Source organism: Anguilla anguilla, chromosome 9 (assembly GCF_013347855.1).
Source record: "Anguilla anguilla isolate fAngAng1 chromosome 9, fAngAng1.pri, whole genome shotgun sequence".
In the NCBI taxonomy this organism is placed as follows: Eukaryota; Metazoa; Chordata; class Actinopteri; order Anguilliformes; family Anguillidae; genus Anguilla; species Anguilla anguilla.
In genome coordinates, this window is record NC_049209.1 from 9,640,246 (window position 1) to 9,762,141 (window position 121,896).

Sequence of the window (121,896 nt, forward strand, 5' to 3'; positions counted from 1 at the left end):
AGGCAGCATTGCAGATGGGACTCAAACCCACGACCTTTGAGTTGCAAGCCCAGTTCCCTAATCATTATACCTATAGCTCACACTGTAAATTATTGAAACCGCTGCACGGTTAAAAGCTGCACGAAAAAAAGCGAGTAATGAGCCGATCAGTCTGAAGCAACATTCCTGCAGAATGGGTGATGCGCAAACACACCAATGGAAAAGAAAAGGCTATTAAGACCAATTAATCATGCCTGGCTGGGCCCAGTGCACATTCTGGAGAATGAATAGTGTGTCAATCTTAATTTGGCCCCTAATTTGGCTAAAGTACTCTACAGACTTGTTCTAGCTCTTCTACGGCACTCACCAACACCTCTCACAGGGTGAAAAATCCACAGAAAAATGACCAGTGAGTCGGTGAGAAACAATGAGACTAAAAATGCTATATAATTTTTCCCTCCACATGCCATCAAATTAAGAAACACAAATGCACATTTCAGGGAAGTATTTTAGGTATAAAATTACTTGTAACAAAGAGGGCCCAGAACCAGTTTTAATGCTACATGCGAGAAACATATATGGATGCTGTTTCAGGAGACAACAGTAATGGACACAGAAGTAATGGCATTACCAGTGGTACAGCAATCTGAGCGGTGAGGTGTTTCCTACAGGCACCCAAGTACTGGAAATGCCAGTGTTAAGTCATTTAATGGGTTGTCGGGCCCCCGGGTGTGGGCAGTACAGCTTGTATGCACAATGGCCCAGCATCTGGAGGCATACAACACCTGTGTGGAAATGGAAATCATTCTCAGGCACTGTTGTAGAATGTCCCACAAATTTGTGATTGGGTTCAGATCTGGTCATAGAGAAGGCCACATTTTGAATTAAATTAATCAATATGCGGTGAAGATGATCACTCAGTATCATTGAGACAAATGGCTGAAATTGCTTCCACAATGGCCACACCATTGTGGAAGCACCAAGACCTTTAACCGTCTCAATCGTGTTTGCTACCTGTATATCACTGCGAGGTGACCTTTCAATGACAAAGTCCACAGATTGTCTCGCCGACACCTCATCAGCCTGTCTTCATTTCATATCTGCCCTCTCATCACCAAACTGTAGCATACCAGTGCCCTGGAGCATATTTACTCATGGCGCTTATCCAGATCTAGCCGCTGGCAGCCCTCCGGTTCTTCGCTATCAGTCTGCTGGAGACCCACAACTCCACAGACCTGCCTATATTCAGGAGGGAAACTGTGGATCTAAGAAATACACAACCTCTCAGTTAACAAATCCCATGAAGGTAGGCAGTTTTCAAATTGGAAAATAAACTCATCAAAAAAATTTTCCAAAGCCAGTCGGTAGGCAAGCTAGTATGTCCTGGCTTGAAATGACAGTTCTCAAGATAATTTGTTGAAGGAATGGAAATTATATTTTAAATATCCAAAAGAGAAAACTTGAATCTTCGTAGACTTCCAAGTTATTTTATTGCTGTGCCCAGTGAGCTAGCTAGGCCTGGCAAAGGCAATCTGAAACCGTCTCATTTCCACTTTACTGTCTGTGACCTTGTTGCTGCACCCATTAGCTAAATATCAGTGTGCCTGAATTTGGCACATCCAACCAGATTACAGTGTGCACAGCTAAACAAGGCACATTCATTCCACGGACACTTAGTCACACAGACTCAAGTCCGAAACAGACTAGTAAACAGTCAGATGGTCTCCACAGACAGTCATATTAATTTAAGATCTGGATGTGGTGGTCCTTTGAAGGGGGGGGGGGGGGGGGGGCTAGGTCTGACAAGAGTGCATTACAAAATATTTACTGATAATTGTTTGTCAAATTTAGACTGAAATACACAGTGCACTGCATGTAAGTTTCAAAATATATAATATACAACAGATCTTATTTCCTGGGTATGGAAACAATTATTCAACATTTATGTTAATAACTGATAACAAAGAAAAGTCTGATTACATAGAACTAATGGTTTTGAATATAGTAACAGACAAGTGCCCTGTTCTTCCAGTTGTTGTTTTGCTACTTTACAGAAGTCTGGCAGGTGAACATTACGGAGAAGCTTTGAAAAATGTTAAAACTGTGTTTATACATCCCTGTCCACTGCCTTATCTTTATCTTAATCCTACAGATATGGGATCTTCAGTTCTGATGCAACCAATATTTGAGACCGTTTGGAAATAAAGATGCCTGGCAGTCTGTAAATGGCCTGAAAACTCTTAAAAAAGAAAAAAATAAATAAAAAACGCAGACCTGTGTTTCACAGTCCCTGAATGAAATATGCAGACAAAAACTTTGGTCTTATTCTAAGTCTCAAGAACTGTTCATGTTATCCTATTTTTTATTATTTATACTCTTCATCTTGTGCCACACATAAGGCCGCAACAAGGCTTTTCTACAGTAGTTGTTCTTATCTTTGGCAGCATGTTGCGCCTCACTCCCTGTGAGACCCATCTCCCCACGGTTTTTCTCCATGTTGTCTTTGGTCTTCTTGGTTTCCTCCTTTCTGGTGGTGTCCATTGGAGTGCAATCTTGGGGAATTGCTGTTGCTCCAACCAGCCGGGGAATGTGTCAACATTTCAGCTCACTAATTACACTTTGGCAGCCAGTTTTTGTGAAAGATCCGTTTCATATTCTATTGGGCCAGAGGATACAGCAAATAAATCTGAAGCATCTGTTATGGAAAGCTTCTATCTTCGACATGTCAGTCTAAATGTCACACCAGCACTCTGAGCCATACAACCGGACAAATTTCACAGTACTGTTATTCCATATCTTGTTATGGTCATAGGTACCTATACTAGTATATACAAAATTTTTGGCTCGTCCAAAATCAAAAAAGAACCAATGTCCTAACCTTTCTTTAACCTGCTGAACACAGCCGTAAACTTGCCTCGACCCTCAGACTTATCGTTTTCATAACCCTAACCCTAAGTTGAGCCCTAAAACGTAATTGAAGCCATAGGAACTTTTGAAAACATGTGATTACTCATTTAAAAATGTGGAAAAACTAAGTCAAGACTGTGAATTGCATAGTACAAATGCTAAAAAATATATTTGAGGCCTTAAAAAAAAAAATGTTTCCCTGAAAAAATAAGTATATATTCCATATCTTGTTATGGTCATAGGTACCTATACTAGTATATACAAAATTTTTGGCTGGTCCAAAATCAAAAAAGAACCAATGTCCTAATCTTTCTTTAACCTGCTGAACACAGCCGTAAACTTGCCTCGAACCTCAGACTTATCGTTTTCATAACCCTAACCCTAAGTTGAGCCCTAAAACGTAATTGAAGCCACAGGAACTTTTGAAAACACGTGATTACTCATTTAAAATTGTGGAAAAACTAAGTCAAGACTGTGAATTCCATAGTACAAATGCTAAAAAATATATTTGAGGCCTTAAAAAAAAAATGTTTTCCCTGAAAAAATATGTATATATTCCATATCTTGTTATGGTCATAGGTACCTATACTAGTATATACAAAATTTTTGGCTCGTCCAAAATCAAAAAAGAACCAATGTCCCAACCTTTCTTTAACCTGCTGAACACAGCCGTAAACTTGCCTCGACCCTCAGACTTATCGTTTTCCTAACCCTAACCCTAAATTGAGCCCTAAAACGTAATTGAAGCCACAGGAACTTTTGAAAACACGTGATTACTCATTTAAAATTGTGGACAAACTAAGTCAAGACTGTGAATTCCATAGTACAAATGCTAAAAAATATATTTGAGGCCTTAAAAAAAAAAATGTTTTCCCTGAAAAAATATGCAGATATTCCATATCTTGTTACGGTCATAGGTACCTATCCTAGTATATACAACATTTTTGGCTCGTCCAAAATCAAAAAAGAACCAATGTCCCAACCTTTCTTTAACCTGCTGAACACAGCCGTAAACTTGCCTCGACCCTCAGACTTATGGTTTTCCTAACCCTAACCCTAAGTTGAGCCCTAAAACGTAATTGAAGCCATAGGAACTTTTGAAAACACGTGATTACTCATTTAAAATTGTGGAAAAACTAAGTCAAGACTGTGAATTCCATAGTACAAATGCTAAAAAATATATTTGAGGCCTTAAAAAAAAATGTTTTCCCTGAAAAAATATGTATATATTCCATATCTTGTTATGGTCATAGGTACCTATACTAGTATATACAAAATATTTGGCTCGTCCAAAATCAAAAAAGAACCAATGTCCCAACCTTTCTTTAACCTGCTGAACACAGCCGTAAACTTGCCTCGAACCTCAGACTTATCGTTTTCATAACCCTAACCCTAAGTTGAGCCCTAAAACGTAATTGAAGCCACAGGAACTTTTGAAAACACGTGATTACTCATTTAAAATTGTGGAAAAACTAAGTCAAGACTGTGAATTCCATAGTACAAATGCTAAAAAATATATTTGAGGCCTTAAAAAAAAAATGTTTTCCCTGAAAAAATATGTATATATTCCATATCTTGTTATGGTCATAGGTACCTATACTAGTATATACAAAATTTTTGGCTCGTCCAAAATCAAAAAAGAACCAATGTCCCAACCTTTCTTTAACCTGCTGAACACAGCCGTAAACTTGCCTCGACCCTCAGACTTATCGTTTTCCTAACCCTAACCCTAAATTGAGCCCTAAAACGTAATTGAAGCCACAGGAACTTTTGAAAACACGTGATTACTCATTTAAAATTGTGGACAAACTAAGTCAAGACTGTGAATTCCATAGTACAAATGCTAAAAAATATATTTGAGGCCTTAAAAAAAAAAATGTTTTCCCTGAAAAAATATGCAGATATTCCATATCTTGTTACGGTCATAGGTACCTATACTAGTATATACAACATTTTTGGCTCGTCCAAAATCAAAAAAGAACCAATGTCCCAACCTTTCTTTAACCTGCTGAACACAGCCGTAAACTTGCCTCGACCCTCAGACTTATGGTTTTCCTAACCCTAACCCTAAGTTGAGCCCTAAAACGTAATTGAAGCCATAGGAACTTTTGAAAACACGTGATTACTCATTTAAAATTGTGGAAAAACTAAGTCAAGACTGTGAATTCCATAGTACAAATGCTAAAAAATATATTTGAGGCCTTAAAAAAAAATGTTTTCCCTGAAAAAATATGTATATATTCCATATCTTGTTATGGTCATAGGTACCTATACTAGTATATACAAAATTTTTGGCTCGTCCAAAATCAAAAAAGAACCAATGTCCCAACCTTTCTTTAACCTGCTGAACACAGCCGTAAACTTGCCTCGACCCTCAGACTTATGGTTTTCCTAACCCTAACCCTAAGTTGAGCCCTAAAACGTAATTGAAGCCACAGGAACTTTTGAAAACACGTGATTACTCATTTAAAATTGTGGAAAAACTAAGTCAAGACTGTGAATTGCATAGTACAAATGCTAAAAAATATATTTGAGGCCTTAAAAAAAAAAATGTTTTCCCTGAAAAAATAAGTATATATTCCATATCTTGTTATGGTCATAGGTACCTATACTAGTATATACAAAATTTTTGGCTGGTCCAAAATCAAAAAAGAACCAATGTCCTAATCTTTCTTTAACCTGCTGAACACAGCCGTAAACTTGCCTCGAACCTCAGACTTATCGTTTTCATAACCCTAACCCTAAGTTGAGCCCTAAAACGTAATTGAAGCCACAGGAACTTTTGAAAACACGTGATTACTCATTTAAAATTGTGGAAAAACTAAGTCAAGACTGTGAATTCCATAGTACAAATGCTAAAAAATATATTTGAGGCCTTAAAAAAAAAATGTTTTCCCTGAAAAAATATGTATATATTCCATATCTTGTTATGGTCATAGGTACCTATACTAGTATATACAAAATTTTTGGCTCGTCCAAAATCAAAAAAGAACCAATGTCCCAACCTTTCTTTAACCTGCTGAACACAGCCGTAAACTTGCCTCGACCCTCAGACTTATCGTTTTCCTAACCCTAACCCTAAATTGAGCCCTAAAACGTAATTGAAGCCACAGGAACTTTTGAAAACACGTGATTACTCATTTAAAATTGTGGACAAACTAAGTCAAGACTGTGAATTCCATAGTACAAATGCTAAAAAATATATTTGAGGCCTTAAAAAAAAAAATGTTTTCCCTGAAAAAATATGCAGATATTCCATATCTTGTTACGGTCATAGGTACCTATACTAGTATATACAACATTTTTGGCTCGTCCAAAATCAAAAAAGAACCAATGTCCCAACCTTTCTTTAACCTGCTGAACACAGCCGTAAACTTGCCTCGACCCTCAGACTTATGGTTTTCATAACCCTAACCCTAAGTTGAGCCCTAAAACGTAATTGAAGCCATAGGAACTTTTGAAAACACGTGATTACTCATTTAAAATTGTGGAAAAACTAAGTCAAGACTGTGAATTCCATAGTACAAATGCTAAAAAATATATTTGAGGCCTTAAAAAAAAATGTTTTCCCTGAAAAAATATGTATATATTCCATATCTTGTTATGGTCATAGGTACCTATACTAGTATATACAAAATTTTTGGCTCGTCCAAAATCAAAAAAGAACCAATGTCCCAACCTTTCTTTAACCTGCTGAACACAGCCGTAAACTTGCCTCGACCCTCAGACTTATGGTTTTCCTAACCCTAACCCTAAGTTGAGCCCTAAAACGTAATTGAAGCCACAGGAACTTTTGAAAACACGTGATTACTCATTTAAAATTGTGGAAAAACTAAGTCAAGACTGTGAATTCCATAGTACAAATGCTAAAAAATATATTTGAGGCCTTAAAAAAAAAATGTTTTCGCTGAAAAAATATGTATATATTCCATATCTTGTTATGGTCATAGGTACCTATACTAGTATATACAAAATTTTTGGCTCGTCCAAAATCAAAATAGAACAAATGTCCCAACCTTTCTTTAACCTGCTGAACACAGCCGTAAACTTGCCTCGAACCTCAGACTTATCGTTTTCATAACCCTAACCCTAAGTTGAGCCCTAAAACGTAATTGAAGCCACAGGAACTTTTGAAAACACGTGATTACTCATTTAAAATTGTGGAAAAACTAAGTCAAGACTGTGAATTCCATAGTACAAATGCTAAAAAATATATTTGAGGCCTTAAAAAAAAAATGTTTTCCCTGAAAAAATATGTATATATTCCATATCTTGTTATGGTCATAGGTACCTATACTAGTATATACAAAATTTTTGGCTCGTCCAAAATCAAAAAAGAACCAATGTCCCAACCTTTCTTTAACCTGCTGAACACAGCCGTAAACTTGCCTCGACCCTCAGACTTATCGTTTTCCTAACCCTAACCCTAAATTGAGCCCTAAAACGTAATTGAAGCCACAGGAACTTTTGAAAACACGTGATTACTCATTTAAAATTGTGGACAAACTAAGTCAAGACTGTGAATTCCATAGTACAAATGCTAAAAAATATATTTGAGGCCTTAAAAAAAAAAATGTTTTCCCTGAAAAAATATGCAGATATTCCATATCTTGTTACGGTCATAGGTACCTATACTAGTATATACAACATTTTTGGCTCGTCCAAAATCAAAAAAGAACCAATGTCCCAACCTTTCTTTAACCTGCTGAACACAGCCGTAAACTTGCCTCGACCCTCAGACTTATGGTTTTCCTAACCCTAACCCTAAGTTGAGCCCTAAAACGTAATTGAAGCCATAGGAACTTTTGAAAACACGTGATTACTCATTTAAAATTGTGGAAAAACTAAGTCAAGACTGTGAATTCCATAGTACAAATGCTAAAAAATATATTTGAGGCCTTAAAAAAAAATGTTTTCCCTGAAAAAATATGTATATATTCCATATCTTGTTATGGTCATAGGTACCTATACTAGTATATACAAAATTTTTGGCTCGTCCAAAATCAAAAAAGAACCAATGTCCCAACCTTTCTTTAACCTGCTGAACACAGCCGTAAACTTGCCTCGACCCTCAGACTTATGGTTTTCCTAACCCTAACCCTAAGTTGAGCCCTAAAACGTAATTGAAGCCACAGGAACTTTTGAAAACACGTGATTACTCATTTAAAATTGTGGAAAAACTAAGTCAAGACTGTGAATTGCATAGTACAAATGCTAAAAAATATATTTGAGGCCTTAAAAAAAAAAATGTTTTCCCTGAAAAAATAAGTATATATTCCATATCTTGTTATGGTCATAGGTACCTATACTAGTATATACAAAATTTTTGGCTGGTCCAAAATCAAAAAAGAACCAATGTCCTAATCTTTCTTTAACCTGCTGAACACAGCCGTAAACTTGCCTCGAACCTCAGACTTATCGTTTTCATAACCCTAACCCTAAGTTGAGCCCTAAAACGTAATTGAAGCCACAGGAACTTTTGAAAACACGTGATTACTCATTTAAAATTGTGGAAAAACTAAGTCAAGACTGTGAATTCCATAGTACAAATGCTAAAAAATATATTTGAGGCCTTAAAAAAAAAATGTTTTCCCTGAAAAAATATGTATATATTCCATATCTTGTTATGGTCATAGGTACCTATACTAGTATATACAAAATTTTTGGCTCGTCCAAAATCAAAAAAGAACCAATGTCCCAACCTTTCTTTAACCTGCTGAACACAGCCGTAAACTTGCCTCGACCCTCAGACTTATGGTTTTCCTAACCCTAACCCTAAGTTGAGCCCTAAAACGTAATTGAAGCCACAGGAACTTTTGAAAACACGTGATTACTCATTTAAAATTGTGGAAAAACTAAGTCAAGACTGTGAATTGCATAGTACAAATGCTAAAAAATATATTTGAGGCCTTAAAAAAAAAAATGTTTCCCTGAAAAAATAAGTATATATTCCATATCTTGTTATGGTCATAGGTACCTATACTAGTATATACAAAATTTTTGGCTGGTCCAAAATCAAAAAAGAACCAATGTCCTAATCTTTCTTTAACCTGCTGAACACAGCCGTAAACTTGCCTCGAACCTCAGACTTATCGTTTTCATAACCCTAACCCTAAGTTGAGCCCTAAAACGTAATTGAAGCCACAGGAACTTTTGAAAACACGTGATTACTCATTTAAAATTGTGGAAAAACTAAGTCAAGACTGTGAATTCCATAGTACAAATGCTAAAAAATATATTTGAGGCCTTAAAAAAAAAATGTTTTCCCTGAAAAAATATGTATATATTCCATATCTTGTTATGGTCATAGGTACCTATACTAGTATATACAAAATTTTTGGCTCGTCCAAAATCAAAAAAGAACCAATGTCCCAACCTTTCTTTAACCTGCTGAACACAGCCGTAAACTTGCCTCGACCCTCAGACTTATCGTTTTCCTAACCCTAACCCTAAATTGAGCCCTAAAACGTAATTGAAGCCACAGGAACTTTTGAAAACACGTGATTACTCATTTAAAATTGTGGACAAACTAAGTCAAGACTGTGAATTCCATAGTACAAATGCTAAAAAATATATTTGAGGCCTTAAAAAAAAAAATGTTTTCCCTGAAAAAATATGCAGATATTCCATATCTTGTTACGGTCATAGGTACCTATACTAGTATATACAACATTTTTGGCTCGTCCAAAATCAAAAAAGAACCAATGTCCCAACCTTTCTTTAACCTGCTGAACACAGCCGTAAACTTGCCTCGACCCTCAGACTTATGGTTTTCCTAACCCTAACCCTAAGTTGAGCCCTAAAACGTAATTGAAGCCATAGGAACTTTTGAAAACACGTGATTACTCATTTAAAATTGTGGAAAAACTAAGTCAAGACTGTGAATTCCATAGTACAAATGCTAAAAAATATATTTGAGGCCTTAAAAAAAAATGTTTTCCCTGAAAAAATATGTATATATTCCATATCTTGTTATGGTCATAGGTACCTATACTAGTATATACAAAATTTTTGGCTCGTCCAAAATCAAAAAAGAACCAATGTCCCAACCTTTCTTTAACCTGCTGAACACAGCCGTAAACTTGCCTCGACCCTCAGACTTATGGTTTTCCTAACCCTAACCCTAAGTTGAGCCCTAAAACGTAATTGAAGCCACAGGAACTTTTGAAAACACGTGATTACTCATTTAAAATTGTGGAAAAACTAAGTCAAGACTGTGAATTCCATAGTACAAATGCTAAAAAATATATTTGAGGCCTTAAAAAAAAAATGTTTTCCCTGAAAAAATATGTATATATTCCATATCTTGTTATGGTCATAGGTACCTATACTAGTATATACAAAATTTTTGGCTCGTCCAAAATCAAAAAAGAACCAATGTCCCAACCTTTCTTTAACCAGCTGAACACAGCCGTAAACTTGCCTCGACCCTCAGACTTATGGTTTTCCTAACCCTAACCCTAAGTTGAGCCCTAAAACGTAATTGAAGCCACAGGAACTTTTGAAAACACGTGATTACTCATTTAAAATTGTGGAAAAACTAAGTCAAGACTGTGAATTCCATAGTACAAATGCTAAAAAATATATTTGAGGCCTTAAAAAAAAAATGTTTTCCCTGAAAAAATATGTATATATTCCATATCTTGTTATGGTCATAGGTACCTATACTAGTATATACAAAATTTTTGGATCGTCCAAAATCAAAAAAGAACCAATGTCCCAACCTTTCTTTAACCTGCTGAACACAGCCGTAAACTTGCCTCGACCCTCAGACTTATGGTTTTCCTAACCCTAACCCTAAGTTGAGCCCTAAAACGTAATTGAAGCCACAGGAACTTTTGAAAACACGTGATTACTCATTTAAAATTGTGGAAAAACTAAGTCACGACTGTGAATTCCATAGTACAAATGATAAAAATATATTTGAGGCCTTAAAAAAAAAATGTTTTCCCTGAAAAAATATGTATATATTCCATATCTTGTTATGGTCATAGGTACCTATACTAGTATATACAAAATTTTTGGCTCATCCAAAATCAAAAAAGAACCAATGTCCCAACCTTTCTTTAACCTGCTGAACACAGCCGTAAACTTGCCTCGACCCTCAGACTTATGGTTTTCCTAACCCTAACCCTAAGTTGAGCCCTAAAACGTAATTGAAGCCACAGGAACCTTTGAAAACACGTGATTACTCATTTAAAATTGTGGAAAAACTAAGTCAAGACTGTGAATTCCATAGTACAAATGCTAAAAAATATATTTGAGGCCTTAAAAAAAAAATGTTTTCCCTGAAAAAATATGCAGATATTCCATATCTTGTTACGGTCATAGGTACCTATACTAGTAAATACAAAATTTTTGGCTGGTCCAAAATCAAAAAAGAACCAATGCCCCAACCTTTCTTTAACTTGCTGAACACAGCCGTAAACTTGCCTCGACCCTCAGACTTATGGTTTTCCTAACCCTAACCCTAAGTTGAGCCCTAAAACGTAATTGAAGCCACAGGAACTTTTGAAAACACGTGATTACTCATTTAAAATTGTGGAAAAACTAAGTCAAGACTGTGAATTCCATAGTACAAATGCTAAAAAATATATTTGAGGCCTTAAAAAAAAAAAATGTTTTCCCTGAAAAAATATGCAGATATTCCATATCTTGTTACGGTCATAGGTACCTATACTAGTAAATACAAAATTTTTGGCTCGTCCAAAATCAAAAAAGAACCAATGTCCCAACCTTTCTTTAACCTGCTGAACACAGCCGTAAACTTGCCTCGACCCTCAGACTTATGGTTTTCCTAACCCTAACCCTAAGTTGAGCCCTAAAACGTAATTGAAGCCACAGGAACTTTTGAAAACATGTGATTACTCATTTAAAATTGTGGAAAAACTAAGTCAAGACTGTGAATTCCATAGTACAAATGCTAAAAAATATATTTGAGCCCTTAAAAAAAAAATGTTTTCCCTAAAAAAATATGTATATATTCCATATCTTGTTATGGTCATAGGTACCTATACTAGTATATACAAAATTTTTGGCTCGTCCAAAATCAAAAAAGAACCAATGTCCCAACCTTTCTTTAACCTGCTGAACACAGCTGTAAACTTGCCTCGACCCTCAGACTTATCGTTTTCCTAACCCTAACCCTAAGTTGAGCCCTAAAACGTAATTGAAGCCACAGGAACCTTTGAAAACACGTGATTACTCATTTAAAATTGTGGAAAAACTAAGTCAAGACTGTGAATTCCATAGTACAAATGCTAAAAAATATATTTGAGTCCTTAAAAAAAAAAATGTTTTCCCTGAAAAAACATGCAGATATTCCATATCTTGTTACGGTCATAGGTACCTATACTAGTAAATACAAAATTTTTGGCTCGTCCAAAATCAAAAAAGAACCAATGTCCCAACCTTTCTTTAACCTGCTGAACACAGCCGTAAACTTGCCTCGACCCTCAGACTTATGGTTTTCCTAACCCTAACCCTAAGTTGAGCCCTAAAACGTAATTGAAGCCACAGGAACTTTTGAAAACACGTGATTACTCATTTAAAATTGTGGAAAAACTAAGTCAAGACTGTGAATTCCATAGTACAAATGCTAAAAAATATATTTGAGGCCTTAAAAAAAAAAATGTTTTCCCTGAAAAAATATGCAGATATTCCATATCTTGTTACGGTCATAGGTACCTATACTAGTAAATACAAAATTTTTGGCTCGTCCAAAATCAAAAAAGAACCAATGTCCCAACCTTTCTTTAACCTGCTGAACACAGCCGTAAACTTGCCTCGACCCTCAGACTTATGGTTTTCCTAACCCTAACCCTAAGTTGAGCCCTAAAACGTAATTGAAGCCACAGGAACTTTTGAAAACACGTGATTACTCATTTAAAATTGTGGAAAAACTAAGTCAAGACTGTGAATTCCATAGTACAAATGCTAAAAAATATATTTGAGGCCTTAAAAAAAAAAATGTTTTCCCTGAAAAAATATGCAGATATTCCATATCTTGTTATGGTCATAGGTACCTATACTAGTATATACAAAATTTTTGGATCGTCCAAAATCAAAAAAGAACCAATGTCCTAACCTTTCTTTAACCTGCTGAACACAGCCGTAAACTTGCCTCGAACCTCAGACTTATCGTTTTCATAACCCTAACCCTAAGTTGAGCCCTAAAACGTAATTGAAGCCATAGGAACTTTTGAAAACATGTGATTACTCATTTAAAATTGTGGAAAAACTAAGTCAAGACTGTGAATTCCATGGTACAAATGCTAAAAAATATATTTGAGGCCTTAAAAAAAAATGTTTTCCCTGAAAAAATATGTATATATTCCATATCTTGTTATGGTCATAGGTACCTATACTAGTATATACAAAATTTTTGGCTCGTCCAAAATCAAAAAAGAACCAATGTCCCAACCTTTCTTTAACCTGCTGAACACAGCCGTGAACTTGCCTCGACCCTCAGACTTATCGTTTTCATAACCCTAACCCTAAGTTGAGCCCCTAAATCGTAATTGAAGCCACAGGAACTTTTGAAAACACGTGATTACTCATTTAAAATTGTGGAAAAACTAAGTCAAGACTGTGAATTGCATAGTACAAATGCTAAAAAATATATTTGAGGCCTTAAAAAAAAAAAATGTTTTCCCTGAAAAAAATATGTATATATTCCATATCTTGTTATGGTCATAGGAACCTATACTAGTATATACAAAATTTTTGGCTCGTCCAAAATCAAAAAAGAACCAATGTCCCAACCTTTCTTTAACCTGCTGAACACAGCCGTAAACTTGCCTCGAACCTCAGACTTATCGTTTTCATAATCCTAACCCTAAGTTGAGCCCTAAAACATAATTGAAGCCACAGGAACTTTTGAAAACACGTGATTACTCATTTAAAATTGTGGAAAAACTAAGTCAAGACTGTGAATTCCATAGTACAAATGCTAAAAAATATATTTGAGCCCTTAAAAAAAAAATGTTTTCCCTGAAAAAATATGTATATATTCCATATCTTGTTATGGTCATAGGTACCTATACTAGTATATACAAAATTTTTGGATCGTCCAAAATCAAAAAAGAACCAATGTCCTAACCTTTCTTTAACCTGCTGAACACAGCCGTAAACTTGCCTCGAACCTCAGACTTATCGTTTTCATAACCCTAACCCTAAGTTGAGCCCTAAAACGTAATTGAAGCCATAGGAACTTTTGAAAACATGTGATTACTCATTTAAAATTGTGGAAAAACTAAGTCAAGACTGTGAATTCCATAGTACAAATGTAAAAAATATATTTGAGGCCTTAAAAAAAAAATGTTTTCCCTGAAAAAATATGTATATATTCCATATCTTGTTATGGTCATAGGTACCTATACTAGTATATACAAAATTTTTGGCTCGTCCAAAATCAAAAAAGAACCAATGTCCTAATCTTTCTTTAACCTGCTGAACACAGCCGTAAACTTGCCTCGAACCTCAGACTTATCGTTTTCATAACCCTAACCCTAAGTTGAGCCCTAAAACGTAATTGAAGCCATAGGAACTTTTGAAAACATGTGATTACTCATTTAAAATTGTGGAAAAACTAAGTCAAGACTGTGAATTCCATAGTACAAATGCTAAAAAATATAATATAGTCCAATCTTAGTCTTTAAGGAAGTTTAAGGAATTTACAGTTGCTAAATACTCAAAAGGAAGAAAGTTTTGAGTAAAAGCTGAAAATCTGATCTTCTCTGCTTGTAATTGTCTCTTAAAAATCTCATCTAAAAATGAAACAGTACACTAAACTTCCACACTCTAATACGAGTCTTCAGTTTTGGCACCAGCAGACCATCTCTCGAGTTTCTGAAGGCAAGGGGTTTCATCAGGAAAAGGTCATACAACGAAACGAGGTCTCTCAGCGGAAATAGTGATGGTTCAATGCGGTTTCCATAGAAATATGACTTTTTAAAAGGCTGGGGTTTGCCAGCCCTGGGATCAACACTCGACCTGGAGGACCAGGTTAGTCTGAGCGAGATCCCTGCCTGCGTAGCTCCCAGGTTCCTAGTGGCAGACAGAACCTCCCACCGTAAGGTCGCAGCACTACGGAGGTGTCCTCATGCCCCCTTGGAAGATGTGATTCACTGCCTGCGTGGAACAATGGCACTGAACTGCATATCCACATCATTAAAAAAAACTGCAGTGTGTTCTTAATGCACAGTATTCAGGCAGCAAAATCATATAACAGGGTGGGATTTTGTGTGCTTGCGTGCTTGATAAGTGCTTGTTCATAGTTACCATGTCATTATGTATAATCACAGTCTGGCCTTTCAAAGTCTGCAAAGAATGCACGAGCACTTACTCAAATGAGGTGTTGCATTGCTCTATTCTGACTATTACATTTAAATGTGAAAATATCAACACTGGCAAAGGCTGCTTCACACTCCTGCACAGGAACGCTGAATTACATTATATCCTGCTTCATCAAACAGATGGACAGCCTTGGCAAGCAAAGGAAATCAACTCTTCAAAGAGACAGCCCCAAGGTTAATGATTCAGGTGAGTATATAGTTATTCTGAGCACAAAGAAACGGCACAAGTCTAAGAAGTGATCATTGTTCAGACCAATAAAAAATCTTTTTCCATCAGCTTTTTGGCTGGACCGCAACAGCGGGGCGAGCCCTACAAACGCGAATGTCTGTGACTGAGTGAGTGATGAAGTTACACCATTGGTCGGCCGAGTTATGAAGTTACACCATTGGTCGGCCAGAGAGGTCGAGCCATATGCTAGGTTTTGACCTGGTCTTGTTGTGCTGAGGATGTTTGAGTTGAAACAGGAACCTAAAATCTGCTCACCAGGGGCTTGAGACATAGCTGAACACAGCTCTACAGCCATGTCTGCTTTCTTAATCCCTGCCATTTTGTGCAGGTAAGGCAAACTACTGTAAATAGAAAATGCCTAAGCATTGCCCCTTCCCTGGATGAAGAGAAAGCAGTACGCTTTTTTCTTTGCCCAAAAATGAAGAGACCTAGCCTACAAGAAATGGGTTTTATTTATGGGGACTACCGGCACTGCAATATTACAATAACCCATAAAGTTAGTATTTGCAGGACCCATTTTCACCCGGAACTTGTCGCAGAATGAGGTGGATTGGTAGGCCTACCGTTAGCTAGCGGCAATTAAATAGCTTTCAAGCTTAGACATGTGCAATTTAGTTCATTAATGAAATGTAATTAGATGATCATTTGCCTATTAATGCAATTTAATTCAATTACAAATAAGGTTATCAACATGACATTATCAGTTAAATTTAATTTTAAAAACTGTCATTCCAAATCATATTCAAATAGTTTTTAGTATTTGGGTACATATTTCATATTTGTACAATATTTACTCTCAATGTACATGAAAAAGAATAGACAGTGAGGATCTTTGCTGCGAACAAGTGATGCAGACCAGAGGTTCCCAAACTCGGTTCTCAGGCCCCCCAGTGTCTGCTGGTTTTCGTCCCAATCACAGTAGCAATCTCAGAATATTAACAAGCCGTCCTTTTTCCTTATTAGGTGGTTTTCACATTTAGAGGGATTAAATTTAGAGGGAACTGACAAATACGATAATTCACATAAATTCACCTGACAATCTTCACAAGACTGCTGCTGTATTTCTTAAGCATATTATAATTTACTTTGTAGTTATTTTAATTCTAAAAATACAGAAATTTGCCCCAAGCCTGTTTCTAGGCCTTGAAGTTTCAGCATCCCTGTTGTGCTTAGATTTATCATCCGCTGTAGGAGGTCTCATCAGTGGTAGGAAGGTTAGATAAGAGAATGATCTCAAATGAAACACTGAAATAAAGCTCAAAGAACTTTTATTACAGACTCTCAGAAACAAGAGTAGAATGTTGAATCAGTCACTAATGGCAGTCATTGAACACTCACTTTGAACAATATCAATAATTATTCAACCATACCTTTCCCATGGTGATGGGTGACACATACTTTCTACATGCGTGTTACCTAATTTTATATCCCAGGTAAACAGGAAACCCTAAGCCTGAGAAGAAGTTGAAGATATACAGTACTATGCAGGTTTTTTGCGGCCCTTCTAGACTCTGTGTTTGTCTCCTCCTCCATCCTCAACCCCACCCACACCCCCATTGAGGACGCATCCTCGAGCAAAACATCAAGCAAAGAGGTGAGATGGCCAGAGATATTGAAAATCACATTTTTAGTAACATGAATGATTCCATATAGATGGTAACAGTAATTAGGCAGTGTTAAATTGATCTTTCACACTTCACCCCTTGACGTGTGAGAGCATCATATTGTACTCCGTAGTGCAGCTATTTTGTGTGTTTCCTCATTTGGTATTCAGCTATTCTGCACATTTAGTTAGAACTGGGATATAAATACGAAATTGTGTGTGGAATAAGTAACATTAGCAGGCCATAGGTACATTATTGCTATCTTAGCTAATACACTTTGTCACACGCCAAGCGTGACACCCCGGGGGGGGAGATGTGACAGTACCGGGCAACACCGTTGCCTGACGCATGGAGAGGGGGAGCGCACCCACACAAACATGAAATAAAATAAACGGACACCTTCACCCTTCTCCCTCACGGGATCCGGGCAAAAAGAATGAACTAAAACAAGAAACTAAAATAACAAAGACAAAAGAAAGTAAAACAGAGCAGCAACTTTTCAGTTTCCTGCTCTGTAGCTGACCTGCCTTCCCGGCCAGGTCCAGCTCCTCCAGCATCTCAGCTGAGGATTCCTTTCTTTTCAGTCTTTAGTGCTCAAAATAAAACGAAACAAAAATCATAACTGCGCTCTCGGTGTTGGCTCCTGGTCTCGGCCCTGCATTGTGGAGAGCAGCACACCTTTAAGCACCTGGGCTGATCAGCTAACGCAGCCCAGGTGCTTGTGCTCTCTCCACCAGCCGGCGCAGGCGAGACCAATCCGCCTCTCCAAGCTCACCTCACAGTTTTTCAATGGGGTTTAGATGTTTATGTGTTTAAGCAAGATGAGGTCATGAGGTAGAGATGCTCAATGTTGAAATCGAGATGAGCTCATCACATGAAGAGATGGGTGTGTTTAAAGTCCTTAAGTACCAATCCACACTGACATCTCTGGATACTTTATAATCCAGGAAAATTGATTTTTGAACAAAACCATGAAAACTGAACTTAGGAATTATCCTGGCTGCTATTTTCTCACACTGCATGAAAGAAATGTGAAACCAGATACCCTGTTTTTTGTTCCTTACAGAAGGTATTATGCTATTCAAAAGCAGTCTGGGAGCTTGGAAGGTATCAGTTCATACAGCCTCTTCTAGGTGACCTTGGCACCTCACCGTTTGTTTCAGTATACCCCCCCCCCCCCCACTTCCCATCGGAAATGACAGTTTTCTGAAGGACATTATGCAAAGAAGGTGACGAATGCTAATGAAGACAGCAGGAGCATGCTTACCCCCTGCTCCACTGAGCTTGCTGAGCACTGCATTTATTGAGCATTGCCTTGACCATTCCCATTAACCGGGGAATTCCGCATTCGCAATCAATGAAAGGAGCTCCATAGCCCAAGCTCAAGCTCAAAAATCGACGAGCTTCAACTCTTGCTGGTGAATGCAAGTGTCCACTCCATCCACTCGCATAAGTAGTGCATTAAAATAATGAGAGCTGAATTTTATGTTGATTATTTTCTGATGTAGGCTATTCACCCGCATAAAATAGACTATTTAATTAATTATTAATTAGCTCATTTACAAGGCATATGAAAAGGTGATGTTCTCCAAGTCAGCTGATCAAGGTGCACCCACTCATTAGCTCTCAAGAGAACGCTGAATCAAATGATTTTGATGCGAATGTGAAAATCTCCCTGTAATATAATATCAGCTTGATGCAGGTGATATTCTATTGCTCATATTGGTGATCCTTGGGTCTTTGTTACATTTTCTGTAGTTAACAGAGCAACAGGGAGACAAAATGAAAAAAGGGGACTGAGCACAAACACTCTTTTTATGTCGAAGGTTTGCTGCCAGTAACGCGTCCATCCACATAGGGAATCTCCAGGGCACAACAAGTTGACACATTCAGTCTTAATAATGTAAAGAACTGCAATTCAGTGACGTGCCACTCTCAATGCCCTGGCGATCACTTGAAGAGAAAATGTCAGCAAACTCACCACATACAGGAAACTTGGAAACTCAATTTCTAAGGTGATGGAACAGTCTCTTAGATCTGAAACAGCTGAATGGATCACTGACATTGCAACACAAGGTTGAGAGTAAGACATAGTGTGAAATAACTATTTTCGCAAACGTTATGCAAACAATGCAATAACATCCTAATTTAAATTGATACACTTGAATTATTGAAATCATTTGTATAGTAGTAGTGTAATAATATAATAATTAGCAGTAATAAAATTCTATAAAAAGAAAAACACCGGAGATAACTAGAGTCGTTATATTCATAGTTGCAGAATTATGTGTGTAAAATTCAAACATACAGTACATAATCTTTCCACATGGTGGCAGCAGAGCACTATGTTGACAGAAAAAACAAACGTATCGATTGGACTCTCCATTTTTTATATACAAATTTGGCGCCCAACATGGGGCTGAGTATATCCAATTGCCACCCCAATTTGAAATGCGTCAGCAACCACAGCCACATATATGCTGCAAACCCCACTGCCAATTATGGAGAGTGTAGATGCCCACTGTTCTCCTGTGAAACACGGTGTCGCCAGCAGCTTCTTTACACACCACATCCTACAGTAAAGCTCACACAAAGCAGAGTCAGAGGAAGACTGTGACTTCGCCTACAATCTATGGGTGCCGGATCGACCAGTAAGGGTCAATAGACAGTGATGAACGTAGAACCTTATCCAGTTTATCCGACCCTCCCATTTCCTGCCTGACCCAGTCGCCAATTGCGCATTGCCCAGGCGAGCTACTGGCCACAGTTGCCACACACAAACAAAGAATTTTTATTAGAAATATCGCAGGTGGAGCATTAGAGGCATTGGTCCAGCTTTATCACCTGGCAGCAACTGCAGAACCTGAGACCTTGAAACAAAGGGGAGTGAATGGGCAACTGGCTCATCTGATCCTGCTTCCTGAGCTCATTCCCTTACAACAAAAGCACTGCATGCCTGAACTTTAAGCACAGGGGGAGCTGCTGGTATGGTTACAATGCCAATACACACAATACAGACTGATTGCAGTGTGACTTTTCAAGGCCTGGCTGTAAGTCCTGATTGCTCTACCTTTCAGATTATAAACACTCAAATTACATTCCAATTTATGGGATTGAGAGGATGGCTTACTCTCTAAAAAGGGTAAGGTGCAAGAATCAAGCCTGTAAATGTCTTGGGTAAGAGGCCTATTGTGACTCAGAGTGCAGCCTGAATGACTGTGGGAGGATGAGGTTGTAAAATGCCTCATTAAGTACTAATCAGTGTATGCTGGCCATGCAGGTGGTGTTAAATCAGCAAAGTGCTTCTTCAAACACAATTAAAGTTTTCATTGAAACAAATGATAATTTGACAGTTGCATGCCTCCTTGTACATGGCTGTCAGTCAAATTTCCTTTTTGAGACAAGAAATGCAGAAAACAGAACATGCTCCTCACTCATTTTTAATTGTTTTCTGAAAATCAAATTCAAAATGTACACTCATATTAGGAGCTAAGGTGCTTGAAGCAGTTTGTTAGGCTTGGTAGTCAGAATCCCCTCCGTGTATATTCTGTTGCCCTTATGTTCAGTTTCAGCACTGTCCCACACTAGGCTTAAACAATTCATTTTAAACAAACACTAGCCAGTTAATTTATTTGATAAATAGAACATCTCAAATTGACGCAAGACATGGCGAGCACATAAACGCAGTCCAATTGGATGAATTAAAAACACCCTCTCACCCTCTTAGATTTCATCCCAGCCCTAGTGATAATCTCTGAGAAACATTTCTAATTGACACAATTTTTTGGACAAGATTTGCCCTTTGATTTGCGGCATTAAAATTATATTGTTAATTTGTCTCAAAAGAGGCCTGCAAGTATGTCGGCAAATCAGTGACAAAACTCACAAGGACAAAAACTAGACCTTGCACGCTAGCAAAAGGCAACTGTTCAAGTATTCTCTCCATTTGACCAAAATGTACTCCAGGCAAGTATTCTCTCCACATGAGTGAAATGTACTCACACGTGAGTTTTCTCAAGGACCACAAACTCTCGTGCACAAGTGAAGGCAGTCTTTGCAAGCAAAACTGCAGCTAGCAGTCTGTGCTCTCAAAAGTTTTTTTCCACCTTGAAATGTCATTTAGTTTTGAGGGGGCTGGCTCATCAATGGGTTTTTGTGTCCAAAGATTTCATTACTGGCCATGTCCAGAATTCTGTTGTGACTGGTTGGTACTCTGGAGGTAAAAGAGGGTCCCATCTAGTACTAGATAGGTGTATTTAATAAGGCGTATGTTTATGTTTAAGTGAGGTAGCTTCCTTCTCACCTCTCAAAGTTCACTTATGTTGATGCAGGTAGAACGTAACCAGTATGCTTATGCCAATAACAGCAAGTCCTGAACAAACAGTTGGCCACCCATACCAGTGCCACTTTGCAACCTGAAACAAGGAGAGGTTGGGAGAATCAGGAAATGATGTGGAAAATCTGAAAAACTAATAATGAGAGAACAACCAGCAACACGTGTAACATGTCTGTATTGCAGGAATATTACTGCTAAAATAAACACACACACACAAACACACACACTCTCTCTCTCTACTCACTCTTCTTGGTGGGACACTAAACTCCTCCACTAGGCCAGCCCTCCCCTGCGCATTATCTTGGTTTTGGCTGCCGGTGGGCATGGATGACAGAAGCAGTCCTTTACTCTGCACGTCTTCACTAACCCACAGCTCAACATCTTTATGGAGAACCAAACCTGCCAAAATTAAAGATGAGCAAAGAAATTAAACACATGTGTGAGCTAATCAAATATAAATCTCCAGTTTCTATTCATTTGATTATTCTTAGATGAATACATTTTTTTTTAAATTATTTATTTGTTCGGCTGCACTCATCTCCTACCATCTTTGAGAGGGATATACATGGGCTCTGTTGGGGGTGGTCTAAACACATATTTCAGCGATTGCTCCGTTGAAGTCTTCTGCGACTCGCTGGACTTCGGGGGCAATGGACGTTGTGGCATGGCACACCTCTGAGTTCGTGACTTTGGGCCGCGTGACTGCGGGGCCCGTGAAGGAGCGGCACACTGTATGGATGTTGCGACATTCCATTAATGGATGCAAGATGCTAAAAACAAGTTGTAATTAAAATGTTCCATCATAATCAATCTTAATACTTCTGAAAATTCTACATTAAAATAACATTTATAAATACTGCAATTAAGGTTACCGAAGGCTATTCTTTCCATGCGTTTAATTAACCTAGATATTTTTTAAATAGCACCTAAAAGGGTCTTATTGTGAAAGGGCCAATAAGGTAATTTACAGAGTAATAAGATCAGTGTTTTAAAAAAATATTTACGTAGTCTATTGTAAGTAATTCAGGTAATGCACTGTACCTTGATCAAGGGCATAATAACCGAACTTTCCAATTTCAAACCCAGTTCCCTGTGTCCATCCACCTCGCTGCATGAGTTGTGCAATATTAGCGAAGTAGGCTAATTCCGTTTCTTCTGACATCTGCGTGTAAAGGTTGTGTCCTTTTCTTACAATTAGCCTACACGTAATAATGGCACACGTCACAACGGCATCTGTCAGTATTTTAATTCGTGTTGATCAAGCGATTCGAATGTGACGACATAAAAGTGCCATTTTGAACTGAGACTCCTGTATCCCATCCATAGTAGCCTAAGTATTGTAGCCCAGTATAATTGATTTCAGTGGTAGGCTACATTATTTATAAAAAAAAAAAAAAAATAAACGATAACGATAACGATACTACTTTAATTGTTGCGACATCGGCTTCAAGCAAGTGGCTGGTTAAATTTCAGCTGAGGAAACCATAAGCAGAAAATGAATTTTGTAATGTAAGCATTTTTATTTTTCCTCTCATACACGTGACTGACACTTCAGACACTGTACCATACTATAGGTACAGTCTGACATAACTAGAGCTGAAAAGCAGGTTGTAATTGATTCAGGCTTTCAGTCAGGATTAATTAATTGTAGTGAGCCTTATTCTGTCATGGAAACCTTTTTAAGGATCCATTTTAAAAAGCCACACTAATTGTACTGTACCCCTCCCCCTCACAATTAAGACCTTTTACAAAAAAAAAAAAAAAAACCTTAAGAAAGCTGCTTGCACCAAAGCAAAGAGCTACAACACCCCCGTTTTCTATAACCACAGCAAAAATAACTGCACCTACAACAACTGCCACAATTACTACTAATTCTTCTATTGCAACTACTACAACTACAAAAACTATAACTTCTAATGGTACGAACACAAATGCAACAACAGCACAGCATCTCTAGAGCCTACAACAACAACAACAACAACAACTATTACAATTATTACTACAACAACTACAACTACAGAAACATACAACTAGAAAGGTGTATCTAGAAAGATCAAAATGTTGGTAATTGACATGTGTTTGTGTGCATAAATGTGTTCTTGCAATTACATTCCCAGGCTTTCCATCCGTTTGAAGCAGTCTCTCATTGATGTGCCTTTTGTTTTTTCACTCACTTTAAGATGAACTATAGCTTTTCATAGACAAGCAGATAATTCCCAGCATACTAAGGTCACTAGCTTGGTCCCTAGTGATGCCACTGATGTGAAATATATTGTAATATTTACGATTACAGGTAAGAAGGATATATAAATGTTTCGACACCCCCGACCTGTTGGGGGGGTCCAAGTCTTAATTATGGGGGTCAGACCCCCCAATTCCGCCCGTAATTCGAACCCTGGATAGATTTGATACTACATGAAGTGGTGGAAGTTTCTCTGTAATTTTCTGTTAAATATAATAAGCTTCATAATGTTTGGGAGAAATACTTTTTTTTTTCTTGATGTGGTTCTGTATTCCACAATTTGTAATACAATGTGGTTAAGTGCATTCTCACCTTTTATTTAAGGGTATTTTTATACACTTTGGTTTCACCATGTAGAAATTACTGTACTTTTTATACAGTCTCCTCATTTCAGGCACCATAATGTTTGGGACCTATTAATGTTACAGTATGTAAATGAAAGTAGTCACATTTAGTACTTTGTCATACATCCTTTGCATGCAATGACTGCTTTAAGTCTGTAACCCATAGACAGCACCTGAGTAGTACTGAGTACTTCTCCTTTGATGCTCTGCCAAGCCTGTGCTATAGCCATCTTCAGCTGCTGCTTGTTTCGGGGGCTAGTTTACTTGGATTTTCTCTTCAGCTTATGAAACAGATGTTGAGTTGGATTCAACTTTAGTGACTGCTATTCCAGCCATACATGCTCAAACCATGACACCATGATGAGGGAGGATGCTTTGGATCTTTGGCAGTTCGTTTTTGCCTCCACACTTTGTCTTGCCATCACTGATACAAGTGATTCTTGGTCTCATCTGTCCACAAGACATTTGTCAGAACTCTGCAGGCTCTTTTAGGTAATTCTTAGCAAATTGTAACTTGGCCATTCTGTTTTTGTGGATAACTAGATGTCAAGCAGAGAATCAACCCAAGATGGGAATTAGTATGTTCAACATCATCAGTGGCCTGTATAACAAAAATCTCATTAATGAAATATTAATTTCGACATCATGGATTTTAGGATAAAGCTTGTAATGTAATTATATTACAGTCATGTAGGAGGTACTGCGGACATAAATTAACCTTTTTTGTTGTAAATTCAGCCTTACTTTAGGACCAAACTCAAAAAAGTGAAAAAAAAATAAATAAATTTAAAAAAACCTGATGGTTATAGGCTGTTTTCTCAAGTCCATGCCCTCGGAACTAAGGGCAAACCTGGTTATTCCAAAATACAGGCAAAAATAATTCGAAAATTAAGTTAACCAATGAACATTCTGCTCTGTGCAGAAATGCTCGCATTTTTCTGGGTAAAACCACTCCACTGTCCTTCTAAGTATAGCATGATTCATGCTTGGAGTGATTGCCCTGCTGAATTTTTTAGTTTTAGCAGGCCAATCATTCCAAGCATGAATCATGCCATACTAAGAAGTGGAGTGGTTTTACCCAGAAAAAATGCCAACATTAGTGCACAGAGCAGAATGTTAATGAGTGCAAAAAAACAATTACATACTGTACTACGTCAGAAATGTTCAGAGCTCCACCTCCATCTTTCCAAGGCCAGATAATGTCCTACTCGATAGAGAATGTATTTGTGAAGAATACAGTACCATACTTAAATGTGGTGCATAGCAATACCCATTGAACTTAATTTGTTTAGGTTCATTCACCCTCCATCTTCATATTCACATGCAACAGTGTTAATGTTTACATTATTTCCAGGTAATCAAAATACAAAAATCAATGTTTTTGCAAACCACAGTATTTTATTTACCGCTGACAGTACCAGTTTCAAAACACATTGCCATATATTATGTTTCACAAAGATCTTGAAGAACATTGTGTTGTAAAAACAGCAGCAGATATAATTTTTTGAAAGCAGTCACTTAAAAAAAACAAAAAAACTGAAAGTTACAATTGGGTTTTTGAATGGCACTGCAGTAAAAGATAAATTAGAGCAATAAATTGAAACTCTCACACAGGATGTCCCATTTTCTATTGCAGAATTTGATATTTGTCATTTAGTAGTATACCTCAGCATATAAATGAGGCAGCTCTGGGTATTCAACTGATAATGTCAGAAGAAATTAGATTTATTGACACCTGTTGATGGTACATTGAATGTCTCTCTGATAGATACCAAGCCTTCTTTGTAGTGTTACTAGAAGAAATTCTCAACCTTGCAAAAAACAACCTCCTCCAACTACTAATCCTACCTGTTAAAGTAACTAAAGGTCTAAACATTTGCCACGTGCATTATTGTCACAAATTTTGCTCGTTTTATATCACAAAACCCAAATGTATATGTGTACAAAAGGTGCCTGAAAACAAGTGTTTCTGGGATTGTGGTTCAAACAATATTTCTAATCAACACACAATCATTTTAAATTATTTGATTCCAGCAGATGTCGACAGTTCATGTATCAACAAACCCGTGAGAAATTCCACTGACAATCAGCAGCTATTTGTCTTGGCAGATATGTTCAGGATCCTGAGTTTAACCTCTGGTAGGATTCACTGTAATTCAATTGCCTTGTATAAGGAAGTACCTGCTGCCTGTTTCAGTCAGATAACAAGGGACTGAGCTCAACATTCACTGCCAAATTGGCTGAAAGGCAGTAGAGAGCTTTAATGATAGCAATATCTATGCAATTAGAGGTTCACAAATCAGCAGTGGGAGCAGGAAAAGGATCTACTTCTTACATTCTACTACACTGTACTTCATAACAGCCTCTTTCTGAACACAGCTGTTTTTACATGTATGTCCTATATGTCCAAAAACATTACTAAGGTTTGATCGTCTTTAAAATACCATTTTCCAAGTCTTTACAGGGCACCCCACCCTAAGTGTAACCAGATGAGGTGCATCATGTCATACTTGGAGCGGGACCAAACACACATGACAGAAATGGGTGGGATCAAACATAGTTCTGATGAAGGAGAGAGTGAAAAACATGATTAAAACATTTCCACTGGGACACTGTGCTAAATCAGGACAAAGGTTTTCCACAGCTGTTATTATGAGAGTTCTGGAGTGGTTGAAATTGCTGAGGCTAAGGATACAGGATCCTTTAGTACAATACTGTATATGAACAGGATAGCATGCAGACACAATTGGAAGCTGATGGAACTCATTACTGTTTGGAACTTCAACCATGTCACAGTGACAGCTCTTGAGCTCTTCAGCCCTTGTGCTATAGAACCACTCATGTTGGAATCAGAGGAAATAATATGAATTGAAAAGCTGCTCATTCATCAATTCAGCATTCATTGCTGATATCAGTGGGGCGCCCATGGCTTCATGAAATCATATTTAGCTTAAATTCTTACAAAATTTGAATTAAATGTAAATGCCCACAATATTAAACAATTGAACAATTGTCTTAATTATTTTTAATTATGTATATTTGAATCCATTTAACACTAGAGGACAGTAGGTAACTGGTGCTGATACCCTGGTGTGAATGGGTGGCTCTCTCCACCATCACGCTATTTAGCAACTGAATGACCGATGCCAGGATACAAATTTCTAGGTCAAACGCTATTGAAAAAAATTTCGCACATATAATCACATTAAATTAATTTGCAGCAATCATATTGACTTCAGCATGGGGATCAGTAATTGTGGACGCTGTAGCCATAGAAATGATGGGTTTATAACTCCGTGCAGATAACACCTCAGTTTTTCACTGAAACTGCGACTTCAGGTAAACTCTGAATAGACTACCGGATGGCAAAATCATGCAAGCGAATGGGACCAGAGGAAGCACTGGAATTACTGATTAACGACTTCATCACGGACCTGGCATGTGAGCTGCATGAAAATGACATGAAACCGAAGACAGAAGCAACAGCTGTTTTTTTATTTATCTATTTATTTATTCATTGTCTTGTCTGTATGTAGTATACTGACCTGAACAAAATGAATTTCCCTGGTGAACTATAAAGAACACTATGCATTCCACTGGATCTGGGCTTGTTTAAGGCAGGACTGATAATGTGCTCCAACGCAAAGTACATGTGCTTGCACTTGATTTTGGGCATGTTTAAGGCATTCCCATGTGGTTCTCAGAGTGAAATGCAATATCTAAGAATTTTTTTCTGGAGATGTGGATTTATTTCAACGCGGTACAAAATCATATCAATCAGAAAGTTAATGCACTCAATAGGAAACACAATACTCTGATTTACCCTGGATTCCACTGCATTAATACATTTTTTAATGAAGTGCCCACCATTAATACCTGTATAAAACAAACTGATGTGCACAGGTTCTCTGTTGTTGCCATTGTATGTATTACCTGTAATTTGCTTCTCATGGAATACTGCAGGTTTATTTCTGATTGAACAGTTTTAACAGCCCAATATAACACATCTTCAACAGCATTTGGAACATTGGATGAATATGAAGGTAGTTCAGGCACTATAACTGACAAATGCACATCGTGTACACATGCAGCTGGAGATGTGCCAGGCTAAAGAGTAGAGAAATGATGAGTGAAGGAACATGGGGATTTCCCAAACTGACATATTAAAAGGCAACTTGGCAAGAACAGGAATGACGAAAAGATGGTGAGCACTATGCAGAAACATCAGTCTCACAGCGGGGTAACAGGGTGTACAGTGCCATCCAAAAGTACTCACAATAAAATGAACTAAAGAAGACTGTATGAAATAAATAACACAAGTTCTGTGCTATATTTCTCATGTGTGGAAAATATTCTATTTTACTTTTCCACTTGTTTTCCAAAAGGGTAGAAGGGTAGAAATTCTCCAGACTATTGTTTTAGTATTTTGTATACCCTCCTTTCACAAGGATAAAACTACAAGGCTGTCTTCTGCAGTGTTAATGAAACTGGTGGACATATTTCGGGGGCTATGGCCAGTCCTCCATACAGAAACTTTCAAGATCTTCAGACCCATCATTCTACACTTGTGGCCTGCCCTCTTCAATTAAAAAAAAAAACATTTCTTCTTCTCTTTCTCTCCTCTGAGGGAGCAGGGCTGCCAGTGATTAATCATTACAAGAGATGAAGAGTCTGAGGTGAGAGAGCAACTTGGCTAGAAAGTCGGGCAGCTCCAGTCTGTTCTGCACAGAACCCTCAGCAGGCAAGAATCAGGCTTCTTAAGACAAAAGCAGCCATTCATATCAAACGCCTCCTGCTATGGGTGATCATTTCGATAAGTCTTTGTAATGTATGAGCAGCTGCTTCGATGTGAGGGCATGACCTGCCTCACAAGATGCATTGAAGGGCACTGTAATTACACAGATAGAGCAAGAGTTTGAATACGAGCTTATTACCTACCCCAAAATCCTCTCATTTTCATTGCCCAGCCCAAGGATTTGTACTGTTTCTGCGCTGTCACCAAAAGCACAAGTCAAAGTCAAACTCTGTTCAGGTTCAATGTTGTAGATCTAATATGAACATTTCAATGACCGTGTCTCAAACTGAATGCCTTTGCACTGCATAGTCGTGTACTCGTTATAGCACATACTTCCAAGTGAACTAAAAAGTACTGTACTACTAAGAATGCAAGAACACAAATCTTTTAATTTAAAATGTACTTGTGCTATAATATCAGGACCCTTTTCAACTTAACAACAAACACATCTAGTGCAGGTTATCTATAGATGCAATTATGAATAATTATGAAAACATGACTAATCACATTAAACTATATAAAATAAAAAATGAAATATACTTACACTTGTACACAAACTCTTCGTAACTGTGCCTTCTATTTTTGTGGCTAAATATTAAAATTCCAATTCTTCTTCACTTTCAGCTTGAAAAACATAATGACCACTGGTAACGAAAAGTATACTTGGATGCGCACTTCATTTTTTGGTCCTCCCAAGTACAGCAAGAGAACTTCCAGTGAATTTTTTAAACTGACAGTCAGATCTCTCCAGTGCTGCTCATTGCCTGTACTGCTCATTACATGCTTCGCTTGCTGCTCACAGAACTAGGCTCACCCTCCACCACCCCAGCTTCCACCTGTTCTTTGGAACTACTTCTAGGTAGTGGGTTTTATATACTTCTTCCATTTAGTAGGGGAGGTGTATCGTGCTCCCTGTTTGATAGGGTATGCTGGTGCGGGCGCAGAAGCACCTATACAAAATCCATTCAGGGGCAAACAAAATAATTACATTACATATTCATTAATATATTTAATCTAAAAATGTGAGTTGTCCCAACTGAAATATGTTTTAGTTGAAAAAGTGACAGTAAATGTAAACAAAAAAACGAATGGGTTGTTAGAGTCAAGTAAAGACTATATATTATATTATTATATATTATATACTGTATTATATACAGTATTATATATTACATACATTATTATATAATATATTTATTTATATTATTATGAACATGTTAAATCAGATATTATTGCTGAATTAATATTTTACAATTTGATGATTTGATGATTATCAGCTGGACCAACGCACAAACTTAAAATAACTTTGGCGTGTCCTATTGTATGTTCCATTATGACTGTGTTGAGGATACTAATCAATGTCATAATGTCATATCTGGGATCTACACCTGTATCCATTTCAGATTGAACATGTTTAGTTACTTAATCATATTGATTTGTCCTAGTGTGTACATGCAACATGTCTAATGTTCTTGGCATATCCTCCTGTCAGTTGTTTTATGTTTTACATAATACGAGTGGCTTGGATGACAAAAATATGTTGCAGAGAAAATATTTTCAAATATATTATCTATTCTATTTTTCAACGTCCCTTTTTAGTCTAGGGTTCAACATAGTAGAATGTATGGTTCTTGAGATTAAGACCAGAGACTCATATCCCCTACAGGGGACAAACATTAATTGCTGGGTCTTAAGAAATGGAAATGTTCACATTGAAACAATTCCAGTATTGTAATATGAGTGTGAAAAGCATAAGAGTGATTGCAAATCCTTTCTCATATACTTTCAATGAGGAGAAAGGGGAAAGAAACAAAAAGATTGTTTTAATTACTACATACATGGGTAACCTTCAACTCCAGCATGGACTCCAAATGAAAGCATTCATTTCACACCCTAAGCTAATAGACTCTTTATGAAAGTCAATACCTCTATGAGTCCTGGTTATCATCAACTATGGGAAACATGTGGCTAATATCCTAACTGCCTGACATGGGTAACCATAAGCTGTAAGCAGTGGGAAATACAGGCTTCACTCAAGGCGCGGGCCTTTGGCACAAACCAGCGGCATGTCAACAGCTGGTGAGCTCATGGGCCTTCATGCTCCCTCCATATTCGTTTGAATCTTACACTCACAAATTTTTTTTTTTTACAGGAGAAACCAAACCATATTTCTCAGCTTTTAGCAAAGGGCGTTAGAAGCACCAGGATAAGAAGTCAAACAGGGTCCCGTGGTCTTATGTGATATATTATTATATTTTCGATAACAGAGCAAAAAGAAATGAAGCAAGTGCATTTACTTCACTGCTTGAAATGGATGCAGTGCTGTCGGGCGACTATTATTATCCCTGGCCACAATGGACACTTCACAGGCAGGACTGATAAAGACATTAGTTTCATAAAAGCTTGAACTGGGGACTTCGGGAATTCCAAGCTCACTGTACAATAAATTGTATTGATAAATCAGGTAAATGTATTCTGCAGGGCATATTGCATTACAGTACATAGCAGGCAATACACCCACAGGCAATAATGTTTTTCACTCAGATGGGCAGAAGTTCTGCCCATTTCTTCAGGGAAAGGACAGAGATGTATAAGAAAATATTGTAACTGGATGAAAATACATGATTTGATTCAGAATAATGATTTTAGTTCAGTACAATTTTAGTTCTATTTACACGTTATGGAACATTTAATCTCATTATCCTCATAAAGCAGGGTATGATCTCTGGTATGTTTAAACAGGACAATTCACAGATCAAACAGAATATCTGTAACATCTTTCTTTCATTTCCAGGAAAGCTGTATTCCGCAGAACTGTGTAGAGAGCGATTGGTTTGAAAAAATAGAAATAGTTAAAAATAGTTAAATCTCTCCATATACAGAAAATATCTGGGAGCTCACCTTAACTACTCTACATGGTTGTGACGCTGCTACTTGCTATAAAGGATAACTTGCCCATGCTTCACAATCAGCAAAATAATGCCATGATGACTTGACGACTGGTCCCAGAAGTAAAGGAGTTGTTTAGCTGATGACGTAGCATGTTTGCGTATGAATAAGGCTGGGTATTCGCCATGGAAGTTGCGGATGTCATGGATTCCATGACTTTTGTCATTTTTTACAGTTCCCAAAATCAAAATGAAAATAAATTAAATGTACAGTAACAAAAAAAAGTATTGCTTTATCTTAATGAAACCCCTCTCAAAAGTCTGCTGTATGGAAATGTATTCTACTGAAATCATTTCACTGCAATGGATTTATGAATGTTATTGCAACTGCAATAATGTTTCTGTGCAGACCCCTCTGCAACATATGCAGTGAATTTTTTTTTTTTTTTTTCACTTCTTCCCTAAAAAGTATTACAGTAATGCTGGTACACTAAAACCTGAGCCATTTAACCCAGAGACAGAGAACCAATGCTCAAAGACCCCAGTGCTTACTAAGAACCAATCTGCTCTTTGGGTCTATAAAATCTGGTAGCTTTTTGGCCATTTGGCCATCTCTTCTCAAAACACCAAAGTGCCATAAAGATTTGCAGGAACCATGTCCAGATGAAGATCTTTAATAATTCAGAAAAAGTTGATATGTTAAAAAAAATGCATTCCTGCAGTAAGCGAATAAACTTGTAGTGGGTGGGAGTTCATATGCTAACAAATCCAGAAAGGTTTGAGTGATGAAACTTACATTGACTTACATTCAAAGTACTTACATTGACTGCTGCACCAACACTAAAGATTTGGCCCAGTCAAAACACATGGTGACTCTACATATAAAATAAAATCATAAAATCACTACAAATCACAGTTCCTTTACAATGATTCTGCAATGACCAATATCCTCACGAAGAGCATAAATTTGTGTCTGAGAGTTCCACCATATGTGCCCTAGATGTCCACCGTACTGAATTAGCCGTCATTCTGGATCACTAGTCTTCGGCCAGTGTTTCCAGTACTGGCTGAAACACCTGGATTATTGTTATAAAACTTCATAATTTAATTGAAGATTGCTCCAATCACCACTGACCAAGTCTGCTGCCAAATGGCCACTTGATGGCACTATCTACCAGTCAAATTAATGTGAAATATATATATTTTAAACTATATAAAATGGATGAAAGTCTTCCATTTTATCTAGAGATTTGAAACCAAAATCTCTATATCCACCACACCCTCATACACATAAAATTTGCTTCAATGATCCAATTCCACCATATTGCATTTTTCACCATTAAAAAACCTTTAGAATGCATTCCTGCTTCTCCAACTTAAGCAAATTTTCTTTGCAGTGTGTACAGATGAAAATCTTAAAAAAAAAAACATATGAAGTTGCCACACAAGGACTACAGTAAGCCAGTAAACTTGTGATCAGTTTTCATACTGCATAGTGCACACTTTATGTGTATGATATGCTTTTCACATGTGTTCACAATGTCTGTTCTTTCATATGTCCAATTATTATTCTTATTTTTATCATGGCCTTGCTGTGTGTGTCAGAAATTGGACCATTTCATATTAAGTTACTTGCCATACAGTGCATGACTAGCATGTACACAATGTCATCAGTAGGTGGGCAGCATTTAAGCCCACAGAAAGCAAAGCATTTGGGGTCACTGTCAAAACCATGAGACACTCCAGGCAATGGAGGTGAAGATTTTGTGAGTTAATTGGTTATTAGGCTATTTTTAGCAATTACCAGTTATTTCTTATGTGGATTAATGTCTGGTTTGCATGATTGCCATAACGACGTCTCATAGTAATCAAATATATAATTACATTTTTCTATAACACTGGCAAATTAATTTGAACATTCAACAAAGCCTTGCCTCTCTACACTATAACAACATGACTATGCTTATCTCTGACCTCATAGATATTGATAAAGTCCATGTCACAGAAATGGCCTCCACATGTGGTGGGTTATGAACAAATAGACTACCACACAGCTCCTGGATGCAGGTGAAAATTACAGACCTCAAAATAAACTGCACCCTACAGTACAAAGCAAAAACTTGCATCCACGGACTGACACATACTCAGTCACTCGGCTGGACCACATGAAAGCATTAGCACTACACACACATTAGACAAACAATGTTGAGCGTTCCTCTACTTGCACAAGAAAAATCCTGTTAGCAGTCAGGAAATCCCTCAGTCTGACCAGCCAGGGGCACATGGTAGAGACGAACTGAATTACTACAGGACTCAGTCACAATTAAATATGGTTAATTAAACACTCATGCTGTGGCAAGGTGCTTATTTGTCTCAACGTCCTGTCACTCTTGCTAAGACACATGTCTGCCCCCAGCCGAGGACACTGACATGTCTGCTGAGGGCTGACACACAGGGGCAAGCTTCCACACGCTGAGCTCTCCTTTGTGGCTCACGCGATGGGAGGGTGGAAAATGAGAAATCCGCCCCCGACATCCAGAGGAAGTGGCAGCAGATCTGCACCCCACATTAGCTGGGCTTTGATGTCAGGCAGAGGATTTTATGTAGCGAGTGACAAATGACCTCATCAGCAGCCAGCATGACAGTGAATGAAACATGCAGAAGCACGCTGATGACAAGGAACACATCCACGGGGGTACATCTACTGCCTTGTGAGGATTTCCGACTTTCCAGTATGAGAATTTTATGTGGTGTTTGAAAAGGTTACATCCGCTCTTCGGACATGGAAGGTGTAAGACGATGCATCTGCATTTGACCCCACATGATTTACTAATTCATTTGACAGCCATTCAAGGAGTTTTCATGTTGACAAAACATACAATATAGGTTATATCATTTTACTTTCAAATGACATGGAAACAGGAGGAAACCCCACAAACATAAGAATGTGAACAAAATGCACTCCAAAGGTTAAAGGTATTAACATGTCCTAAAAGCAGTTTTTGTGGGTTTTGATTGATACCTACATATTCTCCACATTTTTAAATCCTTTGTACATTGTCTAAAATGAGGCAACAAAGGCTTCACCTTGGTATAAATCCTTTGGCACATAAACAAAGGAATTTCTTGGTAATTTCCAAGACGATCCTTGTGTAGGCAGGCAGCTCCTTATCAAATTACCAAAGCTGTTAATATCAGTTTCTGTTCCCCTGGAAGGGTAGAGGCTGATCACAATCCAGGCTTTTATCCCCCTTTTCTGTCCACTATTTAAAATACAGTCACTGACCCTATGGGAAATGTTGTGCTTTGTAACTATATATGGCATTCAAATAATTTAATCTGGTACTAACATTGTAAAAGAAACAACACATAGCAATGCAAAATAAGCAATGCATAATGTTGTAGCCATTTCTGAGTAAGTTATTCAAGATATAACATTTTTTTAAGTTCATGTTCTGCAAATATCTCCATACAGCAGTCACATCCAGATGTTGGTAGTAGGAATTAATAAGACAAGAGTGGCTCATGAACAATAGGGTGTGAATCAAAGCAGTGCACTATAAAAGGAATTTTAAAAGCTCTACTAAGGCAACCTGAGGATAACTGATGTTTGATTGAAATCACATTGACTACGACTGTCTAATCCAGTGGCTTGTGAATTTAATGGGTTTCCTGAGTACTGTCCTCATTCTTTTTTTGAGTAAAGTGCCGCCATTACTCATATCATATATCAATCAACTCCAGCGATACTCTCAGACCAGACCAAATCAGCAGTCCACAAATCATGCATATAGTCAACACATTTACATGAAAGTGTAAATGACTTCATAGCTAAAATCCAGCACCAAATCATTGACCAAATGCTTTCAGGGTAACATAATGCTGAGGATGAATACATCTTTCTCAGTAATAAAGAACATTCACCCAACTGAAATATGCATATTATGGCTTTAATTACAAAGATATTTTTAGCTACTTGTCTGGCAGGTACTGTTGTGTGGTGTACTAAGGGCTCTGAGCACACACTTGTGCTAAGGATCCTGACCGCACAAGTGCACTAGGAAGCCCGAGCACACATATTGGACTACCATGCTGGAATCTGGTCTACATTAGCATCCCAAAAGCTAAAAAGAACCCCACGTCAAAATTACTCCCCCCCCCCCCCATCTCTGAAGTCAGTGCTCAAGGGTCTGTTCTAAGGGTTGGTGCTCAGGATCTGCAATGCGATGGGTCAACGTCTGGTCCATTCACCTCTCTTTTTTATCTTTGGCACTACTGGGTTAATCTTCCTCTCACTCCAAACTTCCCCCCGGCCTTCAGAAGAGCACTGGAACATCGGTGTAAATATACATTAATATACCGCGTAAAATACATCACAGCTGCTGGGATTTGCAGGCAGTGCCAGAGTGTAATTGTGTAGTGGTAGTCTTACAACCTGCTGTTCATTCAGGCCCCTGGGTTTCAAGTGGATGACATGACCTGTCAGTTCCTCCCTGTAGCATAGTAATTGATGGAGGGAACACAACCTCCCCACCCAGCGGAATGTAGTTGGCAAGCCCTCTCCATCAGCAGTCACCACCCAGAACGCACTTCTCCCAATCCTGTACTCCAAGTCCAAGAGCAATTTCTTGGTAAAAATTCCACTGGAAACCCTCTTGCACTAAAGAGATTATTACTTAAGTGACCAAACCCATGAAACATCCCTTGACCTCTCCTGGCAGCTACTATGTCATAACATTTTTTTTCAATGTCCTATTAGATGCAATAGTTATAAAAACACAAATTTCACTGCTACAAGAACTGAAAAAAGATGGGGGTATCTCAAAACAAACATGCTCAATTGTGTTTTGATAAGCAGGCCTTCGTCACCAAGATCTCCCTGTACAAAAATAAAGTATAAGATTGCCACAGATGGCAAACCAGGTATTTTAAATAAACAATCTTTCAAAACGGCTTATAGTTTAAAAAAATTCTAATGTTCTTACAATAAAGGACTGTGTTCTAGTATTCTCATCTCTATCTGCGTCATTATAAGGTTACAGAGGGGTAACTCCTGTATTGTGTCTGGACTAAAAAATCTATTGCTGTATGCTGCGAATGTCTGGATGGAATTGTGATAGTCACAAAGCTGGCGATGGCTGGAGGAGAAAGAGTGCTTCCTTCTGAGGTTAAGATGAATGCAACAAGAATAGGTTATCATGGCAATGAGGTCACAGGGTCATTGCCACAGAAACAAGGTCACAGGGACATTCCATATTTGTCCCAGTGAAACAGGTGGGGAGGGAAATGAGGTTGAACAATACTACTGTAACACAACTGAGCTCAGTAATAATTGAAATTTGAATCAACATCAAAGTGAATCTAGGCAGTGCTCACAAGCATTTTCAGACACTTTTCAAAAGATTTAGTTAAAATTTGATCTGATAGGGCAGGGTTAGCAACCCTGGTTCTGGACTGCCAGTGACATTTCTGGTTTTTGTTCAATCTGAGCTTGGTCACAAGAGTTTAATGGAAGACTAAAAGTCTGAGGCTGAATATTCTGAATGGTGAAACACTGATTACCTCCAGTACAGGTTGACTTGCATTAATTATACATGATTATTTAAAATTAATCCAGTTATGTATTAGTGTGGATGGAGTAAAGACATGGACTATTTCTGGGGCACTCCAGGAGCAGGGCTACCTACCCCTGTGATAAGGTGAATCCTTCTCCATCTACACACTAATAGGATTTACTCTACTATCTACTACTCTACTATCTACATTGCTCTGACCATGAAAGTACAGCAGTACAGTTATGTTATTGAGATGGTGTATAGCATTTACAAGACCATAAATATGAAGTGAGATAAACTATTCAATCTGGTATTTTCATCCTGTTTGGAGATGCCACATGTCACATTTAAAATCTGTCCTGTTTTATGTCATATATGGGGAATTATTAAAAGTTACATTGGAAAACTGTACTCTCTTATGTTTTGTCCTTGAAACACACTAATGAGTGACTCTCGCAAAAAGCTTTCTCTGGCAGAGTTTAGTTTCCCAGTCATTAGTCAGAGACCATTGTTTGCTTTGTAGGGTCAACAAGGCAGGTATCCCAAAGGAACAGATTCAAGCTGGGACAATGATTTCACACCCATCAAATGGGCATGGCCCTTCCTGTTCCTGATGACTCTCCTTTCCTGCAGGTGCTGAAGAGTGTTTGGCTCATGTCTGGCTGTCTTGATTTGTCTAATTGCACAAAATAAATGGAAGACAGTACTCTGCATACCAAGACCAAATATCATTTTCATTGTAATACAGAACTGTTGCTACACAGAAATGTAGAAAAATCTGCAGTGGTCACGATACAATGAGCATTAGTATCCCTTAATATTAGTATTCTTGTTCCCCAAAACCATTGAACATGTTGTTTTAAACTAACTCTTCATTTCTCTAGCAAAATGCCCTGCTAGACTGTCATCAGTCTGGCTTCAGGGCTGAGCATTCAACAGACTGCCCTCCATGCTGTCAGTGAGGACCACCACTCTTAAAAGACAGCTTCTCTCTCCTCCATTCTGATTCTCCTTTACCTCCACAGCATTTCACACAGTTGACCAACACCCACTGTCTCTCCTGACTACCTTTGGGATCTGTGGCCCAAGTCACCTACATAAGAGACTTTGAGACTTCAGAACAGGTGTACCCGGGGAAGGGGGGGGGGGGGGTCAATCCTCTCTCATCTCCATTTCTTTCTGTGTAGTAAATCTCTTGGTTCAGTCATATCCTTCCATGACCTGTCTTATCATTGCTACGGTGATGACACACAATTATTACTTCCCCCTCCCCACTCTGATACACTGGTCTCAGCATGCATCTCGGCTTGCCTAAGAGATATCTAAAGCTGGATGACAAACCATTGTCTATTGCTCAATGTATGGTGGATTTGGCTCCAGCACCACCCCCCCACCCCCCTGTGACCCTGACCAGGATAAGTGGGTATAGATAATGGATGAATGGACATTTTATTTTGAAGAGAATTCAAACTATTTTTCTAGTGTTTAGTCATGTAAGTCACGTAAACCTGCTAATGGCATTATATGCACATCATGTAGCTGAGCATTTTGGGGACCACCGGCGTTAAGCAGAGGGATCCGGTGTCATGTCTCTGCAAAAGAGTAAAAAAGTGCAGAATTCCAAGCTGCAAATTTCTCACGGAAGAGCTCAGTTTGCACAAGGCATGACAGAAGGTAAAACAAGAACAGGTGATATCATTCCCTTGGCTGAGGAATTTCCTCTGAGTGTAAAGCTCACTCACTGGGTGGGTGTTGGGGCTTGTCCTATGGTGAGGTCTCTGAGACTGTGTGAATCTCACTGAAGACCTCTCTCCCTTGGTCACTATGCCACCTGATCTGTAACTTTCTTAATGGAAATTGAGTGGCCATTCTTAGTACTGAGTTGTGTTTCCAGGAAGCAACAAACTGTGATATGAAAGAGCAGGTTTTCCAAAATATGCAACATTATGATGATCACACGAATGGTGCTTACCTGAAATAATCAGCCAGCAAGCAACTATGCAACTTTGTGAAATACTGCACGATCACACACAAAAGGAACTATGTGATTTATCTATTATCAGTATATTATGAACAATTCCTAAATCCCTATCTTCATGTAACAAAGGCTATGTTCTACAAACAAAATAATGAACCAAAGACCACCAAGTCCTATATATCTGCTAGGGAAAAAAATATTGGTAAGTTTGTGCTGTGCATGGTCATTATCTACACGCTCCATCAGTTGGCTAGTGCATTAAAACACTAGCCAGTTGAGCAGTCTTTGTGACTGAAGCTCCTGCCATCCATGCCCCAAAAATGAACCCTCTTTAAAAGTCACATAGAACTTTTCCTCTTGACATCTTGATACAAAATCGAGGTCAACTGGGCCTGCTCAGCATTTTTATACTGCTCAATTGGCTAGTGTTTTAATATAACACTCATCTGTATATAGTACTGGCACAAATTATGGAAACATTGTGCTTAAAGAAGTTTAGTGCTCTTAAAACTTATCTGTGTCCTTTCTTCTGTTGTTGCCTTTTTCATCTTTAAAATTTCAGGTTTAGCTACAGTAGCCTAGTTAAAAAGTAGTTAACAGCAGCAACGCCACAGTGGTCAATTTGACCATTGTCACTTTAATGAAATTGATAAGCCTGCCGTCATAATTTTCTGCTTATAACATTCCCAACAGGTAAGATACATTATGGTAAATGGACTGCATTTATATAGCGCTTTTATCCAAAGCGCTTTACAATTGATGCCTCTCATTCGCCAGAGCAGTTAGGGGTTAGGTGCCTTGCTCAAGGACACTTCGACACGCCCAGGGCAGGGTTTGAACCGGCAACCCTCCGACTGCCAGCCAATCGGTCTTACCTCCTGAGCTATGTCGCCCCACATTAGACAGGTAATTACGTAGACATGAATGAATGCATATAGGAAAGTGTAATGACTTACTTGTTTGATACAAACGGCAATTATTTCTTACTTTTTGCCAGAAGTTTCTCAAGAAAAGGTCCTCTTGTGTCTTGAACCACAGCCTTGGGTAGCAGGTAAGCTAATTGGCATGAGCTTTAGCTGCCACCCTGCTTGTGTATAGGGTTGATAATGTCCACTAGGGAGCAGTGTATCCCTGCATTGATAATTGATTTATACTCCGGCTACAGACCCCAACATAATTCTTTATAGCAGGGATACCCTTGCATGCAGTAATAATATGTTTTATAAAGTAAGGGTCTGCATGTCAAATAAAAAAACAGCATGCAGAAAGGGGGTTTTCTGCAAAATTTTTTTTTTTTTTTTGGAGAAATACAATAACAGATTTAGTTACTGAAACATGCAGAGGATGTCTTTAATTTGGTCCTTGATGTATTAAGTAATTAAGTCATGTCTTTCTATTGTGACTAACAGGGGGAGGAAACACCAAGCAGCCATTCAGCATTACCTGCCATGTCTGCAAGCTCAGGCTTGTTTAACATTGAACATAAAACGAAAAGAAATCCCCATTAAATGACAAAAGACATATATCATTTATAATTAAAGGCATTGCTTTTCATTAGGTTTTTAAAATGTCCATAGCAAATCATAAAACAGCTGATTGAACAGCAGAGATGTAAAAAGGGCTTGTAATATTGTAATTTGTACATTTACACAATGTGCAAAAAAGAATATGTCTAAAAGTCAGCAATTCAAACTTGCAGAATCTAGGCCTGCCACTAAAACCATTGATATAAAAAATTAGGCCAAGCTATGAGAAACAATATTGCTATCTTAGATCACACAAATAAAACCAGCTGTATTCCAAAGCAATGCTACCCAGTGGTTCATAAATTATTTCAAGTAACTTGGACCTGTGTTTTTTAATGTTTCATCTGAAGAAAATGTGGTCATTCAAACTTTGGCTCATGGAAGAAGACATCATTTAAATGAATATTTTAAACAGCTGATGAAAACTCTCGAAAGGACATGTTTATACTCGGTTGTCAAGTTAATTTTACAAAATGTACAAATTCTTGTATATTTTCAACTTAAAATAAATACTGATTGTGAAGTAGATACTGTAAATATATACATACACATAGATAGAATACTTTATTATCCCCATGGGGACATTTTCCTAGCAGCATATAACATTCACATTTGTAATTCACATTACAAAGAAACATACAATAATAATTCAAACTACAGAAGGGGGGAAGGGGAGGGGGGGGGGGGGGTGTATATGGGGTATATAAATAAATACACAAAGTTTCTCAGGTTTATTAAATAAATATTGAATCTTACAAACCTATCCAGACTTATGTTTGCCCCATTCATGTACTGTATGCTTGTGGGTCAAATAAAGTTTAGCAATTGAATAATTTCTTCTACAATGTAATTTTAAAAAGTCTTAATTGTGAATACAATTTTATTAAGAAAATCTGGAATAACGCGGCATTTTTGTACATGGAAAACAAAAAACAAATTACATATCCACGAAAAACCTCTCCTCCAGGCGTCATTTGGGTGTTGAGTACTGGTCAGCTTTCATACGTCATTACTTTATTTCTTAACGTTTTTTCTATCTCCCAAGTTCATGTATCTAACAGCTGTTTAAACCCAACAGCACAACCGCCGAGGGAGAAGGCGAGGAAGCACCTGCCTCTTTCAACAAGTAGGTGGAGAAACAAAGTTTATTTAAACTTCAAAACCGAGGATCTCCAGTGTCCATTAATAGCGAAAATCTCATAATATCCGTGGATTTTGACTGTGCTTTTCGTTTAATTAAGGAGGAACCAGAAAGCGAATTGCAACTTCGGTAGGGAGAGTTAAACTTGACGTGGATGTGGTCGATTAACATCGCGGATATCACAACAAAAAGGAATAAAATGCTTCGTCAGCTTCTACACATTTTCTTTGGTTTAACAGATGCACTTTTTATAGCTTATTATAGAGAATGAGATGGCTGATGCTGGCCGAGTATGGTTTTTACATGTTACACGTGTATTCCACAGCAGATAATTTGTTTAATAGCGTTGCTTGCGCATTGTAGTACTCCTAACAGTCAAAAAGCCGCAGCCAGTAGGCTAGTAGGCGAACGCTTCAGCGGCCAAATTAAATGTGCGATTGTATTATTAAAATGCTACTCAGTGCTAATAAGTCAAAACTAGCAAAAAGAGTACGAGTGACTTCACGAGCATCAGTGACAAAATCCTTTACTAAATCTGAAGTGAAAGTAAGCAAACAGACCCAGTCCTGGTTCATAGCCTATTCTAAAATCCATAATGTGAATGTCTGAAGACTATGTAAACCAATTTTACAATCTCATACATACATAATGCCAAAGTGATGAAGAGAAAAATAGTAGGCTATCTGACGTCCGGTCATTTTAACAAACAGAATTGCTGCGCTCCAGATGTGACTGGGATTGTTGTATATGTTTCTCAGCCAACTCCAGTTTCTGAGTCGAATTAACTATAATTGGACAGCAGGTTTCCCCAACAGTGCGCGATGGCCGAGGTCGGGGGCTTTCTTGGGACATTCGATTTGGATTTACAAGTGTTTCCAGCACTCGGGAGTATTCCTTTGCCTGAACCGCCTGTGGGTTTGAATGAAAGACTGGGGCAGATTGAAGGGAGGTTGCAGCGAGGGTCGCTGACAGATTTTGGCCACCTGAAGGGTATTCTACGGCGGCGACAGCTGTACTGCCGGACGGGTTTCCATCTGGAGATATTTCCCAATGCCACTGTACAAGGGACCAGGCAAGACCATAGCAGATTCGGTGAGAGTGGTGGGGGCGTCAACGGTGTCCAAAGCTACAAACAAATTATTTGTATCAAAAGCCGAATATAAATGACGGTTACTGTTAGCCTACATATTTCAACCCTTTGTTGCATGCACTAGGGAGCTGAGCATCATAATTATCACGATTTACATCACATATTCTTAGTTTACTGAACTTCAATAAATTAGAACATCTGACATCATTTGAATTCAAGCACATTGTAAAATCAAATTTACTCCACTAGAGTAAAATGTACCATATCATAGTAGATTGAAAGCAGTGTTTTATTGGGCAGTGTATGCTGGCGAATATATCTGGGAGGATATATCTGGACGCATCCAGTGATGACGCAAAACTTAATATTTGCGCTTTTATCGCTGTGGGTTAACTTTCATATTCCACTTTAAAGCTACATACCTCAGTACTGGTTTCTCCTTATTTACTGAATAATCACGCCACCTCATTCGCCTTTCCAGCAAACCAGTCCACTAGATTAACAATTAACGCAGATGTCTTGCCTCAATTGGAAACAAAGGATCAGCACAGGTCTGGTTGTTTTGCTTTATAAAGTTTTCAAAGGGTTGCACCGAGTCGTGCCCGTGCACTACCAATTAGACGACAAATTCAACTGTGTTTAGGAACGAACTGAATTAGACCGATAAACAAATTAGGTCACAACTCTGAAAAGCCATTCGCGCTTTGCTTTCCCACAGTAATCGACCAGATGAAGCTGCACTTATGAACGTGAAATAACTCAATGAAAGCATGACGATTGTGCAAATCATAGAAGCGAAATTCTTTCTTGCTTGGAACCAGTGCGTTTGCATGACTGGGTGGTCCTTGTGGAGAGAGCTTGTCATCACCAAAGCACGTTTGCAATGCTCATGTCAGTGCAGAGAGGACATGTCTTTTAATAACAGCAATTATAAAACTCATTTTAGGTTATAAGCATGCCAGCACAGTCAGATCTTTCAACCATCATTTGTGGTAGTTATGGGAAAACACCAAATTCCAGATTCTGTACTTGAATTCTCACTGAAGTTATTTTCTTCACTATTAAAACATGTATACGTTATGTAGGCTACTCGTATATCTTGCTTCGTAATAACCAATGAAGGTTCGTCAATGCAGTATGTGCTTAATTCATTGTGGATCTATACATAATTAATATTAAGTTCTACAATCAAAAATACACCCACTAAATCCACCCTCTTTCAGGACTTCAAAAGACACATCCCCAAAAATCACCATTACAATTCACTTCACAGCGCATGTCTCTGAAATTTATGTTCACCACTGTCCTATCAGACTGTAGTTCATAGCACACCTCTCTCTGAAATTGAATTTATCCTTTTAGACTGCAAGGAAATTCCACTCACTTAAAATCTTGACAACGGCTTCTAAATTTTCTTCTCAAGAACATTGATAACATATTTCAGAATGAAAGAACAGTCAGCGGTAAAACGCTCTGATAAAAATGTTCTGATCTGTAATAGCATTTATTGTACAGCACAGCCCAACCTGCCAGACCATATACAGTATGCCTATTTCCATTTCAATTGTGTTTCATGGGTTTCATTATTTAATATTGAACAGAATACAGTTCAACTGTTGCGAGTCTAAAAGTTAATAGCTATTGTAAACGAGGCTTTATTAATATAACGGAATATATATTTATGGAATTCATTTTTTTCATTTGGACAGTTAATGTGTATTTTTACAGGACTTTCATTTTAACAGGTAACAGCGTTCAGTCCTCAAGAATAAATATGGAATAAATACGTTAGCGTTTGAGGTGGTCGATACACGTCCCCCCTTGCACGGTCGATAATAGGTATTTCAGAGCTAGCGATGTTTAGAGGAGCGCGTAAGACTCGCGCCGCCAGCTGTGGTATCGACGAGGTTCCCCTAAAGACTGTAGAAAAAATGACAACCGCGCACACACGCAGCTCAGTATTCTCTAACCTGTGCCTTGGTAGCAAGCAGAAACAGCTGGGAAACACTGCGCATCGCAAACAAAGACAGGCTACTAGGCCTACTTCAGTTCATTTGCTCATACATTACATATTTTTTATCTATTTATTTTTTACTTTCCGATCGCACAACTGAAAGAGCCAATCCACTGCCGATCATAAAGTTTGCTTGACAAGCGTTAATGTCCAGTTACCTTGCAACAATAAATCACATATTATATGGTGCCTTTACTAATCATTCAATATGGTTTGTATGTATATTCAAGAGTGTATTCAAGAAAAACAAGAATGGAGAGCACTGCCGAAAACGTTAAGCATGTGATGTTTCTTTAAGAGTTACCAAACACAAGTGTAAAAAGTAAGGTCATTTCTTAGTTTAGATTTCAGATTCATAATGTTCAATGGAATATTGATTGCTTTTAGAATTTGCACATGCACTTCAACCAAATCGTTGAACAGGAAATTATGTCTGACACCCAGTGGGAAGATGGCAAGAAAAATAATTATATAAGTAATTTCCATTATGGACAGGAGTGCTTTCTGAGAGTGGAAATAGACTTGGGCCCATGGTACTGCTGTCTAACAGTAATGAGACAGATACCCATGCTTGAGGCTTGTTTTTGCACTGGCATAGACCATTGCGCAATTAAGTCTGTTGGAAAGCTCCACTAAAACAGTCCCCCCTGCTAACTTACTGGTGAAGGCAGTCCTGTTGATTTACCAGCTCAGTGAGAATAAATAATTATTAACATTGTACATGTCAAATTGATTATGGAAATGAATAGTTAGTATTTAACATGCTTTGGCTTTAGTGCATTTCATGTTTATTATTATGAACTGATTAATGAATTGAACATACAGAGAGCTCCATGTTTGGGACAAACACACATTTATTCTTCATTTGGCCCTGTACACAATTTTTTATTTGTAATCAGACATTTCACATGGGGTTAAAGTGCACATTTTCAGCTTTTATTTACTGTAAGGGTATTTTCATACACTGGTTTTACCAAGTAAGAATTACAGCACGTTTTATACATAGTCCCCCCATTTCAGGGCACTATAATGTTTTGGATATATTAACGTTATGTAAATAAATGTAGTCATGTTGAGTACTTTGCCGCATATTCTTTGCATGCAATGACTGCTTGGTGACCGATAGACATCACCAGTGACTGAGTATCTTCTATGGTAATGCTCTTCCAGGCCTGTACTGCAGCCATTTTCAGCTCCTGCTTGTTTTGGGTGCAAGTTTCCTTAAATTTTCTGTACAGCAAATGAAATGCCTTAGCCAGTCACACATTTTCCAGTTTTTGGCTTTCAAAAAGTCCTTTGTTTCTTCAGCAGTATGTTTGGGATCAGTGTCTTGCTGTAGGATGAAGCACCATCCAATGATTTCGGAGGCATTTGCTTGAACTCCAGCTGATAAGATGCTTCTGTACGCATCAGAATTAATTCTATCATGCTATCAGCAGTTGTATGATCAGCGAAGACAAGTGAGCCAGTACCTGTATCAGCCATTTATGCCCAAATTATAATATCCCTGCCACCATGTTTCACAGATGGGGTGGGGGGTGGGTGCTTTGGATCTGGGGAAGTTCCTTTTGGCCTCCACACTTTGCTTTTGCCATCACTCTGATACATGTGAATCCTGGTCCAAAAGACTTTTCCCCAGAACTCTGAAGGCTCTTTTAGGTACTTCTTAACGAACTGTAACCTAGCCATCATATTGTTGTGGCTAACTAGTGGTTTGCATCTTGCAGTGTAGCCTGCTGAAGTCTTCTGCAGACAGTAGTCACTGACACATCCATGCCTGCCTCCAGAAAAGTGTTTCTGATCTGTTGGACAGATGTTTGGTAGAATTCTTTGGTCATCATCAGAGGTCTTCTTTAGCCTACCCAGCCCTTCGTGATTACTGAGCTCACCAGTGCACTCTTTCTTCTCAGTGATGTTCCAAACGGTTGATTTTGGTAAGCCTAAGGTTTGGCCTATGTCTCTGACTGTTTTTTTCTTATTTCTTTGCCTCATAACGGCTTCCTTGACTTTTGTTGGCACAACTTTGGCCTCATGTAGACAAATGGCAATAACAGACAAAGGCAATCAAAAGCCAGGAATCAAGACTAGATGCTGAAAGCTCTCTTATACTTGCACTAAGGAAACAATCGAACACACCTGACCTTTCAGAAAAACGTGAAGCCAGTTGTCCCATACATTACGATGCCCTGAAATGGGGGGCTTTGTATAAAAAGTGATGTATTTTCTATGTGTTGAAACCAAAATGTATTTTAAAAAATACCCTTTAATAAAAGCTGAGAATCTGCACTTTGACCACAATTGTTTGATTGCAAATCTAGAATTGTGGAATACAGAGTCAGATCAAGAAAAATATGACTTTGTCCCAAACATTATGGAGCTCAGTGTATATGCCTCACCTTCTTAGAAGCAGAATGTTTAGGAATCACATCTTGGAGCATGGTGCACGTTTACATTCTGCGCACATCTGCCTCGGAAATGGCAGAAAAAGGACTGTGAGCAGTTTTCTCCATTAAGTGTTTCCTGTTAGGGGACAGCAGAATATGAGTCTTACTTCTGTTCTGTGTTCCTCAGGGATTTTGGAATTCATCAGCCTGGCTGTGGGGTTGGTCAGCATCAGGGGAGTGGATGCTGGACTCTATCTGGGGATGAACGAGAAGGGAGAGCTCTATGGGTCGGTAAGTTAAATGAGCCCTGTGCATGCCCTCTCAATGCAAGTAAATGGGGATGCTGTCGGGCGTCTGCATGTGGTGAACACAGCTCGGAAACCACGTTGATGTCACTTGTTCAAGTCAACATGTTCAGTGCGTGTATGGGTCACAAAAAACACATCCATGTCCTGCCACAAAATCTGTGCCCATCATCACATTTGCCCAAATCCAACAACCTGGTCGCTACTGTTGCCGACCCCCCCTTGTAAGACCCCACAGCACAGACTCAGGAAACAAACTGTAAGCAACCATGGAATTGCACAGCTTCCAGCTTCTTATTCCCTCAGGAAATTTACTAACCTGGGGGTCCTGACAAATGGCTACCGCATCCCAACGTTAAATATTTAGTTCATCACAAAGTAAACCTCATTTTATCTGATTTTACCTCATTTTGTTTCCCCAAACTGTATTTATGAGACATTTTTAACCTCTCGATGCTGAGATTCATGGCCTCCTCATTTGGCTTCCGCGCTTTCCTGATAATATTTACATATTTTCTCAGTGCAAGGAAGAATATTTTGAATTTGCTCCCTCAAACTACACACATATCAAGAGGTGTTTGAGCTCTGAGTGATGTCTTCCACCACATCTGTATAATTTGTACAAACACATTCTACCTATCAGCTATAAAAAGAATGTTCAAAAGACTACAGTGTAGAGCAGTGCTATTTTAAATGTGTACCTAAAGAAATGCACAAATCCTTAACTGGGTAGCAAGTTAACAATACTCATTTGCTTCCTGGCACATCTTGACTCTGCCTCACAAAATGCTGAATAACCTAACGAGTGTTTTAGGGAGACAATGACCAATTCCAAACATCATGTTTGGATTTTCATGTCCCAGCAAAAGGAAACATTATTTTATATGATAAAAATGACACATTTGAATGCACACTTCTAAAATGGTAAAGTACAGTACCTGTTAAAGCTCTCATAGACCAGGAAGTATTATTAATGAAAACAAATTTAAATAGAGAACTATGTGCAAAAAAAAATGTTTGTATTACCAAATTTGACAAATGCTGGGACTGTACCATTTTTAGACAGAGAAGAAATGAGATTTTTTTTTAATTGTGATTTTTTGTATTTTATATATAAATGGAATTAAATTTCCTGTGCATTTCAGTTACAAGCATTTCAAGCAAGCATATGAAACGGTCCACTACCAAGTCTTTCGTTACTTTAGTAATACTGCATATGCAGTTTGATGTCATTCTGATGGTGACAGAGATCAAAAGAAGCATGAAAGACAAAAAATATTAGTCTTTAAAAAACCTTTCATGTGGGACATGCCTTGCCAAGACAGGAAATAGTTTTATGAGCTTACAGGATATGTTCCCTTTGCCTGATCCTCTGCATCACCTGTCACCACTTCTGACTAAGCCATTTCAAAAATAATAAACCTCTTTTTTAAAGCAAACCTCAAAATGAACTGGTATACAAGGTGACCACTCAAAATTACTCCCAATTAAAATATCCAGTCAACAAATCTTTAGCATCAACATGATAAGGGGACACAGAGTTAAATATTGAGTGTTCTATCTTAGGTCAAAAGCAAAAACGCAGGCAAAAAATAGCCTTGTGTAGTGGCATACCAAATTCCATCCTTTGTCTTTACTGGGGTCTTAAACTTGCTGTATAACTGGATCTTATATGATACTTGGGAAAAACAGGGGCAGGCACAGGGGTACATGCTGAGACACTGAGGGGTACACACTGAGACACCGAGGGGTACACGCTGAGACACTGAGGGGTACAGGCTGAGACACTGAGGGGTACATGCTGAGACAATGAGGGGTACAGGCTGATACACTGTGGGGTACAGGCTGAGACACTGAGGGGTACACACTGAAACACTGTGGGGTACAGGCTGAAAAACTGAGGGGTACACACTGAGACACTGAGGGGTACACGCTGAGACACTGAGGGGTACAAGCTGAAACACTGAGGGGTACATGCTGAAAAACTGAGGGGTACACACTGAGACACTGAGGGGTACACGCTGAGACACTGAGGGGTACAAGCTGAAACACTGAGGGGTACAGGCTGATACACTGAGGGGTACAGGCTGAGAGATGAAGGGGCACACATAGGAGGGGGCACATGCAGAGACACTCAGGGGCGATGGGTCTCATGTTTGTGTTTGCTGTGGTTGGTTACTGCATCACTAGGGAACCAAAGGAAAGATTAGCACAGTTGAGTAGTGATTTCTTGTATCACTTGAAAGCTGGATGTACTTGCTCAACCCTTTCATAGCGACATTCCCCCAAGGACCTTCCAGTTAGTGAAAATACTTCCCACTCATCAGCAGCACTAGTGTAAACTGTAAGTTGTACACCCCTACCCCTGCCCGTCTCACACTTGTCTGTATGCTTGATAGAAGCACATCTATTTTTACTTATTTTTGTCAGGTACAGAAAACGTAGAGGATTCATTAACATTGCATTGTGACTTTTCACCATTAATACTACAAGCACATACAAAAACAATGCATTTAGGCTGTATGCTTAATTCTGAAGCTCATTTCTGCAGCTGGGTTTGTACTGGTGACATACGTAGTTTGCTCAAGGACACTTATAGCATGGCCATAACCTGGCTTCAGACACACAACCATCCGGTCTGAAGTCCTGCACCCAGACCACACGGCAGCCAAAGAAGTGGGTGTAATCGGATGTCCAAAAGATTCAGACAAAATGAGAGCCATTACAGGATCATCCATCCATCCATCCATCGTCATCTATACCCGCTAATCATGGTCAGGGTTGTGGGGGGGGGGGGTGCTGGAGCCTATCCCAGCGTGCATTGGGCAAAAGGCAGGAATACACCCTGGACAGGTCGCCATTGCAGGGCACACACACCATTCACTCACATACTCATACCTTAGAGTCTCCAATTAGCCTACCTGCATGTCTTTGGATTTTGGGAGGAAACCGGAGTACCCGGAGGAAACCCACGTGGACAGGGGTAGAACACAGAAGGGCCCAGGCGGGGGTTCAAACCCAGGACCATCTTCCTGAGAGGCGACAGTGCTACCCACTACACCATCGTGCCGCTCCATTATAGGATCATCTGTTCTTAAAAAAGAAAAGAAAAAAAAAAACACATTCACATGGCACAAATGAACTCTAGAGTTCCAGCATCCTCAAAATTCCAGAACCTTTACTGATCCTTGTCAGCATGTCCAAATTTCCCCCTTATTTTCAGCTCTTCTTTCTGGCAAGCAGAGATCCATGTCATCTCTGCCTCTTTGAAAAATTTCATTCAGACACCAAAGACAGCAGTTTGAGGCAAACCAATGTTATCATCGCTCACACTGATTGCCCTTTATAACTATGAACTATGAACTATAAACATACATGTCTTTTGTCTTTTTCCCCTCTCACAGAAGAAGTTGACCGCAGAGTGTGTGTTCCGGGAGCAGTTTGAAGAGAACTGGTACAACACCTATGCCTCCACGCTGTACAAGCACTCGGACACAGGGAGGTTCTACTATGTGGCCCTAAACAAGGACGGTTCTCCCCGCGAGGGTAGCAGGACTAAAAAACAACAGAAGTTGACTCACTTCCTGCCCAGGCCTGTGGAGATTGAGAAGATCCCACAGGGATACAGAGACCTGTTTCAGTAACCAGGGCATTGCCTTGGACTGTTACCGGGGAAACTGGGGCATTGCTTTTGGCCTGTATGGCCTGGGAATGCTGTAAAGAGTCTGAAGGCGATTTCTCATAACCCCCACCCCACCCCCCTCTCCAGGTGCGTTTATGTCTGCTTTCCGGCCCAAATGGAATACACACTCCTTCGAGGCTATCACCACAAACATTGCGTGTGTGTTCCTGGATATATCTGCTTCCTCCCTTGCTGGTACTTTTGAAATCTTCAGTGATTCATCAAGGATCAGTTTTCAGTCATGGAGTCCACATAAGAGAAAATGCCAGAACAGGAGCTGACAAATCTATTGTGGTACAAGGCAGACTACCTGTAAGCATAAATGCGGGCCTAATTCCATCAGACTTTACACTCCTATGTGCAACCTACCCATCTATGACATGGAGTCATTAAAGAAAGGAAGGATGGCTAATAGAACCTTGGGATACCCAATCTTATCCACCTTTTACACAGGCCTGGGAACCAGTGTTCAGAGGTGGGTTCATCCTGGTAATTTCCCAGGTCTTCTCGAGTGTGAAAGTGTAACCTGGGATTCATTTGCTCAGTCAGCCATAAATTACATTCTGTCCAATTTCAAGGAGGTTTGAAAAAAAAAAAAAAGCGAATAAATCCAGAAAAGACTGGCCAAACAGTGGTTCGTCCATGTTATGACCCGCTCTAGGGTCAGACTGTAACAGGAAATAGGATAAGGGAAGTGAGTGGGGAATGGGTAATGGGAATGATAACTGCAGACTGACGAGCAACTCCGGTCCCTATCTGCCTATCCAAAACCAACTAACATGGCTAGCCTTTGAAGGCATGCCAGGTTCAGGGCAACTGAGTTTCGGGACACTTAGGGACATATTTACTAAGGATTTGCTGGGCTTTTGAAGATGCTAACGAGTCAATTAGGAGGTATATGCTGGTAAAACGAGATATCTAAAATTGTGGAATACCTAAAATTTGCGTGTTTGGGTTAATGCATATGAATTAACTCTGTAAAAATATGGGAGGAGAGAATGTAAATTTATGCATATGACCTGCTACTGGTGATTTGCATCTGTTTTTTTAACATCTGCAAAAAGCAGGTGTTAACTTCTTTTCAGCACAAGATCAACATGGCATCATCAGTGTGTTAGAATAGGTTAGAGTCACCATAAATGTAACAGTTCTTGGATTTTGCTAATTTATTCAGAAAATATTTAAAACAGAATTGATATGTCAGCAGTCTAGACATTAGCCTTTTCAGTTACATTCATAACTATTGAAGTCGGATGAAATGAAAATGCCCAATAATGTCTGTACGCAGGTTTTGTCTGCACATACTAATATTAATCAAGAAAATACATTTCCAGATTATTCACGAAAAAAGACAACTTCGTAACTTACCGTGTCGTGGACGAGGTAGCCGTTTCTTTTCCATGAATCACTTGGAGCATCCAAAAGTTGAGGCTGTGTCAACACAGCAAGCAAATTAGCTGAACACATTTAACATTAAACACTGAACTAACTTAAAGTGAAACACGTTGATGAGTAAAATTCATTTCTTTATTACAATGCTTAAGGTTTCCCTAAAAGGACACTACATGTGCAGTAGGTGGTTATGATATTTCTTAATCTGGGAGGTGGTAGATCACTGAATTGCACATATACAAACCTGAAATGACTATGGTAGCCAGATTGTACATTAAGTTATTGACCGTGTTACATTTATCAAGCGTTACATTTATGGGGACTCTCCCATACATTTGCGAAAGGAGAGAATCTTATGAAATATTTTAAAACACACAACTTCTTAATCATTAGGAACAATTGTCTGTTAGAAAAGTTGAGACACAGTGACTCTGGAGATGGTTGGCTATTCGGTACAGAATTAAACAGCTTTAAATATTAAAACTGTGTTCTGAAGTTTTTTTTACTAGCGAGACGTGTTTAAACATTTAAAGGTGACAGCACCGATCCATTGCATCCATGGATCCTGACACCTTTCCTAAACCCGACCAGAGATACAACAATGCTGCTTTCCTGCCCTGCGCAAGGTGCATCTTTAATACTAGCAGTACATTTAAATGAACTTTGTGCGGCTATACTCATTTACGTAACCAGTCTTGGTATATACCCCGCTAAATTGAAAACATGCAGCAATGCAGAAGTTTGTGGCACTGATGGCAATATTCAGCATTAGCTTAGTAAATATGGCCCTTAGTCTGCGGGCTGAGACCGTAGGGTCTACATAAGAACCAGAGAGGGTAGGAGGGGCCAGATGGTGAAGCCTAGGAAGTAACGGGAAACGGCCTCTACTGCGCATGCTTGAGAGCAAAAGAGCTTACTGCCCACTGAATTCAGTGTGGAAAACCAAGGTGATTTAACTACCAAAGTAAACCTCGTCGGTCCTTTTTTTGTGATTATAAATTTCATTATGTGCAGCACTTTGTGAAACAATGGTTTATTGGTCCAGAAGTCTTTGGAAAATATTTATTAAAATGTGCATATTTTATTACATTTTACATATCTTTGCAATCTGATTTTCATATGAAACGTAACATTTCAAAATACCATCAAGGACATTTTATTGTGCCTTCAAAAGTTTCATATTCCCCATTCACTTTACTGAAAACTCCAATGTTTTGCCCTCAACATGCGCAGTACAGGCTTACGTTCACGACTTCACAAGCTTAGGTTAGATGAAGGTGTGCTTGCCCGTCTTGTTAAATATGCATGTCTATGGCTGAGACCAAGAATCGTAATAGTGTACCTCCAACGGAAATTTCAACTTCCACCCAGAGTCACCTTCAAAATAAAAAAGGAAAAATAATAAAGCAAAATAACAAAATAGTGTCCCAGCCAATATGATGAAGAACAGGAAGAACAAGACACACACGCAACAGAGACTAATTTAAACACAAGACTTATGACAGAGGTCCTAACAGTCCACACGCTTGAAATCATAGTGTAATCAAACATTTAATGTCCATATTTAATGGCAAAACACAAAATAACCAAAAAAAAAAAAAGTGATGTAAATCACACAACCCTGGATTACGCTGGTTATAAATTCCTGGGTTCCCCATCTGGTATAAATGTGGCAGAAATGGAAAACTCCAGGGATTAAAATACCAGGTAAAGCCAGAGTTCAAGTGCCTTTAGCATTCTTAGCTATGCAAGGTTGTCTGCAAATCTGCAATGTTAATTGAGCTCTTACTGGTCATAGCTCCACAATGTGGCTACTCTGGATAAGAAGTTCTGTTGGGTTCAGTGTTCTGAAAATAATATTTCCAAATGTAGGATGATCCTTTTTTGAACAGGAACTCAGACACGCTCAGACACTTCTTTGTGAAAGTACCCTGTTTGATCCGTCAGCACTAGAGATGATTATTGTGGGTTGAAACATGATCTTCACTGATGTGGTTGACAACCAATGATTCAAATAATAAATTAAATATGGGATAAATAAAAGAGAAGAAAGGAAGCAATCCTGGACTGTGTTCACATAAAGAAAGAAAATGGCACTGGTTGAAATTCTTCATTCCAAGAATCTTGGACTTCAGATGCTGGGGTGAGACATTGGAAAATGACAAAGCACTTAAAGAAACAATAATATTGGAATGCACCACCTTCTGCTTTCTGAAGTTTTCGTTGAACAAATAAAAAACATAACATCAAAAAATAAATAAAAAATCAAAGACACAAGAGCTACTGTTTCCCCATAGTGGTTAGCAGTAGGATATGTGTACAGTATGTTGGCTTGAGTGGTGTGTCATGTTATGATTGTCAGTAACATTATTAAAATGTATGTAAAGGTGGTGAACCTATTTATAAGTTGCACAATGTATTTATTATTTTATTTTCTCTATACAAAATATATTTATTTTTTAAAAAACTTTTTAATGATGAACTTGAAAGTTTAGATTCTGCTGAATTTGACAATAAAATTGTCCTGCTATTGAAGATTCATCCTGACCATTCTTGTTTGAAAATAAATCTGAAATACCCTTTCAAGGCCACTTGGGTCGTTGCAGTAACAGGGAATTATAGAGTACTGACAGCTTGTAGGCTAATGTATTCAGCATTCCATATCATAATGACACACTGGAATTTACAGTGGTAATTATTGCACGCGAGGCACAAAGTAGCCTATAATGCATGTTTAATCCAGTTAGAACTGCATTAATTGTGTTAAATAATCTATTCAGGTATTACGGTACCTTATTGCTGCCATGGAGTAAAAAAATAAAAAATAAAAAAAATTACCTCAGTATATAGTTAGAACAAGAAAACTTTATCGTTAAAATATCTTTTATTGTTAAAACGATATCTTTTCTAATTAAAACAATGTTTTCTTGTTAAAACTATTTTTGTTAAAACAATCTTTTTCTTGTTAAAACGATATTGTCATAATATCATTTTCTCATTAATATATTTTATCATTATAATGTAACAAAAACATTTTATCAAAAAACTTGATTCTTTTATAGTTATAACAATATCTTTTCTCATTAAAAGGCTGTTTTCTTGTTAAACCAATACATTTCATCGTATAGCAATTTTTCATTATTGTGATATATTTTATCACAACGTAATAAAAAACATTATTAAAAAAAGTAGTAAGGATACTCTATGGAGTGCCACTGTCTGTAGTCCTAAAACTTGGAAGCAATTAGTATTTTAGCGCATGGATTCCCTTGGCAGATTTCAAATGCTTTTTCCCATAGAATTTTGATTTCTGCAGAAAATAAGGTGTGGGACAGTTTTACGTTTCATTCTACGAGATAAATGACACCCATTGATATCTCAAGCGTGAATTTCGAAATTGTCACATACTTTTAAAAAGTATGTTGCTAGCATTGCGATATTGAAACTACAACGGTAGTCACATGTAGACAGGCTAGTACGAAACGCGAGTGATGGTTGGCAGAACACGACCGCTGTTGTAGTTTCAACAAGTTCTTGTTAAATATTGCGCAGCCCTATTGCTTGAAACAGGTACAGGCCTACATGAATAAGGCCAATACAGCCTGACAAGCAGCAGTATACCGGAAATGCCGTTCAGCAGGACTTCTGCTTCACATCCCTATTAGTAAATGAACATTGCTAATTAAGTATGCCTTATAACAATAACAATACTGATAACAATATGCTGGCTTTGTATAAGATGCTTGAAGAAAGACAATTAACATATCAAATGGAATAAACGGTTAGTAAAAACCATAATAATGCTCAGAATGAATTCCATTAGCCTCATTAGGATTAGCCCCCCAAAGGGCAAAGACCTGCTTGGGTTACAATATGCGGAAGTTGTTCACCAAGAACCCCCAAAACACAAAATACAGACGCACACGGAAGACGGATTACAGGAAATCTGGAAACATGATAATACAGATGGCCAAGGACGCACCGCTATTATTCTCCACAGTTCATGGCAAACAATTTTCATACACCCATCCCCCTCCCCCCGCCGTCCACTGACAAAACATCTGGTAAAAGTGTGCAATTGTGCATGGCATAAGTGCAAAAACCATTAGAAGCAACACGAAGGTAATATAACAGAATTTGTTCTCCATAATGAATACTTTTGCACAAAATTAATTATAACCCAGTTTCATAATACATTGCTCTAGTAATAGTTCTTCTCTAGAATATCCTAATGTTTGTGTGTGTGCATGTATGCTTTTTGTGTGTGTGTGTGTGTGTGTGTTTGGGGGCGGGGGGGACCTACCAGGACACCCAGCCTGAGTGCGGATGGAATCACCATTTCAACATCTGCAATAGCTGTAATGTCGTCTTCCGAGAGATTTTTGTGAACTGCAAATGCAAGCCCTCCTGGGAGAGTAACGGAAAAGCAAGAGAGGGAGGACAAAATTGGATGCCAGAAAAGCAAAAATTGAGAGCAGAAAATCTCCAGACAAAAAAATGGAAGCAAAAAAGGTGTGGGGTTGACAGGAGCATATAGCCATCTTAATTCACAAACACAACTTATGCTGCAGGAATCAACATAAAAGCACAGACCAGATGTTCTTCTTCTGCCCTGCACTCTGTGTGGTCACTTCTTGTCCAGAGTATCATTTAAGATGCAGTCAGGAAAACCTGGCAACAATGTTAGCTAACAAAATGAAATTTTATCTTTGAGTTTTAGTTAGCCAGCAAGATGGATGTTTATCAGTTTGCTTTCTGTACACTTGATCTCTCAAATTTGGTGTCAGCAAGCTCACCTGAATGAATCCTCACGTGTAATTTTTTTTCTTTTTCCTCTGATGTGGCAAGAGCATCGACTTGTTCATAAGAGCGTATGTTGCATCAGACTTGGCTAGATTTTTGTGTAAAAAAAAAATACTTTAAAAAAAAAAAACTGTACTAAAGATGATCAGTACACAATATCCCAAGCACAATCATTTCCATCACTCAAAAATGAGAGACACCTGAACACAGGAACTAAAGAAACAATCAAAAGTTAATTTATTAAATGTGATATAAAAAACATCATTAGTTCAGGTAAATGCAAAAAAGACTCATTACATTCTCAGGAACAGTTCTTTACAGAACCACATTTTTCAAAATAAACGGCCTACTGAAATCAGTGACATTTCAGTGACAATATATCAGTACAAAAAGCAACAGTGGCCAATCTGGAGAGCAAACACTGGAATTAAAATAAAGAAAATATTGTGTGCGATGCTTTACAATACCATCTCAAGATTAAAAATTGTCCAGTAACTCAAGCGAGAATCTGAAAACATGAATTAATTGTGAAGAGCAATAACTTGAAAATAACTCTAGGTCACTAGAAAAAATTGTACATAGGGATACAGAAAATTTTCATGTTTCCAGATATTAAGGAACTTCTTGGTCAACAGATTAAAAATAATTTTCCAGAAGAATTTAGGAACTTAATGTACCGTTAACCATCATGTAGTAATCCATTGGATCACAGATACATTTTTCTGCGAACCTGGGTCTATAGTACTAGCAGCTTTCACTTCAAATGTTTTTTTGGCTGTTGTGAATTTTGAGCTTCCCAAAACCATTTCAAAATGATGGATGTTTTATGATGTCACAGAGGACGTGGAAGGAGAGCCCTCCTTCAGCTGAGTTTGGCGTGCAGGGCTACGCCCTGGCTGCTGGTACGGGCCGAGAGTGTTCGCTTCGCTCGGGCCATTGGCCATCGCCTTCTCCGCCTCGTCCTTCGAGAGCCCCTGACGGACGGCATTCGCCTCGTAGGCCTTGCCGATCTGTCGCTCCTGCGGCTTCATGTTCCTTATGACCTTCTGGACGTATGCAAGCCGCTGTGTGTGGAGACAGAGGGCGATGTTAGGCGTGACTGAGGAAGGGCAAGGGATGCATGACGGATGCTTCTGATAGGGCAGAGCTCACCGCCTGATGCTTTCTGAGGGTGTCCTGGTAGACGGCCTCCCAGTGCTTCAGCTTCTCTTGAATGATGTTGTGGCGGCGGTGAGCCAAAACAAACACATTCTCTTTGCTCATTGTGGGGTATTCCTTCTCCTGAGGGACAAGGCATACCTGTCACACACCTCTGCTGCTGCACACTGACACTCTGCCATCTTACATTTCCCTACAAGTCTCAGTCACAGGGCCTCAGCATGGTCTCAGTCACAGTGTCTCTGCAAAATGGTCTCCGTCATACTGTCTCAGTCACAGTGTCTCTGCAAAATGGTCTCCGTCATACTGTCTCAGTCACAGTGTCTGCAAAATGGTCTCCATCATAGTGTCTCAGTCACAGTGTCTCTGCAATATAGTCTCCATCATACTGTCTCAGTCACAGTGTCTCTGCAATAGGTCACAGTCATGGTGTTTTTTCTCACTCATAGGGTCTCAATCACAGGGTTGCACTACAGAAGGACTCAGACTGTCACCACCCTGCTGTATTATATGGATACTCACCACTTTTTCAAAGTTTTCCTTCAAGGTCAGCCTTGGTATGGAATTCAGTGCCTTGGAGCACTCCAAGATCTTCTGCCGTCCTTGACTGATGAGTTTCTTTTATTTAGAAATGAAGTGAAAAAGGCACTTACATCAGACAAAAAATAATCATGTGATGTGATGCACACTGATTTCATGGCTGTTTTCATTTTTATTTAGCACAGGTGATATGGGGAGAATAGGGGTGTTGCACTGCGGCAGAGTATCGGGGGCCCCAGTACTTACTACCCCATTACCTGTAGCTGAGGGTGGGTCATGCCAGACAGACCATTCAGATATGTGTTAAAGCCCTCTGAGCTTTCAGTAGAATGAGAGGGCTGGTTCAGAGGAACTGACAGACCCTGAAATCACACAAAGACACATAAAAAATAAAAATCAGTTAAACAGAATAAGACGTACTTTAAAATAAATTTTAAAAAATCAGCACATAACCGAGAATGTCCAATTCCCGCCCTAATTTGGAATGGCCAATCGCTGCACCCACAGAGGCACTCTTACGTGAACTCCACTGTCGATTCAGGAGAGTGCAGACATCCATGGCTCTTCTCTGAAATGCATGGTGTCACCCGCTTTTTAAAACCGCAGACTGCAGCTTGCATAGAACGGAGTCATATGAGGCTCTAGCATGCAGTACACGGGTGACCAATCTATCTACATAGTAAGCGTCAGTAAGAGTAAGCTGCACAGATGCACAGCATGGTGCCTTAACCATAAGAGCCATCCCATAATATGTGCTATTAGATTTACACCTGTAAAGGCTGCAACAACTGATAATTAACAAGAATTTATGCCAATTGATTTGGTCTGTATAAGAAATATGTTCATATTATAATCTATAGTTTGACATACTGTAAATGGTGAGACATCAAAACATCACAAGGGGACAAAAATTCTTTATTTTCCAACATTTGGACCGTGCCAAAACATCAACCATAGCTTTGCCATAACGTTTCTTGCAAGAAACTGCACTGAGGGCATCAGTAAGCTAAACCAAAAAACATAAAGGAGTAGAGTGCCAGCATTTGCTGGTTATTGTGGTAACAAACTGACGTGGGGGTGATGCAGGAGTTACCGAGTTCATGTGATTTTTTTTTTCCGTATGTCATTATACTGATTGAAGTAGTGCCCAAATGCACTGGCCAGATGCAATTGAGGATAAAGCGAGTGGGCTATACACAAACTGACACACTCTCCTCATGTTTCTCTTTGAAGTTGAATTGCTGGTGGCCATCGCAGCACCACACAAAGCACTGTGCACTACACAGAATAGGGAGTGAGCAGTGGGTTTAGACTGAGAGACTTAATCATTAAACACACTGAATGAATGTTGTTGTCTAATGGTCTTCTATTCAATAAATATAAAAATGTCTAGTTCAAATGATCTAACGGTATAATTTGGTCACTAAATGTTGAATTTAAATCTAAATGTTGAATCTAACTTTTTGATTAACCTTAAAAGTTGATTTTTACTTTTGTTAAGTCGATTCTTCACACTACACAATATTTTAAAGTACTGAAAAAAGTATAACCTCTATCAGAAGTGAAGGCAGAAAGGGGCTGAATTTATAAAAAATGGTTTAAAGAAGGGCAGAAAAAAAAATTGCCAGCAGATTCTAGGTTTACAAAGTAGGAAAGTCCCTGATCCTAGTGACTAGTGATCATTCCCTGATGAACTCAGTTAATTAGCTGATGACACAGTTCTACCTCTCATGGTCATATGAAAACAATGGCTGGAACTCTGAATACTAGTTTACAGGACAGTAGAGCAGGGTGGTGCTGTCCATCGGCTCTCAAAATGTGTTCCGCGGCAGACACGGACAGAAGAATCACACTTTAAAGTAGCGAAGGTCCCTTGGGAGGTGACTTCATAAGTTGAAAAGGTACTTTTTGTATCCACAGTAAGGCCATGAAACCGCACCAGCCTAAGTTTTCAACAACGTGACAGAGTTGACAAATGGTGCTCAATTCACAATACAATGATGAGAGTCTTTCAGCATAACTATTGCAGGGTCTGAAAATAGCTTTTTGCTGAACCGGCCATTGTGCCTGTTGGATAAAAAAATTTACCAGACTACTTGGATACTTCACTAGGCACAATTATTTCCCCCCCGAACAATACAAAAATGAAAATGACAGAATCGCATGATTGTGTTTTGTAAAACATTTTTTTTAAATCTTGATTTTTAGACAGAACAGATTTCATAAGACAATTTAATGAACAACCAACTGTAATTACAATATTTAATCTTTTTCTTTAACAAAGACAGGGCTACAAAAGTTAGAGCTGCATCTCTAATAAAACTTAGAATGCGTTTCACTCCAGAGTGTCATTTGAATTTTCGGAGAAATATAGATGGCATTAAGCACAGAACATGACTTGTTCTTCAGCATCGAATACCAGCCATTCATGACATACACTGTTTCATCAAGTGCCCACTACTCATTAAAACACTGTTTCTTTTTTTAACCTCACTTCTTAAACATTATCATTTGCTTTCTTCTTTTAGACAGGTTTTTTTTTTTACCCTAGGGATGTGTTTTCGCAACTTTTTCGACAGCTGACTAATGTTATATAATTATGGCTAAGATATTCACAGAAACACAATGTATAACATTAGGTTACCACTAATGGATGAGCTGTCGCTGCACCCTTGGAGAAATTTTGGCAGGCCGACCACTCCTGGGAGGATTCACCACAGTTCCAAGTGTTCTCCAGTTAGAGATAATAGCTCTCTCACTCTGGTTTGGTGGAGTCACAGAGCCTTAGAAATGGCTTTTTCACAAGGGTGATATGGGTGTTTGATAACTTTTTCCATGAAATAATAATGTACTAATTTAATAAATGTGTTTTATGTGTACTCTGTTTCCCTTTGCCTAAAAATACAATTTTTTCTATAGATCTGAAACCATTAAATATGCAATAAATAAGGAAATTGGGAAGGGCACTTTTTCATAGCACTGTAGAAAAGATACCACTGAATATATTAATATCATCATTACTGCACCTTAGTAAAATGTTAGGTAGCTAACAGGTTAAAATAGCTTTTCTGCTTTTATGATGCGATTTTATTGCTTTACATTTAGATTGAAAACTTGCTTTACTGCAAGCTTTCATACCCTTAAACATTTGTTTGCTTTCCCACAGATCATCAGTCTGCTGTGATACTATCGGGCTTGTAGCATAGCAGGTTCTGCATGCAAGGGAAATAAAAGTAAACGCTGTTCAGAACAAAGGCGCTGACCTGTTAGCCAGCACACAGAGCTGTCACAGTCAGTACTGAATGCTGTAACAGTACTATGCTCTGTTACAGGCAACGCACAGCCCTGCCACAGTCAGCACTCACCTTCTTCTCGGCCTCGTATTCCACCCAGGCAGCCTTGCGGTCCTCCTCGCTCAGGGCCTCTTCCTCTTTGTGATCCAGGAGGGAGTCGTGCTCGTGGTAGCTCACTATCTGTTCTTTAGAACTGTGAAGTAGGTTTGCCAGAATGGGATCCTGCAGGGGGATTGGATAAAACACTGCAGTTGATCAATAAAATTATTAGACAAGAGAGCTTCCATTATAATAAAGGTGGCAACCATTCATCAACAGACCAACATTAAGACTGAGGAAACTTTTGACATTCAAAAAAAAAGATAAATAATGATTCGCATAAATTAAATATTGACACCTGTCTACTCCCGTCTGTTAATGCTGAATATTTTATCATCATGATCTATTTTTTCCACATTTTGAATGTGCAACTTTCCTTTTGATTAAGCAATAGTTTACAACTCGTATTTTGGTTTACAACCAAAATGCACTTCAAACATTCACCATCACAGGTTTTCTTTCCTAAAGGAACAGTTAAGATCTGAGCTGGTGCTCATCTAAATGGTACCCCAAGGTCAAATGACAGTGCAGTGCTCCTCAGGAACAGTGAAATGTACAGATCCCTGAATAATCAATAAGCCATTTCTTCTAGGGTGGTCCAGTTTTAGCAGAACATGTGCACATTGTGTACACTAATGACAGTGATAAAACCTTGCCTATCGTCATACTTCAAGAGACAACCCCCCCAGGCCTCTGAGAAAAGCCTGATTCTTTTTAAAATAAAATGAAGGATGAGAAAGATTCTGAGGGAGGTGGAAAAAAACAAGAAGCAGACTAAATGAGAGGAAACGAACCTGCAGACCCGACACTCGCAGGCATGCTTGGGTTCTCATCTGAAGGATGATGAGTCCTTTTGGAATAAGTGTTTCCTGAGAGAGAAACTACAGGTCCAACGGGGGTCCTAGGTGCACCCTTCTCCTCAAACCTGAAAATATGAACTTAAATCTGGCATGGCGGGCATGCCTAAGAGGGCCCTCCTGCTGCTGTTAGCACTCCTGCGCCATAACGGTTGGGGAACTGGGCTTGTTACAGAAAGGTAAATTATTATTATTATTTTTTTACCAGTTAGGCTACTGCCGTTGCACCCTTGAGCAACCTCTTAACCTGAATTGCTTCAGTAAAACATCCAGGAGTATAAACTGATTGATTGTAACAAAACTCTCATTTGTGTAAGTTGCTAAATGCCAAAGTGTAAACGTAAAAGAGACGGTCTAGGTGCAAAGAGAGAATCAGTGTTTTTCACCGAAAGTGTTCTCCAGCTCTGATGAACGTGCATTAGATGTATAAGGATGATGTTAATTAATATTAATGATATTAATATTAGTTGGCCAAGCGCCTCAGGTGAACAAGCACCCTCTGGTTTTATTATTCGGGCCCTGCAGGTACCGCTGTAGCAGCACATTATCGTTAAACAATGTCGAGCAGGTTGTTCATTTTAAATCAACATTTCCTGCCTCTTCAAAGAAAAGTTGTGCCTTCTGGAAGTCCATTTAAATTTATGACTACATTGCTTTACGAACTTCTGACTTGAAACAGAGGCTCTATTGCTCCCTTGGTGGTAGAGGACTGAAATACATGAGAAATGATAAACCGTTACTATGACCACAGACTAGTCCCCCAAGTCTTGGTGGTCAGTTTGATACACGAGACTGTACCTGCAATCTCATTCAGATACTGTAAACCAACCCAACAGCACGTCACCACTATATTGCTTCTACAATTTTTGGGTTACTGTTGCTCAAGCAGCAAAGGTAACTGTTCAACAAAATGCTACAGCGTGTCCAGACTATTCTCATTGGGAGTCAGCAGTGAGCGAGCAGAGACAACACCCTACACAAATCAATAAATCACCACAAAAACACAAACATTAAACATCAACCTAGATTCTGAATCCAGAAGTGTGGTAGTCATTTTCCAGATAGACACAGATATTTTAAATGGAAACAATTAGGCAAAGGAAAACTTCTGACGGCTTGGCTCGTTCTCACAGTGCAGTGAGATAATGAGATTCTGAAAGTCAGAAGGGGGAAAGCAAATGCGGGCCAGTTCAGCTGAATTTGGGAAACATGCAGACCTGCAGGGAATGCCAGGTCTGGCATACTCCCATTTTCTTTCTTTTTTTTTTAAATTAATTTTTTTAAAGAATCCTTGTTGTGACTCAGCACATAGACTGTAAAGAAGCATTTTTATTACAATCTGTCATCACTTGTTTTTTCGGGAAATGCCCTTCCCTCTGACAAAAATAACAGATATTTCAAGTCTTTGAGAGACAAATGCCTAACCAATCTTTAAGAAACTTTAAGTACAGAAAGTGGGCACCAGCAGCACTTCTACAGCAGTACACAGAAAACTATTTTAATTTCTAAAAAAATCTTCATGTGTCACACATAAAAACTTGCACCTGATGCATATGATCTCAAGAGGGCTCAAACCAAGAGGGAGTTTTACACTCAAAATGTCATTGTACTCACGCTGTTCCATAAAAAAATGGCAATGCCATGGTGCTCAATATTAATCACAAGCACTTTGCTCAAACTCAGCACCAGCCCTCCCTGCATTACCGCTGTGGTCTCTCGGGCATTCTGAACTCACCACCTTTCTTTTAATGTGCACCAATATTCACTCACTACATTTTATTGCTTTAATTACCGGTACAATAAACCACGCTTAGCAGTTCTCTAATTAGCTGGGAAGCAGAGACTGTGTGGGAGGAATACCCAAGAATGCTGCTCAGTGATAGCTGGGGCTGGCTTCAACCATGCGCTTGCCCTGCTTTTACCAAGTCACAGTCTCAGCGATGCCCAGGTGCACCAGCCATAGCAGCAAAGGCAAAAAAAACCTTGAGGAATGAGAAGGGTCTGGTTATTTGTAAAACCCCAACCTCCGCCAGTCAAAACTGATTCAACAGCTGCATACAGACGAAATGCACAGCCCTGCTGTCCCATTGCAAACATTTTCTCAAGCCGAGAATGTTCGGCGTTGTGTCGGGGTACACATTTTCCTGGGCTTTGATCGTTACTCTCCCAACTGCAGCACACATCACTTCCAGTCTGCTTTGAGTGGCAGGATGGTTTGAGTGGCATGTTACTGGCGGCGACGTGGAGAGAGTAAAAGTTTAACAGTGAGGAAATCTAACACTGACCATGCCAGTACAACTCGCACAACTCGTCTCAAGCTTACAAGAGGGCAAAAATGTCTTGTGAACATCTGGGGAGGCTTAATAAGGGTAGACTCCTGTATCTAATTAGCAGCAACGAGGCCTGTTCCTGCACACAATGAGTCCCAGCAGGTGGGAAGACCCAGAACGGTAGCAAATTACAGCTTTCCCACCAATGGCCTGCTGGGAAGATGGAGGTAGCCCACCCTACTCCCCTGCACAGGGCCCCACAGCAGGCCGCACCGAGGGCTGTGTGGCTCGGATTCTGGCTCTCTGGTCCATAAAAGACCTCCTGTGGGCCTTAGGCCAGGACAGACTGCATGCTGGGTCACTCTCCTGTCTGGACTCTGGTGTGCTTCTTTGTCATTAGGGAAGAATGCTTATTTCCTTTTTTCTCAAATTAGTTTCTCGGAAGACATGTTGTGTGTTTGTTGGTGTGGGGGCATGTGGGTGGTTAAATAATGACTGTTCATCAGACCAAAAAAAAGCCTTTTTTATTCCTTTGAAACTACAGAGAAATGATGAATCATTTTCGCAGATGGCTTTGCTGATCCCAGACTTGTTTGGGAGAATGAAAGGGAAGCAGAGGCAGCTTTAGGGGTGTGTGGTTAGGTCAGGTGCAATAAGCTGCCAGTTAAATGACTGCTTCCCCAAATCCACCATAAGCACAGCAGGCAGCACAGGTATATAAAGGAGAAGCATTCACTGGGATATCACACCAGACCTTAACTATGCTACGGAAGATCCCTGACCACTGCATAATCCCATTAGAAAGATAAAGCTGCTCACCCTGATTAGACCAGCATATATTTCCCACCCAAATGAGCTGAGTCTCTGGATACATGTCGATACCCATACACAAATTAACAATACAAGCAAAAACTTTGTGTGACCGTTTCCTGTTTGTTTCAAAAGTACAAACGTGTTTTTAAAAAGATTTTGTACTTCCTCCTTCACATAGGAGAATAAACTGAAATTTGTGAGGAGGGTACTCTGACTTGATCCAACAGTAAACGTAGGCTGTTGATTGCTAGTTTGTTTTAATTAATTTAATTTGCATAAAGTGTTAAGGGTACCAGAAACATTAAAACTGTTTTACACAACACTGTATTCATATGTAACATCACAAAATGCTATGAACTGTCTTTCACTGCATAGCTGTGATGTTGCCAATTATTACTCATTCACAATAACACTATCCCTATTACAAACAGTAATAACTTCTGTTTGTAGTTACTACTGTTTGTCGTAATAAAATTGCATATAATTTTAAATGTAAGTCAATAATGTGTATGGCCATACATTCCCAGTCTTTCCACTGCATGCATACTACATACAGGCATACACATATACATATACACGCACATCACAAACTGCAGCAATTGCACACAAATAATTACTGAAATGGTCAGCAATGTGATCAAAAATGTGCTGGCTAGAGGTCTGCGTCCCACCCCAAGCCCTAAGAGGCACGAAGGCATGCTGTGTTTTTGTCGAGTATCTGGCCTACTTTCTGGCCTCAGTGAAGTCAGGTCAGATTGGGTGGGGGCCTATAGTACTTTCTCATGCAAGAGCTGCCAACCCAGAAGCGTAGCAACACTTCCACCGGCTGTTAACTACGATCGACAACAATGGGGCAAAGCTTCTAGTTTTGCTAGTTTATCATTATACTCAACTAGCAAACTAACAGTCGTAAATAGTGTATTACTTCGGAATTCACTTTCATTATTCCCCAGCAGTAAAATGCACATGACAAATGAAGAAAGTTGTGTAGCATGCTGGGCTTGTAGCACCAAGGTCTTAGGCTCGATTATAAAATTGGGACACCGCTGTTGAACCCTTGAGCAAGGTGCTTAAAGGCATACTATTTTTTAAGGATTTTTTTAAGCCATGCTTTGGTCCTGTGTTTACAATCAAAGAAGTCCCCTCCTCGGTAATCAACCCTGCCCACTCAACCCGAGTAGCCAACTTCACTCATCTAGCCAGCTGGATAGCTAGAGGTAACATTACTTACAGGTCCAACAGAATACAAGCCAGCTTCTGTTTTGATTTTCATTCCCTTGAGGAACTTCAAGCCATTCCAAGATTAACACTAACACTTGTTCTTGAACGAGCCCTGTCGGCTTGTCTTTTTGCCTCGCTGTATCTGGGCTAGCAACAAACACTCCATTGAAATCTGATCCAAAACCACAGGCTCTGTCGCCCACACCCACGCCTCCCCCACACAGAAAAGAGTGCCATACTGAGAAACATCCCAAACCCACTTTAGAATAACATACAGATAAAAATGTACAAATTTGGCAAAACTTTGTAAAGACACATATTGCCAGTACATCATAGATATGCCTTAGCATGGTTATTTTACAATATTTTCAAGACTTGCTTGAAGGTACATTGAACCTGTAGCCCATCTTAATATGCCCCATAATAAAACAAGACCCAAGTTGAAAAAACAGACCTTTAATGTCTGCTTCAAACAATTTGTATTGTTTCCAAAGGGCTGACATTTGGAGAAAGATACAGCAGCAACATTAAAATGCAGCTTGCGCATGGACTCTGCTCACCTTTTTTTACATCATAAAACCAGAATACAGATCGGCCAAAATAAAAATAAACCTGCCAGTCACCGATCGCGTGTTATGGATCAAAACCCGGCCGGTTCCGTCACACAGCCGATCGATCGGAACAGCACTATTTTCAAGGTTAAAATCCTGCATAGTATGCCCTAAAATATATCCAGCTGTATAATTGGATTCCATGCAAAAAATGCAATCTGTATCTGTGATTTACACAGCTTGTTCAGTGTGGTGAACAGGTCAGTGTTGTAATAGTAATACTATTTGGTAAATATCAGTCAGCGGGGAAATCTGCTCCCAGATGTGTGCTGCTGGCCTCTATCTGAGGCCTATGACTGCTTGTTAAACTCCAGGGGCTTGGTCCAGCCACTGCACACCTGCGATTCGCTAAAATAAGAACAGGCATGCCGCTATGTGCCCCCCCCCCCCCCCCACCCATGAGTCTGGGAACTCAAAATCCGGTACTCCCCACTGCATGAGAACATGATGCAACTACACTATGGTGTTTGCAACAGCCATGACTTTTGTTTCAGTTTCAAGAATGGTCCATTTGAAACACCACTTAAAGAGCAACTCCACCATAATTCATCCCAAACTTTCTGTTTTACTCCCAGAATAATGCATGTGACTTACTTAATGTAACAAATGAAAGAAAGTCTTTCTGTATCCACAAAATACTCTTGGAACCAATGATGCCATTGGGACACAACTCCTCATTTTATCAAAGTCAGATATCCTATCGTCCATCTTCAGTTAGCATAGATTCCTGTTCTATACCGTTCAGCTAGTAGAAAACTTCATTCTAAGCATTATGTTTGAAATATGTATCGTGACACAAGACTTAAAGAGAAGTTTAGGCTTTGGGCGGAGCTCGGACACATGGCCGCTACCTTTGGAAGCATGGGGGTGGCTCTCTTTTTCTTCTTCTCCGAGGTGGGGTCATCCAGCTGGTCAGGCTCAAACGTGTACAGCTCAGTCAGCTCGTTCATGGTAAAGTGGCGTTCAATCTGCTGCTGGTCCACCACTCGGAAAGACAGCGACAGTTTGGTCACCTGTCGGTCATAGATTTTCTCCTCCATGGTCCCCTGCACATAGATGTGGTCAGCAGTCATTCAGTGATCCAAAAGCATTCATTACAGAATTTTGGGACCACGTTAAAATACTCTTCAATGTGCCGTTTTATTTTCATTCATACCTGAGCAAGAAATCTGTAGACGAATGCAGGCTTCTCCTGCCCAAAGCGATATACTCTAAAGATGCTCTGAATGTCATAAGAGGGGTTCCAGGAGGCATCAAAAATAATGACCCTGTTGGCTGCAACCAGGTTGATCCCAAGAGATCCAGCTCTTGTGGAGATGAGAAATAAGCGACCCCTGAAAAAGACATTACATTACATTACATTACAGGCATTTAGCAGACGCTCTTATCCAGAGCGACTTACACAACTTTTTACATAGCATTTTTACATTGTAAAAATGCTTTTACACAGCTGGATATATACAGAAGCAATGCAGGTTAAGTACCTTGCTCAAGGGTACAACGGCAGTGCCCTACCCGGGAATCGAACCTGCGACCTTTCGGTTACAAGCCCAGTTCCTTACCCACTGTGCTACACTCCGTCCTGACAATGAGGCAACAAGATGACTGAAGGGAAGAACTACAGAACAGTTTCTGCCAATAGGTCTCAACACAAAAAATGTTTTTGTTTTTTTTATAAAAAGTAATATTTTAATATTCATACTAGACTCAATGTAAAAAATGTGGGGGAAAAAAACTACTGGGGATGGTGGAGATCCCATTGGGGCAGACATCAGCCCTGATGTGGGCATAAGGGAATGAGTGCAGAACTGCGGGGTTCGGAAAGGACTTACCGGAACTTCCTGGGGTTATTGAACGATTCAGCCCACTTCTTCCGGGTCAAAGCACTGGTGGAACCATCCAGACGGAAGTAGTCCACATTTTTTAACCAGTTCCCCTTTCCTGATGCCAAAAAACAAAAAAGAGTGTAGACCTGATTTACATTCAGTGGATTAATTGTATATAGGCGTGTATTGTGGTGTGAATTCAGTAGGATTAATGTGGTTCCTGTTACAGCGCAAGTGTGAGAACAGATAGGTGAGTGAAGTTTGGCTGTGTTCAGACTAACATTATGGCTCCCTGTGTCTCTCATGCCAGTATGTTTCTAATTACTGGACTAGGATCTTTTCATCACAAACTAAAAACCCTTAAGCAAACATTTTTAGAGGAATGAATAAAGAAAGTCATGGCCTAATCATTTTGTAAATGAAAGCAAAAACAGCTGCAGAAGTGTAATTAGGAACATGACCATATGCCAGAGGGCCACTATGTGTGTGTGTGTGTGTGTTTGTACATTTGTGTGTACACGTGTACGTCTGTTCCTGCGCATAAAGATGCACAGTGCTATGAAAAGTCTTTTCCCCCTTTCCTGTATTAATTCATATTTTTCACACTGAATGGTTTCAGATCATTAGAAAAAATGTAAGATTAGAAAAAGGGAACCAGAGTAAACACAAAACATATTTTTTCAAATTACTTCAATTATTTAATGAAAAAAGTTCACAGACCCATATCACCCATGTGAAAAAATAATTCCATCCAGGCTTGATTGCAGCCAGCCCAGTTGAGTGTAAACCTTTCTCATATTAAACCTTACCATCAGGGCAAAGTAGTCACTACAAAGTTTCTACAAGCACACTATACCATGATCAAAGGAAATTCCAGAAGAGATGTAAAAAAAGAGTTGTTGAAATATGTCAGATTGGAAAGCCATTTCCAAGGCCCTGGGACTCCATTAAACCACAGTGAGATCCATTATTTTCAAATGGATAACACTTGGAACAGTGGTGAATCTTCCCAGGAGTGGCTGGCCAGCCAAAATTTCTCCAAGGGCGCAGCAACAACTCATCCAGGAAGTCACAAAAGATCCCAGAAGAACATCCAAAGAACTGCAGGTATCTCTAGCATCAACTAAGGTCAATGTTCATAACTCCACAACAAGAAAGAGACTGGGCAAAAATTGGATTCATGGGAAAGGCAGACCACTGCTAGCCAAAAGAAACATCAATGCTCATCTCACAACCTAGTACAGCATTTCACAGTAAGTACTTCATACCATCAGTCAAACATGGTGGTGGGAGTGTGATGGTGTGGGGATGCTTTGCTGCCTTGGGACCTGGACAAACTGCCATTATTGGAAGAACCATATACTCTGCTCTACACCAGAAAATTCTTAAGGAAAATGTCAGGTCATCTATTCTTGAGCTGAAGCTAAAGTGTAATTGGGTTATGCAGCAAGACAATGATCCAAAACACAAAAGCAGGTCCACATCTGACTGTCTGAAAATAAACAAAATGAAATTTTTGGAGTGGCCAAGTCAAAATCATGACTTGAACCCAATCGAGAAGCTGTGTCAGGACCTGAAACAAGCAGTTCATGCTCCAAACCTTTTCTGAATTAAAGCAGTTCTGCTAACTAGAGTGTCTGGTTGCGAAAACTGCTGCCAAATGCAGTGCAACAAGTTTAAGGGGGCACTTATTTTTTCTCATGGGTGTTTGATAACTTTTTTCAGGAAATAAATGGAATATTTTTTTTTTTAAGTGTGTTTAGTGTTTCCTCAGGTTCCCTTTGTCTAGTATTACATTTTGTCTAAAAATCTGAAACAGTGAGACAAATATGCAATAGAGAAAATCAGGAATGGGGACACTGCATGCTTACTTGTGTTTATGTGTATACACTTGTGCATGTGAGCATGTGTGTGTGTGTGTGTGTGTGTGTGTACAGTCTGTCTTAAGTTCATTTGCAGAACCTCTTCCCCTCCAGCTGGTGGGGTGCATCACATCACCCATTTCTGGATTGTTAACAGGAAGCCACTAGTTAACACCAGGCACAACAACACAGCTTACGAAAGGTTTTATGAATGCATTAACCATGCACAGTATTGATCTATTTAACACAACATCACTGGAGATACATAAATCCGAGCCGAGGCATTGGCCATCAGGGGCAGGAAAGTTGACTAGTTTTCCAAACCTGTGCATATATATTATTTTAATAGTCTGTCCTTTGAAGGGCAGAGTGTATTACTGTTCTACACACATTATAAAATACTACCTCCGAATAGAATGCTCACTATAAGAATGACAGTCAGTTCTAGCCATTTAAACAGCTAAAGGAATCTCACTAAGAGCAGAAATAAATTTTGTTATGACAGACAGAATGAGCCACAGAATGTTTCTGTAAAGCAATAATGGTGAGAAACTAAATGACCATGAATCAAATATAAAACAGAACCACTGTCATTTTGAGTGGTAAAGGGAGAGCTAAATGGGCCAACCAATCCAAAGTTTTTCCACAGAGATAACATTCACTGTCCCGGGTTGGAACTTAATAGAAGTATATTATTCATGAGCTAAATTAAGAGCAGGTACTCTGCTGACACCATAAAATACTTGAGAGGAAGTTTACCCTGCTCAGGGCAGTAGTGTACCTTTATATGGAGAGGGCTTCCCTTTCTTTTTAGCACGGTTAGCCAGCTCCAGGAAGTCTTCAATCAAGTCTAATGAGATCAGAGACTGACTAAACACCAGCCTATGGGATGAACAGAGTACCTTTGGTCATTGCCATTTTCATATCAGTAGATAAAATCACAAGTCTTTTTTCATATTTCCAAAGCAAAAGATAAGCAGCCAAATCTTTCATGCTGTTAAATTTTACATACGGCCATAATGCAGATCTGCCAGACAGCAGAGAAACCTGGAACTACATAGATAAGTTAGCTTGTGTATATAAAAATTAAATGATATATTGGACATTTCAGACATTAGAGCAGTGGTTCCCAAACTCAGTCCTGGAGGACCACAGTGTATGATGGTTTTCATTCCAACCACAATTGGAATCCCAGAATTTTAACAAGCTGTGTATTATTTTTAATTAGGTGCTTTTCATGTTAAAGAGATTATTTACGCTCAAATGCTACATTATGTCAGAAATAGTTACGCAAGCCATGAAGAATAAAAGTCAGATCACATGTCCACATTGTACTTACCGCACTATATTGCAAACAATTACATAAAAAAACTTGATAAAAATAAAGACTGAAGATGAATCAACACGCTTAATGTGGCTTAAGAGGGTAAATTATCCCGCTAAACATAAAAAAAATAACAGCTTGTTAAATTCTGGGAGTGCAATTGTGGTTGGAATTAAAAGTAAACCAGCATACACGACGGACCAAGTTTGGAAACCACTGCATTAAAGGGAACTATATTTATGCTTTACACAAGCTACTTAGAGCACTTGCACTTGATTGTGATTTAATTATTTTAGGCTGAATGATGGAATATTAGGCTGGAGAGTGAATGTCAATTAGTACATAATTGTTTTAAAAACATGAAAATTATCATGCATTACATACACTTTGTCTCCCATTTCTTCTGCCATATGGAGGATCTCAAACAGAAGCACCAACTTTCCAGAGTGTTGCAGTACTGTAGCATCATCTTCAGTCACAAAGTTCTTGTACCAGCCAGGAGAAATACTTCCATGGCCTGAACTGGAGGTCGCTTTCCCTGTTAAAAGCAGAGCACAAAATAAAGTCAGACCACTATTGGAATGGGTCTATCAACTATATTTGTACTTGATCCATTTGACCTTTATGGATACTGCTCTTTTATATGATGCTAAATTTGTTTGCATAATTTATTGCAGATTAAAATTTCACAACAATTCAAAATAAGATAAGTATAAATATAAGTGCAATACCAAAGTAATACAACAAATTGCCTTGTTCTATATTAACATTTCTTTCACCTCATATCAATACAAATAGTGCTGAAGTCTGAGCATAAATAAGTTATCAGTACATTTCATACACAGTGTTTTTCCAGCACTGAAATGGCTCAGGCGGGCCACCTAAGTGTTTTTCAAGCCATCCGCCTAAGCCGGAGAAATCACTATAGAAAAACACCTGTAAAACAATTACAAACGGTCCAGTGCATTTATTGGTACAATTAGGTTGTGAATGCTATTGCATTGCAACCAGTTGTTTAAATTTTTGACTGCTTTAACATTTAATTGCTGCAAGCTTAGACACTCCTGTGTTTATAGAGCAATTGTTGGTTTGTTTACGAGGCATCCGCTCACTTTCAATGCATATTTACAGGTCATTATGTGACGTAATTGGACATAATTCCATAATACGAAGCATCTTCTAGAGAACACACGTAGAGAAAGAGGAGAAGCTCTACCATCTTCTACAGGACTCGCTTGTCTAGATCTCTCTTTCGCCCTTCCTCTCCAGAAGGAGCTCCACAGCTTTATCACTTCTCCGCCATCACTATCCGGATTGCCTGAGGTCCCCAGCTCACCCGGAGCCCTTGTCTGCTCTCTGATGCATAACACACAAATGAAATACATCTGCTTGTAAAGACAAGTTCATGGGACAACGCCACAAAAAAACAGAGTTCACTGGACATCATACTCAAAAAATCAGAAACATGAAAGCCGCAGGTCCATAGCAGGTATTCAGACACCTCAGCCTGTGATAGGGAGACTGTTAATAAAACAGTGCTTTTGTCTTTCAAAGACAAGTCAATCTTTAAAGCTCTTCCTTTGGCACGCCCAGCGGAAGAGCTTTGAAGATTGACTGGTGTCTGTAAGGACGAGTCACTTCCCTTCCTGTACCTGCCTGCTGGTGTTCACATCTACATACCCCTTCTCTTTCTCATCCTCAGAGCTCAGGCTGACTGCGCAGTCATCTCTGTCAGATGTTACTTTTTCCATATCGTCCTCATTAAGGTAACCCTGTAACACAAAGTGCAGCCAGTATAGCAATTAGCAGGCAAAGCCGAGACCACAGGCTAACCTGACAGAACAGCATCGTTTATGTTCTGATACAAGAGATCATGACATCACATATTCATCCTTGGAAAATTATCTGCGTGAAAGTTTTCATTCTATGTACTAAACACATGATGCATTCTAATTGGCTTTACATGTTGTGCTTTGAAAAAAGGGGTTGGGAATTCCATTCCTAGAGGTTGTGTATACAGATTCACCAAAGATCACAAGCTCACTGATGTGAACCAACATTGGTTCACTCTTAGATTAGACCACAATTAAACTTAAATACATACAACAACAGACTTCAGTTGTTTTATGAGTATATCAAAAAATGTATCCATGTCAATAAGTGATTGATTCCTTCTGTTCTCCTTTATAGACTCATTGAATATTACCAGGAAGGTCCTCTTAATCATTGGTTGTTTTTCTGTGATTTGAAAGGAGGCAGCTTCAGAGGCACAAACATTACATTGCATTTCTTTACAATGTTTCCCTTTCTGATTGATTCCTTCTGTTCTCCTTTATAGACTCATTGAATATTACCAGGAAGGTCCTCTTAATCATTGGTTGTTTTTCTGTGATTTGAAAGGAGGCAGCTTCAGAGGCACAAACATTACATTGCATTTATTTACCATGTTTCCCTTTTTGATGTAGTCCAACTGAAGGCACCAAGGATGGGTCCAGATTCGGCTGAGCACCTGGAAATCCTGGAAGAGTTTGGTCCCAGATCGGCCTCTCCCTCCACCGCCCTCACCTGTATGCAGACAGTACTGTGGAATCATGTGGGTGCCCCACCTACTGTGGAAGATTACTTATACCCTTCGTACAAGCCCCCTAAGTTGCCAGGATGCAGACGTCCTGAGATTGCTCAACACAGACATTCAGTGCTTCTACAACCAAACTATGAGTAGAAACAACAACCTCTGTGTTCTAGCTTTATTACTAGAAAATACAAAACAACAAAAAATACGGAGCTTCTAGGTGCCACCGTTGTTGTGTAGTGGGTCCATTTTAACAGGACCTCCCCCCACCCGCCGAGTCTCTTCTACAACTAGCCGGTAACATTGGACTGTGCAAAATGTTGTGTTTGCTTGTAATATACCAGACCAAACAACACAAAGGAGGATATGAAAAAGGAAACTCAAAGAACCAAACATTATTAACATGGCAGTAGTACTACACTTCCAACCTTCAAAGAATAACGGTTAATTTATGACTTAATATCACAGAATTTAAACACCTATGTACCATACAGTAGACATCTGCTTTTTTAAACTTGTATGAGCACAAAAGGTGGTGATGCAAGTCACAGAGCCATGCGGGTCCACACATGCAGTCACAGAGCCATGCGGGTTCACACATGCAGTCACAGAGCCATGCGGGTCCACACATGCAGTCACAGAGCCATGCGGGTTCACACATGCAGTCACAGGCCATGCAGGTCCACACATGCAGTCACAGGCCATGCGGATCCACACATGCAGTCACAGAGCCATGCGGGTCCACACATGCAGTCACAGAGCCATGCGGGTTCACACATGCAGTCACAGGCCATGCAGGTCCACACATGCAGTCACATGCAGTCACAGAGCCATGCGGGTCCACACATGCAGTCACAGAGCCATGCGGGTCCACACATGCAGTCACAGAGCCATGCGGGTCCACACATGCAGTCACAGAGCCATGCGGGTCCACACATGCAGTCACAGAACTGCTGGGCTCAGAAAGGCCCTAACGAGTGGCAGACGTCATTATGAAGGACGTGGGAGTCTGTGCGCAAACCCTGCGGCTCTCTGCCAGCTGTTGCTCACTCCCCAGCTGCAAATCTGCTTTTCAGGGTCAGTCATAACATCGCTAAACCACTTAATGCAACAAAGGGTTGGAGATTGGGAATCCAGACCTCTCCTGTGACCAGATGGAATTCCAGCCTGTCTTTAAGGCTGCAAAAGGACCACCTCAATTTGTGTTTTGGATTTATTCTGTAAGAGAATGGCCATTTTCCAAAACAGAAAGCAATTCAAAGGCGCTGGACATTTTCCACACGACTGATCTTTCTCCTAAAGAGCCCTCATACACCAGTGACCAACACAGGAACAATGGAATCCAATGGAAATGGTAGCTTGAGATCTAAATGACACTGAGCTGATATGATATGAGACACTTACCTGTGAAATGCTCCAAGTAGTGTCTATACAGTTTCACCTGGACAGGTGTCAGTCTTACTGCCAGCACATACTCATGTTTAGGCGGCAAGAATTTTCTCAGAGCTGAATAATCTTTTCTCTAGATGGGCGCAAAAAAAACAGAATATTTTGTTATCAGCAGTTTTTGGGAGATAGAGGACTTTAGAGCCACAAGACTGGATCACTGGCCATGAAAACAGGATAAAATTGACAAATGTTACTGCAATGTTAGGTTAGGTACACTAACACCAACACATTTCAGAATAGTGTACAAGATACTCAGAACAATACAAAAACAGGGCTCTGAGAAAGGATAGGACAGAAAAAAATAGACCTTTTACTCACACTGTCACACAAATACAGCATTCTTCATTTTAAAACACACACTGATACACAAAAACAGTATTCCCCAAAGAAATCCTGCACAAAACTGGCTTTTTGTGACATATCTGCCACTGGGTGTCAGAGGGGACAAGATTCCTTTGAACACTACCTTTTTTTAAAATTTATAATTAATCAAAGGGGCCAGGGGAGAGGTCATTCACCTGGACACACCCGGCCAACATCTCATACAGGATGTGGGCGCGTTTCTTCATGAGACGGACATCAGCGGGCGTGGAGTCCGCACAGCGACCGTTCTGGATGGGGTTCATGAAGCGGTTCCGGAACTCCTTGATGGAACCGAGCAAGTTTTCCTTAATAAAACTTACCATGCAGTGATCTGAGAAAACCAGAGAGAGCCTCGCCTTTTATTAAACTGTATACACCAGCAAACACCAGGGTGACACACCAAGACAAAAAGATTTCATACAGACTTTCTCAAATTCATTAAAAAAATGGAATACCCACTTTATTGAGTTGCATGTAATTAAGGATTCCCTAAATTATTCATATAGTTTCTAGGATTATTGTGAAGCTAAAAAAAACTCACACTCATTGAGACTGTTCTGCAATGGAGTTCCAGTTAACACTACCCTTCTCCTCGTGCTGATGGAGTTCATTGCTTTGGATATGGCAGAGGCCGCATTCTTCAGGATGTGGCCCTCATCACAGATGACAAAATCAGGACCTATATGACAAGAGGATGGGAGTGAGAATCATGCTGAGCATTGTGGGTTAATGGCTATGAGCTACAGTAAATTCTGGGTGGACCACTACTGCGATGCACACAGAAAAAGGCATTGTCTCAGGGAACTGCCTTAAAAGATTTTTGATGGTAAATTGATCTGTCCAGTGATAACATGTTCAAAATCTTTTTAGGTATACAGGCCCAATAACTTTTTTGCAGGTGTATAATGTTCTCAGCATGCATACTGAAAAAGTTAGGGTTTTTTATGTAGGAGAAACAATGTGTGTCTTGTTATGCACGACTAGTAACATATACACCGTTACAAATGTAATTTCATTGGCTAAAATGCTTCTACAGTCATCCCTATATATATGTTTTCCATTGACCGGCTGTGTACTGGCAATAAGTTATGCTTTCCATATCGAGTTGTTGCTTGCACATGGCAAATCTCATTGGCTGTACTGAGTGACTGCTTGGCCAGTACTGGTCAAAGAACCTTGTAGGTGGGCTCATCTTGTTTCACAGAGTATCTACAAACTGGTGATGCCAGGTCATGACTGAAAAGTTGACTTGCATAAAGCGGTTAAATAAAATGTAAATATAGCTACGCTGTTTCACCCCATACAATATATAGACTATGTGGTAAAAAGTGTATGGACATCTGACATCCATCATCTCATGCAAAATAATGGGCATTAATATGGAGTTGGTCCACCTTTTGCTGCTATAACAACCTCCACTCTTTTGAGAAGGCTTTATACTAGATGTTGGAGCACTGCTACAGGAATTTGCTTCCATTCAGCCAGAATCAGCCAGAAGAACATTAGTGAGGTCAGGCACTGATTGGACAATTAGGCCTGACTCACAGTTGGCTTTCCAATTGATCCCAAAGGTGTTGGACAGGGTTGAGGTCAGGGCTCTGGGCAAGCCAGTCAAGATCTTCCACACTGTTCTCGACAAAACCATTTCTACATGGACCTGACTGTGTGCCCGGGGGCATTGTCATGCTGAAACAGGAAAGGGCCTTCCCCAAACTGCTGGGGAAGCACAGAATCGTCTAAAATGTTATTGTATTCTGTAGTGTTAAGACTTGCCTTAAGTTTAACTAAGGGGCAAGCCAAAACCATGAAAAACAGGCCCAGACCAAGAGGTGACCAGATACTTTTGGTTGTAGAGTGTATCAACTGGAATGTGAGCAAGAGGAGACAGACACCAGCTGCAGTAATCAAGTGCATTCAGGGATTAAAGGACCTCTGTTTTTGTTGAGTTGAAGGAGACGCACATGGTCAGGCTTGGAGTGAAGTCCTTAACCTATGATTGGCCATAAATGGAAGTTTGCCATATGGTGATTGAATGAAGCTTATAGGATGGACTAACAGTTCTTTGTCTCTGGAAACTATATAAACTCATGTATTGGACCTAATATTTTCAAAGACTGTACTTGTACATCAGCCCTACCAGTTGTTTCTTCAAAACACCAAAAGGAGCTCCAGACTCAGTCGTTTGTTATCTTTTTCTTCAACACCATCATTTTTGATAAGAAATTCCTTCACCAGAGACAGTAACATTTCTTATGTACACAGTAATGTGTATGTGTATGCAGTGGCAAAACAGACCACAATGACAATTCCTCTGGAGTATTGCAATGGACATTTTATCAATGTTTCTCTGAGTCAGCACAATTTTGGGACTAAAAACTACTAAGAGTATCATCTTTGGCTGTGATTTGTGTTGTCTGTGGATTTCCAAAATGCATCGTTTTGCCTGCCCAGGTAACAAAATAAGGAACCTCTGTCGCTAAAACATTGCTATCTTAAAATAGTTTATAGAGATAGAACCGTGTGTTTTGACACTTTCAAAATGGTATATTGTGTGGCCAGATTGAGAATTCCACCATTTAAAAAAAAAACATGAATGCAAACAAAACCACACCAGCCTGAATACGGGGGTTAACAGCTGTTACAGCGCACTCCACCACCTTGCATCTTTGGGATCTTTTCAGGCAGTACCTGGCTCGACTAGAGTCTTCTGTAAGCCATCCTTGAGATGGGGGACCTTGACGCTGCGGCCCTGCGTGAGGTTGCGGTACATCTCGTATCCGATGATCATGACGCCCCCACGCCGATGCCAGCTCTCCAGGGCTCTGCAGCGCTCCTGAGTACCCCTCATTGTGGCCAACTCAGACACCTTCAAGAAAATCGTGTGAGTGGACTGTGAGCATTTATATCGAACGAAACTACAAACTATCATAGGAAACACTTGAAGAAAAGTGATGAAACCGCACTACAGGTATTTACCAATTTCGCTCACATTCAGAAAAGACATACAGTGAAATCACTATCTATCTCAGGGGTGTCCAAGCCTGTTCCTAGAATTATACCATCCTGAAGGTTTTCACTCCAACTCTAATAAATCTGGTATCCATCATAGGTGTAAAGCTATAAGAAACATTTTAACTCTTCTGTGGGGAAAAAACTGCTTACTTCCTGACCGTCTCCATATCACCTCAGAGTGAAGGCGGAATTTCCCCAAGACGAGTCTTTCATGACATATCTCCTGAGATAGAACTGCATGATCTTGTTTAGAACATTTCTATACTAGTGCTATTCAATTCTAATTGCAAACAAGACAGCTTTCAAAAGTAGCCCAATTACCTTGCCAACAGCTTGTCTCAAATAATTTTGGAAATGCTTCAAAACATAACAACAGCTGCATTACATATTGTGATAAATATGCAAGTACACAGGATATTTCTGTAGCTATGCAAATGGATGCACTTGCAGTCTAATTCAACAATTATAATTAAAAAGGAAAGCTGTCCATAACATCCCACATAATTAAATGCACGTCTCCATTAAGCATGGCTTTTGTTTTACACATTTCCATGGGAGATCCACAACTAAAAGTAAATGTTATCAACTGTAATTTTTCATTTTCACAAGAGACACACAATGTTTCCCAGGAACATCGCACATATATTCCTCACAAAGATTTATGATTGTTTTTTTTCAAGACTTCATGAATGAGGGCCCTGGTTAACTGTAAGACCAGTGGCATAACATTATTGTTTTTCTCCCAAATGTTAAGTGTAATATGTGATGGGGAGAATAATTATAATGATAACTGCAACATATACCTGTACGATCTCATCAGACTTCATGCCTTTCTGCCATTTTGAAAACTCATTGACCCAGTTGAGGACAGTGTTGAGCGGACACACCACCAAAGCAGTCTTGAATTTCAGCTTTGCACACGTCAGCATGGTGTGGAGGAATGTCACCACCTAGAGGAACGGAGGAGAGCTGAACCCATCACACACTCACCTGCAAAACAAGGCTCATTCACTCTCAAATAACACCCTCACACACAATGTCAATGTGGGTGACATCATCACAAGGGACAAAAAAAACAGCCGACAGCACGACTGCACAATGCTAATCAGGAACGCGGCCGACCACACTCACAGTACCTATCCATCAGGGTAACAACCAATGACACAACTGCCCTCTTCAAGCAGGAGGACTGCTGAAGTTAAACCCACTGATGGAATTTGTAGTGCCCCAGTAGATGAGCAATATATGCCCTGCTCCTCACCTGTAGCGTCTTTCCCAAGCCCATGCAATGCGCCAGGATGCACCCAGATCCAGGGGACGTCTGTATCTTCTGCACAGACTCACAGCAGCAGTCCCAAATGAACTGCACTCCTGCACAGGGAAACACAGTGAGACGGTTTCACGTTTACATACGTATATAATTAAGTGCACATACGTACAACTACTTGTATGTAACATACAGTCGTCAGAAAGATACACGGAGACAAACTCACCATCCACTTGGTGCGGCTTCAGCTTAGTCAGCAGGTTCCTGTGCACCTGGACCACAGGCTGGTTTGTCTCCTCGTCCATTTCCAGCACCAGCTTGGTGGTTAAGGCGCAAGGCTCAGGAGACGTGTCATCGATAACAATGACCTGGGAGAGAACAGGACTCCTGAACCACAGCTTCATGCAGTCAAACAAACAATGACCAGAGGGATGCATTACGAAGCGAGACTATGGGGTTAGCGCGCTAACTTCGCCAGATTAACTTCCCATGTAAGGTTCCTGGGAATTTACCAGAAAATTTCCAACCCTCTGCAACAGACTTAACACTGGGTCTTCCGTATCACAAAGCTGACCCAATTTAAAACAGGGCATGTCGCCATTGTAACTTATGCAAGGCTAGCCTGGTCCAGGGCTGGCTATGTTCAGGCAATCGGATTGAAACACATAAAAAAAGCACCGCCCTTTGACCAATCAACTCCTTGGAAAAATGCATCTCCATTCCTGGAGGATCCCGTAGAGCTCAGGTATCTCTTTGCAGGGCAGTGATTATTCAGACCAAATTAATCTGCTGGCTTTCCCAGAGGATACACTATATGAAAGATACAAATTCTGAACAGAGGGAATACAGTGCATGTGCATGCTGCCTGAAAACCTACGCATCCATATCTACTTCCCTTAAAGATGGGACAATGGCATGAGTCCCTTAATTCTTGAGCTTATGAATAAACTTCGTTGTGATTGCTTCATGAAATATTTTAATTTTAAAAATTCAGTATCAAGTTTAAGGATTAATAGCTCTAGAATGAACCATGGTCACATTAGAAATAAACTGTAGGGCAATTCATGAGTGCATATTTATTTGTTAGGAGTGGTAAGGTAGCCTAAATGAAGTATTAACAAACTTAAATTATATGGAATCTTTTGCCAACCCTCGTCAATGGCTTTCTTAGCGGCAACGGTGTTGCTTTTTGCCATTATGATTGTTTTATGTTCTTTGGATCCATCCATTATATCCGTCCATATCAGTCTTTCTCCTCAGGAGATAAATACACTGAGAGTATGGTCCTTGATGCGCCGCAATAGGCTCATTTTTGCAGACACCACCACTCTTAAAGGAACACGCACAGAGCTGAATTAACATTAAAGCAAGCTGATAACCACCTTTTGGATACCAGTTAAGCCCAATTGCGGTTGTTAGGTTTTTTCAAGCCAGCTAACACAAAGAAACCCTGGGTAAGTTAACCTTCCTTCGTAGTACACCCCCGGGGAGAGAACAGGACTCCTGATGCACAGCTTCATATAATCAGACCAACAACAACGACCTAACAGCCAGCCCCCTATGGTACTCCCTGAAATGGCCTCTGACAGTGCCAGGGTCATGTGTTGCAGCAGCCTACCTCTCGTAGATGTTCCCTCTGCTGCTCTCTCTCGGTAACCCGTTTCCTTCGGTCTTCCTCCTCTTTCACGGCGCTCTGGGTCTCTGACCTCAGGTTGTCATCGTTGATTATCCTGCGGATCTTTTTGCGACTCTTGAGGGCAGCTTCGCTGTCTGCGTCTTCACCGTCGTCATCATCACAACTACTCTGTTTAAAAAAAATTTAAAAATGTATTTTTTTTAAATCCCAAAAAGTTTCATATTATATCAACTCCATAGAACAAACATTTTCATGCCCCCCCCACCTTTCCGCTGCTGACGGAGCCCTGCAGGTCACGTTTCCGCTTCTTCTGGTAGGACCTACCCTCATTTTCTTCAGGGTTCTTTGAAGATCTAGATCAGGGGAAAAAAAATTATTTAAACCTTGATTATTTAATGGTGTACTCCAAGCTCATAATATGAAATCAAAATGTTCAGTTTATAAATGGTGGATTTGCAAGAAACATCTGGATGTTATGATGATGCAGTGCCACCTTGTGGATGTAAATTATAATGCATTATGACCTTAAACTGAGCCGAGCACACTTATCTTGTTGGCAATAAAAATCATTTTTAATACTAAGTCAGAGGAGCTAAGTTACCCATGTATTTTTTCAGACAATACTAAGCCTATCCAGTTTATATATAATGAATTTTGTATGTCACAGACACAACAATGTACACTATAACTGGGAAAATTTACAAGCCTGACTGAAAATGATTTTGCTCCAGTGTGATAAAATTGTGAAAGGAAAGGGTCCCGTTACCTTGTCTTTGTGCCTTCATCGCCCTCCTCCTCAGAGTCACTGAGCTCCTCACTCATGGCTGATTCCTGACTGTCCGAGGTGGTAGAATTATCACTACTTGCTGCAGGAGAGAGGTGCAGCACAAACAGTCAAGCAGACATGTTGCTTTCAGTCATGCTACAGAAAAATCATTTGTGAAAAAAGGGAAGGTATCATGTCTGAAGGCACAATGCAGTCAGTCTGCTATGAGGACCACATGAAAGGCAGGGACTGCAGTTTTGAGGGAAAGAGCACGCAGATCAGAGACAGTCACTGGGCGGGAGGCGCTGCTGACCCGTTCTCTTCGCCGCCCTGTTGGTTTCCTCCTTGCTCTGAGTGGCGGCTTTCTGCCCTTCCGGCTGCCCGTCGCTCGGCAACAGCTGGTAGCGGAGCAGGCGGTGCCTGCGCCGGGTCTTCACTCCTCCGTCGGAGTCCCGCTCCGAATCGGGCTCCTCGTCCTCTGCAACAGCAGAGCGCAACGTGGGGCAAACGCAGAAGCAGAGAACCCGCGGGTGGAGTCGGAGCCCGCGATTAAGCACGGACTAAGCTCTCAGGAGGGTGTCACCTGGCAAAACTGTGGACAGGTAAAAATAAGAACCCTGTGGGGCTGTGACTAGGGGTATGCTTTTCCTTTTCACTCTTAATCAAAATATTTGTGTCTGCCCAATTATGGGCATGTACAGAGGTCAGTGAGACCACAGCTTAACCTTAAATAACCTTAAATGAGTGGGTAGTGGCCATCACTTACCGTCCTCTCCGTTATCCTCATTCTCATTCCCCGATTTCAATTTCACTTCCTCCTCCTCCTCCGATTCCTCGTCATCTGTAGAGATGTCCTCCCCAGAAGAGTAGTTTGCTTTTATTTGAGCCAAGAGCATTTTCCTAGCGATTCTTTTGGGAGTAAGGAAGACAGAGAGAGAAAGGTCTCGGATTGAGTTTTCTTCATTAAGCCTGTGGCTGCCAGTGCATTGCACTACACCCTGCTAGTTAAGACTTTGTTTCCTTTTAAACACATTTCAGTCCCACAAACACACGCCTGCTGCAGGAACTGCTATTAGATATTAAAGTGGCCAAGCAGCAGCATGCAAAGAGCAATCCAGTAAAAGCCAACACTATCACATAAACAAAACAGCCTTACATGTGCTAATGGACCAATGCATGCACCTAACTGCACCAGTTTTCACTACTAGATGTTTGAAATGGTAAACAATCTTAGTCCAAAAGATTTTTTGACATGAACCAATGAGCAACTGGTGAAATGAAAAACCGGCTGAAACCCTCTCAACAATCTTATAGCTTATGCTTCAGAATGTGCTGCTTACCAGGACTCTAACTGATTTAGCCATACAATTCTCTCTGTGGTGGATTCCAAAGAGGACTGTAGATTCTATGAGTAGGAATGTTCCTTCCAACAAATATCAGTAGTCCTTCCAAATATTATAGGCAGCATTCTGAAGCAATATGCCCTCCGTACAGCAAATCCATAGCACTTACATGAGAACATACAAATGCACAATGATGAGAACAGGCCATTCAGCCCATCAAGGCTCATTTACCTACAAACCTACAGAGTATCCAGCACTGCCTGAAGCCTGGACCTGAACACCCCTGAGAGTCTCTGTCTCTACTACACGACCTGGCAAAGCTATTCCACTGTCACCTCTGTTTAAAGAAATACTTCCTGATATAGATGCAGAAATTACTTTTTGCTCACATTCACACATGCTCCCTTGTTGTACTGACATGACAACTTCATAGATCTGTTGTTTTTTATTAAAAAGGATAAACACATTAGCTACATCCGCCCACTGTTGAATTCCATTTAAATATTCTAGGACTACTTTAGATTGCAAAACATTAGAATTGTATTTGTATTTTATCAAATGTTTTTAAGAGTCCACATATAATTCCATAAGCCTGAATGCCTTAATAAAACTTAAACAAAGGTCATTAAAAAAATTTCTAATAAGAAGTGGATCTGTCCACTTAGAGACAATGTTAGTCAAACAATAGGGCTCAATATGAATGTGAGTGGACAGGTCCAGGGAATGTCCTTAAAGGTACAGTAAGTGTAAGATAGCATGCATCAAAGTCTAGAACATTGCCCCGACTGTCTCACATGTAATGCAGAAATGCATAAAGTCATTTTCAGGGCAATACATGAGCACAGCGGGGCATATATTCGCCTCATAATTGAGCGTTATGTGGCCAGAGGAAATCGAACCTGTGACAGTGCTCAGCCTGTCTGGCTCAATTTAGAACATTTCACCAGGATTAACACAGAAACAGGCTGAGCAAAGAAAAACAATCAGCAATCGATTTGCATTTCAGCTGCCACAGACAGTTCAGCTACCAGCTACTATGGGGTCAGGTGTGGCGCTGCTAAAGGTCATCTATGCAGTGGCCTGGAATGAAATGACAAACTTACTGGGTCTGGATAGATTTCCTCCGTTTACAGAAGACAACACATAGAAATCAGTCTGGTTTGAGATTTTTCTATTTTTCTTTCTTTTTGTTTTTGAAACAAGACGCACTAAAACATTTCTAAAATGGTGGGTACATGCTGTCCTGCGTAACAGGACATATATATTCTGTGTAACAGGACTGCACTGGATTTCAACTACAATGATGGTGCATCAATTCCGATATAAAACCATGAAAGTTGTGCACTTCTGCAAGAAAGACGTGAGACAAAGGTGACGGTCTAATTAGGGTATTTATTTATTACAAGTAACTGTTCATTTTCACAATTCAGTTCTTACAGAAATGAAGAAATAGCTATGCACATATCTCCAGTAAAATGCATGCTTCAGGCCAAAATGATTTCAACAATGAACACACAAAATATTTCTTCCAACACAACACAGTTTCATTTATAATAACATTAAAATTCACTTTACAGTTGTGCATATGAAAACTTCTAAAGAAACTATGAATTTGTTCTAGGTCTCATGGGCGAGGACCTTTTCCGGAAAAATACATGACTTTGGCCGTCAAAAACACATGGCTTTAAACTTAAATACTGACTGAAAAGTTTAAGGTGACCGTGGCGGGGAAAAGATTATGCTTGAACGAAGCTTCAGTGCGAAGAAGAGGAGGCGAGCACAGCAGACGCGCAGCCGCGGGGACAGGCCTAAGCACTTAACTGGGAAAAGAAAACACGGGGGGAAACTTGTTCACTGATACAGTACGTCAAAAAAAGTCAGTATAAAATCAAACAAGAATCCCCTCCCCCCTCCCTCATCAGAAATCATCAAAAGTGATTATATGTTTTTACTGAGGGTTCTCGAATGAGATGCATTTATGCAAATGCCTGAGGAGCAAGGACTGCGTTTCATTCATTCACACGGGTAACACTGGTGTTCTTTATTCAAAACTTCGGCTAATTTATTGAAAGTAATCAACTTAAAAATTCTACAATTCAAATTCAATGAGTCTGTGAAATCTGCAGTTTGAAGTCTGTCAAATGGCAACTTGTGTGTGCCACTGCACTGAAGCTTGATAAAAAGCTTGATTTGAAAAGCGGCAAATTAAATCTTAAACCCTTTCCTAGAGACCGTGACAACACAACAGCTATAAGATACCACTTGTCTGCATAGTTCAATAATGCTGCTGTAGGCTACAAGCTAGCTGCTATAATCTCATGCTTGTTGTGCCTACATGAATGGCAGTACAATCATTTATGGGGTCAAGTGGGCCAGCAAAGCAAGTCTGAGTTGCATATAATAGCGATGACATGTTTACATCATACTCTTAGTCATATTAAAGGCTACTTCCAATGGTTTAGGCACTGTTCATTTGGCACTGCCTGCCCGAGAGATCTTCCAAGCCAAGACAAATTTACATATATTTTTTTGATTTTCCACAGGAACTACTTGTTCACACAGCCAACACCAGGTGGCAAATATGAGCAATAAATACCAGACGTAACACTTCCAACACGGGACTCGCAAAACAACCCAGAACAGTAGCTTACGGTCAAATGACCACGTATGCGTGTGAACCCAGTCTGATAAATCTGCCCTGGATCCAATCAGCTAGTTTATTTATTTATTATCCTTTATTTAACCAGGAAGGTCCCATTGAGATACAATATCTCTTCTGCCAGGGAGTCCTGGTCAAGATGGCAGCAGGAAAAAAAAAAGTAGTTAACTACTCTCCTGTATTATTCAGTTTCTGTCAAGGCAGATAGCTAGCAAAATGAGATACTGATACCGGCACTCGAAGCCACACTGCGTGGCAGCCAGGCAAGTTAGATACTCTCCCCTCAAACCATGGTGAAATCACAAAACTAACATGCTTCACCCCTGTTTTCACTTTCCCATATTAACCTCAGGAATTTCCAATAAAGATCTCATCTTGCGTTCTCTGTCCAAGTTCACAATTACAATTTCAAGTGATTCTAGGTACCTATGTGACAGGAATCTATGTTTGTGCAGAGAAGTTTATTAGGTTTCACTTAGCTCCAGTCTCAATGCTCTTTCAGCCTGGGACATGTGATAGGCAAACGAGAAGCCTTTATCAACACAGCTGAGTATGGAGGATTTATCAAAGTCAGCACGTGTCTTATGTCGTTTATCTGTAATGCAACTACCTCCTGTTCTGGGCAGCTGACATTCCCTGCAAAAGGCTGATACACAATCCATATTGATGAGGATTTTGCTGAAGTGAATATAAGCTTCACTGTTGAAACAGGCAACAACTGTGTGTGTGTACATACATTCATATATTATATACAAATACACACATACATCTTATACACACACACACACACACACATACACATATAGATATATACATATATACAGAGCGTGCCATAACATTCGGGACAAAGACTCTCTTTTTTTTTTGATTTGACTCTGTAATCCACAATGGACTACTTACATCTTGTAACGTCAACCTTCGTGTGGTCAAGTCCAATTCACCACCAAAAAAATCAGCCCGATCGACAAAAGCGTTTTCTGTTAAATGAGCGGAAACCAAATTCAAGATGGCAGCCGTGGCGGCCATATTGAATGAGCGGTGACGTCACCGATCGAAACCAGCCTTCGTGTGGACAAGCCCAATTCACCAACAAAAAATCAGCCCAATCAACAAAGGCGTTTTCTGTTAAATGAGCGGAAACCGATGGAGGACGAACGGACGACGGACGGGGCCTCGACATAATGCCCCTCCTGCCTCCTATGGAGGCCAAGGGCATAAAAACAGATACTGAAAGCTCTCTTGCACCAAAAAAACTGAACACACCTGACAAATCAGAAGCACCGGTCAAGTAATTTGTCCCAAATGTTATGGCACCCCGAAATGAGGGGAAGGGGCTATGTACAAAAAAAAAAACTGCTGTTATTTCTGCATGGTGAAAACAAAGTGTATTAAAATACCCTTTTGTAAAAAGTTGAGAATCTGCACTATAACCACATATAAACTGTTTAATTACAAATCTAAAATGATGAAGTACAGAGCCACATAAATGTAAAAAATGGCCTTGTTCCAAACAAAAATGGAGACTAAAATCTGAATAATTCAATAACATACAAATTCGCTGTGTCAAAAGGAACCGTTTGGTACATTAAAGAACAAGAATGCACTGGTGAGCTCAGCAACAACAAACTGTGGTAGACCACATATGACCACTGTAGTGGAAGAATATTCTCATTTGTAAAGAAAAACTCCTTTTCACCTGTTGAATGGATCAAGAACACTCCAGTGTGTAGGCATAGATTTGTCAAAGACCACCTTAAAAAGACTACACCAGCATTACCTCAGAGGATGGACCACCTAAAATGATGGAACTATTTGCAAAAATGGCTGCAATTCCTACAGATTCCCTGATATGTATGTAAATACCCACAAATTAAAGCTGACAGTCTGCACTTTAACATTCATAATCAAATCCAATGTGCAGGGGTCCAGAGCCAAAACAAAAATTGAGTCACTATCCAAATACTTCTGGACTGCTCTGCACATAAGGAAAGGTAGAGCTGAGCTTACAGACCAAGGAGACAGAAATCTTTATCGACAATAATACCTGAAGGTTAGATTGCACACATCAGTCTACTCAGCTTTAAAGTTTATCGGTAAAGTTCAGTTTGTGGGAAAACTTGATGTTAAGTCGTAATATGATCACAAAAGCGGCAGATCTTTGGTTGTAAAATCTTGTGACCTTCAGTCATCCTTGTGATTGTGACAACATCATGGTGTTGAAAAGTTGTGGCTGAATAGAGTCTCGACTCAAGCTTGAGGCTTTTCCATAAAGACTCTGGGTCCTAGAGCAGCTCTGCAACAGGAAAGCCTACTCCATTTCATGAAGTACTGCTCGTGTCACGAAAAAAAAAAAAAAAAAAAACTGAGGTCATTGAAAATGAAGGCCCCTTTACTGAAATGGAACTCAGTAAAACCATAAAAATAAATACAGAATACTGTAAAGATACGGAAACTCTTCAAAATCTATGGGTAAATAATTAAATTGCCACTTTCAATTGTTGCAATATACAGACTTGCAGAGTCATACGTTTAGTGTATACATTTACAATTTACTGCGCTGAATTCAATAGGAGGGGTGACGACTGATCTGCCTCATTGATCTGCCATGCCCACGTCGACAGTTTTCACAATTTACTAAAAAAAAATTCCAGAACATATTTTAATCAATAAATGAACCCCTTAAACCACATTTAAAATCCAGGGCTTTTTGTAAGAATCCCACCTGTCTTAAATAAACCCCATTATCTCCAAAATTATATATAGTACACACGGTTCAAAGCTTGAAACAGAGGATATCTGTACCATAATGCCCAAATTCCCAGATCATATGGTAGTCTCACTCCGTAAATACACAGGACATATTTATTCTGAAAAACAACAAAGAAATCCAAAAATCATTTTGTATTTTCTTTATTTTGTTTATTCTATAATATGCACTTCTGATACTCGACGGAACCGGATTTATTTTTCCAATCGGACCCTAGAATTTATATAACACCAGGACAAAAGTTTGGAGTGGATTGAACAAAGTGGTAAAATTAGACGCTTTGATAAATCCACTCCAAATCTCCCAAAAAAACCTCTCCAAATTGGAATACGGTGTATATCCTTTTTCCCCAGCCATATTCCACTTCCAGATGACAATTCCATTCAGGGTGGTATCCTCCGGAACCTCACAAAACAAATATTCTTTATTTACCCATTCTCTCTTTTTGACCAAGCCCTGCATTTCAGTCAAATATTGTCCTTTTGGAGAGCTTCTATATATAAAATGTGTTCATAATGGTTAGTTATCATCCAAATTAAATTCACTTCAAACAATCAAACCATTTGGTTTTACCTTGCTGAGTGCTCTGAGATGCAATCAGCGGCCTGACTGTTGTAAATCAGGCTTGTCAGCAGTACACCTCCGGATCACAAAGAGTGAGCGCTCACAAGAAGGAAAATTACAAAAAAATATAACATCCAATCATAAATGATTTACAAAAATATAATGCCCTTTATCACTACTGAAGAGCCTTTCATGCAAAGCACTTGCCGATAAACAAAACTCCATTAACTAAGCTTCCACTCACGCGCTATGCAAAAATGCAAAATGAAAGTAAGTCCATAAGCAGTAGAATAGCTAAGCCGTAGTTTCAGCTAGGAGGAAGCCATAAGCTATGTTCGAATGCAAATGAGCTTGAACGCGACACTATATGAGATTACTGTAACATAAACAGAGTTTCCAGGCAGGGGCAAAAGTCACGATAGGTAAATCTTAAAGAGGGTAGTAGTAGCTTACTTATTGGTCAACTACTCGGCACTGGAATGTCGAATTGAGATTTTATTTATGTTTTGCTGTTTGTAAGGTAAAAAGTTTTTTTTTTCTGAAAAACCGAACTTTTCGCTTTTGACATTACATACATAGAAATGCTTGTTTTCAAATGTTCATGAAAACGCATTCAGTTCAATTGAAGTAACACATGATGAATAATGTCTTTTGTTAGCCTGTATACAAAGAGAAGATTGATTGCTTCGGAATCAGTGGGGGATTTTAGCGATATCAATACCCTCACTGTAGTAATAGTTGTTGTTTGACATGTTTGGACAGTTACTGGATTATAAAATTCCATAATCATCAAATAGGGATGTCAACTACAGCCCTACTTTGGGGGAAGGGGACTGCCTTGGTATTTCTTTATTTTTTAGGTCCTGTACAGTAGGCGAATCTCGGATAGGATCCTTCTCAATGAACAATTACGTTTATTCTCATTCACAGAATAGAGCTAACAATCCACTTGGATATAGGTTTTCAAGCAGTAAGATGAATTTTCAGTTACAACTGTGTAGTTTTTAATGCAAACATACCAGTCTAAGGAAGTTATTTTTATTTTTCCTGCTGAATTAATGATTTACCAGGGTTTGAATCAAAAATAAAAAATCCCCCAATCCCACACCCCCCCACACCAAACAAGTTTTGTACAGTTGTAATTTGTCTGGCAACATCATGCAGCAGGGCTTGTCAATTGTTTTTCACACCTGTAATATACAGTATGTCTTTGTGACGGAAAACGTCTTCATCATTTCATATGGAAGTTAGTCATATCGAAAGTCCTCCTAGGCCGAGCAGACCATGGTTTGGCCCAGTGGTGTCTAATCATGTGCCACTGAGGGCTGAAAGTATGCAGGTTTTCAGGCTAACCAATCACTACACCTGCTAATTTCACCAATTAACTCACCTAGAACAACAGTGGAAGGAACCGTTGAGTGAAATCAGCAGGAAGTGATTGGTTGGAATGAAAATACGTACACTCTTGGCCCTCCATGACACTTGGAATTGGGCACCAGTGGTTCAGCCCAGAATTCAATGAGCAGGTCTGCCACAGGCACAGCACCCACAAACTCACACCCCCAGTCCCGACAGCACACCTTGGGAAGCTCGATTAGAGGTCATAATCTGAAATCAGGCTCTCTTCTCAAAGAAACTCGCCAAATCCATTTAATACAAAGAAATTTAAGCATCTTAAAATAGCAAAACAGTGAGGCATTCCCAGAACGTCAAAATAATGTGCAATAAGGAAGTTTGTATTGTTTGTCATGAAGGAATGACATTGGGGTGTACACTAAACGCTGTAAAGGCTTACTGGACATACAGTACTGCAAATCGCACGTTAAAGAGTCTGAAAGCAGTATGTTTCATATTAGCCTTTTCTGACACTCCAAAAAAAAATAATAATAATACACACGAAAGGAATATACGGGTTGGAATTCGGTTGACCATTAATGGCCATCCAGTGAGAAACATTTAATGATTTCATGAATACACATTTGCCAACACATGCATATTTATCATGCAAGGTTTCAAAATGTTTATCTCTCAAAAGTACACCACCACGGTTCCTGGTAGGAGGAGACAGTGTACACTTGTTGGTGTTAACTCTCATTAACACCAACAAGACAACAGCAGCTAGCCAGCATCCATCATGCTCCGCTATGCAATCCTTCATCAGTACATTGGCTCAGTTCCGCAGCCAATGCAAGGTAGTAATGACCTTTTCTGATCAGTGGGTTGTGACTGGTCACGGCACTAGTTTCTCAGAGGGATCAGCTAAAGGTTTTTTATTTTTTATTTATTTTTTTATTTTTATTTCAATTTTTCCTTTCTTCCTTCTTTTTCACTTGTTAAATTCAAACCTGAAAAACTTTCACTTTTTGGTCCCAGTTGTGTGAATTAAGGACTGAACTGAAATCGACAGTTAAACAACTGACTTAACAAAAAGTGAACAGAAACTTAACTTATTTACATCCATCTTGTGACTCTATGCAGGTTCATTTTAAAATAATAAAATGAAATTATGCCCAAAAGCATTGGCATGAACATGCCAAACAGAGGTAATTTCATTAGTCATTGCGTAGAATTGCGAGTGTAAAACATGTACAGTATCAGTCCCATTTAGTCTGTCACATGAGTAACAGGCATTTAAAAACATGGAGGCAGACAGCAAGACCTGCTGAACTCACATTAGTGAAGCGATGACTGCAAACTCAAGACTACATACTGTATCATTACATATAAACATAAATGATTACATTGGTGTTCCCACCCGCTGCAGAACAGGGATACTGTATTTGGACCGGGTCTTGCAGGCAGTCCCAGTTTTGGTGCTGCACTTGCTGTTCCGTTGCTTGGCCTTGCTCCAGCGCCTAGGCTGAGTTATAATCTCTACGGCCGCTTGTTGGGAACCATACCTATTCTCTGGGTCGTCGTCGTCGTCATCGGCTGCTGCCCTGGGACCAGGTGTCATGTCAACCTCCTCTCCTGTAAAGGAGAACAGACAAAAAAAAAACATGCATCACAGTTTAACAGCTGAGCATCATGCAAAGTCTGCTTAATGATGTTAATCATTAATAAATCTGCCAGACTTATTTTCAGTAAGATCCACAATAAACAAGACCAGAAAAATTTAATGAATTTGCAATGTCCAATTCACGAATGCTCATAGCATGAAACGTGCTCATATGCGGTCCCTGCGGTCGATTCCGGAGAAAGAAGGGAATCCGCGGTTCTTCCCTGAAACATGCACCTGCCAGTAAAGTGTTTTTCATACCACAGCCACCGGTTATGCAGAGGAGACCCATTCATATGCATCTGCAAGAGCTAGCCAAGGGCGCCCATAAGGACCGGGCGGACCAATGAACAATGCCGGCTACCCCTACCAACTGTATCCCGCAAAGCCAATTACACGCCACTCCTGTTGGTTGCCAACCACAGTCGGCACTAGCGCACGTCGGATTACACCTGGGACCATGGTGCTCACTCATGCCCCACGTGTGCTGCTTTTACAGAGTGAACTACTCATTCTTGACAGAATTCATCATATTGATTGGATGTTTTGAAAGGGAAGAACGACCAGGGGCATGGCTAAAACATTGCCGCGTGGGGAGATTACTTTGTTGAAGGTCATTATGGCCACAATTCAGGGTAATCACAGCATTGGTTGTGCTGCCATGGGATAGTTCCTGCCCTGCATTATGACATACATTGAGTAAATATGGCACAGTCCAAACTACACTGTCCAAATAAGACATCATAATTGCTTTAGGGAAACACATTTGGTGAAATTCATGACTGAAGGAAACTCAATGAAGCACAATTTTTCAGCTCACCTGAAGACTGCAGGAAAGAACCTGCTCCCAGCACAGCCATCTCAGTGATGGGTTTCATCCTCTGATCATCGCTGTCATCTCCTGAGTAGGCATCTTGGCCTTCCTCCTCACCAGAGGACGACTGTTCTTCAGTCCTGTTGTCTTTTCGTAGCCTGCTTACTGGCTTAGATGTTGAGATCCTATTTTCACCAGTAACCTTATTTGTACTCATTTCTTCCTCCCCATCATCGTCATCAAACTCTTCCACCTCACTCTTTAGTTTCTTTGGCTTGTGAGGCCTTCTCTTAGTGGCTCCAAGACTGCTCAGGTTTGTAATCTCCTTCTCCAGGTCTGAATCACCACTGGTGGAGTCAGAACCACTTTGCCTCCTTTTCTGGATGCTTTTCCTGGTCAGTACCTTCTTACAACTATGTTTGGAGGGCCGTGTCTTTATCCTCTGTGCAATGGCCACCTTTTCCGGAGACGGAGAGGCATCCTTCTTCAGCCCAAAAAGGCACTGCTTCTTGACGCTTTGGGGGGAAGCTTCACCTCCACTCTCTGACTCACCTGAGCTTGGCATCATGGCGGCTGCCTGAAGGAGGATGGCAGGAACTTCATCAGAGTCCGAGTCCTCCATCCTGCTGCTGACGTCTCCTTTATCTTCCAGAGGTTCCTCCCCATCTAAAGCGTTGGAGGTTTCGGCCTCAGTGGACTCGCACTGAGTGTTGGGAGGTAAGACCGGCTTACACTTACTCTCGGCCTGCCTTCGCAGGGGTGTGGTTTTCACCCTGGGTGAACGTCTGTTCTCTAGATCATCATCTAAGATAACCGTTTCCTCAGACTCCCGTACAGAAGGCACTGTTGTCTCCTTCTCTTCCTCTCCACCTTTATTTTCTCCCTCCTCTTTCCACTGAAGACACAGAGGCTCTTTAAGTGACATGGGTGTCAGCTTTACCACCAGTTCCTTAGTCATCATGATAGGACTCTGTCTGGAATGCGGTGACGTGCTGTCGGTAGACTTCTGGGCTCTGGCTGGGCTGGGCACTCTTCTGTGTGTGCCAACGGAGGAATGGGTCATTCCAAACGTTTCATCAGCTTCAGGGTGCTCAACCATAGCAATTTCGGACACCTGTTTTCCCTCAATGTTACAATGGGAGTCTTTAGTCGTCTTGTTTTTGGCTTTGAGTTCACCAGAGAGCTGGTGGACTTCCTTCATTTCCACATCATTTGAAGTTGTAAACTCTACTGAAGAGTCTCTGCTATCATCATCAGCATTTTCCACGAAATGCATGTTTTCAACGTGCTCACTTAGTGCATCGGTAAACACGTCCCCATCTTGTTCCTGCTGCGACAGCCCGCCAGCGCTGATGTCACACTCGTTCTCCTCTGTGTCCTGCAGCACATCCTTGAGTTCCTCCTCTAAAGCCTTCTCCAGGACAGTATGAGCTGTTTTCAGATCTGCCAACACTGACCTGAAGGCCCTCAAGTGTCGAAGGTTTACAATACGGTTCCCTTTGTCCTCCGAGTCCTGCTGTATGAACTTGATAAAAGTGTTATTCAGGGCTGTTGTGGTTTCTACAAGCTTTTTAGCCTTTTTAACCAGTTCTTTTGGTATACTCAAGGATTGGTAAGTAAAAACTACTGTTCTGCATTCAAGACCGTCGGAAGGGTGATCCTTCCCATTGAAAGTGGTTTTGACCTTTTTCAAGAGTTTGTGAGCACTGTGATCTTGGCCTGCCTTGTCGTGCTCTCCTTTAGCCCGCTTCGGCTGCTGATTCCAGAGGCGCTCAAAGTTCTGAAGCACAGTGTCACAGGTCATCACCAGGTCAAGCAGGGGCTCCGGGCTGCACACGTAGCAGTACCACTTGCTCTCCTCGTCCATGATACCGGACAACTCTTTCCGTCCCAAGTTCCGCAGGATGCATTTCTTGCAGAAGGCATTGCTACAGAAGTCGCAGCAGATTAAGTTTCCCCCTTCAGCACACCATCTATAGGAAAAATAAAGATGCAACTTTTGTAATTTGACATAAAAGATCATTACAAAATTGTAAGATTAAAACTTCTTTGTATCATTTTTAAGTTAATGATATCAACCCTCAGCTATAAAGCGGAAGTGAAGAATAAAAATTTAGGTTAATCACCATTGTAGTGGATTAGTTATTGGATCACAAGAAAACAACAGGTGGGCAAATCAGTAAACTGGGAATATCAAGATGGAATCAATGTCATATAGCTACAATTAAAACAGTTCTCCATTTTGAACTCACTAACAATGACATTACCTGAAAATGTGGAATTATTTATTTATACTGAGTGTTGTGAAGAACGAAACCCACCAACCTGCATTGTTCATCCATGCCGTCTGCATCCTTGCTGATGTCATCACTCATATAATATTTGAAACATGACTGGAAAAAAGCATCATTAAACCCAGTGGTCAATCAACTTTTTTTAAATGAAGAAACATTGACAACTTTACTTTGTTTTTACTTTTCCATTGGTTTCCACAAAAAAGCCAGTCAAGGATCATGTGACTTCAGTCCAGTGGCAGACACTTCTCCTGCGAGCCAGCATTTCTCAAAGGCATAGGTACAAACATGCATCAGAAAAACCATAAGTGTTAATGAAAAAAAAAAAGAAAAAATCATGAAGAAATTTCAGTTCTGCATGATTATCTGCATCTGGGCTTCTTCATGCAGTGCTGGATACTCTGCAGTTGCTAGGCAGACAGTGAGCCTGGATGGTCTGAATGGCCGGTTCTCGTTATGCATTCGTACATTCTTACATGCATTGGCACTTGAACAAAAATTCCTATCCCAGGAAGCCCATGTGAACACTGTTCTGTTCTCAAAAATAAACACACATTAAGTGTGAACACATCACTTTCCCGTATCTCACAGTAATTTAGGAGGACCCAGGGTTCTCAATCCCATTGTGTGTATGTTTCCCTGCTGGTCCGCTTGTTTTAAAATCAGATTTTACACCAGACCAATAACAGTGTTGTTTCCTATGAGTTGGGCTACATTTTCACTTAAGTCAATTTCACCAGGTCATATGCAGTCAACTTCCACAGTTGACTGCATATGAGCCGAAATTTCCACAGAATGCTAAATGTATTGCTATGCGATATGTGTAAGTGACAATTTTAAGAACTGATTTGAATACCATGTTCAAAGACGTAATTCTTGCAGTCGTACCAGACACGCTACAAAGGCAGTACCAATCTGACTATAAACATCAAACCCTCACCTTACAAATCAAGACTTTGAGTACAGGATGCTGGTAGAAAGAGTCCTTCTGGAAATGGTTGACTTGCTGTCCACAGGCAGTGCAGCTGACGATCTGTAAATGCTGACCTGGTACGAGTACATGCAGTATTTTCGTCAATCTCCAAAAAGCAGCCATTCTTCAGGCAGGTTACGCATGAATAAGTCCACACTCACTCTCTCTGCTTTGTGTGTAAACAGACTGTTTGCGATAACTCATAAAATCATATTGTCCCCCTTTCCTCACCTTAATAATAATTTTATGTATGTATGATTGGACATTGAATAAACAGAAGAGTGCCCTCTGACTTGCACAGTACAGTATATTCCTGTTCAATATGAAATGTGCATGGCTATTCATGCCCATGGCAACTTGATAATTTTTATCATTTCTAAATAAATAAATTAATTACATTTAATTAATCTTGCTTGGGTATTTGTCCTATTGTCAAGCAATTTGGCATGCCAATATCATGATCCCGTGTTTTACACCATTTTGAACGAGCGTATGCACATTTCCATATTTGTCCCCAGCTCCCACAGATGAGCAATTCCAGTGCACAGCAGCCAAACTGCATTACAATGCCAAGCATAACAGAATGTCAAAATGGTTTGTTTTAAACCTTAAAACCTTGGTTAGATTACTACCACAATAAAAATGAGCAACTAAGTAAGAAAAATGATATGAATGTTTTCTTTAAAATTCTTCAGATATGAGGAATGAAACATTGGTTTCACGTCCCAAAAGAACCGATCTATTTATCTGTTGCGATTGTGAGAACATAATTGTGGTTTATAATACACTAGCTGCACCTACTTCAGTGCTTAAAAATATTATGTAATGCAGATCCACTTTGAGCCTCATGCAACGCCAATTAGGCCTACCTCCTCGTTTTCGTGATAATTCTGTTTTGAGTTTGGTGGACCCCCTGCAGCGAAACTCTGGACCTCGAAAGTCATCCTTGATTTCATTTCCCACAGGCTCTGGCCTTACAACCACAGTGCCTGTGAACAAGAGAACGTGGAGTTACAGGCAGACCGACAGAAAGATAACCACCTTTACCTCAACAATGTCAAGCTAGTTTAGACCGGGAATGCAAATATAATTGTAAAAAATGAAATTTGTCCATTTGAAGGCAAACCTTTTGGAAGACTGTTCACGTCAAGATCGCAGTCCGAGCCATCGTTGGATACTGCATCTTCATTACCGCTCTCATCTGAAGCATCCGATTCATCTAATCCAGTGTGCTTGGTGACAACGGAAGGCTTTCTGAAAGCAGTTTTTTAACGCACAACAGTGAAATACTGTTGTTAAATTACATTTTATGCATGCCACACAAGGCCATTAATACCATAATAATAATAATAATCATCAATCATCCTTTATTTGGATCAATTCCTTTTTTTTGATAGCAGTATTTGCTCTGTATTGGCTATAGAGACTTGTCTCTTCCGGCTGCACCTCTCCCCACCCCTCCCTAGCCTCTAGTTTAGCTCAATGTACCTAGTTAGGCTAATGCGATCTCGTTAGTTTTGTATTTGGCAGGATTGTTTTGTTGATTCTGACTAGGCAAATGGGATTTCAGTGCTAGTTTTGTACTTGGCAGGATTGTTGTTTATTTGCTGAACAGGTTACCCTACAGGGTTGGAGTCCTGATCTGTGGTCACTTCTGGCACTACGATCTTTACTTCACTCTAGTGTGTTTTTCTGCACCTCTGCACTTTGAATTGATGCACTTGTTGTACGTCGCTCTGGATAAGAGCGTCTGCTAAATGCCTGTAATGTAATGTAATAATATAAAGTTTAACATGACAGTTCCACTGAAACAGCAGTCTGTTGAAACAGGGAGCAAACCCACCTCTTTGAGCGTGAGGACGCTGGCTTCACAGAGTCATTCAAGCCAGTTGGCTGCAAAGACCATAAATGGACAGTGACCATAGAAGCAAAGCTTGTACAGATAACAATCGGGCTACTTTGGCAAACACAGTAAACAAGATAATGTTCAGATGCATGAAATACGATGTGAGTCCACAGCAATGAAATCCTTTCAATGCAACCCACATGGAGGCAATAAAGTTGTGCCCATGTTCCTTAAGTTATCATTTCAAAACTTGGCATACATGCAATGCAGGCTGTCAGGCACATTTTTAAACAAATCTGAGTTAGATAGGTACATGGATTATTCAATGTTCCTTTTTAATTGCATACAGTGCTTCATTTTATCCTCATCTCATGACAGTTACTTGCACTGCAGACAGACCATAACATAGCCATCAGTGAATTAGATTTATTATGTTTTATAGGTATTTAACAGAGTATTCCAAAATGTAATCAAATCTACTTTAAGAAAGAGATGATCATACTTAGATATACTTTGCATTTAGCAAACATATTCATGAAATTTACCACTCACCAACATCCAGAGAATATATGCTAGCCTGCATTTATAGCACAGCTTTTGCACAGTGAACATTTCTTAAATTGAGACCATGCATAAAAGATAATTCACACAAAAATGAGATCCAGCCCATCTAAACTCCGGTTTCACAGTTCTTGCAGACCCCACCCATTCTCTGCTCTTAACTCAGCAATAAACCAGCATGAATTAACAAAAACCTTTTGACATACCTCTTGAATGACATGATCTACAATGTGCAAATCAACAGGATCAAGGACAACTGTACCTGTGGGCAAAAAGACAAGATGCATCCATTTTATCCAAATAAAAGCAACACTGTATATATCAGTTATATTACAATCATTTATGTAATTAGCAAAAAGACAATTAAACACAAATTTGAAAATTTCAGTTTGCATGCAGAACAAAAGTTTTTGCTTGATGAACTGCACAACAATTCGAACAACTACTTTCAACCATTTCAACTTTTGTCAAGTTTCGCTTGAAGAGAGAGGCAGATAGCTTAATGCAACCTATTTGCCAATTGTCATTTTACTTGTACCACGGACAGGTGCAACAATATCCTTGGAATACGTTCTTACCTGAGTTAATGTAACAAATCATTAAAACATGTTGGTTGTTTGCTATGGGACTTTTTAGTCGCTACTCATCAATACATATGGTCTGAATTTTGTGTCGACTTTTCCACACAAAAAACCCCCTTGTCATTCAGGTCTGTGCACGGGACGCGTATTTGTACGTGTACATGAGTCTGGTGAGAGATCGAACTGACCCTTTCGTGCTTGTAGAACAGTGGACATTGTAAGACATACCCTGTGAGATTTCAGGAACAGGAGGCACATGACTGTCCTCTTCAGAATGAGCCAAGAACTCATGAAGCTTCGTCACCAACAGAGTCAGTTTGTTGGCACTACAGAATCAGCGGAAGAATACAGCAGTCAGTGCAATGCAAAGTTTTCATTATTTACAAATCCTTGTTGGGAGAGATGGAACATTACGGCATAAGCTTTTTCAAAATGATAATGGCATATTTATCCCTCATACAACACGGCTATATTTCCCAAATATCATGAATGCACTTTATTTCATATAATTTAATCTACAATGAACAACAAAAGAAAAGGTGATGCATGACATACAGTGTCCTAGAAAAGCATGGGAACAGTACAGTGAAATTTGTTATTTTAGCTATATATAGACTACTTAAGGCGTTTGGATTTGAGATCAAAAGATGAACATGAGACAAAAGTACAGACAATCAGCTTTTATTCCATGGTATTTACATGTGTATATATTACCACTAAACAAAAACAGCTGTTTTTGTTTTGAGTCCCCCCCCCATTTTCAGCTGTGCAAAAGTAAGATAACAAATGAACTTAAGTAAATCAAAGAAATCAAGTTTAATATTTGTTGGCATGCATAGACCTTAAATGCGTTTAAACGCAAGTCTGTGACCCACTGACATCACCAAACATTCGGTATCTACTTTGGAAATACTTTTCCAGGCCTTCACTGCAGCTGACCTATACGTGTATACGTGATTCGATTGGCTAAAAAATGTTCTCTCCCTTCAGTGGAGCTGCTCAGTGGCCAACAATAGAGGATTGTGGTTGTACTGGGCAGCTCCCAGGTGTGTATGAGTGTGAAGCAGGGTGTTCCGGAAAAAGAGCATCCCTGCTCAGCGAACCTACCCTGGGTAAATAAAAATTAAATTACATTTTTTTTTTTTTTTAAACGTGTAGGCTATATTTCTGAGACAATCATTGCTTTCTTTCTTTTTCCAAGACTGCTGTACTTGATAGTGCAGAAGCTGAGTGTTTCTTAATTAATTCTGTCCTCTCAGCTTACAGATGAGTTGTTTTTCAGCCATAGCTAATCCTCTGGTCTTCACGATGACAGTGTTTCTCCTGCATAGAGAATCCTCAGGTGGCCACCTTGATCAAATTATGTGCCACCTCCACAAAATTTTGACTGACATCAGCAAAGTTGTGAACGTTCCCATTCCCCACCGCCAGACGAATAAAAGTGAGTGGCAACAATCCCTCACACTTTTTATCAGCTGTTTTTTCTCTTGTCGTTTGTGCCTCTCAATCCAGGCACTCAGACTTTGTCCCTGGAGTTCCCACAACTCTGTAGAGCCCTCCTGAATTCTGAAACTCGTAGGATACCCAAGATTGCTCCTATGACCTTAGAGACTTAGACATCTACACACAGATAAATTTGCTATACACAGCAACTGTACATATTTTGTGTTCTTCACATTCTGTATAATTACTATAAATTAACTCAAATTCTTTGTTCATTCATATCCTTACATACAATCAGAGAAGTCAACCTCCTTGAACTGGCAGCCATTTTGAAATATCATTAGACCCCTTTATCTGTTAAACTATGCATGATACCATGTATAATATTCAGTTTCATTGATTCTAACACACAAAGACTGTCTGAGGGAAGTATGAGGAAAATTGAAAACGTAAGCCTGTGAAACACCTAAATCCTGCTTGAATTTTGATGGATACTCTCTTCCTCTTTAGACCAGCTCCCCAAATCCATGTGAGCATGGCAAGAATTTGCTTTAGCTATGCTGTGTTGGCAAAATCAGCAAAATCTTTCAAAAACTGAAGGAAAATGACAATTACACCTTAACTTATATTACTGTGTAATGTAATAGTTGACTGCATAACACTGTGCTGAAGCAACCATTCATGATATTGTGCGAGGCTCTCAGTTGTTTCTATAAGCTTCCAATGAGACGAGCCATACACCTTTGGAAAGCTTATACTGTCCTCAACAGGATAAAATCAAACAAACAAGCATGAACAGAAGAGTTACAACGCCATAAAAAGCAAGTGGGCTTTTGCATGTCGGGCAATATAAATCCTACCCCTGCATTCTATTTGCTTGTTTATTTCTCACATGGATTGTCCAAGACAATAAATGACCACTGAATTCTGAAAGAGACAAAATGTGTAAAAAAACCAGGGCTTGACATTAACACCTGCCACCCACCAGCATTCTGCAGTGGCATGTAACTCATTTGCACTTACTATTAGGTGATCTTTCGGGAGGGGTTTCTATGAAAGAATATTGTAGATTACAAGAAGCATCTGAACTAGTTAAGGTGATACAACATGATACTACACCTCCCATGAGCACTAGGTGCACACTGTGAGCTCATCCCACACGACAACCACTTCACCCTCTCCCTCTCACTTCCCCTGGATTTAAGTCAAAGGGTGTCCTTTTGGAGAGCTTTTATGTATAAAACATGTTCATAATGTCGCACTAATCACGCAAACTAAAGTCACTTATAAACAATCAAACCACTTGGTTATTTCCTTCAGCTCCTGTAGTTCATAACGTCAAAGAGCAACACAAGCCTCCTGATCACAACAGGGTGAGCCCACATGGAGGAAATTATCATTATTATTACAAAAATATAAAATGAAATCATAAACAATTTACAATAATACAGTGTCAATATCACAGTGTCCTTTATGCGAAAATGCAAAGTGAAAGTAACTTGTTACGCAGGAGAATAGCTAAACAGTAATTTCAGCTAGAAGGAAGCTATAAAAACACAACATACATCTTAAAGCTATGTAAATGAGCTTGAAGAACATGAAACGAAAGTTACTGTAAAGTAAACAGGGTTTCCAACAGGGTGGGTAGATGGGTAGATTGTAGAGGGGGTAGAAGAGACATGGTGAAGAAGTTTAGTTGTTCAAACAAATATTATAATGGATTATCAAAGCATAAACCAAGCAACCTTGTATAGAAAGTGTATTTCATCGTATTTTATGCCGGTAACTCGTGCTAGAAAAGCTGTGGGTAACACACGCACTTTACAAATACTTCCCGACGGTTGATTAAGCTTGCCTGGGCAGCCAGATGGGCGGTGTTTGCACTTTTGCAACCAGACCGATTCCACTGCACCAGGCAAGCTCAGTCAAGCAGAGCTAACCATAAAGCATTTAGCTAAAACTAGTTCAGTGGATAATTGGCCCATGTCTGATTTACACTTAATGATACATCAATTTCTAAGCAAACCAGAAATGTATCGTTATTGCCTTAAACTTGCATGGTGAACGTTTCGTACGAATCACTTCTGGACAGCCAAAAAAGAAGCACCTGTCCAAAGAACAATTTCTTCTAAAAGTGGAGACCTGATGTAACGTTAACGTTATTCAAGTTACTGCCAGCTAGTAAGAAAGCTACAGGAAGTTTTCCTGAGCCCCAGTAGCACTGTTTGCTGTTTTGCACGGCACGTACGTCTGCAGGGTAACGAGCGCCAAGTTGCAAGTACCGCGTAACCAAACACTGGCCGTGCAGTACCTATCGATAACTTCGTAAACATGGACCATTTGAGTGGTCATGGGACAGCAGTAGCTACTGTACTGGACACTTGTGTTAGCCAACACAAAACACGTTTGACGCTTCACTCATACCTGCAAATCTCTGCGGTCATTTCTTGTCGATTTAAGGCACCCTGAAGGGCACGGCGTCTTTCTCCAGAGGTAGTATTCCTAAAGTTCTCTCGGGCGTTGTTCTATGACAAAAATATTAAATAACATTAACGTTATCTAGCTATACAACTTCAAAACAGTAAATTAGGTAGGACCGCCATTTTCCCGGTTGACTGGAAGCATTAAAATGGCGCATTTTACTTTAATCGTAGATGACAGTACATTGGTTCATTAGTACAGGAAGTTATGCGTCATTTCCTTTCGTAAGCAATTAAAGGCACAGTTCCATGGGGTGTACCATACGGAGTGTACAGTATGTAGGAACTGGGGAGGCAGTGGTGTTTCCCCATCATTAACGTTTTTAAAATACATAATTTCAGGTTCAGCATATTTTTCAGGTAGGCCTGTCGGTTTTTATGTGCACGGAAGGATATTTTAAATAAAGAAGTTCATGACGACAATTTTTTTTAAAGCGTTTATTCACCAATATAAATCTCAACAAAATCACGTTTCCAAGTTACTCACAGTACAATGCGCTGTCTTTAAGTCATAAATTAAAACTTGTTAAATATATGTCTCAAAATTCGGCCAGGTTACAGCAAACAATACTGGCTATCTTAGCTGACACAAATTAAACAAGCTGTATTCCAAAGCTGTGCTACACAGTGTTTCCTAGATTTTTGAATGTAACTTGGCCCTGTGTTTTTTCATCTTAACATCTGAAGAGAATGTGGTCATTCAAAGTAAAAAAAATTAAATAAATTTTAAAAAAAAATAGATCTACAGCATCTATTTTACAACTGGTATTTATTTAAAATTGCAAATATACAATAACTTGTACATTTTGTAAAATTAACTTGACAGCCAAGTAAAAACAAATCCTTTCTGGAGTGTAAGTTTTCATCAGCTGTTTAAAACATTCATTTAAGTGATGTCTTCTTCCATGAGCCATTCTTCAATTTTTATATTTATTTTTATTTATTTATTTTTGTTATTTGACAGTGACACTTTGATGTGGCACAAAGATTGAATGACCACATTCTCTTCACAGGGTAAGAAGAAAAAATGTTGAAAACACGTTTTTCTTGAGAGATCCTTTCTTTTTGTACTGTGTTTGTTATGAGTAACTGATAATAGTAATACATATAAATGTAGGCTGAGACATGCATATACATTCAGTACATACAGTGCATGCAAACACACACATTGTAGCTCAAAGAACACGGAAGGCATGGTTTCAGACATTTTTCCTTTATCATGAATAACAAATAAATGAAAGTATTTGTCATGTTTTTAAATGGAAGTGTTTTCAATGGGGTTGTTGTAGACACAACGAACCTACTAATTGTTTGTATGTGGGTAAAGGATAGGGCTAGTTAACACTAATTTAGAAACATGGAATTTGCAAGGTAGCTAAAATGGCCTTGTTAAAAAAAGGAGTTACAGTAGAAACGCTACAGCGGTCAATTTGTTCGTTGTCACTGAAATCAATAAATCTTCTGTCATGAAATGCATATGGCTCTCCCTTCATAACTTTTCCGAAACATATACATTGAACATTCTGATATAATTTGACTATCAATATTTCATAAGGGAACAAAGTTATAAACAAATGGCCATGAATGGGGAAATGGATTTATTTTATTGTGCCTGTATCCTTGAGCATTTTGATTGCTCCATGCAAAAAAGGACTCCAAAAGTCCTGTAGCTGTCTGAATCATGAATAGGGATTGGTACCAAAACCCGATGGCATGCAGCAATTCCCATACAACCGATAACATTATCTACCGGAGTAAATTGTAATGCTGATGTCACTGCTTAATTTCAGTGCCGTCTGTACAAATAACATTATACACTTGCTCAGTCTACTCTGGCTGATGTTTGGTTGGTCAAAATGCCAAAAGCGAAACTGTCTAAAGAGTGGTTGTATCCAGAAGAACAATGGGATGCGCCATTGCAATAAAAAGATGTTCTTCAATGTTGTCATTTGCACTTCTTTTAAAGAAGGTACACAACAATTTCAGGTGGGATACCCATCCCTAGTCATAAAACAATGTGGGGTTTGCAGAATGGATTTCAGAAATATAAATGAGTTTCCCACAAAGGGAAATAACTTTGTTTTTATTGGCTGATGAAGCTAAATGTCCAATGGGGAGACATATTCTTTGTGGGCCTGGAGTATTTTTGATGATATAATCAGCAGGAAGAAGAAGAAGAAAGAAAGAAAGAAAAAACACGTTTTTGTGTGGCAATGTGAATGTGTTTGTGAATTCTTTCTGTTTGCACAGAAGGTACAGAAGTTAATGGGCCTCATTCATGAAACTTTTCTTAAATTATTCTTACTTTTGTTCTTAAAAATGTTCCTACGAAAAACCAATATGGAATTTATGACACATATGCAGACTTTGTTTTTGTGCATATCTCAGGTGTATGAATGCTGACTGTTTGTGAATTTTATGCATAATCCTGTTCATGTGATTAGCATAAGGAAACAGCCATGAACAAATACAGACAAGAAAAAAATGACGAATGCTGAGATGTTGTTGAAAACGTTCTTACACACAATTTACGATCAAATGTGATCATGCACATGTTTTGCGAATGAGGCCCGATGTTTTTAAGGGCTGAGAGCCTTTGGTCATTGTGGTTATTATACGAAAAGTGCCAAACTCTCAGTGTTTTTGTACATAAGGTATATGGGTATTGGGCATGCTTCCCTGTCAAGATGTAACTGCCATCCCAGTATAACTGGCACTGTACTGTATCTCTTTGTCAGATTTTTATAGAGAAAAATAGTAATAGAGAAAAAAAGTAACCTGATACCTGATCTGCATTATCTAGCTAGGTAGACTAATTTTGGCAGGTAGGCATGGGGGTTTAGGCTGGGGTAGCGCAGATCTGATGTGGGTGATCAACACTGTAGTTTGTCAGTGCTTGATGACAGACTCACATCCAATGCCATGTCAAGCTGAGTGAAGTGAAATTACAGGTTGGTCGCTGTAGATGGCATTAGTAGAATTTTCTACCTAGCTATTTTTAGCTATCTGAATTGATTTGTTTTGTTATCTGATAAGCTTACTGTCCGTTCCACTGCACTTGCAGCCTTGAAGCCCTCTACCGTTCTCGATAGATAAATGTAGCCACGCTAGCCTTGTTTGTTCGCTTACTTGTGGTTGGTACATTTTGGGAGGAGTCGAAGGCTAGGTGGGGTGGCAGGGCACGCCCAACCACGCACATACGGATTTTATGCCTGATTTTAAATGTGTGTTATTACTGTTATTGACATAACTTTGAATGGCTACTTTGTGGATGTGTAGTGGATACATTCCTTTGTGATAATTTAAGGTTATTTCAACTAGTTTCAGTGACTTTATAATCACTTTAAAGTTGTATATGGTTTTGGATGTGTCAGTCTGATTTGTATTATGGTTCTAGGTCAGTATAGGTACACTTACATTCAGTGCTTTTATTATCTCACACATACACTTGCTTGTTTATGAATGCTGTTAGCCAGGTCTGGTACTGTTGGCCACATAACTCAAAAGGTTGCACATGTGTTCTCTGTTATTGCACATCTCTCAGGATAACAGCCTCTGCTAAATTAATGCATTGTAATGGATAAGCGTGTCTGCTTAATGAATGCAATGTAATGTAATGTTTTTTTAATTTTTATTAATAGATAAGACCAACTGCTAAATGCATGTAATGTAATGGATAAGACCGTTTGCTTAATGAATGTAATGTAATGTCATTTGCAATGTAATTTCAACACTGTATGGTGTTCCATGAAGATCTTTTCTGTGCATCTGCAGAATATGCCTTCAACCTGATATGCAGTTTTGCGCAGCTGAACAGGTGAGTCTCACAAACCTGGCTGTAATGACTCTATCGTTGAGAAATGCAAATACTGCAAAGGTCACACACTATCGGTGATATACTGTACCAACAAAATCCTCATTGCACTGAAAGTGGTTGTAAAACTACAACACCAACTTAATGACATCAGAAGATGTAAAGAACAGTAACATCTCCATTGTGCTAGTGCCACATGTGTTTTCATATGTAACATACCTATACCTTCCTACATACTAACAGAAAGATGTTTTTACAAGTAAAACACGACACTGTAAACTGTTCAGTGTTAAATCTTACTACTTTGGCCATGTAAACTGTGTTAGAATTGAATTAGCACTGGACATTTTAGTGTGTTGGTGACATACACATATTCTAGATATCACAGATTTTATTATAAATAGCAGCATTTCTTTAATCATGATAGTGGCCATGTTTAGGACTTTCACCATAATCTGTATTAATAACACATCCACTTGGGAGATCTAATTGTACATGTCACATGATAACAAAAAAGACTGTACTGTAAGTAATGGATATGTTAACTGTTAAGACTATATGAAATGGAAAGACTGTGTTTATTCATACATATTAATATACATATCAATTTAACTGAATTATGTATTGTCCACATCAGCATATATGGCCACGTCTGGGGGACTTTCTGTTCTAGATGCTTCAGCATGGTCCCCCAAAACCAAACCCCCAGGCCACAAAGGGCATACTGCTACACTGCCACTTTCCATGGTGCTGAACCTCTGTGACTGCTTTTGATGTGGAGTGTGTTCTCGGCCAGCTGCCGCAGTGCAGTAAGGGTATTTTGAGTCATTCTGTACCTAGTGCTCCTAACCAGCATTTCATACTAAGACAAGTGTCTGATATTTTCATTTGAAATATGTGGTATGAGTAATGTAGAATATCTACATGTAAATTACTTAATTTTCATTTGAAATTGCTAACAAGCTAAAGTAGCTAAGGAGATACACACATTATTAACTCACGAAAAACAAATGTATTTTCCCATCATGAAACATATGCAGTATGTTTGCGTAGAAAGAGAGAAGGAATTTAATATTCATACCACCAAATGTAATATTCATGCTGGATCAGTGCTACATTTGTTCATAATATGGCTATTATAAATAACAACTCATCATGTCATGTATTATTATTTTTTTAAAATTTATCAGCAGTGAAAAGTCCAGGTATTAAAAAGTAAGTCCTGTCATGTGACTTCCACTCATGAACTTAGCCAGGTGATTTCGCAAACTAGTTCTACCACCTGGCTGAAAAATTGTGCATATTAGCAAATACAGGTGATTGCAACAAATATTAGGGAAGGCCCTTATACTTTCTGAACCTAGATTTTCCACCTCAGGTATTTTTGTACTCAAGGCTCCACTTACTTTCTATGCTGGGTATTAAATAATCGCTGTGCGACACACTTGTGCCAAATCTTCACACGGACTCCAGGTAAGGGAGAAGCACATACTTTATTGACTCAATGCGATAACAGCTATTACCGCTGTCCAACACAGTTGCTGTGGCTGGTGCTGTGGCTGCTGCTATGGCGTTGTTTGCACTGCCTGACAAACACTGGTCTCACTGCAGACAACACATATAAAGGTTAACTCAGATTATTTAATTGCCCACAGCTGTGCCTGCAAGCTGGCTAAACCACTCCCCCTTCTCTCCACCTGCAGCCGACACTATAACCACACAATCCTCTCACAGGGTGAAATCAATATGTAATCATTTTTGCACATGACAAATGCACAAAAATTTATGTTCCTGCATTTCATTTTGCTGACATCCATCCATTGCTTTCCTGGAGCTCGAGTGTAAGACATTAGTTTACAATTGCCCTCTGTCTTGGCTTTAAAAAATTGGTTAATATACCTATAGCCACTATGTTGTACATTCTGGTCAGGTCATGCCAGAATAAAGCAGAGGTCAGCGTGTCACTGCTGACTTTGTAACTTGGTTCAATTGTTGCCTGATCTAGCGTCTCTACATAGTAGCTTACGATCATGTCCATAACCAAAGCCTTCCCTCCCACAAATATATAAAAATACTAATATTTAATGTCAACATAATGTTCACTAGGAGAGGGTCAATCTCCCTATAACCACAATGAGGTGTGTTGTATTGTAAATTGACTGAACCAATAAGAATATATATTAAAAGTAAGAAAGCAGTACTCCTTGAATCCTCCCTGATCATTAACTAAGGATGTTTAGTCCCCACTCTCTCTTTCAGTAGATAAAATGTGCAACTTCTTTTTAGTTGGTGCAACTTGGAAAGAAGTCAGGTTTAATAGTTTGTTGAAAGTAGGCATCTGAGTCCTGCATCTAGGATGGGCATTCCACATTTCAACTCTGGTCTTTTGAAATATTCTGCGCTTTTGGCATTTGAACTTCAGTCTTGGCAAGTTTTTGGGGTTTGGCTATTTTCTTTCATTTCTTGTGTGACTGCACCCAGTCCATGTCTGTAACATTTGTTATTCTTTAAAGGTAATTGAACCTCATCTTTATATTAGACTTGAACAATTCTTGTAATTGAATAGATGGATTGATGACAAATTCAATTTAAGGCTTATTGAGGCACTTGTCAAAATGTTTAGAGACTGAATTAAGGTAAAGCAGAGTATTTATTAGGGGTAGAGGGAACAGACAATGGACAGCCAGGGAGTGGGCGGAGCTGGGAAGATAGCTGGAAGAATGGGGAGCCGGGCTAGCAGCTGGCCGTGGAGGCAGGGGTGAATGCAGAGAGAGAGCTGGGGAACCTAGTTGAGCAGATCTGGAGTAGAATCCAAGGGGGAAGTGAGCCGAGCAGGGTCCAGGACAGGGGAGCAGGGCTGACGAAGTGGGGGCGGAAGACAGGGACTGGAGAAAGAGCAAATGGAACTGCAAGGGGAGGAAAAAAAACCACAGGTTTCAGTTTAACAAACAGGCTATCAGAGTAGCTAGGCCTAGCAATAGGAAAACTGGCTAGAAGCATAGACTGACTGAGCAGAGGCTACGATCTGGCAGCGTGGATGTGGCAGAGCTGAGTATTTGTAGGCGTCTTGATTATGAGATGCAGCTGGTGGCACTTCTGCTCTGACTCCAGTACACCTGTCTCCACTCCGACAATCACACACAGACACACAGGGAGAGAGAGAGGGTGGGAGCTACCAGGAAGGTGACAGATTAGGGAGCCACTGAATGGGAAGTGGAGGGCGTGTCCGGGGAAGTAGCAGAGGCGGATGTAACACCAGCTCTGTGGTCCCAGACTTCTGAGCTAAAGACACCATTCACATCACTGCCAGTTTGGCTTCAGATTGGACTTCTCAGCATGTTGAAAATTCCTCTTATTTTAGTTAATGTGCCCAATTGAGTTTTTAAGGGCTTTAAATAAACCCAAATGTGCATTGTTTTCTGTAATCCAATTCAAAATAACTCAAGCTGGACAAAGTGCTATAACTTGACTGTCGACAAAATTAAATTTTTTGTACTGGAAAGAGCTATGAATAATGTTAGTTTCGGTGACCATAAAGGCACACGCTTAACTGTCAGAACATAACTGTCATGGTTCTGTGTTTCTGTCTCTGTTTTACCTTGTTGGACCGCCAGATGGCGACACTTCTGTTTTGTGTCCTGCACGTTCCCCTGTTAATTGTATTATTGCTTTCAATTACTTTATTATTGTTTCTGATTGTGTCTCGTTGTTCCCACCCTGTCCTGGTTTGATTGTTAATTGTGCCCTCCTGTGTCTTGTTGGTTTTCAGTCTATTTAAGTTATTTGTCCCCTTAACTTGGGTGCTGGTTCCTTGTGTTTGTTTCTGACCTGTGCTTGTTCCAGACCTGTATGCATCTTCTTTCGTTCCTTTCATGTGTTTGCCTGAGTGTTCCACATGCCTGTGTTCTGTTCTGTTTTTTTTATGTTCATAAGAATTTTTTTGAGTTGTTTTGCCCTTTGTGGCTTTATCTGTTCCCTGTTTGTTTGCCTTTTTTGTTGTAAAGTCCTTGTTTGTATCCATCCTTTTGAGTTTTGTGTGTTTTTTCACTCTGCGCCAGGGTCCTAACCCCCATGAACCGTGACAATAACACTTATGCCTGTCCCCTTTCCAACACAAAACACTGAATTTGAATTTTATTTTGCCAGTGCAACAGGTTAGGCCTGTTCTACAGAAAAGAAAATAACGAAAAAGCCTACGCCTGAACAAGAAGTACACAACTTCCTTTTGTTTCTAGGGCGTTCACTCAGAATAAAAACATCTCTAATTGTGAATAGAACTTGGCCAAACCTTACTAACGGATCATTTCATTGAAATATGTAAATGAACCCAGAAGCAGTAATTTACCAGTGGAAATGCAGCTCTGTATTCAAACAGGACACACACCCCTATCCTATGCAGGCTAAGGGCAGATCAATTGCCGACATACAACTGCATTTCTAACTAATACACATCTGTTGGACTTATTGGTGTTCATATTTGCTAAATTGTGCATTGCACACCATTCCTCCATAAGAAGGCTTCTAATCAAAATGTGTCAAATTTAACATGTATGGTAAGCTGTGTCATTATTAAACACACTGCCTTTTAACATACATTCTGTAAATTAGTTTCCATACTTCCACAAAGCATATACTCAATTGAAATTGTTAATCAACTTTAAAAAGAATAACAAGATTAAATTAAAGATTAACATAAATATGTCTGAAGTGTTCGTTCTTAAGGGTGGTTCCTTCCTCACTATAAACCCAACAAGGAGTATAAAACACGAACAGAAACGTAAACATTGCGACTGTGGGTGTTGCCATGTACTGACGTTCCACCAGTTAAAAATTTTGCAGGTGGTAGCGTTTAGGAAAACATCCATGAGAGCTGTTGCAGTAGCTTCCACTGTATGCAACGAAAGGAAGAGTGGGTGTCTCTGAGCCTGTCCACGTTTGGAATTTAACTAACGGTAAGTGCGCTACTCCTACTTGTGGTCGATCAGTATTCATATTATTTTAAAAGTCGCGAAAATATCATTTTCTGTCGTGTGCTCTCATTGTTGTCTTTTCTCTAGCGCACTAGTTTCTCCCATTGAAGGTTTGCCTGTCTACTGCTGCACATAATTTGGCTGAAAGATATACCGTGTTGCATACGTGAATAAACGAGTTAATTACAGAAGAACCTCATTTGTAAAGTGAGAAATGTTTGTAGCATTTAAAATCTATAAAATAAAAATGGCAGCGCAATAATATTGGTCAAAACTTTCGTTCCCTCCTGAGGACCGGTAGAAAAAAGTTAAAAAAAAATAAATAAAGAAAATAAAAGATTAAAAAAATAATATATATATATATATATATATATATGTGTGTGTAATACAACTGTCTTGGATGACAAATTGACATGTTGCAGTGAATTTATTTTTCCAAAATATTATTTATTTTAATTTTATTAAATGTCCCTTGCACTGTAGGTTTCAGTATAGTGTAATATATGGTTCTTGAGATTAAGACCAGAGACTCCTGTCTCTGGGGACAGAAAGTAATTGCCTAATAAGGTCTTGAAAAAGTGCTCTTTCAAAATTCCACGGAGCTAAGATTTTACTTAATGGTTCTGGTATGCTAAATTGTTTCTGCTTCTTGTGTACTTAGCTTACTTTCCATCATTTTCTGTCCTGTTCTTGCAAAACAATGTACAAATCGGTAGTATGCATAAACAATACAGCCATTTTTAAATATTATGTATCACTATCACTACTCCACTGTATATCATGTTAAGAATTTGTTTCTTCATAGCTATGTGACCACATGAAACCAGTATGCTGTAGAATAAGTACATTTTATTTATGAATGACCACAGTCCTATAGAATAAAATCAGTGTGATGTTTGCACCAGAAAACATTTACAATGGAATGATGTTGTTCATAAATTCTATAATGTCTACCTAATGTGAGGATCCTTTGAGACCTAAACCACTTGTCAAAGGCAACCAAACATCAGCAGCTTTCACCAAGGCTGACAGCAACACCATTTTCAATGGTACCATTCTTACTGTACAAACAGTAGAATATTACGCAGAGAAACTGGTGCTTGCTAGCTGCCAAAATTAATACTAGCTTCTGTTCGTGATATGCGGCTTTTGACTACCCACTCCCCTTTTAGCACTGTTAGCGAATAAATTGACTTTTTGTATAAGCTAAAGCAGCCAATGTATAATAAGGAGAAAATGGTAATTGCATGTGCTACTGCCATGTTAATACACCTGAATGGGGTCATTTATTTATTTATTTATTTTTTTTTTTAATGTACCACTGGACTGGCCATCTGCTGAGTCATGTTCACCATTAACTTTTTGTGATCAACCAAGGCAGTGAGTGCCTATCCACTTCATCTTGTGACCCTGCATTAAACCCACTGCTTGATCAGTTAGTTTGGAGCAGGAACTCCCCCTTTGAGAAGAAAATGGGAAGCCCGATTGAACAGGCTTAAACATGAATGATCAATGGTTTTGATTAACCAGTGTTTGATTAACAGCTCAAATACCACGAGCCAATCAAATGTCTGCTTGCCCAAAATAATCTACCAATCAGGTTCCAGGGAACAAACGTGGGGTTCGTCACTTGAGAATAAAAACTCACCAAAGGGTGAAGACACTTGTTTACATTACAGGCGTTTTACATCTACCCAACCAGACGCACTAAGGAAATCAACAGACTTTGCTGCGTCTCCGAACACTCACCTCGCTTGCTCATTGAGACCTGCCTGTCCTGCCAGCACCCCATCCCCATCCCCACCCCCACCCCCCCAAAAAAAAAAACCAAGCTCTTTTTCCCCTTTGACAGCTGTATTGAGGAACATGTATCTATAGGCTTTTCCTCCGTATCTCACTTGCAGCCAGACCCAAGTGGAAGATCTGTGCATATCCAAAGTAATCTTGACTGGAACCCGCCACGACCCCGACTTCAAGGAAGAAGTCTTCTAGGACCACATGTACTTGCAGTGGCCTTTGACCAGCTGATGAGCTGACGCATCACCTAAAGGAATTAAGGACTGGGCTCCCCTTTTATAGCCGTTAAGTATTGAAACGCATTTTATTTAACACTTCAAACAATAGGCTAGCGTAAAACTTGTAATACCTGGTTAGGTCATTTTACTGCTGTTTGTTTTGCTATGTAAATGGTAAATGGACTGTGTTGCTATGTTGGTCTGGAATAGCAAATTTCATGACCTTGTTGTTTTACATAGTTAAAACTTCATTTTATGAGACTGATTAAATGAACTAACCACGTAGCTAATATAGAGTAGCGTGTCACTAACTCATAGCACGTATTAACCTTCTGCCTACTGTTAACCCTTCGCGCAGATGCCAAATCTGGCCAATCCTTTCCCATTCAGGGGGTACTCTATTTAAAGCTTTATAACTCCAGGTGTAAACATCACAGATACTTGGAAAATCGCTTAAATGAAGCAAGACATTTGTACCATTTACAAAATTTAGATTAGTTATATTTAAAATTTAGGAAGCAATAAAGTGTCATAATTTATCTTGGGCAATAAGCAGAAATGAACTTGTTCTTTTTTAGTTTGCAATGAAATACTTAGAGATTGCATATATACAATATAGCAGGTTGAACTATACATGTCCTGGATCAAACTCCTTTACAGTGTTCCCAGGATCTCCAAATCTATCCAAAATGTATAAATTGTGCATTGCTGTAAATCACAACATAATCATGTATTTCACTACAAATCAATTGTTTTGATTCAAGAAACTCATTTTTTCATCATTTTAAAGTGGGAATTACAAGTACAGGGGCCTAAAATACCTTACAGTAGGTGTCCAGAAACATCCAAAATTTCTTCAAAAATGACTAAAATGCTTTTTGTTTTTTATAAAGCATATAAATGTGCCTCTTATGGTGGTTTAAAATGAAACATTGATATCAGATTAAAAAATAATGCAAAAACATTATATATGGGGATGGGACGACATTAAAACAATATTCCACGTTTTGTCGATGTTCCAGCTTCATGTCAAATTCGGTGCAGGAAACATAAACATGACTGAGCTATCACAGTACGCTTATGCTACAGTGTGAAATATCGTCATTATAAAACAGCACTAACCTATTTAAAGACACTTTTTTCAAAAATAATGTATATATATTTAGAGCATTAATACTTGCATATTGGGGATAAAATCTTATCTGCGTTCATAGCCATTCTCTTCCAGAAGAGAATCAATGCTGTCGTTTACCTCTTCTGACTTACTTCAGAAAACAATATCAGCTAGGTCTATCAGCAAACATATGCCTTAGCCATGCTCAGAAGTTCTCAATAATAATATTTTCCAAAAAATGATGGAACTCAAAACAGCATGTGTGGTTTTACGCACAGCTATCTTGGAAGTTACACAGGTGTCACAAATGTGTATATTTCACAAACGGGTTGTCCAAGACAATATATGTCCACAAAGTCTTGAAAGGGACATCTCTATGCATAATATAGAAAATATTTTTGTCTTGTTTATTTCGTTATTCAGTGAGCTGTGTTTTCACCGCTGCATTAGCATATCTTAGAGCTATTGTTTGGTTTATCTTGTTGCTATGATGGAATACAAATTTTTGGTAGTGAAATTATATTTTTATGAATGCCCAGATAGACACTGTTGTCCAGTGTATCATGGGGGATGCATAGTTGCAGATGAGACTGCAGGGAGGGGGTGCTTGTTAAATGGACGACATGAGCGACAATGGTGCTGCTTAGAAACTCCGTATTCGGCATAGTTGTTGTGTATTGTCGACTAATAAATCTAGAACACAGAGTTTGTGGTTTCAACTCATAGTTTGCTTGCAGGAGTACTGAAAGTCTGAGTTGAACAATCTTTTACTTTATGAAACTGGATTTTCCACCTCTGAGCAGTGGCTTGCAATTTTGTTTTGTCATTTTTGGAGGAGGAGACATTACTCCTGGTCATTGGGTTTACCTGTTTAATGCTGTGTGTACAGATTATGTAATTAGAGGCAGGCCCGTATTCTTAAACAGACAATCTTATCTAAGTTTATTGCTGATGAAAAAAAAAAAACTTCAGGCAGTTCATCCCCTGTTCTTGGCCAGGAAGAAAAGTGTCCAGGATATTATTTTTTTCAAAATGCCCTGTAACCAAGTGTCCCTCCTCTTGCAGGAGGACTCTCACAAAGATGGAATCTGAAAATATGTCCCTTACCACCAGTTGGGAAAATATCACAGATTCACTGTGCCCCTCCATCGATGACTTCCGCAGTGAGGTGTACCCCACCATCTACTCCATCGTCACAGTCCTTGGCCTGCTGGGTAACGGCTTTGCCCTCATCATCCTGATCAGGACTCTTCACGAGTGCTCAGCGTTCCACATCTATATGCTGAACTTGGCAGTTTCAGACCTGCTGTGTGTCAGCACCCTACCACTGCGTGCCATTTACTACTTTAGGAAGGGTCAATGGGAATATGGTGACTTCCTGTGCAGATTCAGTTCCTATGCCTTGTACGTAAACCTCTACTGCAGCATCTTCTTCATGATGGCTGTGAGCTGCACTCGCTTCCTTGCCATTGTCTTCCCAGTGCAGAACCTCAGGCTGGTGAGTGTACGCAAGGCCTGCACTGTCTGCATCTGCATTTGGGTGTTCATCTGCTTAACAGGCTCGCCCTTCCTCATGCAAGGTATCCATGTGGACCCCATCACTAACAAAACAAAATGCTTTGAGCCACCTGATGTGGAACGGGATATCAACAAGCTCATAATCCTGAACTATTTCTCCGTGGTGGTGGGCTTTGCAATCCCCTTCCTGATCATTCTGCTGTGCTATGCTGGCATCATATACACTTTGCTATTTAGCTCCACCACCATGAGTAAGAGCAATCGTACTAAAGCAGTCAGCATGATTGTCATTGTCATGCTGGCCTTTTTTATCAGCTTCATGCCCTATCACATTCAGCGCACTATTCACCTGCACTCAATGGGTCACTACAACTGTGATGACATTGTCTCCATACAGAAGTCTGTAGTGGTTACACTCTGTTTAGCTGCCTCCAACTCCTGCTTCGACCCCATGCTCTATTTCTTCTCAGGGGCGAACTTCCGCCATAAAATCTTTACCCTCAGCAGAAAATCACAAAGACCACTCAGCGCAAGATCACCCCTCAAGTCCTAAGTTCTCACCGTCTTGGGAAAGCCACTCCAATGTTGACTCTTGTCTTGTAGTGTGCTCTGTCTAATTGGCTTTTATTACTTTAAAATTCTGTTGACAAACTTATTTTCTTCGGCTCAAATGTTGAGGACACTAGTAGCTCTTTCTGCCACTGTGATTGTACTACTGAAAATTAGTGGCAACAAACTTTGATAGGCTTTGGGCATGTCCCTAAATGCAGTTTTGTTCATAAAAAGTTTCATACAGTATATAATGAGCTTTCGCAATAAATAAAACGTTTTCAGCTTAAGGGGTATTTATCATGTTATATCTTGTCAATAAGTATCGTCAGGTGATATGGTCCAAAATCAGGTCAAGGAAATGAAGTAGAGTACATAGCCAAAAGTATGTGGACCCCTGACATCCAACATCTCATCCACAATTATGGGCATTAATATGGAGTTGGTCCACCTTTTGCTCCTATAACATTACATTACATTACAGGCATTTGGCAGACGCTCTTATCCAGAGCGACGTACAACAAAGTGTATAACCATAACCAGGAACAAGTATGACGAAAACCCTAGAGAGAAGTACCGGTCCAAGTGCAGGGAACAACCGCATAGTTCAACTTGGACCCTGAAGGTTAAACTGATTAACACTAACACAAACGAGAACAGCAACAACGCAGTCTATGTAAAAATACAATCAGTCGTTAAGACAGGTACATTAACGAAGTCACCTACGAAACAGCTACCAAGTTACAACCCTAAGCTTACAGTCATTTAAGAGATTACAGGGAGGTATGGAGGGACGGGGAGAGGTGCAGCCTGAAGAGTTGAGTCTTCAGTCGTAACAACCTCCCATTCTTCTGGGAAGGCTTTATACTAGAGATTGGAGTATTACTGCATGGATTTTCTGACATTCAGCCAGAAGAGCATTAGTGAGGTTGGGCACTGATTGGGCGATTAGGCCTGTCTTGCAGTTGGCTTTCCAATTGATCCCAAAGGTGTTGAGTGGGGTTGAGGTCATGGCTCTGTGCCGGGCAGTCAATTTCTTCCTTACACTTCTTGACAAATCCATTTCTATATGGACCTCACTGTGTGCCTGGGGGCATTGTCATGCTGAAAAAGGAAAGGGCCTTCCCCAAACTGTCGGGGAAGCACAGAATCATCTATAATGTGATTCTATGCTAAGATTTGCCTTCACTGGAACTAAGGGGCCTAGTCCAAACCATGAAAAGCAGCCCCAGGCCTAGGGGTGTCCAGATACATTTGGTCATATAGTATATTTACAAATATATGTACATGTATGTGCAAAATGTCCTTCATAAATGTATTTGGATATATTTATAAATATTTAAGTTCCACTAAGGCTTGGTACTGTCAGAATAAAAAACACAATGTAAAGAAAATTACATTAAATATTAAAGTGACTTGTAAATACCAGATTCAGAAGAACTGTAGGTACAAATCTGTGGTACAAATTATCATACTGTCATTTTTTCAAGGCATTAAGTGACAATACAGAATACCTAAGAAAAATAATGGAATGTTAAAGTTGGAATCCATCCTTGGTAAAACGTAATTAAATATACCCATGAAAAGACAGATATCTGTTCTATTTCAGCAGATTTACTTGTTTCATTGGTTGAATTTGGACAGTCTTTAAAATGTTCAAAAAAGCGACATAAAAACTGTCAAACATTTAGCAGGGTACTGCATTGCTGTATGTTCGTGTAAGGATGAAAATGTTTTGTAATAAATTTGACAAGCATTTTGTTTACACAGAAATGCATTACAATAAATTTGGTCAACACAATAAATGTATTGCAGTGCATTTGTAATACATTCTGTTTATAAACGGAAATACATTGCAATGTATTTATTTTCTCTATGGGAGGTTCAAACCATCTGTTCAACCATTTTGTTGAACAGGCAACTTACCAAAGTGCTGGATGTAGGCAGGGGCACAGGTGAATTGTGGTGAAAACTGTTCCAGAGTGAGAATTAGTGACCTCTTGATAAGATAGAATTGAGTTTAATCAAACTATCCTACTCTTATTAGACAGGAAGACTACCATAAAAGCATGAATCCAAAAAGGTTGTGTTTTATGAGACCCAGTCA

The 121,896-nt window shown here is 39.5% G+C and overlaps 3 protein-coding genes across 4 annotated transcripts; 2 read left to right on the forward strand and 1 right to left on the reverse strand.

Annotated features, from left to right (window-relative positions):
* The first annotated feature begins 42,149 nt into the window (after nucleotides 1-42,149).
* LOC118235382 (fibroblast growth factor 16-like) lies at nucleotides 42,150-54,345 on the forward strand. The gene is made up of 3 exons (XM_035432630.1): nucleotides 42,150-42,969; nucleotides 47,553-47,656; nucleotides 51,075-54,345. The coding sequence occupies exons 1-3, from the start codon at nucleotides 42,699-42,701 to the stop codon at nucleotides 51,312-51,314; spliced, it is 615 nt and encodes a 204-aa protein (XP_035288521.1). The 5' UTR covers nucleotides 42,150-42,698; the 3' UTR covers nucleotides 51,315-54,345.
* A 3,416-nt stretch (nucleotides 54,346-57,761) lies between these two features.
* On the reverse strand, nucleotides 57,762-105,985 carry LOC118235685 (transcriptional regulator ATRX-like). Its single transcript, XM_035433301.1, has 35 exons — nucleotides 105,754-105,985; nucleotides 102,115-102,212; nucleotides 101,512-101,567; nucleotides 100,742-100,791; nucleotides 100,025-100,152; nucleotides 99,768-99,887; nucleotides 98,866-98,972; nucleotides 97,957-98,024; nucleotides 95,638-97,604; nucleotides 94,720-94,789; nucleotides 85,253-85,395; nucleotides 84,800-84,964; nucleotides 84,487-84,586; nucleotides 83,986-84,073; nucleotides 83,703-83,888; nucleotides 82,311-82,452; nucleotides 82,079-82,188; nucleotides 81,621-81,767; nucleotides 80,494-80,671; nucleotides 78,347-78,484; nucleotides 77,961-78,136; nucleotides 77,398-77,515; nucleotides 75,865-75,986; nucleotides 75,102-75,193; nucleotides 74,638-74,777; nucleotides 73,806-73,959; nucleotides 72,879-72,979; nucleotides 70,242-70,350; nucleotides 69,566-69,743; nucleotides 69,261-69,455; nucleotides 62,611-62,760; nucleotides 59,503-59,607; nucleotides 59,228-59,323; nucleotides 58,700-58,828; nucleotides 57,762-58,611 (listed from the first exon to the last, which is right to left on the reverse strand). Exons 1-35 carry the CDS (start codon nucleotides 105,771-105,773, stop codon nucleotides 58,372-58,374), a joined length of 6,186 nt encoding a protein of 2,061 aa, XP_035289192.1. The 5' UTR covers nucleotides 105,774-105,985; the 3' UTR covers nucleotides 57,762-58,371.
* Nucleotides 105,986-114,412: 8,427 nt separating this feature from the next.
* LOC118236159 (cysteinyl leukotriene receptor 1-like) lies at nucleotides 114,413-120,199 on the forward strand. 2 transcript variants are annotated; one of them, XM_035434275.1, is made up of 3 exons: nucleotides 114,413-114,575; nucleotides 116,498-116,674; nucleotides 118,788-120,199. In XM_035434275.1, the coding sequence occupies exon 3, from the start codon at nucleotides 118,804-118,806 to the stop codon at nucleotides 119,791-119,793; it is 990 nt and encodes a 329-aa protein (XP_035290166.1). In that variant the 5' UTR covers nucleotides 114,413-114,575; nucleotides 116,498-116,674; nucleotides 118,788-118,803; the 3' UTR covers nucleotides 119,794-120,199. The 2 variants fall into 2 exon arrangements, with proteins under 2 accessions (XP_035290166.1, XP_035290167.1); XM_035434276.1 differs by lacking the exon at nucleotides 116,498-116,674.
* Nucleotides 120,200-121,896: the final 1,697 nt, after the last annotated feature.

Bases quoted from the DNA above. Each gene is read 5' to 3' on its own strand.
- LOC118235382 (XM_035432630.1), top strand. From the start codon at position 42,699: ATGGCCGAGGTCGGGGGCTTTCTTGGGACATTCGATTTGGATTTACAA. The intron at 42,970-47,552 runs GTGAGAGTGGTG...TGTGTTCCTCAG, and splicing joins GCAAGACCATAGCAGATTCG to GGATTTTGGAATTCATCAGC. The intron at 47,657-51,074 runs GTAAGTTAAATG...CCCCTCTCACAG, and splicing joins AGGGAGAGCTCTATGGGTCG to AAGAAGTTGACCGCAGAGTG.
- LOC118235685 (XM_035433301.1), bottom strand. From the start codon at position 105,773: ATGACCGCAGAGATTTGCAG. The intron at 80,672-81,620 runs GTATATGTTGCA...ATTTTCTTGAAG, and splicing joins AGTCTGATGAGATCGTACAG to GTGTCTGAGTTGGCCACAAT. The intron at 75,194-75,864 runs GTAAATAAATGC...TTTGTGTTACAG, and splicing joins ACATCAAAAAGGGAAACATG to GGTTACCTTAATGAGGACGA.
- LOC118236159 (XM_035434275.1), top strand. From the start codon at position 118,804: ATGGAATCTGAAAATATGTCCCTTACCACCAGTTGGGAAAATATCACA.